A 144179-nucleotide genomic window follows, 5' to 3' on the forward strand; every position below is an offset into this window, starting at 1 on the left:
AAGATGTTTAATGCAGTTCATCAATTGGGTTCGTTTGTTTTTATTTATAAAGAGCCCTAACTATTCCATCTACGGTCATTTATTGATATACGAGCTGACGTTTAGTCAAGTTGCTTTCTGTGCTTTGTGAATGGTAAGTTTTTCGCTTCTTGTTAATACATTTTTTATTGGTGTGGATATTTGGACATCTACGATTCCTAATGCAGTCATTAATTTCCTGGGTGTGCGAGTCATTATATGATATTGGAAATTGGACGGTATGTCACAACGTCAACAGGAAGTCTACGAGTCGTCCACTACCAGATGTTGAATATAGCTATTCTACGGTATCTTCATCAAGGGTGAGTGTTGAAATAAAATGAGCATTAAAGATGCGGCAACTGTTTCGTAAGCGAGGAAAATACAAATACCCTCTGTAGATATTTCTTTCATTAAAATTTGCTTCGTTTTATATTCAACTGATAAACTTGTACTGCAAATAGGGTTAAATTCAATTGTGCATTGCTTTAGTACGTCTAACTCGCTGTTGTAACTACTTAATTTATATTATTCTGAATAAATTAAACTCGGTTGTTTCGTCTCAATTATTTTAATTAAAATTAAAATTTTATACCGGGAGGGATAGAACCAGGATTACGTTTTCAGGTAATAACTCTGAATTGCGGAGATATATCTTTAAGGGTCATCTCGAGAAATTAATACCACTAGGGACAATTCTTCCGAGGAGAGGTAAATTGTGGCTTGCCAACTTGTTTTCTTTATGGTTTAGTTTCCGAGATTTGAAAATGCAAAAACGCATTAAAATCGAAAAGTTTCGAAAATACTCCGAAGAAACGCATTAGGTCGTTATTAACCAATAAGATTATAAGAGTCTTCATTTCGTATAATTTCGTCTGCTCTAATTTCTTCAGCGATATTCGTTGTTATATTTAGATTGAGGACTAAAAGAAACCCCTAGCAACTAGTTGTCAGACACCTAAATACGGTAGTTTTGCTATTTTTCATAAGAATTACAAAAATCGATTTATCTCGAAATACCATTTTGGGAGATAATGCATTTCTGAAACGTACGGCAGTACTCCGACGTTGTTGTTCTAACGTCTAGAGCGCTGTGCTTAACCTCTAATACATCAATAATTAAATATACCTTTCTTTGCTATGTAGGTTTTTTGAAAAATCCTAAAACTTTTATGCGTAGGTAGCCATTTCTTACGTATTGTACGAAGTCATTGATTTCGTAAAAACTAAAATAATTTAGTTCTTGAAAATTCTCCATTTCGCTAAGATTAAAATGTAGTTTTTTTTGGCATCAACCAATTTTTTTTAAATCTATTAATTAGCTTTTTTGTTGTTTGAATTAGTATCTGTTTATAACAACAAATTAGATTAAACTTTTTTTGAAATTCATTAATATTTCGTCGTTAGGCTAAGATCAAAGTGTAGTATATTTTCATATCAACAGAATAGATGACATCGTATTAAACCTTTACTTTAAATTTAATAATAATCTTTTTTCATGGTTTGGCAAAGATCGAAGTGTGTTATCTGTTTATATCAACAAATTGGATCACTTCGTATAAAGCCTTTTTTTTCTCGAAATTCAATAATAAGCTTTTTCGCCGGTTTGCTTAGATCAAAGTGTAGTATATTTTCTTGTCAGCGCTTAAAGATATCTCGTCACGTCCATCATCAGAATTGAATCTTTTTCCACGATGCATTTTCTATAGATGTATCGCAGTTTCAACTAAATCCTAGTTATATTGGAACAAGAAATCACCAACGTGTTTTTCCAATTGGGTTTAAAAAATAGAACATCATCAAAGTTTCCAGCGTGAATTATTGAAGAGTATATCACCCATCAGTATCCGGGTATTTCTAAATGTACAAGAACGGAGAAAGATGTTACCACTATTTTCTATGAGGATAAATATTCCCAAGCACGTATTGAGATATACGGAGAATAGTTGGGCAGCAGCCTGTTTTGTTTCGTGATTCCAGGCATAAAAACCACGCCTCTACGGCTTTACCGTGTTAGCTCTCACGCAGTAAAGGGGGGGGGGGACACTGGTTCTCCTTGTAGGCGGAGCATAATAACTGGGGATCATGAAAACAGAGGTGATAGTTGCGCCTACATATTCTTGATATTCCTTGCCGAAAATGAAAAGATCCAAGAGAATCCGGATACCCAGAGAGCGAGAGATGCATGAAGGGTTTTCACGTTTTCTTTTATTATATTCTCGCACGTCAACAGTACGTGAATGATGAGTTAATCGATAAGGCAAGAGGAGCCCTCGAAACCACCGTCACGTAAAGCAGCCTCTAATCAAATTTCGCATCTTCTTGAGATGGGGATTTCCTACAATTCCCCCTTTTCTCCCCTCGCTTTCCTACGGACGTGGTTCCGAACACTACGTTCATCCAATAGCCACAGTTTGCGTACGGTTATAGCGGCCACGTCAGTATCTCTCTGTTGTTCGAGCTGAATAGCCTTAGTTCTCGGAAATATGCAATCATAACTTTGAAACACGACGCGCGACTAATTGGAAATACGAGCGTCTTGCGGGTTTTTTCGTCAGCGACGTTTCCTGGTTCCCTGTCCACATAATGAGGTTGCGGTATAAGCTTACGAGTAATTATCTGAGGTATACTCTTATGGGCAGATGTCGGTTTCGGGTATTGGTTGGAAATGGATGTAATTAGCCTCCGAAAGGATTTTTTTTAATATTGATTAATATACCTATATTTACTACTGACAAATAAGTAGAAATTTGCCAACAGTATCCCTTATTTGTGCTGTTTACTTTCTTAGACCAATTATCCTTACCCGTTTAGTATTACCATAAGTGAATAATAAATTCTTAGAAAATAATTTATTTCCCTATACGACGAATATTATTTGCTTGCGACCTGTACCTTTCGAATTCTCATGGGGTTTTTTTTCAAATACGTCGTATAATGACTTTTTAAAACAATATTGAAAATGTTTTTTTTAGAGAAAATATCGCTAGTATGTGTTACTTTTTCATTTTATTTCGCTTGGCGGAGTAATACAAGCGGTAAATCATCAATTTTGATGCAATGTACACATCCGCTGTGTTTAGAGGCAATGTAGTCCACGTCAAGGTTTCATTTTTATGACATCGATTGATCCTTCTCTCTTCTCATCTCGTTCACCCCGCGCGGTGTGATTGAGAAATATTTAGAACTAGCTGAGAAGCCCTCAGCTAGTGGTGTGTTTCGAAGCACCCTTTTCCCCATATTCGAACCACCGCAGTAAGGCCACCTCCCCCTTTTTCCCATGCGAGAATTACCGTGGCACCCTTTACCCCATATTCGAACCACCGCAGTAAGGCCGCCTCCCCCTTTTTCCCATGCGAGAATTACCGTGGCACCCTTTACCCCATATTTGAACCACCGCAGTAAGGCCGCCTCCCCCTTTTTCCCATGCGAGAATTACCGTGGCACCCTTTACCCCATAGTCGAACCACCGCAGTAAGGCCCCCGACCCTTTTTCCCATGCGAGAATTACCATGGCACCCTTTACCCCATAGTCGAACCACCGCAGTAAGGCCCCCGACCCTTTTTCCCATGCGAGAATTACCATGGCACCCTTTACCCCAAGGTCGAACCACCGCAGTAAGGCCCCCGACCCTTTTTTTTCACGTGATAATTTCCGTGGTACCCTTTACCCCATAGTAGAACCTCCCCCCCAGTAAAGCCTCCTCCCCCTTTTTCCCAGGGGATAATTTCCATGGTACTCCTTTCCCCATAGTAGAACCACTCCAGTAAGGCCCTTCCTCCCCTTTTCCCCATGTGATAATTACCGTGGTTCTCACCTCTTCTTTCTTCCCATGGGATAATTACCATGGTACTCCTTTCCCCATAGTAGAACCACCCCAGTAAGGCCCTTCCTTACCTTTTTCCCCATGTGATAATTACCGTGGTACCCCCTCCCCCCTTTTCAAATGTGATAATTTCCATAGTACCCCCTCCCCCCTTTTCCCATGTGACACCTACCGTGGTACCCGCTCCCGTCTTTTCCCATGTGATAGTTACCTTGGTACTCCCTCCCCCCTTTTCCCATGTGATAATAACCGCGGAACCCCCTCCCGCTTTGTCCCATGCGATAATTACCGTGGTACCCCTCCCCCCTTTTCCCATGTGATAGTTACCGTGGTACTCCCCTCCCCTTTTCCCATGCGATAATTTCCTTTTTCCCGCAAAAATAACTCAAACTCTCGCAGGCGTCCCAAACCCCTCTGTACTCCTTTAAACCCCCTGTGTCCAATGGCTGATTTACTCTCATGACGAACAAATAAAAATACGCTCGTCCTTGAGTCCCGATTTACAGTGCGAAATTCGAGCCAGTGCGAAATCCGATCCGAAATTCCAAAAACAAACTTAACGACTAAAATATACTTGACCTAGTATTAAGGCGAAGCGCAACGACCACGGGTTATACACAGAGAAATTACCTTCGGCGATGTCACGTTAGACCCGATTTCTGAAATATACTCAATAACCTAGTATTAAGGCGAAGCGCTAGGGAGACCTTTGGTGTGCACATCCGTGTACCTTCGGCAACGCCACGTTAGAGGCGCGAATTAAAGTCAGAAAAAATAATGTAGATGACCTAGTATTAAGGCGAAGCGCTAGGCATACCTTCGGTGTGTACCTCCGTGTACCGGCGGCGATGCCACGTTAGAGTCGCGAATGAAAGTCAGAAAAAAATGCGACGAAAAGGGCTTAGAGTTTTATTATATAGACTAGCTGTAACGCCCCCGACCCTTTTATTCCACGCGATAATTTCCGTGGTACCCTCTACCCCATAGTCGAACCTCCCGCCCCAGTAAGTCCTCCCCCCCTTTTTCCCAGGGGATAATTTCCATGGTACTCTTTTCCCCATAGTAGAACCACCCCAGTAAGGCCCTTCCTCCCCTTTTTCCTCATGTGATAATTACCAAGGTACCCCCTCCCCCCTTTTATAATGTGATAATTACCATAGTACCCCCTTCCCCCTTTTCCCATGTGATAATTACCTAGGTACTCCCTCCCCTTTCCCATGTGATAATTACCTTTGTACCACCTCCCCCTTTTCCCATGTGATAACTACCGTGGTACCCCTCTCCCTTTTCCCATGTGTTAACTACCGTGGTACCCCTCCTCCTTTTCCCCATGTTATAATTACGGTGGCACCCCCCACCCTTTCCCCATGTGATAATAACCGCGGAACCCCCTCCCCCTGGGTCCCATTCGATAATTTCCGTGGTACCCCCTCCCCCCTCTTTTCTCATGGGATAGTTACCGTGGTACTCCCCTCCCCTTTTCCCATGGGATAATTTCCGTGGTACCCCCTCCCCCCTTTTATCACGTGATAGTTACCGTGGTACTCCCCTCCCCTTCTTGGTCCCATGCGATAATTTCCGTGGTACCCCCTCATCCTTTTCTCATGTGATAGTTACCGTGGTACTCCCCTCCCCTTTTCCCATGCGAGAATTTCCGTGGTACCCTTTTCCAAGCAAAAATAACTCAAAAACTTGCAGGCGTCGAAAAACCCCTCTGTACTCCTTTAAACCCCCTGTATCCAATGGCTGACTTACTCTCATGACGAACAAATTAAAATACGCTCGTCCTTGAGTCCCGATTTACAGTACGAAATTTGAGCCAGTGCGAAATCTGATCCGAAATTCCAAAAACAAACTTAATGACCAAATGTATACTTGACTGAGTATTAAGGCGAAGCGCAGCGACCGCGGGTTTTACACAGAGAAATTACCTTCGGCGATGTCACGTTAGACCTGATTTCTGAAATATGCTCAATGACCTAGTACTAAGGCGAAGCGCTAGGCATACCTTCGGTGTGTACCTCCGTGTACCTGCGGCGATGCCACGTTAGAGTCGCGATTGAGAGTCAGAAAAAATTGCGACGAAAGGGGCTTAGAGTTTTATAATGTAGATACAGTCACTTTCTCAGACATACTTATTTAAAATTATTTTACTTATGGTTGCGTTACACGTGAAATTAAATTACCTGGAAAATTATCAAAGAAAAGGTTTAATTTAGGGTCTGAATTTCTGAAAAGAAAACGTAAATAACTCTAATCCACACCAGCGGTGGCGGTCGGAAAACATTTCTGTGGGGCACGACCAATTATTAATTTTTTACCCAAAAATCCATATACTTATAACTTAAGCAAGGAAATATACAGCTCTAAATTTATATATTTTTTTAAAAGTATTCTTTCTTATATCTCATCCGTCAATGAATACGTTGATAATAAAAGTTAAGTCGATATCTTTCGAAAATATCCGTGTACATGGCTAGATAATAGTTCTTTCCATAAATTAACAAGGCCTTCTTACGTCAGTATATTTACTTTTTCCTACACTCGAAGCACGAGGAGCTTTATATTTTCTAATGCTCACCCTAATCGCCCGTCCAAAGATAATTCTGCCAAAGCTAAGTCTTGTGACGTAAGAGCAACATGTTATACTTCTACTTTTAACAAGTTGGATAAGCGTACAAAATTTATAGAAAGAACTATTAAGCCTTTCTTGGCCACATACTTTAGGAAGGTATTTTTAGGTAAAATAGGGTACACGACGGGGCGATCTTCTGTTTGGACGAATCTATCGAAATCAATTTTAAGGTTATATCATCTTAATGCTACTCGCATCTGCAATCTCAAAATAACTTATGTAAAAAGACGGAATTCGGACCCAAATAAAGGTCGTGAGATTATAAATTTCTCCCTGATTGCTATTTTTCCTCAATTTTATTTCTGTGGGAGCTCTGCCCCCGTTTGGTTTTTCCTGTGGAGGCTCGAGCCCCAGAGCCCCCACAGGATCACCGTCACTGATTCCACACAAAATAAGTAGGGCTGCAAGAGTACTCGAACATCATTGATTACTCGGCATTTTTTACGGTCGAGTACTCGAACTTGACCTCGAATAAGTAATTGGAAAATACTCGTCGATTATCGAGTACAAATAAATTGCATAGTCGGGTACTCGATTACTCTAATAAGCTGGTCAAACAACAAATGCTTTGTATGACCTTGGGGATGGAGATCTCACGGCTTTTAATACGTATTACTCGACTCGAATACTCGATGAAAAAAATTTCGTACTCGATACCCGACTCGATTGCTTAAACACTAAAAATAAGGCTTTAAAGCAATGGTCGGCTCTATCATTGCCACCTGTATTATGAAAAGGCCCCTGATATTAGAGATGGCCATGAATCTATCCGATTCTTCGAAAGAAGTGGAGAGCTTGGTGCCATCTATTAATGGCAGTGGAAGTAAAAATTCCAAATAGCGAAATAACAATAACGTCGTCAGAGAATCATTTATAATTATTATAATTAGACAACTAATACTCTACTTAGTGGACTTTTACCTAAATTATAAATATTGTTCAAAATTACTGTAATTTATGCTAGTGAATAATTTGCAAATGATTCAATCAACGCGAGGGGTACCTATATGTACCCGCCTTTTGGGTCAAAATATAGCTTAACTATGTTGTTTTGATTACGATGATAGCAACATCTGTTGAAAAAAGAGCTACTTGCCGTCGAGCCAGCACTTGCTTTTCGCCCGTATTCGTAAAACACGTTTTCGAACAGAAGTTGGTGAGATTTCACGCGTTAACTGGTGAAGGAAATAAACCATTCTATAAAATACTACTTATGTTGTTATTTACTTTTGTGTATAGGGAAGCAAAAGGTTCGGCCCGATTTTTCATGAACCAGGGAGGCTCAAAAAAGGATTATCTGGCAAACCTGCCAACCTAGTTGTCTGGATAAATCCTTCTCATTTAACGGTTCTAGTTTTATACAAACAATTATAAATAATTAATTAACTATATCTCATTGATTTTGTAAATAGTTCAGTTATGGACTTACTATATTTTGAAATATGCTATCTTCACGTAGGCTACCTTAGAGCTCTATATTTTGGAAATCGACTTTATGGGTGACGCTTCAGAAAATACCAATCAAATAGAAATGATCATAAGCAGAATTTTTAAAAACAAAGGATAAATTAGTTTGCAAGTCCTACTAAAGTAGCGCTATGTTGTCTTTGTGGAAGTGTTTGGCCTGTTTAGCTAGGAATTTATAGAAAGGTCTATTTTTTTTTCTACTACAAAATATGTTCATTTATAATAATAATAAAGGTGTTTTATATGCATATTACCATGTAATTTTGCGTAATCAAAAGGATGTGTACGAAAGACATTCCAATTAATAATTGATGCTATGACTCGGTCACAGAAACCGGCCGTTCTTCAGCAAAAGCGTTTGTATGGCCAACACGTTATGCAACTTATTTGAGACCCGTTTTGGATAACAGTGTTTTGAAAAGATGTTCGCTCGTGTCAATAGGGTTGAACGAAATTGTAACGCTTGGGACTTATAAATTATAAGTTTTAAGTAATTAATTAATAATTATGACGTAATCCCACATTGGATATGTACTTTGTCCTATACACGTACTTTGTACTATATGTACTTTGTCCTATACACGTACTTTGTACTATATGTACTTTGTCCTATACACGTACTTTGTACTATATGTACTTTGTCCTATACACGTACTTTGTACTATATGTACTTTGTCCTATACACGTACTTTGTACTATATGTACTTTGTCCTATACACGTACTTTGTACTATATGTACTTTGTCCTATACACGTACTTTGTCCTATACACGTACTTTGTCCTATACACGTACTTTGTCCTATACACGTACTTTGTACTATATGTACTTTGTCCTATACACGTACTTTGTACTATATGTACTTTGTCCTATACACGTACTTTGTACTATATGTACTTTGTACTATATGTACTTTGTCCTATACACGTACTTTGTACTATATGTACTTTGTCCTATACACGTACTTTGTACTATATGTACCTTGTCCTATACACGTACTTTGTACTATATGTACTTTGTCCTATACACGTACTTTGTACTATATGTACTTTGACCTATACACGTACTTTGTACTATATGTACTTTGTCCTATACACGTACTTTGTACTATATGTACTTTGTCCTATACACGTACTTTGTCCTATACACGTACTTTGTACTATATGTACTTTGTCCTATACACGTACTTTGTACTATATGTACTTTGTCCTATACACGTACTTTGTACTATATGTACTTTGTCCTATACACGTACTTTGTACTATATGTACTTTGTCCTATACACGTACTTTGTACTATATGTACTTTGTCCTATACACGTACTTTGTACTATATGTACTTTGTCCTATACACGTACTTTGTACTATATGTACTTTGTCCTATACACGTACTTTGTACTATACACGTACTTTGTACTATACACGTACTTTGCACTGTATGTACTTTGTACTATATACGTACTTTATACTATATAGTACTTTGTACTATATATGTACTTTGTACTATATATGTACTTTGTACTATATATGTACTTTGCACTGTATGTACTTTGTACTATATATGTACTTTGCACTGTATATACTTTGTACTATATATGTACTTTGCACTGTATGTACTTTGTACTATATATGTACTTTGCACTGTATATACTTTGTACTATATATGTACTTTGCACTGTATATACTTTGTACTATATATGTACTTTGCACTATATATGTACTTTGCACTGTATATACTTTGTACTATATATGTACTTTGCACTGTATGTACTTTGTACTATATATGTACTTTGCACTGTCTATACTTTGTACTATATACGTACTTTATACTATATAGTACTTTGTACTATATATGTACTTTGTACTATATATGTACTTTGTACTATATATGCACTTTGCACTGTATATACTTTGTACTATATATGTACTTTGCACTTAATATACTTTGTACTATATATGTACTTTGCACTGTATGTACTTTGTACTATATATGTACTTTGCACTGTATGTACTTTGTACTAGATATGTACTTTGCACTGTATATACTTTGTACTATATATGTACTTTGCACTGTATATACTTTGTACTATATATGTACTTTGTACTATATATGCACTTTGCACTGTATATACTTTGTACTATATATGCACTTTGCACTGTATATACTTTGTACTATATATGTACTTTGCACTTAATATACTTTGTACTATATATGTACTTTGCACTGTATGTACTTTGTACTATATATGTACTTTGCACTGTATATACTTTGTACTATATATGTACTTTGCACTGTATATACTTTGTACTATATATGTACTTTGCACTGTATGTACTTTGTACTATATATGTACTTTGCACTGTATATACTTTGTACTATATATGTACTTTGCACTGTATATACTTTGTACTATATATGTACTTTGCACTGTATATACTTAATTTTGTACTATATATCTACTTTGCACTGTATGTACTTTGCATTGTATGTACTTTGCACGGTATGTACTTTGTACTATATGTACTTTATATTATATATACTCTAGTGGCCAGGTGCTGGTGTATTATGTGTACTCTGCGTACTGCACGTATTTTCAGTGTACTCCGAGTGAGCTGCTTGGCGTACTCTGCGTACAAAGGAGCTTTTAAGACCTACAATGAAGCTTTTATGACCTACAAAGGAGCTTTTAAGGCCTACCAAGGATCTTTTGAGGCCTACAATGGAGCTTTCATGGCCTACCAAGGAGCTTTTAAGGCCTACAAATGAGCTTTTACGGCCTACAAAGGAGCTTTTAAGGCCTACAATGGAGCTTTTATGGCCTACCAAGGATCTTTTGAGGCCTACAATGGAGCGTTTATGGCCTACTAAGGAGCTTTCGAGGCCTACAAAGGAGCTTTTATGGCCCACAAAGGAGCTTTTATGGCCTACAAAGGAGCTTTTAAGACCTACAATGAAGCTTTTATGGCCTACAAAGGAGCTTTTATGGCCTACAAAGGAGCTTTTAAGACCTACAATGAAGCTTTTATGGCCTACAAAGGAGCTTTTAAGGCCTACCAAGGATCTTTTGAGGCCTACAATGGAGCTTTCATGGTCTACCAAGGAGCTTTTAAGGCCTACAAATGAGCTTTTACGGCCTACAAAGGAGCTTTTAAGGCCTACAATGGAGCTTTTATGGCCTACCAAGGATCTTTTGAGGCCTACAATGGAGCTTTTATGGCCTACTAAGGAGCTTTCGAGGCCTACAAAGGAGCTTTTATGGCCCACAAAGGAGCTTTTAAGGCCTACAATGGAGCTTTTAAGGCCTACAATGGAGCTTTTATGGCCTACCAAGGATCTTTTGAGGCCTACAATGGAGCTTTTATGGCCTACTAAGGAGCTTTCGAGGCCTACAAAGGAGCTTTTATGGCCCACAAAGGAGCTTTTAAGGCCTACAATGGAGCTTTTATGGCCTACAAAGGAGCTTTTATGGCCTACAAAGGAGCTTTTAAGGCCTACCAAGGATCTTTTAAGGCCTACAAATGAGCTTTTATGGCCTTCAAAGGACCTTTTAAGATGAATCAAGAAGATATTAAAATAAAAGAATATTTCGTCACATTTATTTACGAATACTTAATGAAAAGGTACACAGAATCCTCAAAGGTTTTAGGGCCTATGTAATTGCCTAGAGCCTACAAAGGAGCTTTTAGGGTCTGAAAGGAGTTTTTTAATTATATAGTAACAAAAGTCCTTTCAATAAATTCTTTAATCGAACGCAAAAAAATACAACAATGCATGCAAAGAACAATATTATCTTCGATTGGTCTCCAAAGATTGCGCATCGACATGAAAATGTTTTCCCTAATTAACTCACCCAAATATTATATCCTAGCGACGCCATTGCGTATAAATAGGTATCTTCCGGAATCCTTACCTCTACTTTTAATGTTTATCCTGCCGTATCGCGTATGGTAAGATCACTCTGACGGCTTTGGCCCCGCCTAACAGAAAAAAAATCGCCTTTGCGGCGCTCCCCTCTCACGTTGTTGTTTGTTAAGTTCACATAGTGACGTCAAAAAAACCGCCAGCCACATCGAGACGAAAATCTGCCGCGATTAGCATTCCAAGTAGAAGTATGGATTCCTGGTATCTTACTTAGCCACGTTCACACTTACCCCTAAAATCGCTTCGTTTAGATAACTGGTTTTCAAAACCAACGTGAGAAATCGCTTCGTGTTGGTTCGGGAAGCAATTCGTCCAAGTCGGTTCGCTTAGAATCGCTTTCAAAACGACAAGGCGGAGAAGTAAAATTGCTCGTGTTTTCAAAAATAATGGGATTAAAATTCTAAATAATGTCAAATAATATTACTGTATGTATAGTAAATATGATTAACTAATTCGTCCAAGTCGGTTCGCTTAGAATCGCTTTCAAAACGACAAGGCGGAGAAGTAAAATTGCTCGTGTTTTCAAAAATAATGGGATTAAAATTCTAAATAATGTCAAATAATATTACTGTATGTATAGTAAATATGATTAACTAATTCGTCCAAGTCAGTTCGCTTAGAATCGCTTTCAAAACGACAAGGCGGAGAAGTAAAATTGCTCGTGTTTTCAAAAATAATGGGATTAAAATTCTAAATAATGTCAAATAATATTACTGTATGTATAGTAAATATGATTAACTAATTCGTCCAAGTCGGTTCGCTTAGAATCGCTTTCAAAACGACAAGGCGGAGAAGTAAAATTGCTCGTGTTTTCAAAAATAATGGGATTAAAATTCTAAATAATGTCAAATAATATTACTGTATGTATAGTAAATATGATTAACTAATTGTTTTTTAATAAATTTTGGTATTTTAAAAATTATGGTCATAATTTTAAATGACGTTAAGCCATGGCTATAAGCGAACCGGGGGGAAGCGATTTCGAAAGTGTGAACCAGGAATTATCGTCGGCGGTCAAAACTGGCATTCAAACCGACCTAAACTGGGTTTGAAGCTCAAGTGTGACCGTGGCTTTAGAGTGGTTAGCCCCTCGCCCCGCCTTGTCGATTTGAAAGCGATTCTAAGCGAACCGACTTGGACGAGTTGCTTCCCGAACCAACACGAAGCGATTTCTCACCCTGGTTTTGAAAACTAGTTACGAAGCGATTTTAGGAGTAAGTGTGAACGTGGCTTCAGTTGGTTCGAAAGTAAAATTGTTAAATAGGTTAAGCCACCCCACGAAAACGTGTCGGAGAACCTTGTAGCTGAGTATAGACGTAGCTTTATTCTCTACAATCTACAGGTATTAACATTTAACGTATTAACACTTTTAGCGTAATCTCGTGCACGTAATTTAGCTATGATTCACGTAATATCGGTTAATTCCTCGTAGAATAGGGGTCATTTGCCTAATCTCTAAGTGCTCGGTGTATGTAATATTCGAGTAATCTCCGTGTACGTAATCTTAGTGTACGTAATCTTCGCGTAATATCAGTGTACGTGATCTTCGCGTAATATCAGTGTACGTAATCTTCGCGTAATATCAGTGTACGTAATCTTCGCGTAATATCAGTGTACGTAATCTTCGCGTAATATCAGTGTACGTGATCTTCGCGTAATATCAGTGTACGTGATCTTCGCGTAATCTCCGTATACGTAATCTTAGTGTACGTAATCTTCGCGTAATATCAGTGTACGTAATCTTCGCGTAATATCAGTGTACGTGATCTTCGCGTAATCTCCGTATACGTAATCTTAGTGTACGTAATCTTCGCGTAATATCAGTGTACGTGATCTTCGCGTAATCTCCGTATACGTAATCTTAGTGTACGTAATCTTTGCGTAATATCAGTGTACGTAATCTTCGCGTAATATCAGTGTACGTGATCTTCGCGTAATCTCCGTATACGTAATCTTAGTGTACGTAATCTTCGCGTAATATCAGTGTACGTAATCTTCGCGTAATATCAGTGTACGTGATCTTCGCGTAATCTCCGTATACGTAATCTTAGTGTACGTAATCTTTGCGTAATATTAGTGTACGTAATCTTCGCGTAATATCAGTGTACGTGATCTTCGCGCAATCTCCGTATACGTAATCTTAGTGTACGTAATCTTTGCGTAATATTAGTGTACGTAATCTTCGCGTAATATCAGTGTACGTGATCTTCGCGCAATCTCCGTATACGTAATCTTAGTGTACGTAATCTTTGCGTAATATCAGTGTACGTAATCTTCGCGTAATATCAGTGTACGTGATCTTCGAGTAATCTCCGTATACGTAATCTTAGTGTACGTAATCTTTGCGTAATATCAGTGTACGTAATCTTCGCGTAATATCAGTGTACGTGATCTTCGCGTAATCTCCGTATACGTAATCTTAGTGTACGTAATCTTTGCGTAATATCAGTGTACGTAATCTTCGCGTAATATCAGTGTACGTGATCTTCGCGTAATCTCCGTATACGTAATCTTAGTGTACGTAATCTTCGCGAAATATCAGTGTACGTAATCTTCGCGTAATATCAGTGTACGTGATCTTCGCGTAATCTCCGTATACGTAATCTTAGTGTACGTAATCTTTGCGTAATATTAGTGTACGTAATCTTCGCGTAATATCAGTGTACGTGATCTTCGCGTAATCTCCGTATACGTAATCTTAGTGTACGTAATCTTTGCGTAATATCAGTGTACGTAATCTTCGCGTAATATCAGTGTACGTGATCTTCGAGTAATCTCCGTATACGTAATCTTAGTGTACGTAATCTTTGCGTAATATCAGTGTACGTAATCTTCCCGTAATATCAGTGTACGTGATCTTCGCGTAATCTCCGTATACGTAATCTTAGTGTACGTAATCTTTGCGTAATATCAGTGTACGTAATCTTCGCGTAATATCAGTGTACGTGATCTTCGCGTAATATTAGTGTACGTAATCTTCGCGTAATATCAGTGTACGTAATCTTCGCGTAATATTAGTGTACGTAATCTTCGCGTAATATCAGTGTACGTGATCTTCGCGTAATCTCCGTATACGTAATCTTAGTGTACGTAATCTTTGCGTAATATCAGTGTACGTAATCTTCGCGTAATATCAGTGTACGTGATCTTCGCGTAATCTCCGTATACGTAATCTTAGTGTACGTAATCTTCGCGTAATATCAGTGTACGTAATCTTCGCGTAATATCAGTGTACGTGATCTTCGCGTAATCTCCGTATACGTAATCTTAGTGTACGTAATCTTTGCGTAATATTAGTGTACGTAATCTTCGCGTAATATCAGTGTACGTGATCTTCGCGTAATCTCCGTATACGTAATCTTTGCGTAATATCAGTGTACGTAATCTTCGCGTAATATCAGTGTACGTGATCTTCGAGTAATCTCCGTATACGTAATCTTAGTGTACGTAATCTTTGCGTAATATCAGTGTACGTAATCTTCGCGTAATATCAGTGTACGTGATCTTCGCGTAATCTCCGTATACGTAATCTTAGTGTACGTAATCTTTGCGTAATATCAGTGTACGTATTCTTCGCGTAATATCAGTGTACGTGATCTTCGCGTAATCTCCGTATACATAATCTTAGTGTACGTAATCTTTGCGTAATATCAGTGTACGTAATCTTCGCGTAATATCAGTGTACGTGATCTTCGCGTAATCTCCGTATACGTAATCTTAGTGTACGTAATCTTTGCGTAATATCAGTGTACGTAATCTTTGCGTAATATCAGTGTACGTGATCTTCGCGTAATCTCCGTATACGTAATCTTAGTGTACGTAATCTTTGCGTAATATCAGTGTACGTAATCTTTGCGTAATATCAGTGTACGTGATCTTCGCGTAATCTCCGTAAACGTAATCTTAGTGTACGTAATCTTTGCGTAATCTCAGTGTACGTAATCTTCGCGTAATATCAGTGTACGTGATCTTCGCGTAATCTCCGTATACGTAATCTTAGTGTACGTAATCTTTGCGTAATCTTAGTGTACGTAATCTTCGAGTACTCTCAGTGTACGAAATCGTCGAGTAATTTCAGTATAAGTAATCGTCGAGTAAATGAGTGTAAGTAATCGTCGAGTAAATTCAGTGTAAGTAATCGTTAATTAAATTCAACGTACCTAATCTTCACGTACACAGCGTAATCTCAAACAAGGGTTTGGTACATTGCTACGAGTCTAAGGATATCGCGGTAAAGACAAAAGAGACACAGTCAGAGAATTGGCGTACGAAATATAATTTACTTTTGGGTATATTCCCAACGATTCAAACATCATAGTTTTGGGCAAACATCGCGGGATGTTTTGACGCAGTGATGTTAGATCATTAAGCCACATTACGGTTTTATCCGTAATAAGCTTTTTGGGGGAGCAAATATAAGCCCGGAAATTAGCGAATTTCAGGAGCGTTAAAATGAGTCTGCTTAATACGCCCGGAGTGTCGTATCGGGCGTCCGCTATCAATCGTCTCCTAATTCGCCCTGGAATTAGAGCCGATTTAAGACTAAACTAAACGGGCATTATAACGGGGTTTCAGGCTTGACGGTCTCTCAGTCTATCTCTTATCCGCGTACCACCCGAGTCTAATAATATTAAGAATGCCATCCGAGAATTATTCAAAGCCTTAAATGGGATTTATGCCCGTAGACGTTACATTATAAACACATCACGGCAGGCTTAAGCAGGCTGGACACACCAGGGGGAGAGAGGGGGGGATGACGAAGTAATTAAGGCGCTCCCTTCGACGGCCACCACGCGAACTATCCGCCCCCTTCCCCTTCGTCCGAATTTTCCGGGACAGTGGCTAGAAAATTTAAGATGAAATAATATTCTGCCTCCATTTTAGGATTTTAATAGATATACAGTGACCAAATTATCCTCGCTTTTCAAATATTACATGTACACCAAATTTTAGTGAACACGATGAGGATTTCGTATACTGGCGTATTTAATTATACGTTTTCTTGTTTATCTACGGTAGATAAACGATTAAATTAAATTATTTAATTCTACGAAGTTTAAACGATTTTCATTTGGTGTAACTTTTCAATATCTGTTCCTTGAACCTAGGAGCAACAAACACAAGGAAATGGTAGCTAGCCTTTAAACACGCTAACACAGTGTTGTGTACAAATTTCATTGGACGAACCTTTACGCTGAACGTTTTACGGGCGGGGGGGGGGGGAGACAATTTCCGAATTTTCGCCTTCCGACGGCAGCAGGCGATAATGCGTCTTACCAATGAAAATTGTACCCAAGAAAATGCACGACTTTTGACGGGTTGCGTTTTCCTTGCGTGGGGTGCTGGGTTTTTTGCTCCTAGCTTTAACCAACCAGAATTAAAATTAATTTTCGTGATGCCAACCAAGAATTAAGTTAGAGTTTTCCCCCTAAGTTTCTTCGCTGAGTTGCTTACCATCCTACGCATTGTAACCCGGCCACTTGTATTAAAGGCTTTAAGAGTCGCTCGATGACTTAGGCCTAGGGTGGTGCCTTGGGTATTAGTCTAGCTGATTATTATTATTATTATTATTATTATAATCCTCATCGAACCAATCATCTTACTCTAAGATACGAGGAATACCACTAAAAGTCTCACAAGATCGAATTTTGTATATAGGAATAGAAGCTTTTACATACTTTTAACCCTAAACGTCTATGTGGTAAAAGACACGAAATCGTCCAACGTCGAATGTTTTTTTTTTTATACTAATGACTATTTTGAGACGATCATGGCGTAGTATCTCCCCGAAAGGGAAGAAAAAAATCATCGGCGCGTACTACAATAGACGGTAAAATAAATTCCAACGGCTTCCCAGCCTCTGAAGGGTTTTTGAATTTGGGGGTAGGAAAAAAGGGGAAACGTTTCGTGACAGCATGGCTGCCAGCCTCCCCACTTCACGACTTTAATTGTCACTGAAGTCATTTCAATCGTTTTACTCGTCGATTACGATTGATCTCAATTAATTATTTGTATTTTAATTTAAAGAAATCAAGTTATAGGTAAATTTACAGTTAAACAACCATTTGGTCTAGCTTTTATTCCCGAAATATAATGGTCAGTTTACTTAGATGGCGCCACGTGCTCTACGAAGAATCATGATTTAGATATTTGTCACTCGGCGACAGTTAAAAATTGGTCTCTGCGCATGCTCCAATACCAACCAATCCGGTGTTCCCTCCCTGGTTAGTGTCCAGTTTTTAAGTGGCAATGACGGTTTAAAATTCCACCCCCATTTATTTTACCGTCTATTACGTCTAAAGACATCAGTTTTAGGGATCCATTGAGAGAAGGGGAATTGGGAGCAGTAAACCCCTCAACATTGACCTTATCCCTAAGTTGAAATAAATACTATCAGGAAACTATAGAGGTATACACTTGGAATGTCTAAGTTTCCATTGGGACGGTGATACGCGCGTCGAGAAAAAGACGGGGCTTAACTACGTCAAGTGGACGTAACACGACATTTCAAATTCATTGGCTCGAGGTTTGACGCGAAAAGAATGCGTCGTCATGGTAACAAATAGGCGATCTTCCCGCGCAAAAAAGGGTTATAGAGTGCCAGCAGCTTGAAACCCTGCGAAGTCACCAATGTTAAACCTAGGAGGATTCAAGTAAACCTGGAGTGATCGTCTCCCGTTTTAGGCGGGGCAGTAAAAAATTCACGGACATAACAAGTATCGCCATCTATCGTAGAACCTTTACACTTTTAATCGGCTTTTCGTCTGCTAGTTTTTCTATTCGCGTATTTCTAGTCCCGTGTTTTTAGTAGGAATAGACAATGAATTTTAATATTCGAAAACTAGCAGACGAATTTTTAAAAAACATGTAGAAAAGGTGGTGCTAAACTCGTATGTCCGCGATTCTGGCTCGCGTGTTGTTGCCGTAGATAGAGAGAGGGGAGCTCGTAGTTGGGGTATACACTTTTCTATTCCAGGGTACCGAGTTTTCATATTCCTAGGTTAAACGACTATTGAAAAAAAAGCGAGTTTTCATGACAACCACTACGGAAGCTACGGCTTTGACGTCACTAACTTTTAAAAACGCTTCAACTGCTAGCACTCTGTAAAACAATGGATTTAAAAACGTCAATTTGTTATCGTACTTAATATTTTGAAGTAATTATAATGTTTTTCGCGAAAGAAGTTTAGTGATACCTAATTTCAGGTATATAAAAGAGGTAATCAGGTAAGCTAATAATAAAATAAGCATGACTAGGCTTAATGACGAGTTTTCGTCGAATTAGGGGAGCGAGGCGCGAAAGTTTTTCTCGTAAGTTTTCCCGCTTTAAGACACGCCCATTTCTACGAGCTTCATCACGGCCGTAAAAATCTTCCTTAGACATTCCAAGTGTATACCTATATAGTTTCCTGATACTATATTGATTAGTACATTCAATAACTCTCATTCATCGAAAAAACCCGATGGTTTTATATTTTCAACCGATGAGCTTTTTCGTCAAAATGACGTCGTAAGTTGCTAAACGCTTTTATTTTAGTCATTGATGTTTTTTAAAATGATGTTGAATTTTTTTCTGGGACTTAAAATCGGAGAAAGCGAAAACTAATTTATTTAATTGTAAATGAACTTGTAAATGAGGAAGTAGTAGAAGAAAATACTGTAGATTTTAGTGGCAGCCAATCGTTGAAAAAACGACAATCAGGGTGCTATGCTATAATATAAAAACCTTTCGCTCCAATAAACAATGTGCAGATGTACTTCTCCCGCCAAAAATATAGTAGTTTATCGTCAGTAATGACGTCAGTTATCGGAAAAACCGATTCTTCCAGGCGGTGACTTCGGTGAGCAACCGATGACCATCTTGACGTCGAAACCGGAAACACGAAAAAGCGTACATTAGGAAACCGGTGTCGGCGATTACTAACCGGTGTCATCGGTGAGAGTTATTGAACGTACTTTTAGCATTTTAATTATTTATTTTTATAATAACATATTGTAATTAAGTACACAAGTACTTGGTCATACATTAAAGGTAGTTAAAACCTCAATAACATCAATATCTACAGAAATAACACTCAGGTTGTCTGTGTTGTTTAAACATATTCCGTGTATATGTGCGTCACACTAGGCTCTTAGAAGCAGACAATTTTATTTGGTTTTACTACGAACTCACAGTTTTACTAATCACTCAAGCTCCAAGGAACAATTACATTGTTATTTTACATTCGCCCAAGTTTAAATATATGATTCTTCTATCAACTATATTTATTTCTCTTTCTGAGCTTTTACCCAATGTTTGTGTTGCCTAAACTGCCTTATATAACTGGGAGACAGAGAGTCCTCCATCGATCGTAGAAATTATTTGGTCTCTTTTAATTTCACAATTTACTAATTAAAAAGAATATGTCGAATATTTGAAATTTCTGGAATCCAATAGTGGTTTCATAATTTATTTACGATTAGTAATCCCTTCGCTAGATCAGTCGGAGACGTTATAGTGAAAAGGTTTTATCCAATCTGAATGTGGACTGGCAGATTGCTAAGAACTTTCGCCTTGTACCATGAGGAGCTGGGTTGGATCCCAGCTTGTGGCACTGGGTAAGAACTCGGATGAACTCCTTTCGCGTTGAGTTTGCAAGATCTCTTCAAACTGATTAAGGGGTTTTTCCCAGAGTTCAAAAGTGGTGAATTTTCTTGCGTACATGTTGGTTAGACGCTTTAGCGTCTGCTGCCGTCGGAAGGGGAAAATTCGGAAATTGTCTTCACCCTCGACCGTAAAACGATCAGCGTAAAGGCTCGTCCAATGAAATTTGGTCGCAACACTGCGTTAGGGTGTTTAAAGGCTAGCTGAGTTCTCCTTGCGTTTGTTGCTCCTAGGTGGCAAGCACTTCTAGGAAGCGTATATTATCTGTCGTCTGCTATTGTCAAATTAGATAAAAAATTCCTAAATCTGTGTTATCTTGGAGGAAACACGAAACAACGTAAATATATAATAAAATTGCAATATTCAATTTTTATTGTTTTTATTTTATTCAGATCATAACCCTCAAATACGCGAAACGTGACTTATGGTAAAAGCGAATGAAAGGGTCCTGTGGCGGGCCAGTGGAGGGACAATTCCCATTGGCACTTTGGCAGGGCCTAAATGGGTGTTGATGCGGACAAAATAGCGCAAACGGTTTCGCCAATTTCTTAATAGAAGAAAAACTTTCTAAATTGGAGTTTTTGAAAGACTTCATTTAGAAAAAGGGTAATTTGGGCCGGCATTATGGAGCTTCGAAATGTAGGCCTAACAAATGCGAAGTAAAAACGAATCGAAGAGAGTTCGATTCTTCCTTCGCGTCGTCTCGGAGAATCTTTGAACCGGAAGTTCCAATCTTTTTCTCCTTTTGACGCTTCTTTTACCCTAAGTGTATTATTTTATCGAGAAAGAAGAAAACGATCAGTCATTTCTTTGTTGGTGGTGGTACGGGCGGCGGTATCGGCGCTCGGGCCCGGGCCCTGGCCCCGCTACGATATGAGGTTTCCCGCGTCTCGGCGTTATCTGTTTTTTTGATTACTTCGGGGAAGAAGAAGAAGGCTTCGGTCTCGGCGACACGAGCTCCTCTCAACTCCGCGAACATCGTTTTTTATTTGTGATTGATTGTGGAGATGATGACCGTGTCACGGTATGCCATTTCGGAGCGACGCCGGGGCGTTTCATTTTTGCAGAACACTTCTCCGGATAATGTTCGCTCACAGAGAAAAAGTGAGCCCACGCCTTTTACTTATAGCGCGTCCAAATGTCTTAAATCACGACTAAGACATCGAAAGGACGTTATTTCGATCATTTCGAGTTTCTCAGGCTCTGTTTTCCTCCAAACATTAAGAGAGTCGGCTAATGGACAAATCGCTTCATTAGAGAACTATATTATCAGGAAACTATAGAGGTATACACTTGGAATGTCTAGGGTTCCATTGGGACGGTGATACGAAAAAGGCGGGGCTAAACTACGTCAAGTATAAGACGTAACACGACATTTCTAATTCATTGGCTCGAGGTTTAACGCGAAAAGAATGCGTCGTCATGGTAACAAATAGGCGATCTTCCAGTGCAAAAAAGGCTTATAAAACAATGGATTTAAAAACCTCAATTGGTTATCGTACTTAATATTTTGAAGTAATTATAATGTTCTTCGCGAAAGAAGTGTAGTGATACCTAATTTCAGGTATTTGTATGGTTATAAAAGAGATAATCGGGTAAGCTAATAATATAATAACCATGACTAGGCTTAATGACCAGTTTTCGTCGAATTAGGGTAGCGAGGCGCGAAAGTTTTTCTCGTGAGTTTTCCCGCTTTAAGACACGCCCATTTCTACGAGCTTCATCACGAACTTAAAATAATAATAATAATAATAATCAGCTAGGCTAATACCCAAGTCATCAAGCGACTTTTAATGCCATTAATTCAGGTGGCCGGGTTCCAATGCGTAGGAGGGTGGTGACAAGCCCTGCATCATTGCATGCCACGCGTTCGAGCCAACAGCTCCCTACACTCACTATTACCGTTTACTTCGTACTGGGTTTTTCGTTCGTGTGATAGGTAAAAAAGGACTTTGTAAACAAATCGAGGTAACCAGCGTAAAAAAGTAAACAGTATTTAAAGTGCCTGCTGCTTGGTTTTGCGCTTGTTGCAGTCTACTTCCAGGGGCTAGTAGGCCACACTTTGAAGCTCTCTGGCGCTCTTTAAACTCATCGGAGACACATTTAAAGTAGAGCTGGGTACATGGAAAAAATATTTGCCTTTAGACAATGCTCACAGCCATACATAGGGCGCGTTTTAGTATTGGCTAAACACGTTTTTATTTCCGTCATGTACCCGAGTTTAGCAAATATTTCTAAAATGTGTTAATATTATATTTATTCGGTAAATTTTTTCTTTAGTAGTCAATGCAAAATCACGCTTAATAATAATTAGTAATTTCACGAACGTCTAGATACTCCCGACGTTGTCGTTGAAACTTAACGTCCATCGAATTTTACTCGTTTTCCGCCATGTATTTAGTTTTATCCACAACGGTACAAATTTATTTTTTTCGTTTTTCCTGCTATAGACTGTAAAATAAATGTGGGTGGTATTTTTAACCGTCATTTCCAGCAGACTTGGAATAAGCGGGAGTCTTGGGTAGTGTTCGTACGGGGTCAAAATAAAGTCGGGGTCGGGGTCGGGGTGGGTCTAACCCCGCGAAAAACAAGTCGGGGTCGGGGTCGGGGATGGAAAATTCTTTGTATTTATTAAGAATAGAAAAATTATCAAAATATCCCAATTTTACTGGTTAAGATTAGATAGTGTATCTTGTGTAAGCCAGCCTCTGAGGCTAGGGACTATTAGTAATCGTCTTAGTCGATAGCTACGCCGCAAAATTTTCGTTTTGAAAACGAAAACATAGGAGAGAGTTGGCCTTTTTCGATCTATCGAAATCTGGCAGCCTTGCCTGCCTTCCGGCCTGTATCTCCATACCGAAAATCGTCGACGATTACGCCGCCGAAAATATTTTACAAAACTGATCGGCGGCATTTTTGACCGTTATTTTGAATTATCGACTAGGACTATAGTAAAAATAGATAAGATAGGTAGATTTTAAAATAGAAGTCTATAGTTTAGGCATTGTAATTGTTTAAATAAGTTGTTTTATAAATACACAAGTTATTTCCAAACGTTGTAACTCCACACTCCTTAGCTGAGACTGAGAGAGTTCGAAAAAACGGCAATTATGAAACTAAAACTTATAATCAAGCGTCAAGCGAGAGCTACGTCAGCGGCATCAGCCGAATTTCATTCGGATCATTCTATTGTCGCCCACGAAAAAAGGGGAGAGAAGGAACCTATCTATTTTATATTTTTAGGATTTTAGCGGGGTGCGTCGGCGCGAAAATTTAAAATTACACTACGAAAACATAACCCCGAACAATGGAAAACCCCGACTTGATTTGCGACAGTCGGGGTCGGGGTCGGGGTCGGGGACAAAAGTCGGGGATCCCCGACTTTCGGGGTCGGGGTCGGGGTCCCCGTACGAACACTAGTCTTGGGGCCAATGGCTCTTAATAAAAATCAGCGGGCTCTTAAAATAAATCATTCGAACGGGGGTTGCGGGCCAACGGGGCTCTCAATTTAATTAAAAAATATTTATTAAACATTTTACGGAAATTTCTGGAACATGATTTCATGGAAGAAGAAAGCTAAGGAATAGAATTGAGGCGCGCGATTCACACCCCATGCGAGAACTCCGCCACCCCCAGGGGGGCGATTCTGTAAGCAATCGAATGGGAATTCGATCTCGATACCCTATACCATGTCGAGATCGACTTCGACAATTTGCATTGATTTATGCTTATTCGAAATCTTTACCGAATACCATTCGTCGAGATCTCGAAGTTCGAAATCTAGTTTTCGATCGAAAATTGGATTTCGAATATTTACAGAATAGGCCCCCTGGTGGAAGAATAAGAGGGGTGAAAAAAGAGGTTATCGTGGTAAAATATTTGTGACGTAGCATAGAAATAGAACTGTTTGGCATAGTCCATGTTGGCGCCCTCTTTCCATAGGAAAAAATATATTTTCAAAATTACAGTGATATTAAACACAATACCTTCCCATGTTATAAACTTTATAGCTAAATTAGATTTAAAATCATCAGCAAAAACAGTTAAAAACTTAAAATCTTGTCATTGTGGAGATGTTGTGGCTAAGAAAATAACGCGCGCAACCGCAACGGCCAAAAATATATTAGTTATCTAGATGGCCGCATCATGGTGCGATGAAGCTAGTTTGCAGTCACGTGTCAATTTTACCTCGATGCGATCCCCATATTTTCAACCCACCCCATTCACCCGTTTGTGGGAGTGGGCATCAAACCGTGGGTAGAACTTCGATACTCAATTCTATTCCTTAGCTTTCTTCTTCCATGATGATTTGTACGCCGTTTTTGAAACTATGTTTTCCTACCCTATACGAGAGCGGGATCTAGCGTTACAAATGATTATGTGTGATATTATAATATACTTGCTTGTTTTAAAGTTAATAAATGTTCTTTCCTATTTTCCCTACCTAATTTAAATTTTTTCCCCCAATTCCCTCCCCCCCCCCGCTTGGGCCAGTGGCTCTTAATAAAAATAAACTTAAGGGGGGTCGGGAGCCCGCAGGGCCCCCTTAAAAAATATCACTATTTCCAAGTCTGATTTCCAGTTTTAACCTTAACTGGGTTGGTTTCTATTTGAGCATGCGCAGCGACCGATTTTTTACTCGTTGAGTAACAAATAACTAAATCATGATTCCTCGTGGAGCACGTGGCGCCATCTAAGTAAACTGACGTTATATTTCGAAAATAAAAGATTGACAAAATAGATGCTTAACTGTTTTACCTATAACTTTGAATTCATTAAATTAAAATACAAATTATTAATTGAAATAAAACGTAATTGACGTGAAAAACGGAAGAAATGACTTTCCCTTTTTCCTAGCCCCAATTCAAAAAAGCTTCCGTCGAATTTACTCTTATGTCCAGGGGGCTTTTCGTAGTAAAACGTCATCGATACGTCACGTGGGACCAAAGACTATATATACGCTTCGCTTACTAGACAGGCGTCTCCATACAAAAACCCTGTTAACACTTTCGAAACACGGGAGAAGCCTTTGACCAGCCGTTAGAGGCGCCACTAGTAGCACTCTGAAGCGCAGGGAAAATTTTGACCAGTGTAGCGTCTGCTATCGTATTCAAGTTGAGCCATTGAACACGCCAGTCTATTTAGCGAAGCGTATATATAATCTTTGCGTGGGACGCAACAGCAACATCAAAACAATAAGGCCGATGTGGCTTTATAGAAAGGCCTATTCCTGTAGTTACGCCACTGCACGTCGATGACGTTTTGCGTTCCCCATGGTGCACATGGTATATAATTAATATTTCAATTTGTAAAAAATACATTTATAGTTCATTTTTAGCCAATAGAAGTCGCCACGAAATGTTCAGTTAAGCGGAGCCTGAGAAATAAGTAACACGTCACCACACCACAACGCTACGTTTGTTTGTGCTCAGTCGCTTCGATCCGTTCTTGGTATTATTAAGCGTCCTTGTGTAAATGCGAACAAACTTCGCGAGTGGGAGATGTCGCGAGATGAATGTGTCGGGAGGGAACGGCACTCGGGGGAAGGTAATCCCGAAATCAATAAGAAACGACACCGCGGGGCATTTTTGAACTTTGAGATGGCTTTGCTTTTATTAGGCTATAAATATTTAATGTTCCCCACGTTGCCCTTTCTTTCTCGACCAAAGATATGAAAAGGCGCCTAAGCCCATTATTACAAAAGTTAAAGGGACAGAGGTTTACTTAGTTTCCCGCTCGAGCTCCGGAAATAGCGCTGGAAAAATCCCGGAATATGATTGGCCGGATTGGCCATCACGAGGTACGGAAGAGGAGGAGGTACTGGGTTTTAACACTTACCTTTTTGAAACGCGTCTAAGGCCCTTTAAGCGTACGACGTTTAAACAAGGATCTCCAGTCTTTGTCGAGAAAACTTATTAGTATTGCCAAAATTGTCAAAACATCAGGAACTTTCCGGTTAAACTTCAAAATGACCTTAAGATTTAGTACTTATAACGCTTGTTATAAACTAAGTATTCGATAACAAAGGGAATTTTATCGCGATTTATTTGAATCTACAAGTATTATTCCGATTATGTATCCGATAGGTCGATCAGTTGCCTACATTATTATAAAGACCCGTGCATGGAAAATTTATTTAATTCATTTCGGTCAGTTCAGTTCATTTTCCACCTCCAAGAGGGTTCCTTTTAAATCAGGGAGTTTCACCGTTTGCTTGCGCAAACGGTGAACGGTGGGGCACGGGATAAGTTCACCACGTGGGTCGTTTGTTCGGTTTTGTGAGAGAGCACCAGCTGTCTAAGAGATGTTTGGTGGCTTTTGTCGTTGCTGTAGTTGGTTTGACGACGGCCAACTTTGATCACGCGCTGTTCGCGCTACTACGGCCAACACATTCGTCGAAATTCCGCGAGCAAGTATTTTCCCCCTATAAACTCTACTATAATGTGTAGGAGTTCAGCGCCACGCTCGGTGGTTATATTGTCCCCAATGTAAAAACTATACTAAAAATAATAATCCGCTAGGGACGCTGACGTCATACACATCTTTTGCTCATAGGTTAACACAGAAACGTCAACGAATGAGATGGCCGCTGTAGCGCGAGAGATGCGCGAGAAATCAAAGTTGGCCGTGGTTTGACCGAGGTCAGTCCAAGCATGGATTAAATAACCTTACAGTGATAGTTCTCTGTAATACATTTTACTATACTACGAGTTGAAGATGTTTGTTTCAAACGAGGCTGCCAGATATTTTTGCCGTCCCCTCAATTTTACCGGAACAAGATTTCTTGACACGTCGCCATCTCGCGGCGGCTTTTGGCGAATTTAATATTTTCCCAACGGTTTGTTTTAATACATTTAAAATTGAAGTATTCAATCGTGGTCAGTACCTCAGTGGCTCTGGAGGTTATTTAATCCATGGTCCAAGTCATCGGAGAGCTTCCGTCTGACGAATGGATTCGCGTTCCAAGGTTAGGGCTGGACACACTTCAGGAATTTCAAAACCCTACCGCTTTAAAAATAACTTTTAGGATGGTATTTGTCACAACGAAGGAAACTCTAGGCTGACGTCATAGGTCATCGAGTTCACACTGAGGAATGACGTTAAAGTACCATCCTCGTCTGCTTTTTCGTCTAACTGCGCATGTGTCAGATATTATTGAAACCATAGATATATGAAATAGAATAGATCCATGATGAAATCTGGGGATGGCATGATTGCGACAGCTAGCAGACAACCGCTATTTACTAGGGAAGATCGCGCCGCGCCATCTGCCAGAGAGCAAAAAAATTATGAAAACTATCTATGGTTAAGATAGAAAATTTATATAATTTCAAATAACTTTTTTTATATAATAAGAGAAAAAAGTCTATTAAGTCAAAAGAAACCAAGAACGAAACGTGATAATTATTATGATGAATATAAATATTTATATATATATATATCTAGCCAAGGGCCAGGAAAACAGGCTAGCCTATATTATAGTGTCAGATAGAACATTTCATTTTATTTGATAAATTATTGTTCTTGGAACAAAATTAATTTTGAGAGTTTGTGTCTGATAGCTTGGCATTTCAATTGCAGGTTTCTATCTTTGGCTAATTTGTGGAGTCTGACTTCGCTTTATCTTAATCAGCTTATGCGATGATGTTTGATGCCCACTTCGGCATCAAACATCCGTTCATAAAGATCTGGAAAAATTTCGATGCCAACTATATTTCGCAGAACTGCAAGCTCAATGGCCAAAGAGATCTTATTGCATTGCATTGTTACATTTGACGAATGCATGATTCTGTGAGGCTATATATTTCATAAACACTTTTGAAGGTTTATGCAAACCACCATTGTCCTTGAGTTGGGTAAAAATCTTGAATGCCTGCTGCAAAAGTAATTGTGCCCTTTTGGTTGATCTTCTAGTGCTTGCAAAACAATTTTCACACTTTGAGATCTTGCATAGTTTTGAAACCACGAAGCTAGCAATGTAGAAAATCACATGAATATAAAATTTATTTATCTCATTATCTTCGTGAGCTTAAAGATCTTGCATCGTCAAATTTGAGATATCTGAGCCGCCACACTCTGCGTAACGACGTACACTGCAAAGTCTGGGAATTTCATTTTCATCGAAGGTTGTAACATTCCTAGTAAGAGTTGGAGTAAGTCGGGTTGCAAGAGATCTTTAGTCAGCATCTTAGCTGTTTCGTGGTTGGGTTATTATTCCAGCCGCCTTTTCCGCGGGCTGTTTTGAAAAATAGTTCCAAGTGATCTGGGGGAAACGTGTAAGTAAGTAAATAACTATAGAAAAAATGAATTGTGAAATAGGAGCTAAAACACAATTTCCTTATTGCAGAAATAAATTACTTTAATTGAAGGTTTGATGGAAAAAGATATTTCTTTGAAATCTCCAGTATATTTGTAATCTATTTCTCATAATAAGAAGATTTCCTTCTACGACTTTCAAGTTTAAAAGAAGTTCTGTAGTTTTCTCCAAAGTCTTTTGAGTAAGTTGAAACTTGTCCTATCTAAGCGGGGCTTTGTAGCCTTTAGCATAAGGTGACCGTGAATTTAGGATATCAAAGCACCTATGGTTAATAAATAAATAGTTATAATGCAGTTCCATTAGATATTTTAGGTAATGGAGTACCTATCAATTGATTCAATGAATTTTACAGTTGAGTGGTAATTTTGGAAAGCTGGTGTCCCAGTTTCCTCCAAAAACATCAGTAATTTTGCCACAGAACTACTTAAATCTTGTACGACGTACTTGACCTTCATCTTTTGTGTTTTCCAGTTAACGTTCTAAATTATAGCTCTAACTGATGTTTTTAAAAGAAATACTCCATATAGCCGAAAATCAGCTATATGTAGCGACGTTTAATGACTTATATCATGTGGCCGGGCTACAATGTTGCTAAAAACCACGGCTATAGACTGCATTGCAAAGAGTGATAAAATAAGCGAATAGGTAGAATATTCCATAAAGAAAAGGGATAAAAAAGCTAAACCCTAAAAAAAATTTAAGAATATAAATACTTACAAATAACTCGTAGCAATAGGTCTTCGAGTAAACATAAAGACGCGAATCTCGGACCAATAGATCTTCGAGTAAACATAAAGACGCGAATCTCGGACCAAATAGATCTTCGAGTAAAAAGCTAAATAAACAAACCAGGAATTCCAACGATAGACTGGGTTTGTCCTATATACACTGTCTTTTATATTGATCGATCCAAGCGATTTTCTCAAAAACAACGTGACGGAAATTGTGAAAAACAAAAGCGGTTGATATGCTTTGGTCTAAAAAGATATACTACTTTCTACAATCATCTAGACTTTTTCTTATTTTATTTTATTTAATAAATTTTAAACGTTCTTTATCGAAAATCCGAAGCTTTAATTCCAAAAACGTACATTTTTGTTATTTGCTTATTTTGGTTTCAAAAGAAGCTATTGCCTCTTATGGCCAACTTGTCTTATTTCAAGCCTTCAATACTCGGGGGAAAATAACCGTATTTTGACCAAACCAATTGTATTCTTATTTTTTCTATATGCTCTCCAACTTTGTCATTGATTTTTTTTTGTATGTGACATACTGGTGAAATTTAGTTTTTAAAACGCAAAAAAGTTTCTTCGATTTTTCTGAAATTTACAAATTTAATTTATTACTATGCGTTGTACATGTATATACCCTGAAGATTTCACAATTTTCCCTTATGTCGTGTTTGAGAAAAACGCTGGGATCGATCAATTTAAAAGACCCTGTAAATTAGAAATTAATATATGCTGGCAAACGGGTTTTGAAAAACCAATGGGAGACTGCATTAGCACTATAGGTAGAGGAATAATACTCTCGTAAGAGGTATATTATTAACTTCTGGTATTACTTAAATCTCAACGTTTTAGGAAAAAATTCTCTAAGGTTATCGCGGCACGATTTAAAAGAAACAGAAAGATTTTGTTCTACTAGTAGTCCTCGCTTACTTCGCTCACTCGTCCTAATACAACTTTTACAAATCTAACCTAACGTAAACTAATCCAACCAATCTTATCTAACCAAAACTAACGTAATCCATGAAAATCTAACCTACATGTAACCCAACGTACATGTAACCTAATCCAAGCCGAACTAAGTTTATCTAACCCTTCTCAAACTAATTTTATCTAACCCTACTCAAACTAACTTTATCTAACCCTACTCAAACTTACTTTATCTAACCCTACTCAAACTAACTTTATCTAACCCTACTCAAACTAACTTTATCTAACCCTACTCAAACTAACTTTATCTAACCCTACTCAAACTAACTTTATCTAACCCTACTCAAACTAACTTTATCTAACCCTACTCAACTAACTTTATCTAACCCTACTCAAACTAACTTTATCTAACCCTACTCAAACTAACTTTATCTAACCCTACTCAAACTAACTTTATCTAACCCTACTCAAACTAACTTTATCTAACCCTACTCAAACTAACTTTATCTAACCCTACTCAAACTAACTTTATCTAACCCTACTCAAACTAACTTTATCTAACCCTACTCAAACTAACTTTATCTAACCCTACTCAACTAACTTTATCTAACCCTACTCAAACTAACTTTATCTAACCCTACTCAAACTAACCTAACCAAGCAAATCTAAACTAAGGTAACCTAAGCCAACGTAACGTAATTCAACTCTAACTAACCCAACCAAACTAATCCAACCCAACCTAACCCAAACCAACCTTACCTAACTCATCCTAACCTAACCTAACCCAACCTAACCAAAGCCAACTCTCACTTACCTAACCCAACCTAACCAAATCCAACTCTCACTAACTTAACCCAACCCAACCTAACTTAACCTAACTAACTGAAATCCCTTTAATATTGGCGAAGATTACGATAAATCCCGACGCAATGTTTAGTTATTTCTATTAATAGTCTCAGCATGTAAAACGGGGATCCAGCGATATCGTTGGTTTATGTTCTTTTATTGCCTTTCGAATAAATGGGGTTTGCATGAATGAGGATTCTGTCAAATGCTCTTTATTTTTGGGCGATCCGATGGTAATCCATCAAGTACGAACACACCGGGATGAGTACTTCTCTATCAAGAGATAAATCATACATATTTCTGACGTTACCTACACTTAGTTGCAACCATTTATTTATATTTAGGGACACGATGTTGAGACGATTTTTAGCGTGGTTCCTAATACCCCTCACGCTCGAAAGAGTAGTTCCTTCCCCCGAAACAAAATCTAATCAGTGCCGTATCTCATTGGTTCCCTGGAATTGATATCTTCCACTGCTCTTTTTGAGCGGTTAGGTTTCCTCTACTCTTTCGTTTTTTTGAGCGGTAAAGTTTCCTCTACTCTTTTTCGTTCTTTTTGAGCGGTAAATTTTCCTCTACTCCGTTTCGTTCTATTTGAGTGGTAAAGTTTCCTCTACTCTTTTTCGTTCTTTTTGAGCGGTAAATTTTCCTCTACTCTGTTTCGTTCTTTTTGAGCGGTATAGGTTACGCTAACCTTTTTCGCTCTTTTTTAGTGGTAAAGTTTCCTCTACTCTTTTTCATCCTTTTTGAGTGGTAAAGTTTCCATTACTCTTTTTCTGTCTTTGTGAGCGGTTAAGTTTCCGCTCCTATCTTTTAAGGCCATTTTACCCACAATCCCTAACAGATATTTGTGTACTAGTTTCACGTACAGTGTAGCCGCCTTTCAATTAAGATATCCCTGGCCGTTCTAAGCCTAATTCCTAGAATACGGCGGCATCGACGACATATACGAGGGCCCAATACACATAAATCCCTGACGGATTGTGTGTAAAAAGTGCACCGAAAGTGCTTACCTCTTTTGGTGATTCATATACGATTACCCTCGCCCCAGTAAAATGGCCCCAGGTCGTTAATGTAGTATCGGCCAAAAGCTACTCGAAAACATTATCTTCAATGAACCTGGTTTTGTAAATAAAGGTGGATTTTTCTCGCCTGTTCTCGGACTAAAAGTGCACTCTTTTTACCCTTAAACGTTTTATTCACCTGTTCCGGGGATGACAATCACTATGCCCTAGCGAGAGTTCGTGAGAGTTCGTGAGAGTTCACGAGAGTTCGCGAGAGTTCGTGAGAGTTCGTGAGAGTTCGTGAGAGTTCGTGAGAGTTCGCGAGAGTTCGCGAGAGTTCGCGAGAGTTCGCGAGAGTTCGTGAGAGTTCAAGGTTGAGTTCCAGAGAGTTCAAGGGTGAGTTCCAGAGAGTTCATTGGTGAGTTCTTGAGAGTTCATTGGTGAGTTCTTGAGAGTTCGGAAGAGTTCCCGAGAGTTCGGAAGAGTTCCCGAGAGTTCGGAAGAGTTCTCGAGAGTTCGGAAGAGTTCTCGAGAGTTCGGGAGAGTTCGGGAGAGTTCGGGAGAGTTCTCGAGAGTTCGGGAGAGTTCTCGAGAGTTCGGGAGAGTTCTTGAGAGTTCGGGAGAGTTCTCGAGAGTTCGGGAGAGTTCTTGAGAGTTCGGGAGAGTTCTTGAGAGTTCGCGGGAGTTCTCGAGAGTTCGGGAGAGTTCTCGAGAGTTCGGGAGAGTTCGTGAGAGTTCAAGGTTGAGTTCCAGAGAGTTCAAGGGTGAGTTCCAGAGAGTTCATTGGTGAGTTCCAGAGAGTTCAAGGGTGAGTTCCAGAGAGTTCATTGGTGAGTTCTTGAGAGTTCATTGGTGAGTTCTTGAGAGTTCGGAAGAGTTCCCGAGAGTTCGGAAGAGTTCTCGAGAGTTCGGAAGAGTTCTCGAGAGTTCGGGAGAGTTCTTGAGAGTTCGGGAGAGTTCTTGAGAGTTCGGGAGAGTTCTTGAGAGTTCGGGAGAGTTCTTGAGAGTTCGCGCGGGAGTTCTTGAGAGTTCGCGCGGGAGTTCTTGAGAGTTCGCGCGGGAGTTCTTGAGAGTTCGCGCGGGAGTTCTTGAGAGTTCGCGCGGGAGTTCTTGAGAGTTCGCGCGGGAGTTCTTGAGAGTTCGCGCGGGAGTTCTTGAGAGTTCGCGCGGGAGTTCTTGAGAGTTCGCGCGGGAGTTCTTGAGAGTTCGCGCGGGAGTTCTTGAGAGTTCGCGCGGGAGTTCTTGAGAGTTCGCGCGGGAGTTCTCGAGAGTTCGGGAGAGTTCGGGAGAGTTCGTGAGAGTTCGTGAGAGTTCGGGAGAGTTCGGGAGAGTTCGGGAGAGTTCTCGAGAGTTCGGGAGAGTTTTCGAGAGTTCGGGAGAGTTCGGGAGAGTTCTCGAGAGTTCGGGAGAGTTCTCGAGAGTTCGGGAGAGTTCTTGAGAGTTCGGGAGAGTTCTTGAGAGTTCGCGGGAGTTCTCGAAAGTTCGCGAGAGCTCGCGAGAGTTCGTGAGAGTTCAAGGTTGAGTTCCAGAGAGTTCAAGGGTGAGTTCCAGAGAATTCATTGGTGAGTTCTTGAGAGTTCATTGGTGAGTTCTTGAGAGTTCGGAAGAGTTCCCGAGAGTTCGGAAGAGTTCTCGAGAGTTCGGAAGAGTTCTCGAGAGTTCGGAAGAGTTCTCGAGAGTTCGGAAGAGTTCTCGAGAGTTCGGAAGAGTTCTCGAGAGTTCGGAAGAGTTCTCGAGAGTTCGGAAGAGTTCGGAAGAGTTCTCGAGAGTTCGGAAGAGTTCGGAAGAGTTCTCGAGAGTTCGGAAGAGTTCTCGAGAGTTCGGAAGAGTTCTCGAGAGTTCGGAAGAGTTCTCGAGAGTTCGGAAGAGTTCTCGAGAGTTCGGAAGAGTTCTCGAGAGTTCGGGAGAGTTCGGGAGAGTTCGGGAGAGTTCGGGAGAGTTCGGGAGAGTTCTTGAGAGTTCGCGGGAGTTCTCGAGAGTTCGGGAGAGTTCTCGAGAGTTCGGGAGAGTTCTCGAGAGTTCTTGAAAGTTCAAGGGTGAGTTCCAGAGAGTTCATTGATGAGTTCCAGAGAGTTCATTGATGAGTTCCAGAGAGTTCACTGATGAGTTCCAGAGAGTTCATTGATGAGTTCCAGAGAGTTCATTGATGAGTCCCAGAGAGTTCATTGATGAGTCCCAGAGAGTTCATTGATGAGTTCCAGAGAGTTCATTGATGAGTTCCAGAGAGTTCATTGATGAGTTCCAGAGAGTTCATTGATGAGTTCCAGAGAGTTCATTGATGAGTTCCAGAGAGTTCATTGATGAGTTCCAGAGAGTTCATTGATGAGTTCCAGAGAGTTCATACATGAGTTCCAGAGAGTTCATACATGAGTTCGGGAGAGTTCTCGAGAGTTTGAGGGATTTCGCGGGAGTTCGAGGAGAGTTCTTGAGAGTTCGCGGGAGTTCATAAGAGTTCCATAAGCAAATGTACACCTGAGTTCTTGAGTGTCTTACCCCTCGTCTATTCGCTTGTTCCGGAGTATTATTGCAATTATATACAGGGTGTCGACCTTTGATCGGCCCAGGCATTTTTCTCAAAAACTAAACTTTCTAGAAATGTGAAATTTTCCGTATGTACTCCCTCGATAGAGTTTTTGAACGCTACTGGTAGACGAAAAGTTTAAATTTTGTTTGTTTTTCATGACCAATTATTTCAGTGACGAAATGTCCGATTTCCAGCATACCAATTCCATTAAAGCTTTTCGAGTATGCTCTACAACGTACTCCTTGAAACTTTTCGTCTACCACGTAGCGTTCAAAAACTACAAATTCTAAAGCCGTGAAAAATTTCACGAATTTTCAGAAATTTACAAATAACAACGATCTCTCCCGAGAGAGTACATACTAAAAATTTAACAATTCTAGAAAGTAAAGTTTTTGAGAAAAATGCCTGGGTCGATCAAAATAAGACACGCTGTATATTATAACTGGGTTTCCACTGAGCTAAATTTGCCGGCGATTTTTTTTACGGAAAAACGAAAGCGAAAATTCGCATTTTCAAAATTGAATTTCGCGGTTGGGTATACACTGAACGCGGAATTCGAAAAAGACGGAGAGGTCACGTGGTCACACGGAGCTTCGCTGCTGCTGCCCTAGGTTTCAGCAGGGCCGGCGTTAGGGGGGGGGGGTAAGCGGGGCAAAAGTACCCTGGGCCTCCGAAAAGGGGCGTTCGTCCCGGGTGCCTAACTAAAATTTTCTGACTATTTCCAAAAAAACCATATTTGTAGTAAAAATACTTGTGGGGGGGGGGGCATGGGCCTGAGAACGCTTACCTAGGGCCTGAAAATCCTAGCGCCGGCCCTGCGTTTCAGAAACACATTATCTCCAAAAATGGCATTTCGAGATAAACCGACTTTTGTAATTCTTATGAAAAATAACAATACTACAATATTTAGGTAACTGAAAACTAGTTGTTCGGGGTTTCTTTTGGTCCGCAATCTAAATATAACAACGACTATCGCCAAAATTAAGTCAATCTCAGAAACATTTTACATAATACGTTTTGTACGATTATGTTTGGCTAAAACTCTTGGCAGAAACGCAATATGTGGTATAATAATAATACGGAGTAAAAGCCATAGCGATTGTTACCGTGGGAATGCAGCTGCAGAAATAAGAGCAGACGAAATTATATGAAATGAAGACAGTTATTGGTTAATAACGACATAATGCGTTTCTGCAAATTTTCGATGGCCGTTAATGCGTTTATGTGGAGTATTTTGGAAACTTTTCGCATCTCGGAAACTAGACCAGATAGAAAAAAAACAGACATCAAATTTAGAATCAGCGCCTTAAAATTAGTATGAGGAGCATTTCAAACTCGAAAAGTCAAAAAGGGTCGATAATACGTTTCCGAAACGTAGGGCGTCTGCTACTGCTTCTGCTCTCATTTGGTTCAAGATGGATGAGAGTTTAGGTACGATGCTTGATGTTATCCCATTAGTTGTTTTAGGGAGAAGATGGAAGAAAAAGAAATGAATTAGACGATTCTGGGTAAGAGACAAGACCACAAGGAGTTAAGGTGTTTGAAAATAATCCATCTAAAATATCATAGAAATGGCACTAGAGATATTTCCTAATTTCTTCAACCAATAGTTCTGAGTTGATGACCATTTTTGTTAAACCATATTAAAATAACTTTAATTCAGAAAATTACAACTTCCAAAACTTCAAACTATTAACTAAGAGCTCCTATAGTCAGTTGCAGGCTAAGAAAGACAAAATATATAGTACAGTCGGCGCAAGGATACCTCAGACCATTTCCGGCCAGTCGACCGCGCGTAATTTAAATTTGACCACTTTACGGTCAATTTCAAATTTCGGGAGTTTCATCGTTTTTTCGCGCCATCTAGGAACCGAAAATGGAATCTATTTTTTAATTTCATGTTGTCATGAGTTTAATTACTGAATGCAGCTAAAGAAGGATCGATAATTGAAGCTCCAAATATTTTAAATAGCCCAAGAGGTTACTATAAAAAGCACGATAAAGGTTTGTTGTTAACAAGTAAAGATAAGAACATAATTTTAAACGTCTATAGCTCATTAAGTCAACGTTACCCCCAAGAAAGCGTGGTAACTATTTTAAAAGAAACTGCCGATTTAACTGGTAAGACGTAGAAATAAATTGACAAAATTAAATAATTATGCATACTATTTTAAATTTAAGAATGATAGGAATGCCTTATCTTTTAAATTATGAAATTTACAAATAAAGATTCCAATTTCGGTTTCTAGATGTCGCTAAAAGACGACAAAAAGAGCAAAATTCGAATTTGACCGTAAAATGGCCAAATTCAAATTTCGCGCGGTGGAATGACCGGAAACGATCTGAGGCATCCTTGCGCCGATTGTACTATATATTTTGTCTTTCTTAGCCTGCAACTCACTATACCTCATTATATCTATCAATATTTATTGGCAAACCTGATTGTGATTGGTCAGTTGGATTGTGCGAAATTCGCGGAAACAAAGCGAAAACGAAATTAGCTTTCCGCAAAATTTTAGGAAATTCGCGTGGAAACCGAGCTAAACACAGTGTTGTGTACAAATTTCATTGGTCAAACCTTTACGCTGAACGTTTTACCGTTTTTTACGGGTGATGGGGGGAGACAATTTCAGAATTTTCCCCTTCTGACGGCAGCAGGCGCTAAATCGTCTAACCAATGAAAAATGTACACAAGAAAATGCACGATGGGTTGCGTTCTTCTTGTGTGGGGTGCTGTGTTTGTTGCTCCTAGATGGTATTAACTAAAATTATAATTTTTCCACCAAGTCGTTTTTAATTTAAAAATATGATGTACATTTAAATTTCGAAAATCTAATTTTCGAAAATCGATAAAATGGGTAAATGCCCCCTTTCCGAGGCTCGGATCTGACTACTGTTAACAATGCCGGCGAGATCATGATATTTCCAATCGATTGACGTACGCAGTACGTGAAACTAGTGTTCACAAATCCCTTAGCATCGTGTTTAATAATACCGTAAGTGGCATAATTACCCTAAGTGTGCCAATAGGAGCCTATCCCATAGAAAATCAACAATGAGAGCTTGTTCTACACATGCCAAAGAAACGTAGGACTCGTGAATTCCGTTCTATATATCATCTTTGTAATGCAACCGCCGCACATTACGTAAATTGCGTCACTAGAAAAAGTTAAACAAGGTATCACACAAATACCTGGATTGCAACACAATACCATAAGTAACATAATAACAATAAGTATGACACTTCCTATTGCTTTAATGCTAATTTTCTAACCGTACCTTTTTTCGGCACTGATGCTCTCTTCAAGCTGTGACTTGGACTCGCGACTTACCGTTTTGGATGACTACGTTTTGATAAAAATTTAAGCCTAATATCGGAGAGCACGTTCTGGAGTCACGAGGGGCTTTGGCTTTGTTTGGAAGAACGCGTGCGAATCACGCGTGATAAATAAAAAACATGAGCTCGTGGCGCCAAGAAAACGTTTTTAATTTTTATCATTTTAGCCGAATATTCCGCCTATATATCGGAAACCAGATATTTCGGCTTAGCGGAAGTCTCGCGTATTTTAGACGCTAGAGGGCTCTGTGCTGAGAAAACATCTTTATTACGCAATAACTATAAAAATCAGTTTGGTTGTAAATCTCGTTAATTGTCATATTTATTGTTGTTATGTTACTTACGACAATACTAAGGGATTGAGATTTTTTAAATAAAAAGTTGTCTAAAATATTTAAAAAATAGTGTAATTCCTGCAAAAATTACTTTAAAAACAACGAAATTTACCAATTTTTTAGAAACCTTAAAATGCTTTAAATAAATTGAAGGTTTCTAAAAAAGGTTGTTTAAAGAACGGTTTAAGCATTTTATCTAAAACCCGCTTAACCGTGGACAAAAGTCGCGTTAAAAATATTGGTGTAGTGAAATTTAACGGCTCTTTGCGTTTAATTAAATTGGCAAAAATCGATAATGAAAAGGCTCAACGTCAGATCAGGCACGGCCTGATTGGGAAGGCCCGCAGCTCAGAACGCAGATCGGCGAGTTTACTCAATTCCTCTCAGCCTTTAAATCAGTCTCAACACCCGATAAATCACGTGTCGAATGCTTGCAATGCGTATTACGTGCCATCCACGATGATATCCCGCCGCGCAATTGCCGACCTTATAGACAGATATTACCCGCATTTGTTTGAAACCGTTGACGTTTCGCCGCTATAAGCTGTTAGAATTTCACCGGCAAGTGCCATTACTTAAAATAGGCCTTGGACTTAATATGTATAGTGGGCAAACAAATAACTAGGGGGACTGAAACTACTCCCCTTCGGGGGAATCGGGCACTTGCAAATTTTGGGTACGCGATTTGGAATCCCTAACTGATACTGATTTTGAGCACTATTATCATGATCGAGGGGTTGGACATTTGGCCAAATCCCGACAAAATTTGGAAAAAAATCCACAAATCCAAAATTTTACTCCCATAGACTTTGTATGACAAATCCACAATAAAAAATCCTGGATTTTTAAAAAATTCCAAAATCCCGTACAACAAACAGGCAAATGTCCGACCCCTCGATCATGATGGTTTTTGGATTTCATAGGTTAAAAGGAACCACCTATGGACTGCATGGCAAAGGGTGATAAAAAAAACGCGAGTAAGTAGATTAGTCCAATATGAAAAGGGATAATAAAGCTAAACCCTAAACAAATTTGAAGAAATTTAAAAACTTACAAATAGCTCGTACCAATAGGTCTTGGAGCAAACAAAAAGACGCGAAACTCGGACCAAATAAATATTCGAGTGAAAAACCAAATAAAATGAAATAAAATAGCCAGAATTTCCAACGGTAGACCGGTTTCGCCCTATTTGGGACTCGTCAGTACCGTGCGGGAAATCTGGCTTGCGACTATAACACCGAATAGAGAAACTAAGCCTAAACATTAGAAATTTCAAAACGAGTTGGATTTCTTAAACTGATTTAGAGATTTAGGAACTGATTTTGATATTTCAGAGCCCCATTGCATGATGATTTCGGATTTCTTAGGCTGATTTAGAGATTTAAGACTGATTTTTCCAGATTTTGAGATTTACGAACTGACTTTCGCCCAGATTTCTGGATTTTTGAATTTCCAAGATATTTCAGATATCATAAACAGATTTTGAGATTTCAGAGCACAAATACCGTGTTCATTTCAAGTTTTTTAAGCGGATTGTAATATTTTGATTCTGCTTTCGGAATTGTTAAGTTGATTTAACTATTTCTAAATTGATGTTTCTTTAGAGTGAACGGGATATTTATGTACGGACCCCTCGCTTAAATGGTCTTAGAAGCAGACCCCTGTCACGGTGACTAGAAATATTAGCCCTTTGGTCCCATTCGACCAAATGTGTTTTTTTTGTGTCCCATTCGACCGAAAGTAGGCCAAATGTGCGATTTTTAAATAAATATATTTTTGAACCCATTCGACCAAAATTAAATTCCATTTTACTACCGTCTACGGAGGTCCTAAAACTAACCTGATCTAACCTAACCTAACCTAGCCTGAACCAACCTGACCTAAACTAACCTGACCTAACCTTGACTATCCTAACCTGACATAACTTAACTTAACCTAACCTAGCCTAGCCTAACCTAACCTAAATTGAATGGGACTTTTGAAATTTCTAACCCTTTGGACTCGAAAATATTCGTTCGAATGTGAAGGCTATATTTAGATTAAATGGGACCTTCAATTTTCCAGCTCAAAAAATGAAATTATTTAGATTCGAGATAGTTAGAGTATTAGCAGACAATATTGGCAGTTAGAAGTGTAAGCACTCTTATGGTACGTAATTACGCGTAATAAGTACCTTTCAGACTATGCAATTAGTTTTTCATATCCAATATATCAATTAATTGGTCAACCTATGCTGTTCACACCTTTCCACCGAAGAATGGGTTTATATGCAATTTTCTGGGTTGCGATCATAAAGTAACCCACTCACATAGAGTGCAAGCCTATCAGCGAAACTTGTGAACACTTTGCGTACGCAACGTCTTGTTTTTGAGGCGTGAAATAAACAAGGTGGCCTAAACTTAATGTACACTCTGTTTGAAAAGTCTTCGACAGCTGAAATTTTTGCCCTCTTTTTAATTCTGCTAGAAAACTATAATAGATAGTTCGATGAAACCAATTGCAACTTTTATTTATTTTCCAATATCTTTCGTTATTTATTGGTTTCGTCCGCCAAAAATTAATAGTTTGGCGGGAACCGTCAAAACTCATTTTTGACAACTTTTTAAATATTGGTTCTACGGCACTGACTCGCGCGTTTTTGAATTCACAATGGTCGGTTCATAATTAGAAAGTGGAAAAATTATCCCTCTACAACCAACGGTTGAGAAGTTATCGCGTTTCCAAATTGTCGTCGAAGTTGCGTTATTTATAATCGCTTGATGCATTTTAGGTGTTTCCTAGTTTCGAGGAAAGTTTGGAAACGCTATAACTTCTCAACCGTTGGTTGTAGAGGGATAATTTTCCACTTTCTAAATATGAATCGACCATTGGCGAGAGGACCAAACAGTAACCCACTCACGTAGAGTGGAAGGCCCAATGGAAGCGCATGAAACATGAATCCTACCAGGCCAACTTGTTTCCGAGGCGTGAATAAATATAGTCCGAAGAGCGATGGCGTTCTTTTTACATTTATTAGAGTATAAAAAGAAGTTATCCAAAATATCGGATATTTTCACGAATATATCAATGATATTTTCGATATTTTCACCCAGACCCCCGCAAACTGCTTTTTAGTTAATTTTTAGTGATTTAAAGCAAGTGTCGGCTCGACGTGAAGTAGTTCTTTTAGCAACAGATGTCGCTAGCGTCGAAATAAAAACAAGATAGTGAAGGAAAATTTTGACCCTAAGGGCGGGTACTTATAGGTACCCCTCGCGTTGATTGGCTCGTTTGTAAATTTATCGATAACATAAATTGCAATATTTTTAAACAATATATTTTATATGGGATATATGATTTAGGTTAAAGTCTACTAAATGGAGTATAAGTTGTCTAATTATAAAACTCGACAATGGCTCTCTGACGACGGTATCATTTGGCTAGTTTAAACTTTACCTTCCTTTGCCATAAATAGATGGCACCACACTCTACAGTAAAGCCATTTTTTTAAAAGAATCTGATGGATTCATGGCCATCTCTAATTACAGGGGCCTTTTCATTATACATGTGGCAATGATAGAGCCGGCAGTTGCTTTAAGACTAAAACTTGAAAATATCCAATATATCAAAATATCACCAAGTGTCATCTCTGGATGTTTCAGACAAATTGTTTACCCAAAAAAGGTCTCGTCTTGATGGTGCTGTTTCCCCAAAAAAATTCTTTCTTAGTTAAGAAAGCATTTTAACAAAGACATTTCATTAAAGGCAATAGAGAGGTTGAGCAGGATGCTCTAGAAGTTTGAACGAAAATGTCGGGAGTATCTAGACCATGATCTAGACGTTCGAGTATTTCAATTCTTTAAATTCAATAAAGCCGGCTTTTACTTTGAATTCTAAAAACATTTACCGAAACAATTTTAACACATTTTAGAAGTATTTGCTAAACCCGGGTACATGACGAAAATAAAAACGTGTTTAGCCAATACTTAAATACGCCTTATGTATGGCTGTGAGCATTGTCTAAAGGAAAATATTTGTTTTCGTGTACCCCGCTTTACTTTAAATGTCTCCGATTTCGTATAAAATATACAAGGTTTAGGAGTATTTCAATTTAAACCAGTATTTACGATTGCTAAAACGCACGTTATTAGAAAAGGAACAACTTAAAATAATTGAAATATTCAGTATTTTTATTAAAACGTTATAGATATTAGATGGACAGAAATATGGGGTCATCTTCAATTTATAAAAAGTCTGTTCTACCTCTATTATGAAAGTAAGGAAAAAAACTACAAACTAACTGACACCCAAATTTAATAGTTTAATTCAGATTCAGCTAAATTTCTTTACCATAATAGCAGAAGTAACATAGCAACAAAAAGTATAACACTTTCTTTGGTTTAAATGCAAAATTTCTGAGTTAACCTTTTTTCGAAACCAACAATCTCGGCCAGCTTGGACTTGCAACCGAACTGAGTGGAATATTATCGTCCTTGGTAGAAGTATATTTAGACACGAGGGGTCTCCGTGCGAAAATAAACTTTGATTTATCAATAGCTTTGAAAATCTAGTTCGGTCCTAATTTTTGCTAATAGTTCTTTTAATAAACTATCGGGGCCTTCTTGTTGAAATGTTGCTTCTACGTCACAGTCTCTTACTTCCACAAGCCTACTAGCGCGCGCTACAGTCGCGAGGAATATAGCTTTTTCTAGAGCGCGTGCAAATCGCTCGTGCGAAGAATACACAAATAAAGCGGGGTCTTGTGACGTAAGAGCAACATTTTAACAAGTTTGCAAAACCACTTTTTATTTTATAAAATAAACTATTGTCATATTTATTGTTATTATGTAACTTATGATATTAATCGCTTGGGGAATAGAGCCTCGAATAAAATCCACTTCAAAGTCCAATATATAGTTTGCTCTACTGTGACATCAAGTGTATTGTCTTTACGTTATCTTTACGCTGCAAAAGTGGAGACATTTTCTCTTCAACGTTCTGGCAGCACGTTCCCGAAATCAGTCAGGGATGACTTTATTGAAGCGCCTATTGTTGGCCCCCATTTGATGTTTCTTTCCCCTTTCAGTTCTTCCCCCTTTAACTCACCATCAAATTTTCCTCCTTTACTTAAGTCCATTTTGTAATGGTTTCTTTTATCTTTGCACTCACACTTATCGCGATTTCAACGTCGCAAACTTGTATTTCAGAGTTTTTCTTCGTTAGGCCTAGGACTTATATTCATCTAGAAGGCTTATCTCAAATAAAGCGTACATTTTCCCACAAATCGATAGTTTTTATTCACATTTTATATATTTTATTAGGAATGTCATCAGTGGATAATAAACATATGTATGGTGCATAACGAATTGGGTTAATGATAGTCTGTCGTGGAGTGATTGTGAAATAAGAAACTCGTCCTTTCCTACCCTTTCCGTTGGCAAAATAGTTGGTTAGTTTGATGGCGCGAAATACGAGCGTACACGTGCTTAGGTTTGAAATTTGAAAATAACTAACTTCTGAAATGGAACCAGTGTTTATATAAGTTGTTTATATCATGGAACCAATTAACTTAGGGACCTTTCACTCTGCCGAAAAAAGAAAAATAACCGTTCCCCACGACACCTCCCGGAAAAATTGGCTAAACGGAAATTGTAGAATTTGTTGGGACAAAAAAATCCACGTGCGAATTGGCGGGGTCGTGCGGTGTTTTTAAGAGAAATGTGATAAGGCTTAGGAAACTAGACCATTTATATTAAGGATATTGTATCAATATCTTACCAATTTGATAAAGTTATTAGTCAAAAAATTTACCAAACTAAATAATGATTAGAAGTAATCTCATGAAAATCAGTTAATTCTATTAAAAACCTTTAAATTATGAGCTTGAATCGATGAGTGATATTCAAATAAAACGACTGTTTAAACATAGCCTACTATAATAGATAGGTCGCATCATATTGTCAAAACCCGTAGCGCAATAGAAATACGACAGGTTGCGCTGTAATCTATTTCCGTTTGTACCAAAAATGGGGGAGAAACTGGGGGAAGACAACCTGAAAATTCTAAACACAGGATGATGCCGCGTTTTTACTGAAGCGAAGCGTCCCTAAGTTAATTTGTTCCATGTTTATATCTTCCAATTCAGTAATTCATCATTATTTTCCAAAAGCGTTAATTGCACCTTTGAAAGCATTTCCGTCGAAAAGACTGCCGATGGACCGTCGCCGATCTTACGGGCATCCTCCAAATACTAGGAGCAGTTCGTGGAGAGTTGTCAGTCCGTCGGTAAGTAAAGGTTTACTACCATAAAAAAATTGCATTGGGTAAATAGGAAGTGTCATACTTATGTTTGTTATCCACTTAGCGTATGTAGGTAGAAGTTCAGCTGGTTTTCAAAATAGCAACGGTTAGGATAAAGGCAATATAACCATATCGCTAATTTGATAATCGCTGTTTCGGCACCACGCTCATATGATAATCGCTGTTTCGGCACAACGCTTATATGATTATCGCTGTTTCGGCACAACGCTTATTTGATTATCGCTGTTTCGGCACAACACTTATTTGATAATCGTGGTTTCAGCACAACGCTTATTTGATAATGGCTGTTTCGGCACAACGATTATTTGATAATCACTGTTTCGGCACAACGCTTATTTGATAATAGCTGTTTCGGCACAACGATTATTTGATAATCACTGTTTCGGCACAACGCATATTTGATAATCACTGTTTCGGCACAACGCTTATTTGATTATCGCTGTTACGGCACAACGCTTATTTGATAATGGCTGTTTCGGCACAACGATTATTTGATAATCACTGTTTCGGCCCAACGCTTATTTCATTATCGCTGTTTCGGCACAACGCTATTTTGATAATGGCTGTTTCGGCACAACTTTTATTTGATTATCGCTGTTTCGGCACAACGTTTATTTGATAACCGCTGTTTCGGCACAACGCTTATTTGATAATCGCTGTTTCGGCACAACGCTTATTTGATAATCGCTGTTTCGGCACAACGCTTATTTGATAATCGCTGTTTCGGCACAACGCTTATTTGATTATCGCTGTTTTGGCACAACGCTTATTTGATTATCGCTGTTTCGGCACAACGCTTATTTGATTATCGCTGTTTCGGCATAACGTTTATTTGATTATCGCTGTTTCGGCACAACGCTCATTTGATAATCGCTGTTTCGGCACAACGCTTATTTAATAATCTCTGTTTCGGCACAACGCTTATTTGATAAACGATGTTTCGGTAAACGTTTATTTGATAATCGCCGTTTCGGCGCCATTGAAAGATGTAATGGGTGCTTAAAGCAACGCTTTCGTTGTTTGTTGAAAGCTAGGGCTCTCCATTACCACCCAGAATTTTCAGAGGAAAGTATCATGGCATGTTTCGTTTTGCACAACATGTGCATGTTAAATGGCTTTGGTGAAGATGAAGAAGAAGACGATGATGTACCATTCGCCGCTGATGAGCGCCCACATCCGCACATTCCACCACCACGTAAAGGAAATTGGAATCCATTTGGACCCAGGTTGAGGGAAAGAGTGGTTCGTCGCTTTCGTTAAGCTGAGAGTAAGTAGAACAAGTCGGCCCAGGCCATAATATTAGTTCCACATCGGTGTATTCGGGTGGGCAAACCCATACACCCTTAGTAGACACAGGTAGGCAAACTAATACAAAAGCTGTTGAGGCTACGTGATTTCTTATCGTATGATATACAAATTACCACCCTAAGTTAAAGAGTGGATGCCGCTCACCATCAGGAGACCGGGGTGGGCAAACTAATATAAAAGCTGTTGAGTCCATGGGATTTCCTATTGTTTGATATATAATTTACCATTACATGTTAAAGAGTAGGCACCGCCCACCCTCATGATACCCGGGTGGGCAAACCAATACCAAAGCTGTTGAGGCCATGTGATTTCCTATCGTTTGATAGACGGAAAGTATCAAAGGTGAAATAGGTAAGCAAAACACGATGAACATAATTCGTTTAAATTATTGAAATTAGTGGAAATATGAATTAAAGAAATTCTTAAACTGGGATTCAAAATTTCAAATGTGTTTATTTTAGGAAATTTATATCAAACATTTGGGTAGTTTAGGCACCAAAAGTCATGTAAATTCGCAAATTCATAAAAAAATACCCATGAATGTAATTTTGTGGAAAATAGGAAATCAGTTGAATACGCGTCAGTGCGATGATTTTAGGGCGTATTCCAATTTTCGTGGCGTACGATATCGTACCATTCGGTGACACTCCCTTTAAGGGGGTTGGTCGAAGGGGGCGGAAATTAAGGGCACCGCGTGCGCGTCAAAGAGTTCTATCGAATGAGAACAACTGTTTTTTTTCGGTAACTCTCCCTTTAAGGGGGTTGGTTGGAGGGGGCGGAAATTAACGGCAAGCGTGAGGGGCCGGAAAATCTGTGGACCAACTATACAAACTATAAAAGTGTTCAAGGCTAAAAGTTCAAGGATGAAATTCGAAGAGGACGGCGTGGGTCGCTTGATAAAGGCGTCGGTTTTGGATACTACGCGGCCAGAAATCTCGGTTCGAATCCCAGTGTCGCCAATAATATAAATTATTTTTCGCAGCTCCATCTACCGTGTCGTCGCTTTTCCAAGACAAACAAACAAACAAACAAACAACAAACACTTAACGACATTCCGTCCATAGCAATAGTCCCACTTCGATATATATATATATATATATATATATATATATATATATATATATATCGATGTGGAACTAAAAACGGCCCATTTATGGGCCATAAGACAGTTAGATATAATAAAAATAAAGAGTTTGCCTTTTTTAGTAATTGAGTCGTCACGCTTAAAAACTTAATAGTCTGACACCCTGTGACGATGGGCCCTAAATGGGTTAGAGTGTGCAATAACTGGTGGCTTTACCCGTCCGGCTCTTGTAACGCATAAGGGCGGTGGCGCACTGGGAGATGTTAGCTTTGATCAAATGGTCCTATCTCCACCTCCGACTTCGGTCAGGTTTGGGCTGGATACTGAGCTTCGGCTCAGGCTAACGGAGAGGGTCCAGGCAAACTGGCCTCCTCGGCGGATTGGGTAGCCTGCTTTGGGACGGCGAGCCTCCGTATGAGGGCACGGCGGTCCTGTTTCCCGGCCTCTTGGAGTCACACCGGGATCTCCGGTGCCAGTTGTGCCGGGTTACTTGGACTGCTGTGTGCTCGTCATTCCCCTTTAGGAGCTCTCTCCAAAGGGTTTGACTCTCTACCTAAGTAGGTAGGGTGTCGGCTGGAGTTGCTACAGCATCCACTCTTAATCCCACTGCTGTGTGCGAAGTGGGAAATGGTCCACCCATTGCTGAACCTTCTGCTTGGTTGAGTGGCTCGCGTCAAAGGTGCGACCATCAGTTGTAGGGTCCTTCTACCCATGCTGGATTTGTCACCTGTCCGGGCTAGGTGGACGCTGGCGTAAGGCACTATGATGATAGGCCTCCGGTGGTATGGCCTCTGTTACTAGGTACACTGGGTTATGAATTCTGACACACCCTGTGACGACGAACCTATTTTACATTTGGAGGTATTTACTGTCTAATAACACTTGAATTTCCAATTTATTTTCTAAAATAGACTAATATCGTTGATTATGTGCGGAGTATTTTGCCTTCTAGTGGTAAATGTTGAAAATTTGCCTTTTCAAGGCCCAAATACACGTTTTTAAACTCTTTCAAGAGAAATTTTAAACATTTTTTTCTACCTAATTTAGTAATATTTTTAATAAATAATAGATATATGGATGATATATTGATAGTAAAAGAAATTTTTTTATCGGATATGTTGATCTTAGAAGAAATTAATATGTTAGATGAAGATATAAAATTCACATTTGAAAAATAGCATATGTATTCGCTACCATTTCTAGATTTAAATTATATAAAGCAGATAATAAAGTTGTGACTCAATTTTATCAAAAACCTACGCATGCAAAACGTTTTGTACATTATAACTCAGCACATCCCGATGAGATAAAAATTGGTTTATTGAAAGGTTTAAAATATAAATTGGAATAACTAACGATATACCAGATATAGATAAAAATACTAGCCAAACAATTAATAGAATGTAACTATCCGAAAAAACTTGTATATGATATATTTAACGTAAACATTGTGAGGAATGATCCAAGTAGAAAAAATGATAAATTAAAAGATATAAAAGATAAACCAAAAATTGTCAATTAAAAAAAACATAATATTACACTACTAAATAACAAATTTAAGAACCTTGGATCATTGCTGTTAAAAAATAAACCTAAAAGTGAAATTGAAAACGAAACATGAATAATATATGAGATCCCCTGTGATTGTAAAAAAAGTTATATAGAACCGACAAAACGTAAATTTAAAAAACGAATTAAAAAACACAAAGACGCGATTTTTGAACAAAATTTAGAGAATGGTATAGCTAATCACTTAAATAAAAACTGTGAACATAACATTCAGTGGGACGATAAAAAATATTAGATAATGAAACAAATTGGATAAAAAGGAACTTGAAGGAAACTGATAAAACAGAGGAAGAATAAATCAAGACAATGGACCAATCTTTATGATTATGGGAAATAAAAATAAATTAAAAGAAAAAATAATATTATATAAAAACATTGGAAGAAGCCGAAAAGGAATGAGATTGTAAACGAATAAACTTACAATTGTTAGTATTACAATAGACAGGCTTGAAAAGGGACCGCGATCCGAAAGCTCCCCGAAGTTAAATTTTATTTAATTTTAGTAAATAAACAACTTTTAGTCATGAAGTATCGTGTCACTTTTATTTAAAAACTTTTAAAATAGTATAAAGCCAAGACTCGTATGATTTTTAAAATTGAAGATTAATAATGTGTGTATTGTAGGAAAACATATATGTTTCGGCCTGTACTATACTAATAAAAATCCAATATTTTTAAAGTTTGATTTATCTCTCGGGTGTCCAAAAAAGTACAAATGGTTACTGACTAAAAAATTACTAAATTAGGGCGAAAAAATATTTAACATTTATCTCTGAGAGTTTAAAAACGTGTTTTGTCCTTGCAAAAGCAAGTTTCCAACACTTGCCACGGGAAGGCAACATACTCCGCACATGTTCAACGATATTAGTGTATTTAAGTGAATAAATTGGAATTTCAAACAATGGCGTAGACAAGGGGAGGGTTTCCGTGTCACCTTGGGGGTAAAATTGTACTATTGGGGATCCGCCGCAATTTTTTTTTAAACATTCCTTGGAGAATACAATTTTATTAAAAATTAACCCCCGCTTTTTGAGAATCATTGAGAATTTAAGTTATATTTCCAAATTCATACATTCCGTTATATTTCCTAATATACAGCGCAATTTTGGTCCTAATTATAAATTTTTGATATATCGTAGGGTACATGACGGTAGTATTACTACTTTTGAACTTTGCTACGATTTGATATCTTTGTTGTAATATAAAATGATATAATAATAATGATAATATATTGAACCTTACCTAACCTAACCTAACCTAACCAATTTAATCGTATCATAGGTTAGGTTAGGTTAGGTTAGGTTAGACCAGCGGTTCCCAAAAGGTGTTCCGCGGAACCCTGGGGTTCCGTAAAAGGGTCACAGGGGTTCCGAGAATTCGCAGCGCGGCCATCTTTGTTTGTGTCAAGAGTTTAAGATGAGCAAAAAAATGAGTTGGGGTTCCGCCAGAATTAGGTGGATAATTTAGGGTTCCATAGCAAAATAAAATTGGGAACCGCTCTGTTAGACTATTTTTACCAAGTTTTCGTATTGTCTGTACACCACTAGTGTGTTTTGATATCTTTGTTGTAATATAAAATGATATAATAATAATGATAATATATTGAACCTTACCTAACCTAACCAATTTAATCGTAACATGGGTTAGGTTAGGTTAGACTATTTTTACCAAGTTTTCGTATTGTCTGTACACCACTAGTGTGTTTCGCGTGTTCTACTAGACCTATCTCAAAGTAAAAGTTAGCAGAAAAGTAAAGCGGAATTTATGAAATTGGAATATAACTGAAATTGGAAATATAACGTAAATACTCAATGTTTCTCGAAAAGCGGGGGTTTATTTTTAATAAAATTGTATTATCCATTGAATGTTGAAGTAAAAAAATAGACTTAAAATTTTCTTACGTTTTCCCGCTCGAGTAGAAAAATTAGATGTACCCTAGCCCGGGATGCGAGGGTTTGGTTTTGGTCGAACGTCAGTTTAGTGCTGTTACCTTTTAGCGGAATTTTTAACTATAAATATTTTTCTAGTTCCACTAACCTTGACTTTGACCGAGAAAGAAATAAAACGTGCTTTTAGAGATGAGATTTCGCATATTTCATTTATTAAAAAATGTACGTATAATTAAAATTTTAAAATGGAAAAAATTAATTTAAAGGCTATTTATCAAGAACACAATTACTCCCGCGTTTCCAAGAGAAAATTCCCAGGTAATTAGTAATTTCCGTAAATTATTTAATCATGAACCGTTTAAAAAGTTGAAAACCGTTACACACCTGGAGAAACTAGCAGATGTCGACAACTTCAATTTCATAATTTTTTCCATCCAAACAAAGGTTGTAGTGTATGGAAAATTTTGGTGGCATGTCCTTTTTTGCACAAACGAAACACAGAAAATATTAAAACTTACACTCACAAGATATATCAGCTAAAAAATTGGGAATTAATATTACAACATATAGAGATAATTAATTTTATAAAAAAATCTTAAATTTATGTACAAATAATCTGTTTTAACATACTATAAATTGTTTTGCCAAAAGAATTATTTGAAAATTATATCACGACCCGTTAACTTTCGGAAGTGAGCATCTTGTTATTTTTCTACTTTTTATCGTTTTTTCCCCTCAGTATAGCCATCTAGGGACCACTCATATATTGTTTTTGTTTCATTTCGTTTCTCTGGCCTAATCTGGCAGTCCCGTAACGTTTTTAGTTATTAACACACCCCGATAAGATAAGGGGTCATCTATTTATCTAGTATATAAAGCCAAGTTAGCTTTGGACAATACTCAGTTTTTCTTTAGTTTTGTTTCAATCGTGTCTTCAAGGTTTTAGTGATCAGGATGTGGTATACAGCATCCGGTGACGCGGTTCGACGTGAAGGTTAAAGTGCACGGTAATTGTGCGGGTATTTCGCGTCGGGTTCGTGGTTGTTCGTGATAATTCTGGGTGAAGAGAATTATGTGCGGTTCGTTCCTTGGTTTATGGACGGTTACTTGAAGAACGATAAGTACTTTTAAACTATTTTAGTTTCAATCTTTTGTTATTTATTCTAAAGTGTATTTTGTATAAATTTAACTTAAAGATTCGGCCAACCATAGCCAATCTAATTAATTAATTACCCAACCAAAGTTGCCCCTGCTATAGTCATTGTACACCCCAAAGAGCCCACCATAGCCTTTAAGCATTAATCCTCTCCAAATAATTACCAATGTTTATATAATTACCATAATTGAATCAGTTGTTACTAAGTCCAATAATAAACCAATAGTTCTATTTATGCATAACCACCATTGCTTTCATTTACCTACACTGTAAGAATACCGACTCTAAGGATCCCGAACAAATAAATTCGATACATACGGCACGGGGAAATAAGTATTTAAATTTCCCTCGAGTTTAGTGCGTGGGTCAGATTCTCAAGGTTACATTGCAACTGTTTGAATCTTCCCTCCTTACTGATCTCCACGACTCCCCTAAACCCCCCTGAAAGTTATAGTGTCGTAATAATTACTTTTAGCTGATACCACGATTGTCTCTGAATGGTTCTCATGAAGGTATCCATTTCCGGTGGACCCCATCGGCTCTTCAACTACCATGTTCTGTTGCACCTCAATCTCAAAACATTCTTCCATTGGGATATGAGATGCCGCTGGCTCATCCTGCGGTGGGATACTAATAGTTGAGGAGGTTGGTGCGGTTGAGGATGTTGTGTCGGTGCGGTAATCACGCAACCCGTTTCAGTCACTGAACCAAGCCCAGTGACCGTCCTTTTCCCAATAACGGAAAGAAGCCTTTCCTCCAAATCCTTTAAAGGCTCGGATTGTGGTCCACCGCCAGTTTCCCTTTTAAGGCCTTCGATGCCTAAGCTCGAATGTTTGAGCGCCACGCTGAAAATGACTAGCGAAGGAAAGAGTTCATTATATTGAAATTGAAACTTAACTTCTTCCATTTTTGAACTGTTTTGGATGGCCCGAATCCGCAGCTATTTAGCTGTCCATTCAATTCAATCCACATTGAATTATAATTTACCCTGGAAAAATTCATGTTGAATTGCACGTGTGCTTCTAAAAACTCAATATTAATAATATGTTGCTTTGAATGTACTTTGACACTCATTGAACTATTCAGTTAAAATTAAGTAAAATAAAAATTATAAACCAACACTTTTCTCAGACCTTTAAAAAATTAAAACAAAAATGCTTTTACCAAAGCAGTTTACAGGCAGATATAAGTGGGGTGGACTTACAATTGTTAGTTGGGACCTATCTAGGATCAGATATTTTAGTGTAGAAGTTTTTTTTTGGGAATAATTTTAGTTTATTGCACAAATATTTGAAAATAATTGTAGTCAATTTGAGCCTTGAAACCGTAATAGTAAATAGATAAAATATAGGGGTGTGCATACTATTTGGTGAGACCAAATAATTCGATCGAATACCAAATCGAATATTCGATTCGTCGAATCGAATAGCGCTTGGGAAAGTTCGCTAATAATCGAATTTTTGTACAAATAGTCGAATATTCGAAAAGATAGGGGAAAAGTATTTGGTATTTTCAAATAGTTTGCAAACTGGTCGAATAACCGCGGGTCTTTTTCTAATTGGTTGAAGTTCAAGGCCATCCCAGGAGAGCGCAGTGAAATTTCCGAGCTAGTCCTTATTTTTAACACCCCTCTTTAGGGCGCAGCGTCAACGACCATATAAAGAGTAGCTTGCACGTCGATTATCCATACCGTTTGTATTAAAACTTCTTAGCGAAAGGCAGAAGCTGTGTATTCTAGCGCCTATTGGCTAGATTACTCGCGTGTTCTCTTTTGTTATGGAATTTTCTAGAATACACTCTTTTACGCGGTCTTTTCGAGCCCTATTTTTGGCCGCCCGCTAGTCGGCCATTGCCTGGAACCACCGGTGGGGGGTCTAGGCTCGGGTCTTTGGTCCCAGGATATGGAGAATGGGGGTTAAGGGGGGTAAACTCAAGATGAACGCGCCCAGCAAAATTCCCAAAAAAAAGTGTATAGCAACGTAAACCAAGTCCAAATCAAAACTAAAAACCGGGAGGAAAGTAGAAGTAAGTAACTTTATGAATTTTTTTGTTTAGAATTTTTTGAGTTAACTAAATTAAAAATTATTGATTTAAAATTAATATAAATGCAATTTTTTAATTTGTAACAAAAGATCTGCTCCTTCGCGTTTTACATATATTTAAAAACTAGGAAATTTTAATTAGGTTTTTGCAAACTATGAAGTATATAGCATGTGTGATTTTAATTTAAGTTAGTAGTTACTAAAGGTTAAAAGTCGCTGGAAGACTTGGTCCTGGAGTGGTACCTAGGGTATTAGCCTAGTTAATTATTATTATTATTTTGCCATGGTACCCAATTAAAATATGTATGATAAGTTGATAAGCACTGTATTTTCGTAGGTTACGATCAGGAAACTCTTTTTGATAAAAACATTATATACAGTGTCGATTAGAACCAAGTTCACCCAGGGAACTTTGTTCTAGGTTATACTGTATTTGGTTTAATATTTTACCATTTTCAAGTGATTTCAATTACTTTTTTTTGACAAATATGAAAATTATTTGGCTATTTGAAAACCAAATACGTCGAATAATTTGATATTCGAAATACTATTTGGTATTTGATCAGTTAACTGACTTAAATTTTTGCCCTAAAAATATTCGACCAAATTATTTGACGTTATAAATATTTGATTTGGTATTTGCCGTGCTTTGAAACAAATATTCGATTCGATCCACAAAAAATGGTATTTGCACACCTCTAATAAAATATAAAATTGTAAAGGAGTACGTGTGTATAGTAAACAAAATCTGGGAAAAATTGCTTTTTAGTTGATGTTTGCTTGTCGTCATAGTGACGTAGGAAGTTACTGAACGGTGTTATTTCTAGTCAGCGCTGTTTTTAAAGATGGCGGCGATAAATGTTACGGGGCCCGAAAATCAGAGAAAGCGAAAAATATTATTTTCAATAATTAAAGAGTTGGTAAATGTAGAAATTGTTGGCGACAATATTCTTGATTGTTGCAACGTTCAGTTAAATAAACGAAAACGGCCATTGCAGTAGCTGAGGCATTCCAATTAAATGATAGACCTTTGACCAAACCAGCAGAATTGTTGATTAAAACTTTAATTGTATAATTTTAACTTCTCCGCCAGCTTAACTGTAAGCACCGACGCGTTTGATGGTTTTTTTTGATGACCATCGGATGTCCATTGTGACGTCAAATCGGAAACACAAACTCGTACAGTAACAAATTGTTAGCATCGATGTTTTTGATGAGCGTTACTGAACGTACCCTTCGGATAAACTTTTCAAACTCAGTTTGTAGCTCGCGTGCTCGTCGAAAACTAGATAGGTAGCGTATAAGTAGACTCTAGATTTCTGTTCTGGAAAGCTTATATTTGGCAGTGTTGTTGTTGTTGTTGTTAACATTCGGAGATTCGTCTGCTACAATGTTGAAACCCATTCGAAGACTTTCCCTTTGAGTTGGGAATATAGTACTTCTATACTCACATTGTCAGTTGCAGGTGAAGAAAGGCAAAATATATCTAGTACATTTGGCGGAAAGATACTAGCACCACTTTGCGGTAAATCGGTAGCGGGAATTTAAAATAGGGGTTATTTTCTGTTGAATTCAGTAAGGTTCCTACGCGTGTTAAATTCATAGAGGTTGCCAATGTCTGGGATAAATCCCACATCGCGATTTTATGGGCTGTGTGGGATAAAGGGATTTTTAAGCGAAAATCATTGTTTTGTGGGATATTTTACCTCTAGCCTAGTACACACAGTGATGCAACTCGTAAACATAGCTAGACACATAGAATTACACAAATTAGCAATGTATTCTAAATTGTCAAATATTAACTATTAGCTTTTTGTGAATCAAATTAAAAAAACCATTAGAAAATAAAAAAATATTCAATTTTATTTTTTTTACTGCGCTAACTAGTCTACGAAACTAAAAAATATTTTTATGTTTTCCGTTGAGTTTTTGGCTAAAAACGTTTTTGGGGTTTGGCTGAAAATTTTGTAACTGGGCTGTGGAATTTTCGGTCCTCAAACATTGGCAACACCAGTAACCCACTCGTATAGAGTGGAAGGCCTTATGGAAGCGCATGAAACAATAATCCTACTAGGCGAACTTGTTTACGAGGCGTGAATAAATGTAGTCCGAAGAGCGATGGTGTGATTTTGACTTTTTTGGGAGTAAAAACTTATGTTTTTATCCAGATATTGTACATTACCTTTAGGCCAACTTGTTTATTTCACGCCTTGAAAACAAGACGTTGCGTACGAAAAGTGTTCACTGATAGCCTTCCACTCTACGTGAATGGGTTACTTTATGGAAAAAACCTGGTTTGCATCGAATTTAGATTTAAGTAATCAAAAGATTAAAATAAATACTAGTAGACTTGAAATCTTTTGTGCGTGTGTTAGTAAATAGTTTCTTCCCGGCACGATAATGAAAGCTACATAAACCCAAATTGTAGAAAATTTTGCATAGCCTGCATTGAAATACCTTGCTTTGCTATAAAGTTTTTGGTGAATTTGCGAATGAATGTTTTTAAGATAACTAGGATTGTAGGTTTTGCTACTTCTCCATCACTTGGTTAACATCAAAAGTATCTTTTCACTCTTTTGGGCCAAACCCTATAACGTAGACTTAACTAATTCCTAGTAAATAAATAAGGACCATTATCACTTAAAGCGTTAATATCTTTACAAGGATACGCTTGAATGCCCAAAAACTTTATTGACATGAAAATTTACTTTAATTACCGGAATGAAATATTGTAAATATAAAATTTTCAAAATGATTTATACAGAATTACCTAAAACATAATTTTATATATTATGGAAAATAAAACCATTTTATTTAATTAATTTTAAATTGGAGCAAAATTTTCATCTGCGATGTATTACCACTCGGGGGTCTCGGCGACGTTTTGTTTTTTTATTTGGCGCGAGATTCGTTTGGAAAAAAGGATTAAATGAGGAGGGTTTATTGCAACGAATAAGATTCTCAATGGATATTTCACACAAAACCACTCTTTATTTCCATAAACAAAATTAATACATTATCAATAACACTTACAAGGAGACATCCCGAAGTGTAACCCACCGATTTTGTTCAAACTCGGGGGATTGGTAGACGTTCATGTATATCATGAAAAATCCTAAAGGGAATTTATTCAATGGGCAACCGTTTTGCCATGGCACCGAAAAATGTTTTTGACAACACAAAATATTAAATTTTCCCATTGAAAATAACATGGGATTTTGACCTTAAATTGATCAAAAGTTGATCAATTTTGATGTTTTTATTGTCAATTTTTTCTTCTTTTGGCATTTTCGAAATTTTGAAGTTTGTAAAAATTTTTCACAGGTATCGGTCAGAATCCCATATTATTTTCAATGGGAAAATTTCCATGTTTTGTTTTCAAAAACATTTCTCGTTGCTATGGCAAAACGGTTGCCCATTGTATAAATTCCCTTTAGGATTTTTCATGATACATGAAGGTCTACCAATCCCCCGAGTTTGAACAAAATCGGTGGGTTACACTTCGGGATGTCTCCTTGTTAGGCAAATCAGGATTGGCTACCATTTGGGGGAGGTTAAACAAACATTTTCTTTCTTTGGGATTCGGATATTTACGCGACAGTTCAACTTCAAAAATAGAGTGAGTTGGGGGTTTCTTTCTGTTAACATGGTTTCTTGGGATCGAGACTCAATCTATAATAAGCTATCGGAGGATTGCGTCGCTAGGGTTGGTTATTTCGACCCAGGATAAGGAGGTTAAGGAAATGTTTCTACGTTACTATTGACTTTAAGGGATTGTTTTTATTGGGATTCTGTCAGCGGCGTAGCAACCAGGGGGACAAGGGGAGAATGTCCCTCCTAAACTTCCTACTAGGGGACAACACCTGTGTTTGTCCCCCCTCCCCTGAAATATTGTGAATTTGTTTTTACAACCATTCTGAAAAAGATAAATTTGTCGTTTAAAACTTTTAACTACAAAGTAAGATCGAATTCAATTTCAACTTGGTTCGTTTGTCATTTACAAGGACTCATTCTGAGCGTGGGTAGAAATTTCACCCCTAGCGGCCAAGTTTCAAAATAACTATTTGTTAGCAGACCAAGCATTATAATGAAGACTCTTCATTATAATTCTTGGTCTGCATTCGACTTTTGTTCAAATTGAAGTTAAATTTTCAAATATTATAATATCATATATTGCGGAGCGACTCGCTCGCAATGTACCCCACAAACTCAAAAACGTTCCTACGTCCCTGGATTCTGTCACTTCCGTGTCTTAAAGATCTGAGTGTCTCAAACGACTTCGGTTAGGACGGTACCAGATGAAGCGTTGTCTTGAGGGGATGATCTCGCTGACCTTATCTATGGTTTCACTTGATCGAAAAACGTTACGATGTGCCAAATTGTATCTCTTGGGGATTTTTATTCATGCATCTTTGGTTCAACTGGGGGGTAAATCGCCAAACGGTGTCCGATTTTAATATTTCCGGGGACGGTCCTGTTCTCTTGTCTAGGAATGACTCAATTCGAATTGTCTAATTTTTGATCGGTCTCTTGGTTTTGTTCTCACTCTACTTGGGGTAGGTTGAAACGTAGACTGTGCTTGGGTGAACTATAGTTACATTTGGTTGTGGCAGCGATGCCAGTTCCAGAAAAAAATTATCGATTTGAGAAATAAATTATCGTACGCCCAAAAAAAAAACAAAAAACTGGCGATCAATTAGACTTTTTGTGAAATACTGACGGTAAACTTGTTAAATCAAAATTTTTAATAACACCTTTAAGTTTGATCGATTTAAAACTTAGGAAAAGTCGCAGTTTTAACTAGTTTTCAACCATTTATAAAATTATTGTACGCGTAAGCCGAATTATCGAAAAATGCGTACTATGTAGTTCGCAATTGAAAATATCGTACTACCAAAAATTAGTTCGAAATTATCGACGTGTACGATAATTATTGTACGTCTGGCAAGGCTGGGTTGTAGTCTTGGATGGCGTGAAAATGCAATCAAGTTTTTGATTTGCTGGAGGGGATCTCAATCCGTTCAAGTGGCAAAGACTCTCTATTGGACTTTCGCAGTCTCTCTTTTATCTTGGGTGCGTCGCTGACCATCGGATGACTTAGGCCTAAGGTGGTGCCTTGGGTATTAGCCTTGCTGATTTGATTTGATTTATAATTTATCCCTCGTGCTGTAAGAGTGAAGGCTGCAGAAATGGAAGAGTTTCCATCAAGGGGGTGATGTTTGGGGCCTTCTTCCTTTCGTGACCAGTTTCTTGGTGCGCTGAGATGAGTTGACCGTGGTGTAATCGACCTTCAAAGTGGTTATCTCGACCATCTCTTTCTTTCGCTGGCGCCAATTTGACTGGGTTACTATAACTTTATAAAATTCCGTAATGGCTGCCCTAAAATAGGAGTCGCTAAAAGACGAGCAGCTAAATCGCCGAACGTTATCCAAGATGGCTGACCAATAATATTGACGTTTAAAGGCAACTGACGGCTGGCAAATTAAAATAGTAAGACAAAATTATCGTCATCTGCAGCTGTTTTTATCTGTCTAATTTTTAGCTGATACCAGAAATTTGACAGAGTAAGTTATTAAAATTATATTGTAGTGATTTCTTAAATCTGGGAGTTCTCTATACAAATATTATTGCTTTGGAAGGTAAAACGTATAAGATTTTATTCCACAAGTAAAACCATTGAATTGGGAAGATTATATTAAAAACTCACTGAGTAAATCTATTTCCCTGATTTTCCATCTGTCAACTCACAAAGTGTATATGAATATGGAAAACACCTTACGCTAATTGATTAAAATAATAAACAAAAAAACACGTTCATATTGCGTAAGTTTTACTTACGCAATATGAACGTGTTTTTTTGTTTATTATTTTAAAGTGTATATGCTCTTCAGGGTGATTAAGTCTGATAATTGATTCATCAAATATGAGAAATTTCAAAATTAAAAATGCCCTTCGAAGTTTATTAAAATGAAATTTGTAACCAAACAGTTTGGTTGTAACTTAAGGCTAAACATTGATCATATTTAAAAGTAAACAAAAAAAATGAAGGATTAAAATCCTAAATTATACTTCTAATGCAAATTTAAATATAAAAATTAGCTAAAATTGTCAAAGTGAAACTTTCTTGCCAAATTGGAAAATGTTTAGCCTTAAGTTACAACCAAACTGTTTGGTTACAAATTTCATTTTAATAAACTAAGAAGGGCATTTTTAATTATGAAATTTCTCATATTTGATGAATCAATTATCAGAAATTATTACCCTGAAGAGCATATACACTTTGTGAGTTGACAAATGGAAAACCAGCCCTGGAAATGGATTTACTCAGTGAGTTGGGAATATAATCGGTTTTATTTGGAAGGTAAAACGTTTACGATTTTATTTCAGAATTAATAATATTTTTATATAGAACTACCAAATTTAAGAAATCACTACAATATAATTTTAATAACTTACTCTGTCAAATTGCTGGTATCAGCTAAAAATTCAAACAGATAAAAAAAACAGCTTCAGACGAAACAGCAGACGACGATAATTTTGTCTCTTGATTTGCCAGCCGTCACGTGCCTTAAAGCGCCAATTTTATTGGTCAGCCATCTTAGATAACGTTCGGCGATTTAGCTGCTCGTCCAGGCGTTACGCCTAGTTCGTAGGCTTTTAGCACATCTAGCGGATTTTCGTGCAGCACTTCTAGCCAGCGAATAGAGCTTTTTCAACGATTTTCCGGAAATCTCTTACAGTGGTATCAACTTCATTCGGTTTACCTATACTAGTAACTTCTCTGGGAAACTTGAAACGACAACGCGTTATAAACTAATCACCAGTTTTTTTCTTCCTCAAACAAGTTCGATTGCATTTGTGCCATTGATACTTGGATACATAATCGTACAACGTCGGGCTTTTAGTCTTGTTTGGCAACGCACAAGTGGCATGTTTTTGGATAAAGTCTATAACGACCTTATTAGGCGCTTCGCCAATTTTTCGGTGAGTTTGTTCAACTTCCCGCAAAACTGGGTTTTCCTTAATCATAATGAGTTTTTGCCAAACAGCTTGAAACCTGTTATGAAAATTCACCAACTGGAATTTTAGAACCTTTTTCACTTGATGGGTAAAAAGATCGCAAATGATCATCTAGCTCAATCCAATCGTATTCTGCCGGATTTAGAGTTATAAACCACGAAGGTGGACCATAATAAAAGCACATTTTCACTTCACCGCATCGCATCGCTTATACAATATTCTTGAGTGCCTCACACATTTTGCATGTAAGCTGTCAAACTAGCTTCCAACTCTTTATCATTGCTTTCCATTTGATTAACTAACGAACTAACTGAAACCTTTTTTTTGCACTCATACGTGACAAATGCACGATACTATTCGACAAACCTTTCATTTCACTGTCACAAAGAAGATGAAAGAGGTATTGTTCATTTTTAGAGAACCTTCTATCGTTGTTTTAAATTCTTTGAAGACGAAAATCTGATTTAGACAGCTTAGCAAATGGTCTTTCAGAGTATTTTCCACAATAACCATTTACAAATTAGTCATTCCTAATTAAATTTATATCCGCCACTGATTGCCAAACATTTTTTCTTGGTAGGTAGCCCATTCACTATAATAAATAATTGATGATCAGTTGGTAAATGTTTAGGAATCATTTCCAAATTTTCAGTTAAAGGAAGAAGCAAATGAACTGCGCAACTTCTAACGGCTCTCGTTAATCCAGAATGGTTAAAAATATTGTTCCCCAATAGTGTATGTAGACGAATAAAAGTTTGAAGCACTTTTAATTTATGTATAGCATTTGCTCAATAAAATTTTATTCATTGGGCACGGGATCTATATGAAGGTCATTAAGAAAACATTGCGGCCGTATTTTACCCGATTTAAGATATTGCGTACATAACATGCATATACGCTTTTTTTCAAACATAAAACGAACTCCAATGTTACTTTCCGATTCTGCCATATCATCATCTGTAAAATTAACCTTTAAAACAACTAAAACTGTGATTTGAGGCTCTTTGAATTGCCAGGCAGCAATTAAAAGCATTAAACCTTCGTTACTATCTAAATTATGTGTGTCAAAACAATTTTCCACAGATTTGAGCTTGCTATTCTTAAAAACCTTTTCACAAGTTTCGCAGGGCATATCATGAAACTCGTACATCTCTTTATAGCCACTTACTAGCTGCCTGCCATACTTAGATAGTAGATCGGACTCATCTAATAGGGAAAGTATCATATGTACAGGGTTATCATTCGGGTGGGGCAAGGGGGGCATTGGTACCTTTGATTTTTACCAGTTAAAAATGTTAATTGATACGCATTTAACTGCATTAGAAACGTCTTGTTTCTAGCGCGAAAGGAAGATTAAATTAAACATTAACTTACATAGTAAGTGTTGGGTAATATTTTAAATACTTTTTCAGTATTTTGAATTTTTTTTCAAATACATTTTCAGTGTTTTCTATATTATTTCAAATACTTTAAAGAAATGTATTTAGTATTTTGAACAAAATCCTAATATTTATTAGCAAAAATACTTTATCCATCAAATAGTCTCCATACAACACCATCAAGCGGAAGAAATACGCCTAATTCATACTCACGAACAAAATCGTGAAAAATTCCACTTATCGCACGTGCACGTTGGTTGAGTTGGAGTAGCGACGACTCGAGACTAACGAGACAATCTGTCATTTAGTTCGCGCTTAAAAGTGGAATATTTCCAATCTTTCGAAGTCTTTCATTTTTTCTGCTTTTCAAGAAATCACAGTATTTTGAGTATTTTAGTATTTTAAAATACTAAAGTAAAGTATTTTATTTATTTTAAATACTTTATTTTGTGGGTATTTAGTATTCTATTTTAAATACTTTACCGTAGGAATGTTTAGTGTTTTACTTTAAATACTTTATCATTTGAGTGTTTAGTAAATTTTTTATCATTTGAGTATTCAGTATTTTGTTAAATTCCGAAATTAAAGTATTTTACCCAACACTGTATAGCCAGAAATTCGACAAAGGGGGGTCTAAGTATGTGAATGTTAAAAGGGGTCGAGTAGGGGGTGACAATGTAGCGCAGTCAAAGTCAGGCCCAAGTAGGGGGAGTCTGGACTTCGAAAACCCACTTGTCTACCGAATAGTAGTAATAATAATAATAATATGATTCCGTCTTGCATAGATTAAGTAAACAGGATATAAATTAATATGTATCAAATTAAAATCTTAAATATGAAAATTTTTATACTCTTGTTGAGATTCGAACTCGTTTTCCCCCCATCCGCGCAGATATCTCACCTTTAACCATAAAAATAAGAATACTGTCGTCTGCTCCCATCGGCGTCCCAAATCATGCCCAAATAACGAGAAAACGTTATCTTTCCACCCGTGGCGCCGTCTATCTCTCAATGGTTCCTTCAAATAAGACGCGTTTTCAAGCAAAAAGATTTTGTTTCTTCAAAATAATGGATGGCGCCACGGGTCATATGATAACGTTTGATCGTCATTTTAGAGCAGACGGCACATTCGTATTTTTCAAAAACTTGTTTCGCGGGGAGCAGATTTGATTGGATCTCTAGATTAATATTCCCAACTCAATGGTTAAAACACGAGCTAGTGCATCGCGGAGATACGCCATTTTATTTTAGATGATAGAGTAGAGACATAATTAATAGAGGCCAGACAACCAAGGTTAACATATTAGGAGCTGTAGTTGTATCGACATCTGGTGGTATCAATTTTTACAAAAATCTGTTTAATTTAATTTTCAAAGACATATTTGGTAATTAATTTAATAATATACAAAAGCACACAACCTACTCTTAAACGAAGATTCCTTTAAAAAAATTATAACAATCGTTTAAATCGTTCTTAAGTTAAAAATGCGTAAAAAATAGTGTAGGGCATATTGATTTTGTCATAGCATTTGGTGGAAAAACGGGTTAATTTTTCCATAGCATTACGGTGGGGGAAGGAAGATGTTTTAATGTTAAACTCGAGACTACCTATATATACACACAGACGACCGTCTGTGTGTCTAATTTGATCTAAAAATATTTTATTAGGTACAATAAAAGAATTTGAACCAAAATTATCCATAGAAAGAGGTTTATTCCTTCCGTGAAGTGCGAAAAACGAGGTGCACTCGTTAAAGTGGAATCGAACAAAATTTTATTTTTGCGTTTTGCGGCGAAGTTGGGAACGAACTGTGCAGGCGCGAGTTCCATGTCAAAAATGATACACTATGACCATATACAGGGTGTTTTGAATTTGATCGCCCCAGGCATTTTGCTCAAAAAGTATATTACCTAGAAATGTGAAAATTTCCGGATGCACACTATCGGGGAAGCTCGTTGTTATTTGTAATTTTCCGCAAACTCGTGATATTTGGAACGGTTTTGGAATTTTAATTTTTTTAACGCTAGGTGGTAGACGAAAACTGTCAACGAACAAGTTGTAGAGCATACTCGAAAACCTAAAATGAGATTGGATTGGTCGGAATAGGTCAATTTGCCACTGAGATAGATTAACAGTTGGTAGAAGGTGGCCCAAACCTTTTCACAACTAATTGAAAAAGAAACCTATTTAAATTGAAATGTTTGTATGACTGCTAAAAAGAAATGTTTTTTAAAATTAATATTTTTATTTGTAATTAATTTTGAGGTAATAAAAAACAATTGATGCAACTCTTAGAAACACAAGCCTTGTAACGGAAATTCATTTAAATATCGGTTGATTTACCACCAACAAATACACCATAATTTTACAATTAAGTTTGGCGGCTTCTATTTGCGTTAATCCTGAAGTTGAAAATTGAGTAGCAGCTAGGAGCAACAAACACAGCACCCCACACAAGGAGAACGCCACTCGTCAAAAGTGTACAGTTTTCATTGGTTAAACGCTTTGTATGGTCAGATAAAATAAATAAGTGTGGCACTTTCTTATCGAAACCGTGTGTGGTCAGAAGTAAAAAATAAGTGTGGCACTTACTAATCGAAGCCGGGTGTGGTCAGAAGTAATAAATAAGTGTGGCACTTTCTTCTCGAAGTCGTGTATGGCCAGAAGTAATATTTCACTCAAATTTAAGGTTTATTACCAATTCATGATTTTCTGCTACCTGCTTAAATTGAATACAGGCACGAAATGATAATATCGCCTTCTTGGCGAACTTGTTTGATAATGAAGTTACTCGGATGTTTATTATGCCGACCGCTTGAGTTGACACAGGTAACAATGATTTCGAGTATAGGTGAACAGATAATATAGCCTCTGTTTTAACCCAAATACATTGTTGATATTATATACCAAATATTAAATAAAAATTTATGACGCAAAATGGTGCGTCGTATTTTTCCGAATACGAAAACAGCGTTGAAATGACAGCGGATATACGGTTTAAGAAAAAAACTAAACATTTTTTATAGCTAATTTTAATATTGAATACTAAAGCTCGCTTCTTTCGGGAGAGCAAGTAGGCTTTGGAGAGATAACGGAGAACGAGGTTTGAGAAAAACAAGGCTTGGCGCGTAATTTCGGCGGAGCAGAAGTGATGCTAGACGAGCGTGAATTTCAAAAAGGCAAAAAAGTGGAATTTCCTGAGCTCCATTCTAAACTAGACATAAATTACTGAACGCCGAGATCGTCTTACGAAAACACTATCTACCTAGCTATAAAACAACGAGTATCGACCATTCCATCTACGAGCAACAAACACAGAACCCCACACCAGGAGAGCGCAGCCCGTTCAAAGTCGTGCATTTTCTTGCGTACAGTTTCCATTGGTTAGACGCTTTTGCGCCTGCTGCCGTCAGAAGGAGAAAATTCGGAAATTGTCTTCCCCCTTTCCGTAAAACGCTCAGAGTAAAGGCTTGGCCAATGAAATTTGTACACAAACACTGCGTTACCGTGTTTAAAGGCTAGCTGCGTTCTCCTTGTGCTTGTTGCTCATAGGTAGCATAATTAAGGAATTCCTTGTCATCATTTAGCTTACGGAAACATGACTGTTTGCTTACGCTAAATATCTTAGAGGTGCTATCGCATCTGGTAAATTCGTGAAGAAATAAGATACATTCCAAAATGTCATAGACTCTGGTGGTACGATTGTATGTATTTTGCGATATTACAACCCTCGCCGAAGAGGGAATGAACGTTGATGAATTTCGATAGCATCGTGCAACGCTCATAGAAAACATGACTGGCAAGGAGATATTTTCTTTTACTCAGAAACGAAGCGACAAAATCAGAACCCTCGCCTCTGCTTCAAGTGTTAAACTAAAAGATGACAAGGAAACAATTGATACGGCCATTTTCTATCGGAGAATATACGCCCTATAGCAACATAATCCGTAATAGACTTGAAAGATATGATAAAGTACGAATTGTGTACGTACCCACATTCGTTACTCGAGAAAACGGAAATTAGACGAAAAGTGGATAAACCACAACTGGCTAATTCTATATGCGAACATGCCACGTTGAGTGGAAAAGAAGACATCCAACTACCACTAAAAATGTTCGTTTTAGACGGCGGTTCCTTTATCCACGGGTTTTTTGGTGGAAAAGGTAGTTTCTACGACGAAATTTCCAGCTCGTGCGCGCCTTTTGTATGGTCAAGCAACAGTCGATTTTGATGGCTACGAGTCGGGCCCGACCATAAAAGACTCGACGCATAGTCGGAAGTCGTCGATTACTAGCCAGTCGGTTAATTTTACACCAAACGTACCTTTCACTGGAAAGAAGGATGTATTTTTATCTAATTCCTTCAAACAAACAAAAAATAATACATCTCATTGCTCAACACTTAGAAGAAAACGGATGCTCCGTATTTCACTCCAAAGGCGACGAACTACAAAAATCGAACTACGAAATACATTTTCGTAGTGATATAAATCGTACTACCAGAGGCCACCAAAACAGTCTATGACAGCGGTTCCCAATTTGTTTTTGCTATGGAACCCTAAATTACCCACCTAATTCTGGCGGATCTCCAACTCATTTTTTTTTACATATCTTAAAAGACTCTTGACACAAATAATGATGGCCGCGCTGCGAATTCTCGGAACCCCTGTAACCTTTTAGGAACCGCTGGTCTATGACGTAACCGAAATCCAAAACTCAATAGGTGAAGAAATTCAAATCCAATCAAATCAAATTTATTTCATTTTGCCTTATTGTCTTAAAAGACTTTTAGGCCTTGAACCCGACAGAGATTGGCTTTTGTGTTACATTTATTTTTATATATATACAATAGTTTAGAGAACGTCGATGTTAGTTATTTTATCACAAGTTAAGAATACATTCATTCACAAAAGATTCGTTAATAAGTAAAACATATCGTTTAGATTCAAAATTCCGTGATTAATGTCTGTGTATTTTTGACGCGATTACGTTTATTAATTTTTATATACATTAATGTTTACCCTAACAAGTTAGAGTTATATTACCAAGTTAAATTGTTATATATTAGTTTTATACTTCCCTTTATTCTTTATTTGTTTTTTTAATACTATTATGTTTATTGAGTTTTGAACTTATCTGGGTAAAGTGTTATATGACTTAATGCCGGCGTAAAATAAAGAATTAATTTTTCTTGATGTGTTTAATGAATTAAAGATAAAAATTAGACAGGTATACTTATATAGTTCTCTAATATTATACAATCCAAGAGATAAGAATATATTTCTAGTTGGCTTGTGAAATGTTTTTTTAATGATTCTGACAATTCTTTGTTGTAGTTTATAGATTAGGTCTAAGTTTGCGTCTGATGTATTGCTCCATGATGAAGAAATACCAAAGCTTATATGAGGATGCATTAAGGGGGAAGAATACAGAAAAGGCCTCTTTTTCGTTCAAGCTGAACGTTTCCATTTTAACAATTACATTATTGAATTATATTTTCCTTATTGGGCTGAACCTTCCTCTAGTGCTTAAAATAATTTTAATATTTCTAATATTAATAGTTAACGAGATATAAGGTCCTAACTAAAGGGTAGTTTGGGCGCTTGCGCAACTTGTTTAGCTCCGGGGATCCGAATTAAAACGAAATAACTTAATTACTTTTAAATTTAAAATTGTAAAAAATATTTTAGGCACTAAACAAGAGGCTGTTCTACTCTTAAATATTAATTTTATAAGTAAAAATACAAAATTAAAAGAGTTCAGCTTGAAATAGCGCGAAAATAGACAATGGCCACAGTAGTCTTCCCCCTTAAGGAGTAGTAAAGTTTTGTGCATAATTTTTCACTAAAAATATAACGGTTTTTCCTGATAGTGTATATGCTGGAAACTATTTTTTGGGCAATCTTATCAATATGTACATTCCATGCTCATTTTTCATCGAACCAAATTCCGAGATATTTATATTTATCTACTCTAATTCGGGCTTTATTATTAATTGTGATATTAATGTTTTGAGGTATGATTTTGTTTTTGTTACAGAAAACCGTATAGATGGTTTAAGTTACATTTAGTTCTAGATCGTTAAAGATTTTATCTAATTTAGTGTTTATTATTAATTACATTCTTTAAGTCAGTATCATTTTCTAGAAGAAGGGAGTCGTCAGCGTATAACGTGAAAGTGTCATTTTCGTCGATGTTAAAAATGTCGTTAACAAATAAACTTAAAAGGAGCGTTGATAAAATGGACCCCTGAGGGACCCCGTTTTCTTATGTATTTTGAGTTAAAACTTATAATAAAATAATAATAATCAGCTAGGCTAACACCCAAGGCACCACCTTAGGCCTAAGTCACCAAGCGACTTTTAAAGCCAATATTTCAGGTGGCCGGTTTACAATGCGTAGGAGGGTGGTGGAATTTTAGATAGAGTATTGTTTACTTAAGTCCTATTACTACGTAAATGGAGGTATGATTTTAGCCAGTTATTTGCTGGTCCACGAACACTCAGAATGTAAAATTTTTTTAGTAGAATGTCGTGAGTTAATCGATCGAAGGCTTTTCTGAGGTCCAAAAATTTGGGAATGTATCTATTTCTCACGCATTTACCGGATGCAATAGCACCTCCAAGATATATTCCTTAATTATGCAACGCAATTTTAAACTTCCCAAATAGAAGCCGCCGAACTGGGTTGTAAAATGATGGTGTACTTTTTTGTTGGTAAATCAACCGATATACTTTAACGAACTGCCGTTACAACGCTTTTGTTGCATCAACAAGTACTTTTGTGTATGCCGAGAGACTACCCCCGAGTTTGCCAGCTAGGAGCAACAAACACAACACCCCACACAAGGAGAACGCAACCCGTCAAAAGTCGTGGATTTTCTTGTGTACATTTTTCATTGGCTAGACGCTATAGCACCTGCTGCCGTCGGAAGGGGAAAATTCGGAAATTGTCTACCCCCCGCCCGTAAAACGTTCATCGTAAAGGCTCGTGACGCTCGTCCAATGAAATTCGTACACAACCCCTCGTTAGCGTGTTTAAAGGCTAGCTGCGTTCTCCTTGTGTTTGTTGCTCCTAGCTGCCAGGAAGTACCACAGGCTCCACAGCCTAAGTGTTTACTATCAGCTAGGTGTATGGAAATTACTCGTCAAAAACCTAGAACCATCTGATTGGGGTGGTAGCCTCTATCTTCCAAAAACGATAGATTAACCTTGGAGGAATAACGTCTACCCTGGAGTAGAAAATTCTTTATCTGGCAATACGAGCGCTCTCTCCCACGTTAGGCATTAGAATTTACCCAGAAGCCCTCGGTATCGTGGTGTACGTCTGCTTTATCTGCCATCTGGATTTTTTTTATTTATTGTGAAAGTCGCATCACTCGCGTCAGCTATAAGACAGTCCTAACTTTGAATTATAGTATAAAGTATAATACTTTTTTGGAATGTAGGTGGCTGCACTAACAAGGAGAGTACCCGAGGTGTTTATTGCCGATTTTGTTCAAAGTCGGGCGTAAGGTAGACTTATATGAGATATGAAATTTCCCAAAAGGAGACGTTGCCACTACCCATTCGTTTTGCAATAGCAACCGAAAATGTTTTTGATCACTTAAAACAATAAAATCTCCATTTTAAAAAGCATGGGATTTTCTCGGTTTCGCAGGGTCCTTGCTACGAAACTTTTTTTAAATTTTGAAAATCACGAAATGTGTAATTTGGACCACATTTAGGTTAGTTTCATCAAGTTTGGGTAAATTGAAACATTTTTATTGTAAATTTGTAACAAATTTTGGGTAAAATAAGGAAAAAGTCTTATTTTGGTTGTAAGTGGTCAAAAACATTTTCGGTTGCCATGGCAAATCGAATGGGTAGTGCAACGTCTCCTTTTGGGAAATTTCATATCTCATATAGGTCTACATTACGGCCGACTTTGAACTAAATCGGCAATAAACACCTCGGGTACTCTCCTTGTAAGTGAAGTCAACCGCCCGAAAAGCATGCTGGGAATTTTTCCCTGCCACAGATGTTTTCCCCCTTTTCTACTCCAGGGTAGACGTTATTACTCCAAGGATTAACCACCCGTTGTAAATTTACCAAGGGGTGCGCAAATATGAGTTGTGAGTGCAATTGTTCTTCGGCCTGCGGACCTTGTCAATTTAATACTTGGGAAAACTCATTTAACTCTCCAATTTCGAAAATATTTAAGATTTTAAATTTTAAATTTTTAACTATACTATTTAAGTTAAATTCATTTGTTATTATTTAAATAAACAATGTTTATATTGACTGCAATGCTTAGAGAATGTAATTTCCTTTAGAATGAGTCGAAATTCGGCATAAAAACTATTCTCCGTATTCTAAAGTAGAACGGCTGCCATATTGGATTTTAAGAAATGGCGAGAAAATTTAATTATATTATGGATATTATTTATTACCAATAGCATTTTTCTACGCTATAAGGCTTGTACTTTCGCGATTATAACAGAACTTTTGTCCGCCATCTTGAATTCAAGTTTTATTTGGCTCTTTATAACATTTCCATAGATAAGTTAATCTTCATTTCGGACAGAACATCAAATATGTGGACTGAAATGTTATATTCATTGTACTTTTGCAAACTTATATCCGTCTATTTAAGCAATCAAAAAGCAAATAAAATAGGTTCATGGTTAACGGAATCTCGCGATCTTGGCCTGTCAAAGAAGATAAATTTGTTCTTCCCTAACTTCCGTTTTCCATCTAAAACGTTGATGACGCGAAGGTCATAACGACTTGGAAGTTAAGCAATTTGCGTCACATCCCTCAAACAAGGTTTCATTAAGGAAAAAACTTTACGGTATACTTACGAATTATTTTGTTAAATATGGTAACATTAATATGGGTTAAATGGACCATTATGGTTACGTTCATTAAAGCTTAACGGTCTTATACCGTTTTACGTTTGCGTTGATTCTGTTGAGACTTTTTATCCTGGCCTGTTGAACGCTTTTTTGCGATTGTTGTAATTTTTATAAAATATCCCGCGTGCTGTGACGTCACGATTTCGTTTAACAACGAAGAAACCGGCTGGAAGAGCAGGTTCAAATGTTTCAGCAACGGTTCAGCAACGCTACGTCACACCGGAAATGAAAAAAAAAGCGTATAGTAGAAAACCGGTTCCGAAATCCTGCAACGTTTAATTTGTTGCAAGCTACTGAACGTAGCCTATGAATAGGGTGGCAAAGTGGTTAGAACTCTCACCTCGCAGTAAGAGGAACCAAGTTCGATCCCAGCTTGTGGCACTGGGTGGAAAACTCGGTACCTCTCCTTCCACATTGATTTTCTAAGATATCTCCTTGCTGCTTAGAGGGGTTTTCCTGTCCATAAAAACTTGTAGAGGTTAACGGTGATAATAAGTGTAGGAATATGTTGGCTCGCGTGGCTTAAATAGCTTGCCACCTCCCTCCTAAGCAATTTAACCCGGCCACCGGGAATTGGCTTCACAAGTCACTAGTTGACTTAGGCCTGTGTGGCTCCTTGGGTATTAGCGTAGCTGATTATTTGTTTATAATCCGGTACAGGCCCGGACTGGCCCGGCCGGCTAACCGGCGATCGCCGGTCAGATCAGGGCCAAAGAGGAAACATTTTGCATTAATGGGAAATGGGGCCACACGAATGCATAGCCGGTGGGGCCAACTCTCGGGCCAACTACTAGCCAGTCCGGCCCTGATCCGGTAAATGTTGTACCGGTAATCATTAGTTAGCGTACCGCGTGACACCACCCATTGAGAAGCCATTGCGTATTAATACCTCTGGGTAGAAATAATGTGTTGTTTCAAAATATTGCAACCTGTTTCGAACCGGAGCTAGTTCTAAGATTATGTGTCATTATAAGTTCCTAGATAATAAATTGTACAAGGATTAAATGTTGGTTTTACGCCATAAGACAAAGTTTTTTTACAGATCGCCTCTTTGACGATTGAGATCACTATTTTCCAGGTATTTAGTACACTTCCCTAGTAGCACAAAATCGATGGGCCGATGGACGTTGTTTTGCTGTTGGCCGACAGTGTTGGAAAAGCAGCCAATTTTGAGTCTAAATGTTCTAGTGGGCCAACATCGGTTTTTACTGACGGGTTAGCGTTGGCAGCCAACAGCAAATTTGAAACTTTGCCAACAGTATTTTTGCTATCATCGCATCACCTTACAAGCCACTTTTCCAGCAGTATTTTAACCAGATTCCCATAACTTACCCAGCATCAGAACACCATTTTACCAGCACCTTAAATGTACTTATCCAGCTTTAGAAAATCACTATACCAGCGATTAACCACTTCATCCCCCGCTAAAGATTAGTGACATTACCAAATACTTCCCAGCAACGTTATGCACACTTTCCCTACAGAAATTCGTCTACTTTCCATCAACTTAATATCTAATTAAAATTAAGCTTAATGTTGATATTTTAAAACAATATTGGTAAAAAAATTTATTGAATTTTCAAATCATGGTCATTTTGAGTGGTTCAGGAATAAAATTTTACAAATTGAAATAGTTTTAATCATAACTTTCATTTTCATTTTGCCCCTCTGTAACTGTTTGAACATTTATTTTGCCCCGTTCTGGTCTATTTCCTCTTCAGCTGTAGAGCGGAATTTCTTTTGGACAGCAACTGCAAACAATTATAAATACCTTTACTTATAGTCTTATATCTACGTAACTCAAATTTAATTACCATTTATGGTCTTTTAATACGAAGTACATTAAATGAATATGTCACTTGCGTAAATCCATTAAATTCCACGATAACCTGGTGAGCCAACACCTTTTTCAATACTCTTTGACATCAGACTTAAGTTTTTTCCTCCAAATAAAGAAAATTTCTTAACCTAGTAAAGAAAAAAATATTAAATCCATCAGATTTCAATAAAAATGAACGTAAGAATTACGATGATTTTCTTGCTTCCCAGTAGTTTTTCAACAACTTTTAAATCATCTAAGGAACTGATTGGTAAATCAGGACAACCGTCTACATCATCGTCTTCGTTTTTTCCCCAAATGGGTACCTATAGAAATTTCAATCACCAAGTCTATATTCATATTTAAATCAGTCATCATTATCATAACTTTTTGAAAGAATTCTGGAATTTGATCTACAAAAAATAAAAGTTGACTTAGTGATATATTTCTTAAGACATTAGTAATATTTTCATAGGATTTAAGTCTAAAAACCCTGACCTTTCAAGGATTCTAAAGGATTAAGATATAACTATGATATAACCAAAAAATACTAAAATTATAATAAGTTAAAACAAATGTAAATTTATTTCAGAAATGAAGATTCACGTTGATTTGGTCTTTCAATTGAAAAGGAGGCCAAATCCCAATTTTCAAATTTAAAATCATAGAAAAAACCTAGTTTATATTAAAAGATAGTATCAATGGTCAGATATTATATAGTTCAACTACAAAAATAATTTTACATTTATGGCTAAAGGCCCTGGAGGAAAATGTAGACTTTAAAGTTGATTCGCTCTTTCAATTGAAAAGGAGGCCAAATCCCAATTTTCAAATTAAAAATTATAGCAAATACCTAGTTTATATTAAAAGATATCATATTGAAAGATAATTGTGGTTACCAAGAATGTATTTATTTATACTCAGGGAGAATGAATATGTCGAGATTACTTTTAGCGTTTTTCCAATTCCACCCGTTGGGGCCCCCGGTATGCTCCTCCGCTTTTATAAAATCAAATATTACTGCAATCTTATTGGTTCTTAAAAATTACGTTTTTCGACGCGATTAACGCTGCTGCGAGGACGCAAAAAATAAGACCGCCTCCTTTTTTCCTCCCCCCCCCCTAGCGTGACGGGTTAGGGTCTCAACGTGTCCGTCGATAGTCTCGACATATTCATTCTCCCTGAGTATAAATAAATACATTCTTGTGGTTACCAGTGGCGACGTCAGAAACATTTGGTGGGTAAGCGGAAGTTTAGAAATGGGCCCCTTACAAGGAGGATTCAGGAGTCTACCCCCATTAATAAGAATTTAAAAGCAATTAATTTTAAAAGAAATTCTTAACATATTTGACGTTATTAAAATGTATGCCCTTTATTTGTTTTTAGACAAATTTAATACATAAATATAGGATCCTTGGTTTTTGCAAATTCTTCTACGACGGTAATTGGATTTTCTTTTAAAATATTACAGAATTCTCCATTTATTAACAGTACTGCTAGGTTTGATAATCTATTTTCCGTCATTGTCGTTCGGGAGTAACATTTAATTTGATTTAGTGCACTAAAAGTTCGTTCGCAAGAAGCGCTCTTTTGTTTCAAGCAAATATTTGTAGCAATCCTCAAGAGAAGAAAATACATGTTTCTTAACAAGAGTTTTAGCCAAAATAAGTTGCGATTTTAAAGAAGTCATATCAAATTCAATTCTTTGGAAAACCTTGCAAAATGAAGTTACATCTTCAATGTTTAAATAATTTTCATTTTGAGGGTCAGATGCCGATTGTAACTTATTCATAGTTTGCACCGAAGGGAGGGGCCTATGGTCTCCAAGGAAACTGGGAGGGCGATCAAAAATTCAAACCATTTCGCGCGTAGCTACTAAATAGGTAGCCATTTTGTTGGTAATCTCGTCAAAGCTACAAAACGTATTAGATTTATGCTTTAAAATTTTAAATGGGCCCTAAACAAAGCCAGATAAGATTCTAAGGCCGGGTTATTTAAATAAAATATCAAATTACGACAGAAATATCTACGACAAGAAGTTAACAAAGCTTATCAAAGTTAGGCCTTTGCGGTCATCCTTTTTACACTTACCTTCACTATCGAATAAAATAAACAATTTTCGCTCTCCCTTGGTAATTGAACTACTCGAACAATTTTTAACCAGGCAGATAACCATTTTTAACGTGAAACTAATTTCTTAATCATTTGAAAATAATTAAAATCCGCAAACAGACGATTGAAACTGTTAACCCTCCCGTTTTACTAAGAAATCTACACCTTCAAAATGGCGGCAAAGAACCGTTCATTCTTGCTCAAATTAAATATTTATTCTTGGTTCTTATATCTATACTTGGAACTGCGTCATTGATGACGTAGGGATGCAAACTATGTATATAAACTTGCGTTATTTGTCAACATTTTTCTTAGCTCAGAGTGAAATTTATCCAAAACTTCGTAAAAAATTATTTTACATTTTTCCGTTATTGTTAAAGCATCTTCTGACCTTCTACCTAAAGTGCTGTACACTACTATCTTGTAGTGTCTTACTACTAGCTCCCTTTCTCTTTAGAGGACGGGTTGGCATACTCTGCGTATCTGGTACTATAAGCGATATTTTTCCAGCCAAAGTTGAAGCTTCTTTCCAAATTTCTACAAATTGTTCATCATTTCTCATGTCAATTATCCCAGTGACAGTGGCTTCGCACATGTCTACAGCTCGCGAATAAACTAAGTTAGGATTTTGAAGGAACTGAGATAAAACGTTAGTTCTCTCAAGAACTTCGTCTAAAATTATTAGCAATAACATGCAACGGGTCGGTCGACATCCACCAGATTAATTATCTGTAATTAGAATTAGATACCGGTTACAAACAAATTGTCGACATTTTTTAGCTGACTAATATAGCCTCTACACTCAACGGATTCTTCAGGTTTTCTGTTTTCTACAATATTTTCTAAACCTAAAAACACCACGTCAATTCTGTTTCTAAAATAGTGTAACCCTTTTTTCTTGCTGGACTATAGAGTCTAGCAACTTTGCGGAATTTTAAGTATATCTTTGTCGAGGGGCTGATCATTCCGCGTAATCGGTGTACAGAGCGGTAGCTTTGACTGTACTAATGGGATTACGCGTAATCTTTGAAGTCCCTGCCTTTGGCAGTGGTAATCTAAGCGTATTCCGGTGTACAGACTTTCTAAGAGTGGTTAGCCCCTCGATCTTTGTACCCAAGTTCTTTTTGGGATTCCTGGAAATACTCGCTTCGTAGTACGGAATTGCTTGAAGTAAACCGAGCAATTCTCTCACCTGCTGTATATTTGAGCAGCAATCTATGGTAACTAAATTAAGGCGATAGGCATAGCAATGCACCTATGGAAAAAAACCACCAACAGCTTTCTCCATACGAATATTCACCCCATTAGCATTTCCCGACATCGCACTGGCACCGTCGTAGCTCTGTGCTATACAATTAGTAATACCAAGAATGTATTGATTTATACTCAGGGTAATACTTAACCCACTTTCTGATAAAATTTTAAGCGTGTAAATCCAAAAATCCTAAAAAGCGTTCTTTTACCTTTCCTTCGAAAGGATATCGCACACAAACACTTAATTGTTCTGTTCCACCGTTATCTTTTGACTTGTCCGCTATAACACTATAATATCCACCAGAGCTACTTATCTCATTTACTATCATTTTCTGAATTAGTTTTCCACTGACACCAATTAGTTCGTTCTGTATAGAGCTGTGTGTGTATTTAGCGTTGTTTGGCATCTTCTCCGTATTTGATTTAAATTCCGGGCACTTTCTCTTTAGCGAATCAAGAATTTCAATAAAGTTCACTCTGTTGTTGGGCGCAAAGAAGAACCACTTCGACGTGAATTTTCAAAACTTCTCTGCTCCTAGTTACATCGTCTCGGTGTTGATTGTCGATATTGCAGACAACTGAACGCTTGTTTTTGGCGTGAACGCAGTCTAGATATTTTCCACGCGCTTCTCGGTGTGCTCTTTAATAACTTTGCTTAAATTCCCCCAATCACAAAATCCAGAAACTAGCGCTGTATCTGGAGAATTCGAAAATTGACAGCAGTAACAATGCCCTTTGAATTCGCGAAGTGGGGAGAAAATGACGGTCGCTAACGGCATGAGGGAAGAAAAAAAGAGATATTCAGATCCGCTAGCGAAATTATGATGTCGGTAAAGGGCTAAAACTTAATAATTTTTATGAAATATTCATTTTTTAAATTAGGCCCTTCTCGACAAAATTGGGCCCCCTTGAAATTTCAAGTAAGCGACCGCTTACCTCGATTATGCCTGGCGGCGCCACTGGTGGTTACTAGACTTATAAATAAAATAAACCAACCAGCCACGTATTGCGAGAGCGAAAGTAAATTTAAAAGTCCGGGTGGAGTGCAAGGGTCACGTGTTTACCTTTCGTCTGCTTCGTTTTGGACCATTTTGTAAACTAGTTACGTTTTTAGTTACGTCATATGTGGTATTACTCTAAGTACCCAAGACGCGCTGTTCTCTGGGACGTGTTCTCCCCCTTTTCGTGACGTCAGCACGAGGTGGTTCAGGGGGCCGTTGCGAGCGCGAAAAATCCTCGAGAGAATCGAATAGAGAAATATTTGAATTTTATTTCTGCTAGTGGCGCCCACTAGTGTGCCAAACGGGAATTAACGGGGCGGAGGGTTAGGCCGTTTCTCTTGTATAGGAGGTTTTGGGGGAAAGAATATTCAAAACTAACACCCTTTCCGCGAATCGAGAGGAAATTCGAGAGACATTCGTTTTTTCTTCCCCTTCGGTTACTAGTAACCAAGCACTAAAGCGTAAGCCTACCGCGGCAATGGTTAGCATTCATTTTAGTAGCAGGTATAGATAGTTCTATTTTAGAGAGAGAGAGTTTGGCACACGGACAAGCATGACCCCCATAGAACCCGTTCGAAGTTGGTGGTTACGTTAAAAGGAACCACCTATGGACTGCAATGCAAAGGATGAAAAAATTAGCGAATAAGTAGATTAGTCCATTATGAAAGGGATAATAAAGCTAAACCCTAAACAAATTTGAAGAAAGTTAAAAACTTACAATTAGCTCGTACCAATAGGTCTTGGAGCAAACAAAAAGTCGTGAAACTCGGACCAAATAGATCTTCGAGGGAAAAACAAAAGTTTTTAGTTATTATTTTAAAATGAGTGTAAAGCTTGGAGCCTAAAGTTGTGTAAGCAAGGGTTTAAATTATTCCAAAACTCATATAAGATTTTATAAGTTCCCAAGTGATGCAAGTCTTAAATGGGTAGCTAGAGTTCAGCTTAGTTGTGTTGAGGTTGAAACTAGCTCAAGAAAATGGTTTAATTTGTGGACTTCATTTGCAAGCAAATGAAAAAAAGAAGGTATTTGAAAAAGGCTCCAATTTTCATATCAGGTTTATATATCAAGCACTGTTGTACTCGATTAAGACAAATCTGGTATGCTATCACCTATTGGATCAGAAATTGGGATTTCTTTAGAAGTTGAAGAAAACTGTCCAATAAATTGTAACCCAGACCTTCTTTTAAAAAAATACAATCCCGAGTTGATTCTGGTAAGATAATTTTTATGATTGAGTTTATTGACATGAAATATTAAAACTGATTTTTTTACATAGATCATACATAATTAGAGGCTTTGCAAAACAAAACTGAAATTATTCAAAGTAATAGAAAATAGTTAAAGAAATGAGGAGCCACACTACATTCTTGGAAGAAGTGAAACGGTTACAAGAACTACTTCAGCTAAAAAATAATGACAGTGTGAAGAAACTATTTAGACTTGAAAATATTGCAACCTGTGGAGACTGAAGTTGAAAATTGAGTAACATCTAGGAGCAAAAAACACTGCACCCCACACAAGAAGAACGCAACCCGTCAAAAGTTATGCATTTTCTTGTGTACAATTTTCATTGGTTAGACACTTTAGCGCCTGCTGCCGTCGGAAAGAGAAAATTTTGAAATTGTCTTCCCTTTCAGCGTAAAGGCTCGTCCAATGAAATTTGTACACAACACTGAGTTAGCGTGTTTAAAGGCTAGTTGCGTTCTTTTTGTGTTTGTTGCTCCTAGTTCATAACAAAGGCCAAGGTTATAAGAGAGTCCGAGAAACAGAGGAAAATTCTCCAGGTTGACCAATGGCACTACCATTTAAGGAACAAATATTTTTAACTTTGTGTAAGTTACGTGATGGATTGTTGAACCAAGACCTGACATATGTTTCCAAATATCAATTACAACTGTCAGCAATTGCTTCACAATTTGCTTGGATTTACTTCCCCAGGAAATTAACTAATAATCCAATTTGCTCTTCAAGGATTGTAATTAATACGCATTTGCCAGAAGAACCTAAGGATAAATTTCCAAAATCGAGGATGGTGATAACTTAGATGAAAAAATACCAGTTGGTACTACCTAACCAAGGTTGGTAAAATTTGGACTAGAAAAGGGGGCTTTGATTTACCCGTCGTCTGATTCTAGGTCTGTTACTCAGCCTTCTACTGTAGTACATGACGTCACTGGTTCGGAAAATGCTAGGCTTCTCAAAGTTACAAGTGACGTCACCTGGTTCAGCCAATAGCATTTATTTTCGTACATGAGACCCCCTTGCTACCTAACATAGCTTTTGCGGAGCCATTTCTAAATTAACAAAAGACCTTTCTATAAAATAAGCTACGCTTGCTGAAATTGTTTCTTATGTAGCTCATTCGTCACGATATAAGTAGAAGTTCAGTTCAGTTTATGCTTAAAAACAGGGTACCTCGTCGAATTTACCCTTTTGTCCAGGGCTTTTCGTAGTAAAACGTCATCGAGACGTCACCCGTGACGCAGCAGCAACACCAAAAACAGAAGGCGAATGCCACTTTATAGAAAGACCTATTGTAAGTTATAAGCATAAATGCTAGTTCCCACTTAGCGAAAAAGGCAGTTTTCGCGAAGCGAATTGACGCATGCGAGTGAAATTTAGTGAAGCTCAAAGCTATGACGAAAATTAAATTCGTCGCGAAAGTCTCGAAAATTCGTCTAGTGGGAACTCGGCTTAACACTATTCAGTTTACCAAAGAATAAGATTTTTATTCAATCAAACAATTAGACATTAATTACCTACTAGATACAACAAAAACCTGTTTTGGCGAATTTTAATACTTCGTTAAAAGATATTATTTTAATTTAGTTTTGAAAGCGAGTTATTTGCTACTAGAGTTAGCCAATTGTTTAAAAGAAGCTATCCCAATCACCGCACGGTCCTCCGAGTTTTTCGTAACTTCATCACCGCCAAGAGCAATTTAGGCTAAATATCTGCGCATGGTTGGGATAAAATTCTGTCAAAATCCCAAATCGTTTAGACAATTCCAAATCTAAATGATTTGGATCGGTTTCATTTTGATCGGGCGCAAAAACCATATTCTCTAACCCAAATACAAATCGTCATTTGGATCGCTTGAATTCCCTTTCCATAAAATGTTCTTTTCTGTAAGAGGGGGAAGGAAAACTGTTTTTGCAAGGATGATTTAGATCAACGTTATATATATTACTCCTTAATGAAAAGAGACTTCAAACGGTTTTAAAATTCACAATTTATTTATTTAAAAATCCAACGTTTCGGAGGAACTCTTCCTCCTTCTTCAGGGATTTTTACAAGACTTGCCAAGTGCAAAACGAAGAAAATGCGAACATTATGGTTCGGGTTCGTGTGATAGGTAAAACAGGACTTAGTAAATAAATGGAGGTAACCAGCGTAAAAAAGTCAACTTAAACAGTATTTAAAGTCCCTGCTGCTTGGTTTTTCGTCTGTTGCAGCCCACTTCCAGGGGCTAGTAGGCCACACTTTGAAGCTCTCTGTAGTCTGGCACCTAGGAGAAACAAACACAAAGAGAACGCAGCTAGCTTTAAAACACGCTAACGCAGTGTTGTGTACAAATTTAATTGAACGAACCTTTACACTGAACGTTTTACGGGCGCGGGGGAAGACAATTTCCGAGTTTCCCCTTCCGACGGCAGCAGGCGCTAAAGCATCTAACCAATGAAAACTGTACACAGGAATTAGCACGACTTTTGACGGGTTGCGTTCTCCTTGTGTGGGGTGCTGTGTTTGTTGCTCCTAGCTGGCGCTCTTTTAACTCATCGTAGGAAAATGAAAAAAAAAAACGGCATACTTCTCAACACACCCCTACAACTCATTGAAATTTTTGCATAACCTTTTGAAACACCCTGTAGAACCCTACATCTAAACTCTAGATGTAAGTCCTCCAACATAAAAATGGTGGGCGGTTCAGTCTGGCATCTAACCCCACCCTTGGTACCTTTTTTCCCAGAGTGAAGAGGGCATTGACCAGCCTCTGTAATGCCGGCCTGAAACGCTTAAGTTCTAATTTATTTACGCCAGAGAAATACACTAACCATATCATGGCTTTGATCTCGACCATTAGCCATTAGCGTTGAAATTAGCCATTACTGGCTAATTAACGAGAAAAATGTGGCTAGCCAAGCCTTTCGAGGCGGGAAAAAGAGGAAGATAAAAAAGCCAGAAGGCGATTAAAATATTTATCGGTAGAAGTGAGCGAATGGAAGTGCAGTTATATTTTACACGCACTACCTCAGAGCCAGAATCACGCAAGTCGATATACGTGACTTTTGAAAAAAAAATCGAAATAAGAATGATGCTGACTCATTATTTAATTTTTACATCTTATATTCGTGTACTTCAATGTTTCGGTTACTACGGTCATTATTGTATATTTAAAAAAAAATGTTTTTCTCAAATAGAGGTTTCTGACTTGCTTGAGTTTTGTACTCAATCATTTCAGTCTAAATGGAGCTGATATTAAGTTCTTAAAATAACATTCTAAAAGGTTTCTTTATCGCTTAGATAAATTATAGCTATTTATAGTCATACAGTATATATTCTTTTCAACTATTTATAATTCAAATATGCGTTTTCCAATGGCCAAACAGAATCTCTATTTTTCATTTATAGCTAAAGTTACCTACGTTAATTTTATATTTTTGAAATTAAAAATTTTTAATGTTTAGGCTTAGTTTCTCTTTTCGATTTAACAGTCGCAAGCCAGCCTTCCGGCACGGTACTGACGAGTCCCAAATTGGACGGAACCAGTCTAAGGTTGGAATTTCTGGCTAATTTAGTTAGCATGGTCATTGACTGAAATTGACTCATTTCCTTAATTTTAACGGTTTAAAATATTAATGAAATCGAATATTTGGAGGCCCCTTCCAGCCTGAGGCTATAAGCTGCAGCTTACTTAGCGATAAACATTCCAAGTAGAGGTATGGATTCCTGGTGAGGCGAATTGATGGCAACGCTAAAAATCGTCTAAGATAGGCATTCTCACTAAATATAAATTAATATATCCTTGATGTATAGCCAGTAAACCAATGTCTAGGGAAATAACCACTCAGGTTGTCTGTGTTGTTAAAGCTTTCTTGTTTGTGAGTCACACAGAGTTCTTAGAAGTAGACAATTTTATTTATCACGATCTCACAAGATTTTCTTGCTTATCACTAAAGCTCTAGGTCAAAACAAGACTCGAAGATCTATTGTATTAGAAAATACATCTCCACTAGTTCCTTTTTGTTAGATTAATTTGGTTTATTGTAGTATGCACAGTGCGTTACGTTCTGGTAAGGTTAATCATTTTAGGTATATTTAACTTTTCGATATATTTAAGTAAGAGTCGATGAATTTCAGCGTCGCGTACTTTCGCTTTTCCAAATCTCAAGACGTAAGATAATTATCGTACACGTCGATAATTTCGAGCTAATTTTGGGCACGTACGATATTTTCAATGGCGTACTTTATAGTACGCATGTTTCGATAATTCGACTTACGCGTACGATAATGTACGATAATTTTAATAAAACTGCGACTTTTAAACATTTAAAATTTAGATTTCACCAGTTTAACGTCAGTATTTCCCAAAAATTATGGCTGCGTTCAGTAACTCTCAACGAAGTATCTGAAAAAAATATTTTTGTTGAGACTGTTGCTAACGTGACGTAGAATCTTGTTGAACGCTTTTTACGCTTGTTGTAAATTTGGTAAAATATCGTCTGCTGCGGCGTCTGCAGCTAGCTTTACTCCGTGCTGCGACGTCACATGACCGTTGAGCAACTGAAAAACCTGCTCTTACAGCCGATGACTTCTTTGCTCAACGGACGAGCAACGTGACGTTAAACCGGAAGCCAAAAAACCCGTTCAGTAAAAAACCGCTGACCTTTCAGATCAGCGCTGAGCTTTTTCAGAGTTACTGAACGCAGCCTCTAATTGTAGTTCGTTTTCAGGCATACGATAATTTATTTATTTTGGCTCTGGTACGGTAATTTGAGTTTCAGGAACTGGCAACGCTGCTCGAAGTAGCTAGTAAATAAATATAGTGTTGTCGTCTGATACGATTTTGAAAACTTATAACGTCACAGCTGTAGTGTTAATAGTGGCCGCCAGATAGTTACCGTTTTTTATCAAAAGGCAAATTACAATGGTGACGTCGCAGGGTTTCAGACGACAACACTCTATAGTTCGCGGCATAGTATCGACAAGGAATATTACGCGAAACATAATTATAATTTTATAGTTATAAGTTACCATGAATATTTGACGGTCGTAGGAAAGGGGGGAGCTGTAGAAGAGCCGCATTGAGTTTGCGGAATCGGCAGCTCTTAGCTCCCGACCGGGTTAATTCCGGGCTTTTCCGGCGACGGCGTGAATAAGAAATGACCGGATTTTGGAAATTGGACGGCAAGGTGTTATATGGAGCAGCGGCGGACCGGCCGGGCAACGGCGGCTGACGCGTCCCATCGGCGGAACGTATAACGTTAAAAGGGAATAAGGAATCTTATCCTTAAGAACACGTTTCGTCCTCAGCACTCCGAATCGATAAGCGACAAGACGAAAGAGTTTTTTGAACTTTAGGGACGCTGTCGCCTATAAATATTTAGTGTTTCAGGCTGCACGCCTCGCTCCCTGAATAAGATAAATATAGGCCTTGGCGCGGCTGACAAAAATCGATTACGGGGAAGAGACGCCGGAGGCTCGCTAACAATGCAATAACCAGCCCAGAAAAGCCTCTCTTCGCCAACATCATATTCCACGGCCAGCACCGACTCGCCTCGCCCGATATACGTATTTTTACGGGAGACTCTTTTTAAGGGGTATTTTCTTTTCGCCTCGGCTCTTTTTTTGAGAACGGAAAGTATGGTTTATTATAGTTTTAGTTTCTCTCCAGAAAGTCGAACACTGCTCTCGGGGCTATCATTTTCAATGCCTATTTTTTCCCTTTCACATTGTACGCAATTGTATAAAGCGCTAAAATTATTATACACCGAGGACTTGGCATTTGCGCTAACCAATCCTAGTCTAGACGCAAAAAATGTGTTAATTTATACTTGCAATCCACCTCACGCTCTAACAGTATGATTATCCTCTTAAGCCGCCTGAGCGGGCCCGGGCCCCATTAAAATATATTTTACAGGCAGGGTCGAACTTAGAGATCCTGGGCCCATAGGCAGATAAGGAGTCTGGGCCCCCTTTTCACGCGCTGGAATTACTCTTATCCCTGAATTACTCTTGTGCCTGAATTTCCCTGATTCAGCGTAGAAGTCTGAGCTCTACGGTTAATAATATTATCGCCTTCTTGGCGAACTTGTTTGATAATGAAGTTACTCGGATGTTTATTATGCCGACCGCTTGAGTTGGCTCAGGTAACAATGAATTCGAGTATAGGTAAACAGATAATATAGCCTCTGTTTTAACCCAAATACATTGTTGATATAATATACCAAATATTAAATAAAAATTTATTACGCAAAATGGTGCGTCGAATTTTTCCGAATACGAAAACAGCGTTGAACTGACAGCGGATATACGGTTTAAGAAAAAAACTAGACATTTTTTATGGCTAATTTTAATATTGAATACTAAAGCTCGCTTCTTTCAGGAGAGCAAGTAGGCTTTGGAGAGATAACCAAGAACGGGGTTTGAGAAAAACAAGGCTTGGCGCATAATTTCGGCAGAGCAGAAGTGATGCGAGACGAGCTTGAATTTCAAAAAGGCAAAGAAGTGGAATTTCCTGAGCTCCGTTCTAAAGTAGACATAAATTACTGAACGCCGAGATCGTTTTACGAAAACACCATCTACCTAGCTATAAAACAACGAGAATCGACCATTCCACCTAGGAGCAGCAAACACAGCACCCCACACAAGGAGAACGCAGCCCGTCCAAAGTCGTTCATTTTCTTGCGTACAGTTTCCATTGGTTAGGCGCTTTTGCGCCTGCTGCCGTCGGAAGGAGAAAATTCGGAAATTGTCTTCCCCCTTTCCGTAAAACACTCAGAGTAAAGGCACGTCCAATGAAATTTGTACACAAAAACTGCGTTAGCGTGTTTAAAGGCTAGCTGCGTTCTCCTTGGGTTTGTTACTCCTATATTCCAGTATACCTTAAGGTTTATTTTCCGAAACCATTTTAGGACGAACATGTTTTTGATTTAATAGTTTGTTTGACCGTCTATAAACTCGGAAAGTTTTTATTGAAAGTTAATTTATTTATATTTAGGTAAAATCAGCGGCGAACCGATAGGGGGGCATAGGGGGCATGTTGAACTGGGCACCACGAGCACCAAAAGGCCCAAAATTATTCCAACTATATACGTTGCTTATATTTGAATGTTCCTAAAGGTCCTTAAGATGCGTTTGACGTTTCGAATTAATTATATGCGCGTAGAATTTAGTTTTTAACATTCTTAATGACAGAATAATATAATCAGCTAGGCTAATACCCAAGGCACCACCGCAGGCCTAAGTCATCAAGCGACGTTTAAAGCCATTAATTCGGGTGGCCGGGTTACAATGCGTAGGAGGGTGGTGGCAAGCCCTTCATGCCACGCGAGCCAACAGCTCCCTACACTAACTATTACCGTTAAATTCAACTAGTTTTTATGGAAGGAGAAACCAGTGGGGAAAGAATTTGGAAGCCCATGTGGAAGGAGTAGTTCGGAGTTTTCAACCAGTGCCAAAAACTTTGATAACACCCGGCTCCTCTTGCTGCGAGGCGAAAGTGCTAACCACTCCGACAACACCGTCGGAAGCTGAACTCATCTGGATTTCGTTGGGAATTTAATCAGTACATAATTCACAGTAGAACAGAACCAACCACGTAAAATTTAAGGGATAAATTAATATTTAGACCAATTTATTTTATTAATGAAACGCATCAGCCGCGAACGAAGGGGAAATAACTCGCTGAAAACTTGTACACCAGATTACATATTTCAAGAGATTAATTAATAAAACAAGTTGGCAAGCCAAAATATACCTCTCATCGGAAGAATTGTCCCTAGTGGTAATAATTTCTCGGGACGACCCTTAAAGATATCTCCGCAATTCAGAGTTATTTACTAAAAACGTAATCCCGGTTCAATCCCGCCCGGTATAAAATTTTAATTTTAATTAAAATAATTGAGACAAAGCAACCGAGTTTAATTTATTCATAATAATATAAATTAAGTAGTTACAACAGCGAGTTAGACGTACTAAAACAATGCACAATTGAATTTAACCCTATTTACAGAACAAAATTATCAGTTAAATATAATACGAAGCAAATTTTAATGAAACAAATATCTACAGAGGGTATTTGTATTTTTCTCGCTTACGAAATACTTGCCGCATCTTTAACGCTCATTTTATTTCAACACTCGCCCTTGATGAAGATACCGTAGAATAGCTATATTCGACATCTGGTAATGGACGACTCGTAGACTTCCTGTTGACGTTGTGACACATACCGCATGAAAAAGACCAATACCGTCCAATTTCCAATATCATATAATGACTCGCACACCCAGGAAATCAATGACTGCATTAGGAATCGTAGATGTCCAAATATCCACACCAATAAAAAATGTATTAACAAGAAGCAAAAAACTTACCATTCACAAAGCACAGAGAGCCACTTGACTAAACGACAGCTCGTATATCAATAAATGACCGTAGACGGAATAGTTAGGGCTCTTTATAAATAAAAACAAACGAACCCAATTGATGAACTGCATTAAACATCTTAATCAGTCGAGAAATCGTTTAAAATAAATTACGAAGTAATGACGACCCAGTTAAAAACCAGACCAACAAAAGTGTAAGAGTACGATGTGTACAACTCGATATTTCTTCATAACTGAACTATTACGCTTGAAAACTAATACGCTAAACTCACAATAGATAAAGATATACGACTGAAAAAACGAAATAAATTACAAAAAACTAACGGGTTCTACCCTTTAACTATCTTATCTGCTGACTGCGCTAAAACAAGATTTGACCTTTAACTTTTCATACGTAAAAAATTTAGACTTTAAAAACTATTAATATACTCTTCCGCTTAAGCTGAGCTTATAATTTTCTTTGAACCGTAACATGTATCGGTGGTTCAGTAGTAGAACACTCGCCTGTCATGCAGGAGGGCTCGGGTTCGAATCCCGCATGATGCGATCGCAAATTGATACAAAGACGAATACCGTGAGCAATTGGTGGAAACCCGGCCATTTGGACGTTGAGGCGTTTATCGTAACCCTCAGCACTCGGCCCGTCAATAAGAAGAAGTTGGAGAAAAACACCCATACATACAAAAGGCATACACAACAAACTCATCACCCACAACCGCCATAACAAAAACTCAACATTCCCACACTACACGTAAAGATTACAAAAAACAAACTTTCCAATAAAACTGAGTTGGAACCGTCGTGACGGTGAGCATTCAAGAAAGAAACAACCGCACCCAACCCAACCGCAAAATCATCCGTTAACGCTCAACGTCACACGGTCGTTTTGCCTCCCTTTAAACTGCAAACATGGTTTTTGACTTTTCCCCGGTAACGCGTTCGCAGCACACAGACAAACAGACAGACAGACACGGTGATTGTTAAACCCCTCCTAGAGGACATAATCCCCTCGGAGAGGTTATTTCAGATTAAGCTAACGAAAAATTACGGATATTACTTGAGATTATTTTGGAATTACGGATATTACTTGAGATTATTTTGGAATTACGGATACTACTTGAGATTATTTTGGAATTACGGATACTACTTGAGATTATTCTAGAATTACGGATAAAACTTGAGATTATTTTGGAATTACAGATATTACTTGAGATTATTTTGGAATGACGGATATTACTTGAGATTATTTTGGAATTACGGATATTACTTGAGATTATTTTGGAATTACGGATATTACTTGAGATTATTTTGGAATGACGGATATTACTTGAGATTATTTTGGAATTACGGATATTACTTGAGATTATTTTGGAATTATGGATATTACTTGAGATTATTTTGGAATTACGGATATTACTTGAGATTATTTTGGAATTACGGATATTACTTGAGATTATTTTGGAATTATGGATATTACTTGAGATAAATTACCTAGGATTACCATTTTATCCTGGGAATGCCCGAGGGATTACCTAACGAGTGGGGGTGGCGCAGTGGTTAGCACTTTCGTCTCGCAGTAGTAGGAGCCGGGTTTTATCCCAGATTGTGGTACTGGGTGAAAACTCGGAACAACTCCTTCTGCGTTAAGTTTGCAAGTTCTTTCCCACTGGTTTAAGGGTATTTTCCCCTAATCATTCGGTTTCCCCTTCCATAAAAACTTGCTGAGGATAACGGTAATAGTGGGTGTAGGGAGCTGTTGGCTCGCGAGGCATGAAGGGCTTGCCGCCACCCTCCTACGCATTGTAACCCGGCTACCTGAACGTCGTCGCTTGATGACTTAGGCCTAAGGTGGTGCCAAGGGTATTAGCCTAGCTGATTATTATTATTATTATTATAAAAATTTGTAACCGGACGCCATAACCCCTCGGTACACGCCATTGGGTAGAATGTCGTTGTTGGGACGATTTTTAGCTTGGCTTCAATTCTAAACTCGAAATCAACGTTACCTGAGACAACTGAAGCGGTTGGCATTTAAAATTATTAAACATCCGAGTAGCTTCATCATCTGATCAATAGATGGTCTTGGTTCTCTTCCATTGAGCGCTCTCAGATAAAATATGATCTCGCAATTTATGGTCTTTACACTCAAGCTCACTCAGATAAATCAAGTTAATTTACATTGTTAGTCCTTGGTTGTAAAATCTTTTAAAGCACGGTTGCCATGATATTTTTAAAGTAGAAGCGGATAGAGTTGTTAATTTTCCGGAAAAATAAAATACGGAAAAATTTCTAGAAAATTTTCCGCAAATCGGAAAAAGAAAAAAAGAAACTTAAATTATTTTTTACGGGTTTTTAAGGTTTTTATCTTTTTATCGATATAAAATGTCTATAAACAGTAATAATAATACAAAACATTTACGATCAGCCGTATTCTGCATGACCCCCTAGGCAAGAGAGGAACCGCCCTCTTGCTTAAGAAGCTCCGGTTGGCTGAAATACACAGGAAACAGTTCTCCCTCCCCCCATTCAAGCCTTCTTGCTTTGGCCCTTCTATGGGCTTATCACACGTCATTACTATGACGCAAAGATGATATAGATAGTTCAGTTCAGCTTACGGCAGTTCACTCATAGACTATTTAATATGGCCTGGACTAAGCAATAACTTAATAGTCTGGTTATTTTCAGCTCCCAGCTTAGTGGCCTGCCATCTATTTGTGACCCTCATAATTTATCTACATTCAGTTCGCCATCTATTTGTAACCCTTAAAAATAAATATCATTTTATTCGCCATCTATTTGTAACCCTTAAAAATAAATATCATTTTATTCGCCATCTATTTGTGACCCTCACAAACTATCTACATTTAGTTCGCCATCTATTTGTAATCCTTAAAAATAAATATCATTTTATTCGCCATCTATTTGTTATTGTTAAAAATAATTAAAAAGTTAAATAATTATAAATAACTATTTTTTGTTAGAATTAATTATAACATAAAATAAAAATTTAAGTCTTTTTTATTACATACAAATTATTTAAACAAATATTGTTCGTAAAACATAACCTCTTAAGGTTTAAGAATTACTTAACCTCTTTTAATAATGTAGAATTAACATGCAATAATGGTGCTACTATTTTCAATTTGCTATTTATTTAATCCAATTAAATCGTGGTAATACAATAATTAACAAACAAAAAAACATTACAATACACATAATCAATTTGTAGTATGTTGTAACAATTAATGGCATAATTTTGTCTATATGTTAAAATAAAAACATCCTCTTTTGTTGGTTTTGATTATTTGTATAACAAGCTAAAAAATTAAGGTAATGGGACCTAAGAAGGTTAAGGCAGAGCCTTTTCTTGTGAAAAGATGAAGGAACGAAACTTTTCAGAATTTCAACAACATATAGGATTATAGGCGTATTACATATCTTAATTAAGAAACCTCTGGTTAATAAAAGCATGCTGGGAGGAATTTAGAAACTTCTCTCGTTACCCCTGTAAAAATTATGTTATATATTTTATCAAGGTGCTCTGAACACCCAGCACAAATTATGGATCGAAATAACCGATGCATTGGCTCTCAAGATAGGAATCCCTCTGACATCCGCCAGAAGTTTAATACTTTAAAATCTAGTGTCCGGGCTAGAGCCGCATCAATCAATGCGAAAATCAAACAAACTGGCGGAGGATCGGCATTTGATTTGCCAGAACTCACCCCATTGGAAGAGAGGTAAAACTCTAATTGCAGAGGTGTCATTTGCCGGAATACCAGCAGCTTCTGGAAGTACAGAGTAAACATTCATATTTGTAACGTACTTTCTAAAAAGAACCGCATATTACATTCCAAATATTAAAGCCACTATATATCAATTTAAATACTATGGTAAAAGCTGAATAAAATGGTTAACTGAATAATTGAAAATGAGGAAAAGATAAAAAACCATTGCACGACATACAAATTAAATACAGCCCAAACATTAACATGCAAAAATAAGCAAAGTCAAAATATTTAAATACAGGCACAACATGCGAATATGTGTAAAGCACTAATAATTACAAATTTAAATGTTTTTTAAGGAACGCTCCAAAGACCTTCTAGTTTGTGGATGAAATAGCCCTATAATTGATAAATAATTACCAATAAATTGAATTATTCGTATAAACCTTAGCTATTATACATTTTTAGAGATGGCCAATCAACTAAAGAAAATGGCGGCGATAGCAATCCTTTTCAGATGCTATTTAATGCTGTGGCACGACATCACAAGTAGAATTTCCAATTGTTATCAATTTGGACTTGTTGTTCATAGTAATAAGAATGTTGTTATGGGTTTCGATGATGGTCAAAGCGTTCAAAGCTCTACACATAGCTTCCAAGAGCACGACGAAGCCAGTACCACCCTAATTGTAGCTGTTCAGAGTGCTCGGCCAGAAGTGGTATCAAAAAACATCTAAGGGGAAAATTTATAACATGAGTATGAATAATATTGGCAAAAAAAAGGGCAATACCTGGTGGGGAGATGGTTTTATAATATCCACTACGAGACTGATTTGAGAATGCGTTCCTCAAATCAGTTTCTGGCTACTTGGCCATCATCAGTCGTAGGCAGGGAAACTTCTACTTGAAGCTCAACCCTATTCTTCTTATAGTTCCGTCTTCAAGGAAACGTTCTCTCCCGTTTAAGGAGAGAATTGGTGATGCCCTGGACGGTTTCGCATCTGAGGAAAAAAACTTGCGGTTGAAATTGCAGAGTTGAAGGAAACTCAGCAAGAAATAAGGGACACTTTGATTTGAGTAGCTGATACCTCGGAAAGGAATGCTTCAGCTCTTGAAGTAGTGGCCGACGGTTGCAAAAGCTTCCCGCTGATGCCCAAGGCTGGTGGCTTGTGAAGAGCGAAAGACGGAAGCAATAAGCCAGCTATTGCTAGCAGTCACTGCTGGTAAATTGCAGCCACCTGTTATGGTAGATTAGTCGTTAAATTAATTTCTACGGTTATGATGCCCGAGGATTTAGGCCCGAACTCAATTTCAGTAAAAAAACGCGCCATTATTTCTACCTCCAGGGCTGTGTGGAAATGAAATAACTCACATGCGTTTTTATTCATAAAAATGTTAAATAAAATTGGACGATACCTTTAGTGTGCGATACAGAGGTATACAAGCTGTTGTCTCTTCTATAAATTTCATTTTATTCTAAGCCTAACGCTGTAACGAAGCTAGAGCGGTGACAGCAGCAACACCTCCGAGAAGCGCCATAGTGAAAAATGATAACAAAATGGCGGAACAAGCGCCGGAAGTCAAAATATTACGTAACGCTCATGACGTAACCACAGCCAATAGAAAAGCAAAGGCAAGAGAATTCCCGCCAAACATTTCAGCCAACCGGAGCTTCTTAAGCAAGAGGGCGGTTCCTCTCTTGCCTAGGGGGTCATGCAGAATACGGCTGATTGTTAATAAGTTTAAACTAGTCTAGAGGTTTAGTTTTACTTTTAGATTCGAAAAAATGAGGCGAAAATGCCGCTTTATTTCAATTTGCAAACAATATATTAGACTAATCATAAAATGAAACCTTTTTTTCGGAAAAATACGGTAAGTTTTCCGACTTACAACACTAGATACGGATGTTATTACTAATGACGGTGGTTGAGGTACTTACTCTAAATTCAATTTTTAAGTGGGAAAATATTAATTTTTTACAAGCCTTTCAAGCTGTTACTTCAAATAAGTGGCAGACAATAAATTTCACCTAACTCTAATCTAATAATATTTAACATAGATCCTTTATTTAGCGGACTTTATTTCCGGTTGAAGCTGAAAAATCCACGCCTTTGGTAGTGGTCGAAGGTAACATATTTAAACATTCATAAAAGGCCAAAATGAATTTTTGTTATATATATATATACATTTTGAAACAGTAATATTTAAATATCTTGGTATTTACAGGATAAAATATAATTTTTTCACTGAAATTGTAATCATCAGGCGCGCAGAGATCCGTAATTCCAAAATAATCGCAAGTAATATCCGTAATTCCAAAATAATCTCAAGTTATATCCGTAATTCCAAAATAATCTCAAGTTATATTCGTAATTCCAAAATAATCTCTAGTTATATCCGTAATTCCAAAATAATCTCAAGTTATATCCGTAATTCCAAAATAATCTCAAGTTATATCCGTAATTCCAAAATAATCTCAAGTAATATCCGTAATTCCAAAATAATCTCAAGTAATATCCGTAATTCCAAAATAATCTCAAGTAATATCCGTAATTCCAAAATAATCTCAAGTAATATCCGTAATTCCAAAATAATCTCAAGTTATATCCGTAATTCCAAAATAATCTCAAGTAATATCCGTAATTCCAAAATAATCTCAAGTAATATCCGTAATTCCAAAATAATCTCAAGTAATATCCGTAATGCCAAAATAATCTCAAGTAATATCCGTAATTCCAAAATAATCTCAAGTTATATCCGTAATTCCAAAATAATCTCAAGTTATATCCGTAATTCCAAAATAATATCAAGTAATATCCGTAATTCCAAAATAATCTCAAGTAATATCCGTAATTCCAAAATAATCTCAAGTAATATCCGTAATTCCAAAATAATCTCAAGTTATATCCGTAATTCCAAAATAATCTCAAGTAATATCCGTAATTCCAAAATAATCTCAAGTAATATCCGTAATTCCAAAATAATCTCAAGTAATATCCGTAATTCCAAAATAATCTCAAGTTATATCCGTAATTCCAAAATAATCTCAAGTAATATCCGTAATTCCAAAGTAATATCCGTAATTCCAAAATAATCTCAAGTAATATCCGTAATTCCATAATAATCTCAAGTTATATCCGTAATTCCAAAATAATCTCAAGTAATATCCGTAATTCCAAAATAATCTCAAGTAATATCCGTAATTCCAAAATAATCTCAAGTAATATCCGTAATTCCAAAATAATCTCAAGTAATATCCGTAATTCCAAAATAATCTCAAGTAATATCCGTAATTCCAAAGTAATATCCGTAATTCCAAAATAATCTCAAGTAATATCCGTAATTCCATAATAATCTCAAGTTATATCCGTTATTCCAAAATAATCTCAAGTAATATCCGTAATTCCAAAATAATCTCAAGTTATATCCGTAATTCCAAAATAATCTCAAGTTATATCCGTAATTCCAAAATAATCTCAAGTTATATCCGTAATTCCAAAATAACCTCAAGTAATATCCGTAATTCCAAAATAATCTCAAGTAATATCCGTAATTCCAAAATAATCTCAAGTAATATCCGTAATTCCAAAATAATCTCAAGTAATATCCGTAATTCCAAAATAATCTCAAGTATTATCCGTAATTCCAAAATAATCTCAAGTAATATCCGTAATTCCAAAATAATATCAAGTAATATCCGTAATTCCAAAATAATCTCAAGTTATATCCGTAATTCCAAAATAATCTCAAGTTATATTCGTAATTCCAAAATAATCTCTAGTTATATCCGTAATTCCAAAATAATCTCAAGTTATATCCGTAATTCCAAAATAATCTCAAGTTATATCCGTAATTCCAAAATAATCTCAAGTAATATCCGTAATTCCAAAATAATCTCAAGTAATATCCGTAATTCCAAAATAATCTCAAGTAATATCCGTAATTCCAAAATAATCTCAAGTAATATCCGTAATTCCAAAATAATCTCAAGTAATATCCGTAATTCCAAAATAATCTCAAGTTATATCCGTAATTCCAAAATAATCTCAAGTTATATCCGTAATTCCAAAATAATCTCAAGTAATATCCGTAATTCCAAAATAATCTCAAGTAATATCCGTAATTCCAAAATAATCTCAAGTTATATCCGTAATTCCAAAATAATCTCAAGTAATATCCGTAATTCCAAAATAATCTCAAGTAATATCCGTAATTCCAAAATAATCTCAAGTAATATCCGTAATGCCAAAATAATCTCAAGTAATATCCGTAATTCCAAAATAATCTCAAGTTATATCCGTAATTCCAAAATAATCTCAAGTTATATCCGTAATTCCAAAATAATATCAAGTAATATCCGTAATTCCAAAATAATCTCAAGTAATATCCGTAATTCCAAAATAATCTCAAGTAATATCCGTAATTCCAAAATAATCTCAAGTTATATCCGTAATTCCAAAATAATCTCAAGTAATATCCGTAATTCCAAAATAATCTCAAGTAATATCCGTAATTCCAAAATAATCTCAAGTAATATCCGTAATTCCAAAATAATCTCAAGTTATATCCGTAATTCCAAAATAATCTCAAGTAATATCCGTAATTCCAAAATAATCTCAAGTAATATCCGTAATTCCAAAATAATCTCAAGTAATATCCGTAATTCCAAAATAATCTCAAGTAATATCCGTAATTCCAAAATAATCTCAAGTAATATCCGTAATTCCAAAATAATCTCAAGTAATATCCGTAATTCCAAAGTAATATCCGTAATTCCAAAATAATCTCAAGTAATATCCGTAATTCCATAATAATCTCAAGTTATATCCGTAATTCCAAAATAATCTCAAGTAATATCCGTAATTCCAAAATAATCTCAAGTAATATCCGTAATTCCAAAATAATCTCAAGTAATATCCGTAATTCCAAAATAATCTCAAGTAATATCCGTAATTCCAAAATAATCTCAAGTAATATCCGTAATTCCAAAGTAATATCCGTAATTCCAAAATAATCTCAAGTAATATCCGTAATTCCATAATAATCTCAAGTTATATCCGTTATTCCAAAATAATCTCAAGTAATATCCGTAATTCCAAAATAATCTCAAGTTATATCCGTAATTCCAAAATAATCTCAAGTTATATCCGTAATTCCAAAATAATCTCAAGTTATATCCGTAATTCCAAAATAACCTCAAGTAATATCCGTAATTCCAAAATAATCTCAAGTAATATCCGTAATTCCAAAATAATCTCAAGTAATATCCGTAATTCCAAAATAATCTCAAGTAATATCCGTAATTCCAAAATAATCTCAAGTATTATCCGTAATTCCAAAATAATCTCAAGTAATATCCGTAATTCCAAAATAATATCAAGTAATATCCGTAATTCCAAAATAATCTCAAGTTATATCCGTAATTCCAAAATAATCTCAAGTTATATTCGTAATTCCAAAATAATCTCTAGTTATATCCGTAATTCCAAAATAATCTCAAGTTATATCCGTAATTCCAAAATAATCTCAAGTTATATCCGTAATTCCAAAATAATCTCAAGTAATATCCGTAATTCCAAAATAATCTCAAGTAATATCCGTAATTCCAAAATAATCTCAAGTAATATCCGTAATTCCAAAATAATCTCAAGTAATATCCGTAATTCCAAAATAATCTCAAGTTATATCCGTAATTCCAAAATAATCTCAAGTTATATCCGTAATTCCAAAATAATCTCAAGTTATATCCGTAATTCCAAAATAATCTCAAGTTATATCCGTAATTCCAAAATAATCTCAAGTAATATCCGTAATTCCAAAATAATCTCAAGTAATATCCGTAATGCCAAAATAATCTCAAGTAATATCCGTAATTCCAAAATAATCTCAAGTTATATCCGTAATTCCAAAATAATCTCAAGTTATATCCGTAATTCCAAAATAATCTCAAGTAATATCCGTAATTCCAAAATAATCTCAAGTTATATCCGTAATTCCAAAATAATCTCAAGTAATATCCGTAATTCCAAAATAATCTCAAGTTATATCCGTAATTCCAAAATAATCTCAAGTTATATCCGTAATTCCAAAATAATCTCAAGTAATATCCGTAATTCCAAAATAATCTCAAGTAATATCCGTAATTCCAAAATAATCTCAAGTTATATCCGTAATTCCAAAATAATCTCAAGTAATATCCGTAATTCCAAAATAATCTCAAGTAATATCCGTAATTCCAAAATAATCTCAAGTAATATCCGTAATTCCAAAATAATCTCAAGTAATATCCGTAATTCCAAAATAATCTCAAGTTATATCCGTAATTCCAAAATAATCTCAAGTTATATCCGTAATTCCAAAATAATCTCAAGTAATATCCGTAATTCCAAAATAATCTCAAGTAATATCCGTAATTCCAAAATAATCTCAAGTAATATCCGTAATTCCAAAATAATCTCAAGTTATATCCGTAATTCCAAAATAATCTCATGTAATATCCGTAATTCCAAAATAATCTCAAGTAATCTCCGTAATTCCAAAAAAATCTCAAGTAATCTCCGTAATTCCAAAATAATCTCAAGTAATCTCCGTAATTCCAAAATAATCTCAAGTAATATCCGTAATTCCAAAATAATCTCAAGTAATATCCGTAATTCCAAAATAATCTCAAGTAATATCCGTAATTCCAAAATAATCTCAAGTAATATCCGTAATTCCAAAATAATCTCAAGTAATATCCGTAATTCCAAAATAATCTCAAGTAATATCCGTAATTCCAAAATAATCTCAAGTTATATCCGTAATTCCAAAATAATCTCAAGTAATATCCGTAATTCCAAAATAATCTCAAGTTATATCCGTAATTCCAATATAATCTCAAGTTATATTCGTAATTCCAAAATAATCTCAAGTTATATTCGTAATTCCAAAATAATCTCAAGTTATATCCGTAATTCCAAAATAATCTCAAGTTATATCCGTAATTCCAAAATAATCTCAAGTTATATCCGTAATTCCAAAATAATCTCAAGTTATATCCGTAATTCCAAAATAATCTCAAGTAAGTAGTAGAGTAGGACTAAATATGAACATGTAAATCCAAGATGGCCGACAAAACAACCCCCCACCCCCCCAAAATATTTTCCAAAAACAAAATTTTTGTCCTTGGAAAAATCGAGAAACATATTTTTAATTTAAATCTCAAATTTCAACTTGAAGATGATCTTTGACCTCGACGCTCGAACACTGTCCACAACCACTAAGCCTCGGTCTATACTCCCAACAAGTTTGGTCACGATCGGACAAGGTCGAACCGAGATATCGGCGGTAATATGTGACCCCACCAAATACTTATGTTAATTTACTTTTGGTGTTATTTTTTTTATTTTTTTCGTTTTTTAGCGGTTTAAAATGCCAATTAGTTATTTGCGAGATGGGGAAACCTTCGCTTTATATCCTTGGCAACTTTTGGCCACACCCAATCACGTGATATCCAACTTACCCCTGTTGAAAATTAAACTTTATTTACTTTCTGGAAATAAATAAATAAACAAATTACAATGGGGCTGGTCAATATCCGCCCGAGATATAGCCCCTTATTTATAACCCCGGTCGAAATAAAATACAATTTAACTTACCCTGTCGAAATAAAATACATATTTTAAAACACAACAAATTGCAATAGGCCTGATTGGTCAATATCCGACCAATAACTTATGTTTTACCCCAGTTGAAATGAAACTTTATTTACTTTTGGAGATAAATAAATAATACAATAACGACATAATAAACAATCAATACGTATTTTAAAAACACAACAAATTACAATGAATAAAAGCGGTATTTATTTAAGTAATTGTTTGTTTTATTTAAATAATAGGCTTATTCACTTTCAATTATTTAAACATTTTGCAATTTCTATTAAACTATTAGTTATTTAAATAAATATTGAAATATAGCCGAGCTTATTTTATTCATGGATTAATCGACTGCCGAACACTAACTTTTGCAACCCAAAAGACTATAATTTTACACAAATGGATGTCTGGTTAATTTTTAATAGTAAAATAATATATTATAAAGTTTATAAAACATTTTAAATTACATAATCAATAAGAATTCCAAAACCATTTATTTAAAATAAATAAAAAATAATTAACTTTTTTAAATTAAAAATAACAACATTGTAAATAGAATTTTCTCTGACTATACACAGTGAACGAATGGCCGATTATTGGTGACTATATTAAAACAAAATTAAGTTTATTAATTTGAATTATTTTCAAAATTAAACATTACTTACATTGATTTATAATTTTTTAACTTTCTGTTGATCAGCATTACCAGAAACACGGTCTATGAAACTCTGCCGCTTTGTGAACTATAAAAAATATCTATATATCTTTAAATTCATAAATTAAAAAATTACCTCTAGGATAGAACAGGTTCAATTGCATTAGCCTTGTAATTTGATACCCACCCTTAATTATCGTCACGTGTAAACGTTATCAACTACAGTTACAGCCTTGTAAAACTAGTTTGGATTTTTCAACAATTGACTAATTATATCAATTAAACGCAAAAATGTTTATTAACATCTGGTATTATTGATCCTACTCTATTTTTCCCAACTTTCGCATCTCCGCGCCAGATTGAATTAATCAATAAAATTATAAACGCAGATCACGTTTCGCCAGGAGACATTCAACAGAGCCCCGTTATAAAGAGAAAAAAAAACTGGTTGCTCTAACAAACGTTGTATATATTTAATGTGAATTAAAAAACGGTTTTTTTTCAAAAAATTCAATTTTATTTTGTATTGCTCTGTTGTTTATGTAACTTTTCTCTATATAATACAAGAAATATTTATAAAAAAAAGATTTATTTCATTTTATACACAGTGTTTTTCTTAGATTGAGGATAAATACATACCGAACTATATTCGGATTCTATACAATCTGTATCTCTCGAACGTCTTCTATTTCCTCTTACACCACATATTATACAAATTAAATGTTGAGGAAAGATTAATAATGCATCCGATGGAATTCTCATTGATAAACAATTGCCTTGTCTATAAACAACAGGTTGGTAGTAAAATCGACATTGTTTATTCCAACAATAATACAGGAGTCCACCATATGTTTCTAACGACTCAGTATATCCAAAACAATAAGGACAACAAATAAAACCATCTTTTTGTACTTTAACAGAACCTCTTTCTAACAAATTTTTGCAAGAACTCTCGTCCACTGTATAAAATGAAGAAATAATTAAAAAATATAATTAAAGAATATTAAAATTACTAAATAACATACTTTTATCTCCAAAATTGAAGAAAAACTGTATTTCTTAATATTCAACTCTCTCGTTTACACGGCGAATATATTTCTAATGATTAAAGGTATAATTCAAGTTTTTATACAAATTATGTATGTGTAGATATTAATATTATCATAAATTAAAAACCCCGAAGATTTCAGGTTATATAAAAATAAGTCAAGGTAAAATCTTTTTTCATAATATAGTATATTTAAAATCACCTTTAGAAATAATTAATCAAATAATTATGTTTCAAAAATAATTTATATTTTGTAATTATTTTCAACCTTATTAAACGATAATTATAATACAAATTTATCGTAAATACATGTACTTTTTATATATTAAAAAGGGTGTTCGTATCGTTGGAATGTGCTTTCCCCCATCAATACACAAACCTGCTAACCTTGAGGAATTTAATATTTTTCAAAATATAAGTTATTTGTTGAGTTGTATAATATCACTGTAAAACCTAATTGCGAGTAAATTTTTTTTATTATATCACAGTTGAAATGGGAAAACGCAAGATGTCTCAAAAATCGCCCTCTTTAAAAGTTAAAAAAATGAAGTTATTTATGGGGAAACCAGAATTTAAATTCGATTCACTAGTTGATAATGAATGTTATTTTGACCAGCCATGTCGAAAACACGCGTTTGATTTTATAGATTAAATTTAGTGTTAAATGCTGGGTTTGTCAAGCTTTATTTCTGGAACGAAGACTTTTTAAGATGCATCTGATGAACCATTTGACATCTAGTTATTCTAATAAAACACTTCTTAATATTGATGTTTGCGATTGTCTTCATTCAAATCAACCGAAATACACAAGCGAAGAAGAAATATTAGACGACCAAATTATTGATTATTTGAACGAGTTTAACGTAAAAAATCAAGAATGGTACGATGATTTAGTAATCGACGGTAAGATTCAACCTTCGAACTCAAATGTTGAACCAACTAGTAAAGAAGAAAGTATAGATTCGAATATTCTTACATGGCTGAAGAAACGTTGAATTCTTTAATGGAGTCTAACCCTGTGCTTACAAACGATTTGAAAATGCCGAGCGATAATCATCTGGAAGCACTTATTTATTTTGAAGAATATTGTAAAAATAATCAAATTTTAATCCCCAACAATGCGGAAACTTCTATTGAAGTATTGCAAAATCTTGAAAAAACTTGTAAAATGATTTAAAACATGTAAATAAATCATTTTCCTATAAAATACACTGTTATTATTTTCCATAAGAGATGATAAAATAGCGTAATTGATTTGTGAGAGAATATTTTATCCATTAGTAGTAGAGTGTGAAGTATGTTTAACCAAGACTTTACCTAAAGTTTTGACCTAATATACTATTTCTTGTTATTAAACAGAAATTTTAAGAAACGGAAAGAGGATGTCATGGGTTCGGTTCAACCAACTAACACAACTTAATGTTTATAATTTAATTTATGTAAAATAATTAAATAAATATTTAACCAACAGTTAAAAAATGTTGGTATATATGATTATATATAGAATTTGTTAAAATAGAGTTAATATAATTTTATTACAAGAAAACAACAATGTATAAATACAATTCCGATTAAAAAATTAACTGGGTATATATGACCAATTCTTTCTAAATCAGATCATCCCTTCTATGATTGTTTGATGAATATAATTATTGATAAAATAAGTCTCTCCAAGTTTAGTAATAAAAAAACTCAATAACGCATAATTTTTTTATTAACAATTGATAGCATCGACCCCACACAAAATTATTTAAAAGCTTTAAAAATTATAAATGTGAAGCATGAAATATTTCACTGAGTTTGTAAAAACTGTGATCAGTTTGAATTTTCTGAAATAAGTTGACAACAAAGATAAATCTAAGCGTAAATTAAACTTAAAATTAGGTAAATGAATATTGTAAGGTACCAGAATTTACGTACGTCTTATTATCTGGAATTTTTAGGCATCTTAACTACTATAAGCGTATTAAAACTTAATTTCATGTATTTGTCCGCGTGAAAAAATTTGCATTCGTGAACGTTTCTCTTCGTGTATTGAATAAACGTAACAAATTAAGAATAAATCGTTCTTATTGTATCTTGGTCTGTTTATTGTATTTGTACGTTTTCTGGTTCAATAGGCTACAATAAGTTTTGAAGATGACATATGGAGTTATTTATCTCCCGTCTTTTAATGTAAACAACCTATATTATGTGTAAACTATGAAATACATTTATAATTACATTTATTATTACCACTATTATAATTTCTAGAGGGCTGTATTTTTAATTTGAATGGTTTCTTTATTAAGCGTACAGTCAATGGTTTTTATTGTTGCTTGCTTATGCTTCATTTTAATTATATTTATAATTAATTTAATTGGGTACAAATATTAAATAATGGAAAATTTCGTTACAAAAATGTATGTAGGTATATTGTATTTTTTAATACATACAGCCATCTATTATTATTTTACATTTTAGCGTATACGTCACAAGATTGGATTAAAGACTTAGTTATTGGCAACAGCAAATATAATATATATAACTTAGATTAGTCAATTTATCATTTTCACAAGCACGTTGGTATTTTATAACGACAAAACGATCGTTAGGTTTCACGGAAAACGAAATAATGGGCGGGAATAATAGAACTGGCACGTGCTTTCCATAATGATGTTAGTGTGATGATTAAAAAAAAGAATTTTATTTAAAACCGGCACTCTATGAACAAATACCAAAAATTTTGATTTTTATGGATTTTTGCCTATTTCATTACTTTTGACACATAACAGAATAAAATCTGTTGACGACAGTCGAACAAAATGAGTGCTGAACAAAATAAAGAATTGTGTAAGGAGAATGAATTGTTGTCACTACAGCATACAATTATAGAATTGAAAAAACAGAAACGAAAACTTCAAGCGGAATATATAGCAGAGAGAATACTCCTTGAAAGTTTGTTACCTTTCATACGAAAGGAACCTATCTAACGAATATTTGCAAAGGATTTCGGAAGAAAAAAGATTATTGAGTTAAGATGAATTATCCACCTGGGGCTTTTTTCGCCCTTTCTACGGTTTAATTGTTGAAAGACGGAAAGATTGTGATGTACCGTTAATAGTTCGCGGTAATCAGATTCATTTGTGTCCATTTATTCTTGCCAAAAAATTTTTATTTATAATTTTTATTTCAAGGTGTAACGATAAAATATTTTTGTGTAACCTGTTTAAAATCGGGTTGTTAATGTAGTTTATATTACGTGGTCTGTTAGAAAAAACAAACCACATCGCTTTCTATACAAACTAGTTTCGCTTTGAGTTTTGTTGGCGAATAATGACTTATAAAGAAAATAAGGAACCGTTTAAGGACTATGAACTGATTAAACATTTAAATAAAGAATTGAAAAAACTTAATCGCAAAATCTTGAAATGGATTTAATTGCACAAAGAATGATATATTTTCAAAAAGAGCATAATTCTCACGAAATGCTTTTGGAAGGAGCCCCAAAAACTGGGTTCTTAAAGGCGATAGACAATTTAGTGGTTTTTATAGATAGCGTGTTAAATGTTATTAACGATAGTTCCTTTGTGTCAACAAAAAATGTTGTAAAATATTAATAAAAGTTTTAAATTTTAAATCAGAGTTTTTATTTTAGAGTGTGACAGCTAGAAGGATGTAAGATAATTTAAAAACAAATTATAACCATTTTTTACAAACATATTTAATTTCAGGTTCAGAGTTGAAAATTATTTTATAACATTGTATTATTCATTTTTGAGTTTTATGTTAAAAATAAAGTTTTGCAAAAAAAGTTCTATTATCAATTTTATTAAAATAAGCAAGACATTGGCGGTATAAGTTAGTCTTTTTAGATGTAAACTAGATTAATTGTTAAAGAACTAAAACCCAAAAATTAACATATCAACCTCACAGACTGTAAAACGTAGCAGACAGTAAAAGCGAGTCTTAAAATGTATTATAAATCAAACAAATTAACGATGTTTCGTGTAATTGATTTCTTACTATTTTGTACGATCACTTAAATGTATCGGCTGCATTTTTTAAATTTTAATTAATTTACTTTTGTATTGTCTTTAAAAGTTATATTTTAATAGTTATATTTATAATATGTTGTATGGATGAATACAGGAGTATTTTAAATCGCTATTCGACTTGGCCATCTACCGCACATTTAAAACCGTTTTTACTTGGTAGCGTTATAAATTTACATAATACTATTACATACTAAACAATCAGATAAAACAACCCTCATCAAGGCGGAGTTTCCCCAACTGTCTTAGCCGGTGGGCTATCTTAGCGTGAGGGAAAACGTTACGCGCACCAACTCCAGGGTATACCGGGAGAAAAAGCCTTACGATAAGGAAGAACGGTGAGAAACGCTCTCTATTAAAACATTCCTGCACGTTTTATTCGATCTAGCTAGAACTAAATTTACTGTGTTTTATAGCCGTTACGTTGAATTTCTAATTAACTCGGCAAAAATTGTGTATTTTTAAAATAACTTATATTGTTTTAAAATTGTTTTTTTTTTTGTTGTTGTAGTATCTTTATAATTTAGGTCGGACAGTCGACTAGTTGTAACAGTATCAATTTTTCGGAAAGAGCCGATACATTTAAGCGATCATACAAAATAGTAAGAAATCAATTTCATTACACGAAACATCGTTAATTTGTTTGATTTATAACAGCGAGAAGCACTCTGTGATTTCGTAGAAATCTACGCTGCCTTTCGTATTTCACAGGATTATCAAGTGGAAGAAGATTTTTTGGATCAATTTATAGGTTATTGCCCATTTGACGTAAGGGAATTAATGGATCATTGTTTAAATGACGTACAATATTTAAAAAGTGTTTTCAGCTTGTAAATAAATAATGTATTCTCTGTTATCACATTTAAATAAATATTTATTAAAAGAAAATTTCATAAATTTACTACTTAACAAATTTTATATTTTCGCAATAGTTTCAAGCTTTATAAAACAGTCGTACACGAATTGAGCACACTGTCACGAAAAACATTTCAAACTACCAATTTTGCATAGATTTTAGTCATTTACACCGTTCTCGAGGAAAACAAGTTAGACGAATGATAATGTCGCACAAAATTAACAATCTCGATTTTTTAAATGTATTTTTGTCTGTAAAAAAGTACAAACTTCCTTGCCTCAGCCAAAATGTTTAGTAAATATGAAATAAGCCAGCTTGATAAGGTTTAAAAAAAAATTTATTCAAAGTAATTTCAAATGTTTACAAACTTCTAAATAATTTCAATTTTTCATTATGTTGATAGCGTTGTGTAAAAAATTCGTTCAATTTTTCCTTGGATGTTAATCCTGTAGAAATTGGATTCGGGTGCTTTCAGTAATATCATCCGATGGAGTAACTTTTCAATAAATCTTTGCACATAAGGATTGAAATTATTTGTATAATTGTATATTTGATTGTCAGTTTTGCCGTTTATATAATTTACCAATTTCTTTGATGTTTGACGTTTTGTGACCTATCAAAACACTTGCTTGTAACTTGTATGGTGGTTCGTAAGGTTTATATATTCCACACACATTTTTTTAAAGTTTGAAACAATGGTTTTTTAACTTGGAAACATTTTTACTGTTTTAATTTTAGGAGTTAACTTTTCTTTTAGACACAATTATAAGTATTGAAAACATGTTCAAAAATAAAAGTCTTTCAAACTCATACTACCTTTTTTTATTATTCAACGTTATATTTTTAGTCTAAATTACAAACAATTTAATATTTATTTTATCTTTTGATTTAATTTAAATGTTAACTAAATAATATTTTTATAGTACTCGATCGACCGATATTTTGCTAAAAAATTAATTATAAAATGCTACAAAATGGTTTAGATTTCTTTCGATCTAGACTATTAATTAAATTATTAATTAAACAATAGACCAAAACCTTCTCGCTTAAGCTAGAATAGGGTTTTTGATTTGAACGATACTCGCACGGTATATTACCACAGTTCTGCTTTAAAACAAATTTACATCTCGGGTAATATTTTGCATGTTCTTCGAAAGGAATATCGTTCTTTTTCCAGCATAGCAGCTTTCCATTGCAGGAGAAACATTTCACACAGTCTTTGAAATCTGTGTAGTAAAAACCGGCTTGTGCCAAATCTCTTACGTCTATGTGATCGATCGGGAAATTTTTAAACGATTGTATTCGTACCAATTCAGATCGCATTGGGCTTAAATTCCAAGGATTGTTCGTTATGCGTAGCACGGGAACATTTTCTGTAGATTCATCCTGAAGAAATTTGCAATTCGGATACCGCTGTATATGAATTAGTAAAGGATGATCACCCTTTCTACAACTGCCAACTCGTTTACATTTAAAAAGGGTTGCCTTAAAATTTGAGTTGAAACTCTTTATCCTTTTACTTTCAAAATGCATTTCTTGCGTATTTTACTGACTGTCAGTCATCGGAAAAGATTCGTTGATAAATGCTGGATGATTATAAAAATCAAGAAAAAGTTGCTGTAGTCACTCGTATCACATGATGGTTAAATGTGACTGGCGTCTTCTAGCGGTATTTCCCAAAACTAAAGTTTTACAAAGATTTGTAATATTATAGGGCTGTTTAAATCAGCTACCTGTTTTTGAGCTAGTTCTTAATTATGCCATTTGTTTTCAAAACACCTGCCACCAAATACCTCATGTTCCGATAAAATCCGTAGTTATTCTTCAATAATTCGGTCTATTTGTTCGTTGCAAGCACTTATCTATTTACAAAAACATTACATAAATTTACCCAATATTTATTTTAATTAGATAATAAATGTATCGATATTATTCCCATTAATAATAATAATCACCTAAGTTAATACCTGAGGCACCACCCAATGGTAAATGAACTTACACTTAGTAAATTGAACTTAGTCAAAATTAAAAAACTAAACAAAATGATATTAATTACGCAATATCATTGGAATTTACCAAAAATTATTCAAATAAAAAATAACATTTGAATTTCTTAAAATTTATATAAATGTAGACAATGTTGTTTCTACTAAATTTATTTATTTCAATTAACCCAAGATACAAGCATTTACCAAAATGTATTCGAAAGTTTTCAATTTATTATCAAGTCAATCATAATAATTTCAGTTAATCCAATAATATAAGAACTTACCCAATTTAATTTGATTTAGCCGAAATGTATTCAAATTTACCCATTTTATATGAAATTGCCCATGGGTTTTTTCTTCAAATCACTAATAATATAGAATTTATCGCAACAAAAGATACATTAATTTGCGCTATTTTGCAAAAACGGTGCACAATTTCTTTCAAAAGAAATAGGATTGATTTACTCTGATGATAAAAATGTTGTCATTGTTCCATGTTATTTAATAGAACCAGTAAATCTTGAAAGATAAAGACTTTATTCTAAAATAATTTAATATTATCTCACCTGGAATGACTCTAAAATTTAATAATCACATAATTTGCAAAATGTTCTTAAATATCAAACTGATGGACTGTTACTTTTAAATTGACAATTGCATACTACATTAAAACTAAAATTATGGAAATGTTTCCTAATGCGATATTCTACTATAATCTTCATAAATACCGCAAAAATAATGTAATTCATAGTATGTCAAATCTGTTATAATATATTTTACATTTTAAAATTCAAAGCCCATTTGATATATTATTATATTCAAAATGGTCTTTAAGCTTGGTCTATTTATCTAATAATGTTCTTTTGGCATGTAAATATTTTACCTAGGACACCATTATTAATATGTTAAATTTGCTATGATCAACTTTAAAGGATTATTTGTATAGTATGTGGTAAATCCAACTATCGGAATAAATTTAACTGATTGTAATAATTGTAACATACAATACACATTAATCAAGGCGATGGTCAATAAATCCTATTGAATCACAGAGAAGTGAATTGTGAACGTTCAATAACAGACCGTAAAAATAATACCTATACCAAGGTGAACAAGCTCGGCAACATGATAACATCACAGTATTACCAGAGGTTCGATTGACTCCATTTTCATCACTTTTACCCACAGGTAAAACGACTAGAAGTTAATTACCTATCCATTAATAGTGTGGCCTACGGCTAGAATGTGTTTTGCGATTCATATACTCTTCTCTCGGTTAAGTGGAACTTATTCTTGCCTGGTTTGAAATATTTTACTAATTCAAGCATTCAAAGTTTTAAATAACACTAAACATCGCGATAATTCTTATAAGATTTAATCATACGATTATTACATAATACATCCAAACATGCTTTTGTAGAAAATATAATAAACATTTCGTATAAGTGTAAATTTTCTTGTCTTATGTGTACATTTAACAGTTTTGTAGGACTATGACGGAAATATTTGTCCAAAAAAAATAGATTTTTAAATAAAATTATAATTTTTCCAAATGTGGATCTTGGTACTGGAAAGGATATCTACAATTTCCACGTTAATTGTAGATTTTATATATTATAGAACTAGAACGTCGTAAAGATCTTGTATTCGGAACGAAAATGGTTGTAATATAGTATATGTTAAAACCTTGAACCGTCAATTTGCTAATGTTGTTTAAATCTTCAATGTTTGTAATAGAAATTAAAATAGTTGGTGGAAAGTTACCGTGCACATATAAAGAAAAATGATATTGGGTTTATAAGCGATTGTTCAATGATTTTTATACATCAAAAACAACAAAATCATAATCAATTCAAATTGAAATATTCAACAAAGGCTATTTTATTTAGAACATCAACCTAACATTTGTTTCAAAATATCAAACTTATTTTTTTTAAATTTCAATCTCAACTATTTGACAACAGATACAAATATTATTTACGGATAGAGGAATTTATAACATTGTTATTTAAATTGTTATAAACTAATTAATTTTTCTTTAATTAGAGCTCAAACTTATTTTTAATGAATCTTTTGATTATTTTTTCTATTAAATTATTATTCTTATTTTTGTTTTTGGTTTAATTTTATTTTATTTTTTAATTAACTCAATATTAATTTAGTATATTTGTTTGTGCTGTCTTGTTTACCAACATATATAAACATCCTTTTTTTATCTGCAAAGTTCGTTTTGGTTAATATAAATTATAATTATTATTGAATATCTTCAATGAAAGTAGATGGTTGTTTTGAATTTTTTTTAACAAATATTGATTATTTTTTCTATTAAATTATTATTCTTATTTTTGTTTTTGGTTTAATTTTATTTTATTTTTTAATTAACTCAATATTAATTTAGTATATTTGTTTGTGCTGTCTTGTTTACCAACATATATAAATATCTTTTTTTTATCTGCAAAGTTCGTTTTGGTTAATATAAATTATAATTATTATTGAATATCTTCAATGAAAGTAAATGGTTGTTTTGAATTTTTTTTAACAAATATTAAAAATAAAATTTTAAATTAATTTTTAAAATATTTTTATAAATAGAATTCCTAACATATTTAACATTAGTTGAAAATGTAAAATTCGCTCTGCAAACATAAAAAACCGAATATTTAAATTTTAATAACTAACAGATGAAATCCGAAGCGCATTGTGAATGTAACAGAATTAATAATGAAACGTTAATAACGGTTTAAAATTAAAAAAATAATCGATTTAAATATCCTCTTTTTTTTAAGGAACATGCTTCTGCAATTAATATTTCTATTTTGAATTCTATGTACTTAACAGTTGAATTGTCTTTGTGTTTAAACTGAAATCCATAAATAAAACTGTTATATGACACAGGTTGTAGAACATGTCGTCTAATTAGTAAATAATAATTTAAGCTAAATTGTTCGAAATCTGATACCTTGGATTGAAAACAGAATATAATTAGTGTTAATTAATGTTTAGTTTTATCTTTTTATTAGAATAACGAAATCTAAGACCGTTGCGCCCGTACGTTCGAAAAAGCACACAAGTTCAACAAATTACGTTGCCTGTTTAAACACGTAAATAATTCCCTCTATATAAAAACATATACGATAAAATTAAATTGTTTTATAATTAACATTCGATAGTGTACCAGGTTACACTTATTTTTTATTAATATAAGATAAAAGTATTTTTGAGAAAATTCACTTTATTCTAGTGAAATCTTATTAATGATTCTTATATTTTTTATCTTAATTTATAATAAAAGCTTTTACAGATAATTGATTTATAGAAACTACGCTGACAATATAAAAATACAAAAATGATACTGTTTTTTATTTATTTTTACGTTTTTTAATAATTAAATTTAAAAACATTTTTATATTCAAAACCAAATCCATTCCATTATTAGCAATGATGGTGTTGTTCAAATGTGTAGGGGAATTCAGCATAAAAACCGCTCTTTTAACAACGTAAACACATTACAACAGCATAAAATCAAATAATTTGTTAGTTAATATTTATCATTATATTTATTTAATATACTAATTAACAATTACAAGTTTTAGCCCGAATTTCAAACCTGATACCTAATTTCGTAGTAAAGAAATATCTTCTACGAATTAAGGTAAATATAACTATATTTAATTGTATCCTTATAATTTGTTTTTTATATTTCTATATTTACAACCTTTAATTTTTTGTTCATATTACTAATTATCTCTTAATTAAATAGGCTATTTTGTACATATTTTGAGATTGTTTTGTTAATCTTTATTGTGTATATAATTTAATTTGCAATTGTTTAAAAAATAAATTTATTAGTGTAAATTTTTTATCTTATTTATTGCAATATCCTGGTAACCAATACATTTAGTCTTTTGCGAAAGAAGTATTATTATTATTATTTCTATTATTATTAATAGTTGTTAAGTAATATAAAGAATTATCTTCAAAAAGTAAATTGTCAATAAGCTTTGTTTTTAAAAACATTCATTTTTATTTACAATTTTTTTCAAATTAGAGGATTTATTAATTGATATTTTATTAATATCTAGCATTTGTTTGTAAAAACCAGTTTTTTCTTCTCACTGGCTCTGTTGAATGTTTCCTTGTGAAACGTGATCTGCGTTTATAATTTTATCGTTTGATAGAAAATTGTTGAAAAATCCAAACTAGTTTTACAAGGTTGTAACTGTAGTTGATAACGTTTACACGTGACGATAATTAAGGGTGGGTATCAAATTACAAGGCTAATGCAATTGAACCTGTTCTATCCTAGAGGTAATTATAATTTATGAATTTAAAGATATCGCTCGCAATCCGGCAGAATTTCATAGACCGTGTTTCTGGTAACGTGTTTCAGCGGAAAGTTAAAATTATCAATCAATGTAAGTAATGTTTAATTTTGAAAATAATTCAAATTAATAAACTTAATTTTGTTTTAATATAGTCACCAATAATCGGCCGTTCGTTTACTGTGTATAGTCAGAGAAAATTCTATTTACAATGTTGCTATTTTTAATTTAAAAAAGTTAATTATTTTTTATTTATTTTAAATAAATGGTTTTGGAATTCTTATTGATTATGTAATTTAAAATGTTTTTCCAACTTAAGAATATATTATTTTACTATTAAAAATTAACCAGACATCCATTTGGGTAAAATTATAGTCTTTTGAGTTGCAAAAGTTAGTGTTCGGCAGTCGATTAATCCATGAATAAAATAAGCTCGGCTATATTTCAATATTTATTTAAATAACTAATAGTTTAATAGAAATTGCAAAATGTTTAAATAATTGAAAGTGAATAAGCCTATTATTTAAATAAAACAAACAATTACTTAAATAAATACCGCTTTTATTCATTGTAATTTGTTGTGTTTTTAAAATATGTATTGATTGTTTATTATGTCGTTATTGTATTATTTATTTATCTCCAAAAGTAAATAAAGTTTCATTTCAACAGGGGTAAAACATAAGTTATTGGTCGGATATTGACCAATCAGGCCTATTGCAATTTGTTGTGTTTTAAAATATGTATTTTATTTCGACAGGGGTAAGTTAAATTGTATTTTATTTCGACCGGGGTTATACATAAGGGGCTATATCTCGGGCGGATATTGACCAGCCCCATTGTAATTTGTTTTAAAATGTGTATACATAGTTTGCACCGAAGGGAGGGGCCTATGGTCTCCAAGGAAACTGGGAGGGCGATCAAAAATTCAAACCATTTCGCGCGTAGCTACTAAATAGGTAGTCATTTTGTTGGTAATCTCGTCAAAGCGACAAAACTAATTAGATTTATGCTTTAAAATTTTAAATGGGCCCTAAACAAAGTCAGATAAGATTCTAAGACCGGGTTATTTAAATAAAATATCAAATTACGACAGAAATATCTACGAAAAGAAGTTGACAAAGCTTATCAAAGTTAGGCCTTTGCGGTCATCCTTTTTACAATTACCTTCGCTATCGAATAAACAATTTTCCCTCTCCCTTGGTAATTGAACTACTCGAACAATTTTTAACCAGGCAGATAACCATTTTTAACGTGAAACTAATTTCTTAATCATTTGAAAATAATTAAAATCCGCAAACAGACTATTGAAACTGTTAACCCTCCCGTTTTACTAAGAAATCTACACCGGCAAAATGGCGGCATAGAATCGTTCATTCTAGCTCAAATTAAATATTTATTCTTGGTTCTTATATCTATACTTGGAACTGCGTCATTGATGACGTAGGGATGCAAACTATGTATTGATTGTTTATTTATTTATTTCCAGAAAGTAAATAAAGTTTAATTTTCAACAGGGGTAAGTTGGATATCACGTGATTGGGTGTGGCCAAAAGTTGCCAAGGATATAAAGCGAAGGTTTCCCCATCTCGCAAATAACTAATTAGCATTTTAAACCGCTAAAAAACGAAAAAAATAAAAAAAATAACACCAAAAGTAAATTAACATAAGTATTTGGTGGGGTCACATATTACCGCCGATATCTCGGTTCGACCTTGTCCGATCGTGACCAAACTTGTTGGGAGTATACACCAGGGGCGTAGGAACGTTCTAGAAGTTGGAGGGGGCAAAGAGAAACAAATGGGGTCTGGAGAATGGTTTTGAATTTTTAATCGAGTGTAACTTCTCCGAATGCATGTGTACTTTTTACTACTATGCAAATTGGCGGGAAAAGACTGAAATTTAAACACAGTTGTGGTTCTATAAGCTTTTTATGCTTTTAAAATGATAATTTGAGAATTTCAACTGACCAAAAAGTTGGAGGGGGCAATAACGTTAGTTGCCCCTCCCAGCCAATTTCTAGGGAGGGGCATTGCCTCCCTTGCCCCCCCCCCCTGGTTCCTACGCCCCTGGTATAGACCGAGGTTTAGTGGTTGTGGACAGTGTTCGAGCGTCGAGGTCAAAGATCATCTTCAAGGTGAAATTTGAGATTGAAAATATGTTTTTCGATTTTTCCAAGGACAAAAATTTTTGTTTTTGAAAATATTTTGGGGGGATGGGGGGGTTGTTTTGGTGGCCATCTTGGCGGCCATCTTGGATTTACATGTTCATATTTAGTCCTACTCTACTCAAGTAATATCCGTAATTCCAAAATAATCTCAAGTAATATTCGTAATTCCAAAATAATATCAAGTAATATCCGTAATTCCAAAATAATCTCAAGTAATATCCGTAATTCCAAAATAATCTCAAGTAATATCCGTAATTCCAAAATAACCTCAAGTAATATCCGTAATTCCAAAATAATCTCAAGTAATATCCGTAATTCCAAAATAATCTCAAGTAATATCCGTAATTCCAAAATAATCTCAAGTAATATCCGTAATTCCAAAATAATCTCAAGTAATATCCGTAATTCCAAAATAATCTCAAGTAATATCCGTAATTCCAAAATAATCTCAAGTAATATCCGTAATTCCAAAATAATCTCAAGTAATATCCGTAATTCCAAAATAATCTCAAGTAATATCCATAATTCCAAAATAATCTCAAGTAATATCCGTCATTCCAAAATAATCTCAAGTAATATCCGTAATTCCAAAATAATCTCAAGTAATATCCGTAATTCCAAAATAACCTCAAGTAATATCCGTAATTCCAAAATAATCTCAAGTAATATCCGTAATTCCAAAATAATCTCAAGTAATATCCGTAATTCCAAAATAATCTCAAGTAATATCCGTAATTCCAAAATTACCTCAAGTAATATCCGTAATTCCAAAATAATCTCAAGTTATATCCGTAATTCCAAAATAATCTCAAGTAATATCCGTAATTCCAAAATAATCTCAAGTAATATCCGTAATTCCAAAATAATCTCAAGTAATATCCGTAATTCCAAAATAATCTCAAGTAATATCCGTAATTCCAAAGTAATATCCGTAATTCCAAAATAATCTCAAGTAATATCCGTAATTCCATAATAATCTCAAGTTATATCCGTAATTCCAAAATAATCTCAAGTAATATCCGTAATTCCAAAATAACCCCAAGTAATATCCGTAATTCCAAAATAATCTCAAGTTATATCCGTAATTCCATAATAATCTCAAGTAATATCCGTAATTCCAAAATAATCTCAAGTAATATCCGTAATTCCAAAATAATCTCAAGTAATATCCGTAATTCCAAAATAATCTCAAGTAATATCCGTAATTCCAAAATAATCTCAAGTAATATCCGTAATTCCAAAATAATCTCAAGTAATATCCGTAATTCCAAAATAACCTCAAGTAATATCCGTAATTCCAAAATAATCTCAAGTAATATCCGTAATTCCAAAATAATCTCAAGTAATATCCGTAATTCCAAAATAATCTCAAGTAATATCCGTAATTCCAAAATAATCTCAAGTAATATCCGTAATTCCAAAATAATCTCAAGTAATATCCGTAATTCCAAAATAATCTCAAGTAATATCCGTAATTCCAAAATAATCTCAAGTAATATCCGTAATTCCAAAATAATCTCAAGTAATATCCGTAATTCCAAAATAATCTCAAGTAATATCCGTCATTCCAAAATAATCTCAAGTAATATCCGTAATTCCAAAATAATCTCAAGTAATATCCGTAATTCCAAAATAACCTCAAGTAATATCCGTAATTCCAAAATAATCTCAAGTAATATCCGTAATTCCAAAATAATCTCAAGTAATATCCGTAATTCCAAAGTAATATCCGTAATTCCAAAATAATCTCAAGTAATATCCGTAATTCCATAATAATCTCAAGTTATATCCGTAATTCCAAAATAATCTCAAGTAATATCCGTAATTCCAAAATAACCTCAAGTAATATCCGTAATTCCAAAATAATCTCAAGTAATATCCGTAATTCCAAAATAATCTCAAGTAATATCCGTAATTCCAAAGTAATATCCGTAATTCCAAAATAATCTCAAGTAATATCCGTAATTCCATAATAATCTCAAGTTATATCCGTAATTCCAAAATAATCTCAAGTAATATCCGTAATTCCAAAATAACCCCAAGTAATATCCGTAATTCCAAAATAATCTCAAGTTATATCCGTAATTCCATAATAATCTCAAGTAATATCCGTAATTCCAAAATAATCTCAAGTAATATCCGTAATTCCAAAATAATCTCAAGTAATATCCGTAATTCCAAAATAATCTCAAGTAATATCCGTAATTCCAAAATAATCTCAAGTAATATCCGTAATTCCAAAATAATCTCAAGTAATATCCGTAATTCCAAAATAACCTCAAGTAATATCCGTAATTCCAAAATAATCTCAAGTAATATCCGTAATTCCAAAATAATCTCAAGTAATATCCGTAATTCCAAAATAACCCCAAGTAATATCCGTAATTCCAAAATAATCTCAAGTTATATCCGTAATTCCATAATAATCTCAAGTTATATCCGTAATTCCAAAATAATCTCAAGTAATATCCGTAATTCCAAAATAACCCCAAGTAATATCCGTAATTCCAAAATAATCTCAAGTTATATCCGTAATTCCATAATAATCTCAAGTAATATCCGTAATTCCAAAATAATCTCAAGTAATATCCGTAATTCCAAAATAATCTCAAGTAATATCCGTAATTCCAAAATAATCTCAAGTAATATCCGTAATTCCAAAATAATCTCAAGTAATATCCGTAATTCCAAAATAATCTCAAGTAATATCCGTAATTCCAAAATAACCTCAAGTAATATCCGTAATTCCAAAATAATCTCAAGTAATATCCGTAATTCCAAAATAATCTCAAGTAATATCCGTAATTCCAAAATAATCTCAAGTAATATCCGTAATTCCAAAATAATCTCAAGTAATATCCCTAATTCCAAAATAATCTCAAGTAATATCCGTAATTCCAAAATAATCTCAAGTAATATCCGTAATTGCAAAATAATCTTAAGTAATATCCGTAATTCCAAAGTAATATCCGTAATTCCAAAATAATCTCAAGTAATATCCGTAATTCCAAAATAATCTCAAGTAATATCCGTAATTCCAAAATTACCTCAAGTAATATCCGTAATTCCAAAATTACCTCAAGTAATATCCGTAATTCCAAAATAATCTCAAGTAATATCCGTAATTCCAAAATAATCTCAAGTAATATCCGTAATTCCAAAATAATCTCAAGTTATATCCATAATTCCAAAATAATCTCAAGTAATATCCGTAATTCCAAAATAATCTCAAGTAATATCCGTCATTCCAAAATAATCTCAAGTAATATCCGTAATTCCAAAATAATCTCAAGTAATATCCGTAATTCCAAAATAATCTCAAGTAATATCCGTAATTCCAAAATAACCTCAAGTAATATCCGTAATTCCAAAATAATCTCAAGTAATATCCGTAATTCCAAAATAATCTCAAGTAATATCCGTAATTCCAAAATAATCTCAAGTAATATCCGTAATTCCAAAATAATCTCAAGTAATATCCGTAATTCCAAAATAATCTCAAGTAATCTCGCGTAATCCCATAATAATCCCTACACTCTAGAAAAAAGGGGTTCTTAAATCTTAACCCATTTCCCGTATTTTAAACCCGTAATTGTTCTGTGTAGAACCTTTTTTGCAAGGGTCACTATAGAACTCGCCATTGTTTAATTTAGACCCATCAGAGGTTCACTTTCAAACGTTTAACGGTGCTATATCGGGTAATATCCCATTCAACCGAAAGAATTTAAATAGCCCATTTTTCGGTATGCGGTTTATTGGGATTTTAAAGGAAAATTTATTGTTTTTATATTTATAGTGAGCGTCATTCTGTTCATTGGGACTTTTTCCTATAGTTAATATACAAATTTATTTAAAAACAAAATGCGTAAGATTTGAGGAAAAGCATCGGACTATCAATCAGAAGACCCTGGATTAAATCCCCGTTGGGCAAAGGTTTGTTTATGAAATATAGTTTGTTAATTTATAAAGATTTGGGGTGGCGGAGTGGTTAGCACTTTCGCCTCGCAGCAAGAGGAGCCGGGTTCGATCCCAGCTTGTGGCACTGGGTGAAAACTCGGAACAACTCCTTCTGCGTTGAGTTTGCAAGTTCTCTCCCCACTGGTTTAAGGGGTTTTCCCCCGAGCTCTTCGGTTTCCCCTTCCATAAAAACTTGTCTAGGTTAACGGTAATAGTTAGTGTAGGGAGCTGTTGGCTCGATCTCGTGGCATGCAGGGCTTGCCACCACCCTCCTACGCATTGTAACCCGGCCACCTGATTTAAGGGCTTCAAAAGTCGCATGATGACTTAGGCCTAAGGTGGTGCCTTGGGTATTAGCCTAGCTGATTATTATTATTATTATTATTATTAATTCAGTGTAGATGGAGGTAATTACAGCAATTTAAGCGAGACCTGGGTTACAAATAGGGGTTTGGATTTGGAAAGTTATTACTGTAATGGAAATTTCGTGATTTCAGGGTTGAAATACAGTATTTTACTAGGAATAGTACGTTTTTTTTAGGGCCAGTAGTAATTTTAGTGCAAAATGCGCTTTGTATTTCACCAACTAAACGGGGCCAGGGGTCAACAAGATGGGGCAAGCCCATAATATACTTTCACCCCTTCTAATGCCTAAGTTTCTCGTTTTAGTTCGTAGTGAAACTGGTTTTGAGAAATCGCCGTAAATTTGTTAAAGAAACTGGAAGGAACAGCACTCATCCAACTGTCATCTTCATTTGTAAATTCTGGACCGCTGCTAGAAATAAAATTAATTTCGAAGTGTATTTTGCTTCCAATTTAAAACCCTAATGAACTTTAAAAATACCTATCATCTTCGATGGTCAAATCAATTACTTCCGATGTAGGGGGAGCCTTATAAGTTGAAGTTGTTTTCATCTTCTTCGGAGCACTAGTTCAGAGAGACAGAAAATATTCAAGTTCAGATAGACAGAAAATATTCAAATTCAGATGGACAGAAAATATTCAAGTAAATAGTGGTTTTAGTGTGATACAGCGTTGCCAGACGTATGATAATTATCGCACAGTGCGATAATTTAATCAAAATTTTTAGGGCGTACTATAATTTTCATGGCGTACAATATCGTACCATTATTTCGATAAGTCTGCCTCAACGTACTATAATGTACGATAATCTTTAGATTTTTTTAAAAACCTACGAACGATTTATATTTTATTATAAATTTATATAACTTTTCTTCTTAAAATGAATGATATACATTTTCTGTACGCGTAGTCCAGAGTGTGAGTTTATTACTCCTAGCTATTACCGCATTTTTTAAAACATTTTTAAACATGTTAAGTTCAGTTAATAATGATAATAGACATTTTGTTTATTTCCCTGAATTAAAATTCCTGTAGTGCTTTAAAAAATCATCTAAATTCAACGCATTTATGTATGAATTACAATTTATCGCCAAAAAGAAATGTACGATAATTTTCCAGGAAAATCGATAATTTTTTTGCCTAGATACGATAATTTCACATTTTCGATCTGGCAACGCTGGTGTGATATCATAATTTAAAATAATTACTTCGGGCATTCAGGAATGAAATCCAAAGGCTCCTTTTTTATTGGAGTATTTAGGTAATGACCAAAAGATAGATCTTCGTTGATAGCAAAATTTCCCTTTGTAGGCATAGAAATTCTAGTAGTTATATATATTTTTTAAATTATAAAAGATCAACGTCAATTTTCAGAGAAAATTCTTAACCCACCTTTGACCATCGAGGTTAACGTACTCCCCTTTTCGTACAGAGTAAGAAATTACTGCCCTTCTCAAGTCAGGACTCGCTTTCCATTAATTGTAGGCTGCCACAAAGGCACTTTGAGCGTTAACATACGTTTTAAAAACTCCGTTGTGGCGTAAAGCATCAGAAAGCGTAGTGACATTAACTTGATTGATATATCCAAACGCTGCGATTCGAATAATTTTGTCATTTTCTTGAAAAGTTTTCTTATAAAAAAGCTCTAATTTCGCTGGGCCAGTCGTTTTCACCAACGTATCTACGTAGGACTTGCCAAGGGTTCACTTCACCACCACGCATTATTTCAACTCGACAGTTGATTTCGCTTGAAACTAAAGAAATTCGAAACTAAATCCAAACGTTCAATAGAAAAACGGCGGAAGTGGTGGGAAATGGCCCGCACGTGGTTTTAAAACCAAAACTAAAATTAACCGGCCAATAGGAAAACGGCAGAAGGGGTGGGAAATGGCCCGCACGTGGTTTTAAAACCAAAACTAAAATTAACCGGCCAATAGGAAAACGGCAGAAGTGGTGGGAAATGACCCGCACGTGGTTTTAAAACCAAAACTAAAATTAACCGGCCAATAGGAAAACGGCAGAAGGGGTGGGAAATGGCCCGCACGTGGTTTTAAAACCAAAACTAAAATTAACCGGCCAATAGGAAAACGGCAGAAGGGGTGGGAAATGGCCCGCACGTGGTTTTAAAACCAAAACTAAAATTAACCGGCCAATAGGAAAACGGCAGAAGGGGTGGGAAATGGCCCGCACGTGGTTTTAAAACCAAAACTAAAATTAACCGGCCAATAGGAAAACGGCAGAAGGGGTGGGAAATGGCCCGCACGTGGTTTTAAAACCAAAACTAAAATTAACCGGCCAATAGGAAAACGGCAGAAGGGGTGGGAAATGACCCGCACGTGGTTTTAAAACCAAAACTAAAATTAACCGGCCAATAGGAAAACGGCAGAAGGGGTGGGAAATGGCCCGCACGTGGTTTTAAAACCAAAACTAAAATTAACCGGCCAATAGGAAAACGGCAGAAGGGGTGGGAAATGGCCCGCACGTGGTTTTAAAACCCAAACTAAAATTAACCGGCCAATAGGAAAACGGCAGAAGGGGTGGGAAATGGCCCGCACGTGGTTTTAAAACCAAAACTAAAATTAACCGGCCAATAGGAAAACGGCAGAAGGGGTGGGAAATGGCCCGCACGTGGTTTTAAAACCAAAACTAAAATTAACCGGCCAATAGGAAAACGGCAGAAGGGGTGGGAAATGGCCCGCACGTGGTTTTAAAACCAAAACTAAAATTAACCGGCCAATAGGAAAACGGCAGAAGGGGTGGGAAATGGCCCGCACGTGGTTTTAAAACCAAAACTAAAATTAACCGGCCAATAGGAAAACGGCAGAAGGGGTGGGAAATGGCCCGCACGTGGTTTTAAAACCAAAACTAAAATTAACCGGCCAATAGGAAAACGGCAGAAGGGGTGGGAAATGACCCGCACGTGGTTTTAAAACCAAAACTAAAATTAACCGGCCAATAGGAAAACGGCAGAAGGGGTGGGAAATGGCCCGCACGTGGTTTTAAAACCAAAACTAAAATTAACCGGCCAATAGGAAAACGGCAGAAGGGGTGGGAAATGGCCTTCGCGAAAGGGGTTGCCCGCTTCGAGAAAATTCCATGGATCGGGCAGGCTTTTGTTGGCAAACCTGTTAACGTTTGAATATATTTATCTCTTCGTTTCTCGACAGCGTTGGCAAAGGTACCGATGGAATTAACGCTACGGCAGTCGGGGACAGCGCGCTTTTCTTCTCGGCGATTCCTACCTCCTCTTCCCGCGAAGATAAGCTTGAAATCGAGGGGAACTACTACTACTACTACTACTACTTCTCCTACACCTACACCGCACCCAGAGCAATACTTTATCCCCCCCTTTAGGGGGTGAAAGTAAAAAAGGGGCTTTGGGTGGGGGAAAAGGCTGTTATAGGGTTAGGTTAGGTGAGGGTAGGTTAGGGTAGGGTAGGGTAAGTAAGGTAAGGTAAGGTAAGGTTAGGGTAAGGTAAAGGTAGGGTAGGTTAGGGTAGGGTAGGGTAGGGTAGGTAAGGTAAGGTTAGGTTAGGGTAGGGTAGGGTAAGTAAGGTAAGGTTAGGGTAGGGTAGGGTAGGGTAGGGTAGGTAAGGTAAGGTAAGGTAAGGTTAGGTTAGGGTAGGGTAGGGTAGGGTAAGTAAGGTAAGGTAAGGTTAGGTTAGGTTAGGTTAGGTTAGGTTAGGTTAGGGTAGGTTAGGTTAGCCAACTGGTTGTTAGTCCTCAGCGAGTAGTTTGAAAAGTGAAAAATTTATATAAAAAAACCACTTCACTGAAAAAATACGTTGATTAACGTTTAATTCCGAAGTCGCAATTTTGGGCGGCGTTCGTTCGAATGGGACACATCGAAAACCGCCGTCGGTTGAATGGGACTAAAGCGCTATATCGCACCATCAGGTGTTCCAAAAAAAACGCTACAAGGTTCTGAAAGGCATCGTTAACGTTCCTTTCGGTTCTAAATAACACTGTCAAGAGTTCTTCGTAGTTTTATATTGATAGTTAGGTTTCAAGTGTGACGTAACCCGGCCACCTAAATTAAAGGTTTTAAAAGTCGCTTGTTGATTTGGCCTAAGGTGATGCCAAGGGTATAAGACTAGCTGATTATTATTATTCCAAGAAATTTTGATCAATAAGACATAAAACAACTTAATATACATCCAGGGTGCCCTATATGTGAGCAGTCCATTGAAATTTATAATGAAATTCTTTAGCAATTATTGCATGGCGGTCGTTATATAGCAGACATCTTTCACGTTCTGGCTTCCGTTCAAATACAACGTTTTATAGAAAGTCAAACTCCAACAGCAGACCGGTTTCGCTCTTTCGGGGCTTAAAAGTACTGTGTAGGAACTCTGGCTGAATATCTTCCGATATCAGTAAAACCATAAGTAACATAATAACAATAAGTATGACACTTCCTATTGCTTTAATGCTAATTTTATAACCGCACCTTTTTTCGGCACTGATACTCTCTTCAAGCTGTGACTTGGACTCGCGACTTACCGTTTTGGATGACTACTTTTTGATAAAAATTTAAGCCTTATATCGGAGAGCACGTTCTGGAGTTGCGAGGGGCTTTGGCTTTGTTTTGAAGCCCGCGTGCGAATCATGCCTGGAAAAAAAAACATGAGCTCGTGGCGCCGAGAAAAACTTTTTTAATTTTTATCATTTTAGCCTAATATTCCGCCTATCTATCGGAAACCAGATATTTCGGCTTAGCGAAAGTCTCGCGTATCTTAGACACTAGAGGGCTCTGTGCCGAGAAAACATCTTGATTACGCAATAACTATGAAAATCAGTTTGGTTGTAAATCTCGTTAACTGTCATACTTATTGTTATTATGTTACTTATGGTAATACTAACATACACCGGAATTGCGTATTGTTATATTTACAGTTAAAGTTATCTAAAATTATAAATTCAAGTATATTTTTGTTACTGAGTATGGATACTTAATTTTCTAAATGCGTTACCCCATTTAAAATTTTATTTAATCTATAGTAATTAAATAGATTAACTTATTTATGTTCCTTTAAGAACCCAATTTTTTTATGACAAACTCTGAAGTTCAAATAATTAATCGTAATATTCTACTAAAAACCCCGAGGCTGATGAAAAAAACCACGGTTCAATAGCAAACCCAGGGATTTAAAAATAAATCTTTTACGTTCTGAGATAACCCTTGATCTTATGCAACAGAAAATAGTGGTAAGCCCGGAGATTAAAAAAAATGTTCTAATAAAAACCTACAAGTTCTGTGTAACACCCAACGTTCAATGAAAAACGCTTAGGTTTTATTAATATCCCAGAGGCTCAACGTAGAACCATTAAAACACTCAAGAACCGTATCAGTTCCCCAATGAACGGTGGAGTTCTAAAAGAACCTTTTTTTCTAAGAGTAGCTGAAAACTATTCGTGAGTTCTGAACCGTTCAACCAGTCCCCATGCACACTATTCGGCAAAAAAATTCTAGAACTACCCAAATGCAAACTATTCGCAGACAAGAACCTCTTGTTGAACCGTTCGGAACCGTTCTAAATGGTACCTGCTCAAGAGCAAGTACTGGTCGGAACTCAAGGTTGAAATCTCTAAAATTCGTCTGCACATCGGGCTGCGTACGTCAAATCGTACGAATCACAACTATTTGTACAAAAGTTCTGAACTATCCAGAACTTTTGCGTGACGTTACAGCTCAGTCCTAGGCCGTTCTCTTAACGGTTCAGAACTCACGAATAGTTTTCAGCTAGTGTATTTGGATTACTCGAAATATGTAATCCCGCGTAATTTTTGGTAAGCTTAATCTATAATTTTTTCAAATAATCTCTTGAAATATGTAATCTGGTGTACACATTTTCAGAGAGTTATTTCCCCCTCGGATTTAGTTTAGTTATATTAAGGTAATATAACGCCTCGATCTATCAACGGAAATATTTCAAACGCGCTAAACTCTGTGAATGGATTGAATTCCTTTGACCAAAATTGAAGGTCTGTTGGTTAAGTTATTTTTATGGAAACTTCCTTATCACCGACTCAAATAGCGAGATTTAAGCTGACACCGTCGTAGGCGTAGTAAAGGATAAACGATTTGAATGTAGTTTGGAATGTACCGAGGTGATGTGACCACAATTTTTGGTCCCCAACTGTAGTCTGAATTATTCGATATTCAAATCTATAACACGCGACTGTTTGAGAATCTAAGACAGCGTGTAAAACCAATTAGGTACGTCAGTGAAATTTTGGCGGATATTATTAAAATCATAAGACTATCAAAGTGGCAAGTTTGAAACGAATGGGATTTTAATTTTCCGGAAAAATAAAATGCGGAAAATTTTCCAGAAATGTTTCCGAAAGATTTTCCGAATGGCGAAAAATAAAAAATTGAAACATAAATTACTTTTTAAGGGTTTTTAATGCTTTTAACTTTTTATCGATATAAAATGTCTAATATCAATAAACATACTACAAAACATTAATAGTGTTACATTGTTAACCAGTTTAAATTAGTCTAGAGGTTTAATTTCACTTTTAGATTCGAAAAAATGAGGCGAAAATGCCGCTTTTTTTGCAAACACTACATTGGACTAATCATGGAATGAAAAAACTTTTTTATTTTTTGCGGTAAAATACGGAAACTTTTCCGACTTACAACGCTAGATTTTAACGTTATAGACAAATGATTGGCCAAACTGTCTACATGAACGTAGGAACGTTTTTGAGTTTAGGTTATACATTGCGAGCCTCACGTGCCGGTCAAGCGAGGCGCTCCACAATATATGGCTACGTTCAGCAGCGCTCATCGGACTATCGGATTCCTACTGTACGCTTTTTCGCGTTTCCAGGTTTTGACGTCACGATAGTCATCGGCTACTCACCGAAGTCATCGGCTACTCACCGAAGTCATCGGCTGGAAGAGCCGGTTTTTCCGATGACTGACGTCATTACTGACGTAAATCTACTATAAAAGCTACGCAATTTGAAAAAAACACCGATAACTGACAAAAGCGTTCAGCAACTTACGCCTTAATTATGACGAAAAAGCTCATCGGTGGAAAATATCAAATCCATCGGGTTTTTTCCCGTTGACTGCTACTGAACGTACCCACTAATTTTATAAAAGTGGACAAATATTTGGAAATTTTTCTTCAATTTGACCAGAAATCGAAAGCAGACCAAGAATTTCAATAAAGAGTCTTCATTACAATGCTTGGTCTGCTTTCATATAGTTATTTTGAAACTCGTTCGCCAGGGTCGACACTTCTAGCTACGCTCTGAATGAGTCCTTGTACATGACAAACGAACCAAGTTGAATTTGATTTCGATCTTACGTTGTTGTTAAAAGTTTAAAACGACAAATTTGCCTTTTTCATAATGGTTGTAAAAACAAATTCAAAATATTTAAAGGGGGGCAAACACAGGTGTTATCCCCTAGTAGGAAATTTAGGACATGAATCCATCTGGTGGATTTAAACTTACGCACCATTCCCCCAATGCATACTAATAATAAATGTTGGTAAATTTGACAATTACTTAAATTATAGTAATTATGGGATATATAATTTAGGTTAAAGTTCACTAAGTAAAGTAAAAGTGGTCTAAATATAATACTCTATAATGGTTCTCTGATATTTTGAATTTTAGCTTCCGCTGCCATTAATAGATGGCTCTACGCTCTCCACTAAATCGCGTTTTTCGAAGAATCGGATAGATAAATGGCCATCTCTAATAACAGTGGCCTTTTCATAACACAGGTGGCAATGATAGAGCCGACAGTTTCTTTAAAAATTAACCTGATACACGTTCGTTAATCTCGTAGCTCGTATAGTCAACAAAAAACATTCTGTCAGATTCAAAGGCTTAAAGTAAACCTCGAAAAGTTTTCGATTTTTTTATCGTAACGCGTTTTCCAATAAAAGGTTTTCGGTATGCATTTATAGTCCATTAAAAATATTTAGCTATTTTCTTTCGAAGTTATTAAAGTTCTCATTAATAATTCAAAATTCTAACGAGAGAGAGGGCCCCTATCAGCGTAGCCACGAGGGGGACGCGCTACGAGACGAGCTTTTTAATTTCGTTGCCGTTTGCCGAAGTCGAAGTGAGTTTCCTCGTTAGCATAAATCCGAACAACTTAACGGTGCATGATACGGCCGCCTCCTAGCGGAGTTATCTCGCTTCGGCGCGGCGCCCCCTACCGCCCGTCCCCTTCTCTAAACGCTCTCTTCCTTCGTTTATTACACGCGGGGATGGACACCGGCGGCCGGGGGAGGGAGGGAATGATACTAACAGCGCCATCTATGCCCTGGTCGGGTTCATATCTACATATACAGTTTCTCTTTGGCGCAAACACAAACTCGGTGCCTTCTCTCACTCGCTCTCCGGGGCGGGAGGGGGGGGGGGAGCTATCCCCGATAATCATTGGAAACGGTCGGAATATCCGAAGGCCTAATTATTCGAAATTCGAAGGGCGATTCTTAGGCTAATTAAATTTCCAAGCAACCATGTAATTTATATATTCGGGTCGAATAAGCCTCTTTCGCTATAATTAATGCGAGTACAGAGCGCGCGCGGGCTGTTATGGCGGAAACATGTCGCCCGATAGCGCCGCCGCGTAACGCGTATTCCCGAAAATGAAATTCAATATTAGCAAACGGAGGGAAAAGGTTAAAAATATAAAACCGCGCGCTATCCTCTCGAGGTTCTAGTGCGCCATTTTCATTTTTGACGAGGGGTTGGGGGGTTATATTTAATTACGAAAAAGGAACACGGCTGTTAAACTCGGCCACTGCAAACCGAATGAGGTGAAACTCCCCTTTTAAATTATTAGAGGGGTTAAGCGTTGCCTACGTTATTATAAAGGTTCGCGTGAACTCTAAATTTCTTCAATTTATTTCTGGCGTTTTAGTTAAGCAACTCTGGTCGCTAGGTTCTCTCGTATCTGCATCCCGTTGCCTAGACAACGGCCAGGTGTCAAGAATTAAGATCCAGCAAAAATATGGCGTCGCAAACTGTTGCGGTAAAACAAAGGGTTGTAAATTAAGTTTTTTAAAGCTTCTTTAAAGAAGTTAAATTTCTTCTTATTAGGGTTTAGCGTGTTCAGTTTGATGGCAAACGGAATCCCAAATACGTTTCCAAATGATTTTTAATACATTTTGCTAAACCACGGTACACGACGAAAAGAAAAAAGTGTTCGAACAAAACTAAAACCGAACTTTTTAGTATTGTCTAAGCGCAAAAATTTGTTTTCGTGTACCCCAGTTTACCGCAATTATTTCTCCTTGCGTACAAATTTCGTCTTGAGTTCTACAAATTTTAATCGCAATGGACGCTTCAATAAAAGATATACCGTTTGTACTCCCCTCTCCAAATTCATCTGGGAAGGAACTATTTCCGGTCGGTCGGTTAAACGGTTTGAATGGCTAGCCAAGAAGTCATATTTAAGCCAATTGGAGACGCGTTTTTGCCCTCATGAGAATTTTGCGTCAGATAAGAAATGCGTCGACTAATGTTAATTTTCGATAATATATTTTAAGCTAAAATATATAATGTTACTAAAACTAAATATAAGAAGATACTATTATTATTATTATCATCCTCTTATGGTATAAATAATTAAAATTATACGGAATATCTTTATATTACCGGGCAATTTTAAGGCTTCTCATGGAGGCTGAGTTAATTCATTTCGTATAAAATTATCTTTCGGAAAAAGATGAAAACTAATTCCTTTAGAACTAAACGTATTACTTTTGCAGTACGGTATGCAACAAGTGTTTCCTTTTAACCAGTTAACTTTTTTTGGCATGTTAAGGCTTAGCGAAAAACCGATGTTATGTTCGAGAAAAGTTTCCCGCTTAATATTTCAACAAGCACTATATAAACAGTAACATAGTAACTCATGAGTCCTGGCTGTCGGAAATATTACTTTTTGGCAATTTCTGTCAAGATGTTTTATTTAAGCGCCAATTCAATAGTACCAGTCCGGCGATTTAGTTCTCATTCGTAACTATGCGAGAAAAAAAGGGTTGACAACAAAATTCCTCCCTCAGTATTACAATGGACCTTATCAGGTTCAGAAGGAAATGAGCGACGTAAATTATAAGGTAGAGGATATTCCATGGCGGCAAACATCACGACGTTAAACCAGTACTTACAACATCACGACGTTAAACCAGTACTTACAACATCACGACGTTAAACCAGTACTTACAACATCACGACGTTAAACCAGTACTTACAACATCACGACGTTAAACCAGTACTTACAACATCACGACGTTAAACCAGTACTTACAATTTGTATGTGTGCTCCTAGTCCTAGAAAAATAATAACTTAACGTAACCGTCTCTCGTTTTGTGGAGCTGCATAACTGCAGTGTTGCGAGATTGTGGGAAATTACCCATATTGTGGGAATTTTTGGGGTCTATTTTGGCCATAGAAATCGGATAACAAACTAGAACGATTTTTGAAATTTTGTCGCGGGTTCCGATTAGAACTTTTAAAAACCCTGCCTTTGGCCCATGCTTTTCGTTTGGCTGGCAACGAAAGTTACGCCATCGGTGCCAAACTGGTGAACTAACACTCTATTTCGCCTAAAATTAAATGGCCGACTTTCGCTCGACGCTAACGCGGTTTTTTTTACATCTTTAAAGTAACTTATGTTTAATTAAAGTAATCAAATCGTCTAAGAGTACATACTCAAAAGAAAACATATCTTTTCACAGGTTAGTGTTAGAAATAGTTTTCTTTTTACCATAATTTCCAATCGCTAAGAACGCACTAGAAAGCGCGTTTCTTTCAAATCATCGAAAGATAGTTTTTTAAATAAAAAATGAAGAATGGTTAAAAATTGCGTAATTAAATATTTAAGGAGTAATTACTCAAACAAAAACATATCTTTTCACAGGTTACTGTTAGAAATAGTTGTTTTACGAGCAATGGTTATGGGGAAAACCGGTGCACAGTAATGGTTTATCGCGAATATCTACGTTAGTATTGTATGTACGGCTATAAACCCAAGTATGAACATTAGGATCCGGCTATTTCCTACAAAAAATAATCTATGAACATTTTACATACGAGCAATCGTTGAGTCGTATTCGCGGTTTTAACGTTGTACCTGAAACGCGTCTTACAATTTTGCGCCTTCGTTGACTTAAAACGCATTTGCCGCTCTTCATGTAACCGCGTTTAAAATTTACCACCAAGCTAACTCTTGTTATTTTTGCAATAAATCGCTTGAAAATGAAGCTATTGTGAAGGTTGTGTGAGACAAAATGATGGGAAAGTCGGAATAATGGGTCACTTCAATTTAAGTTCATATTGACTGCCGTAAGGAATAAATATAAAAGACCAGTATCAATGCTTTGAAAAGAAAACACGACACCGATGACTCGATGAGACTGTTCGACATGTAGAACGCGAGCGAATCAACCTACCAAATGATATAAGAAATATTCAACATACAAATTTTCCCGTTTATATGAACATAAATGTAATATAAAATCGTCTTGGAAAACCGTTTATTGCTTTATAACATTCAAAAATAATATTAAAATTATTAACATTAATAATATAATAAGTTTGCGTTGTCAACGCGCGTATTTTGAAACGGAAAAACCCGATTACTATTGTTAAATCTTGGATTAATAATATGATATTTTTAATACGAAACAAATAACGAAATACGTTGAATTTTTGGCGTTAAAAAAGCTTTGAACGTATTTCGTTATTTGTTTCTTATTACAAGGAGCATTCACCATCATTTAACCAAGATTTAGCGATAGTAATCGGGTTTTTCCGTTTCAAAATACGCAGTAGATTAAACCGAGGCTTAAGACTGGGCAAGATTCCACGCCTTAAAGTTTTCGTCTACTTTAAAGATACATTCTGAACGAACCAATGGATGAAAAGTTATGAAACTAGCTTTTAAATAAACCTTGAAACTTATTTCAAGTCATATTTATAATTCACCGATGACAAAATTCGTGAAAAGTATTAATATCGTTCCGAATTACAACCTACTTTCTAAAATCTAATTTTTCTTTCTAATACGCGCGTTGACAACACAAACTTTACCTAGACGAGCAGATGCTCGGTTATCTACATGGTGCGGGAAAAATATTATTTTTGAATGTTATAAAGCGATAAACGATTTTTCAAGGCGATTTTATATTACATTTAAGTTCATATAAACGGGAAAAATTGTCAGTGGAATATTTCTTATATCATTTGGTAGGTTAATTAACGTTTAATTATCGCCAACTTTACATTAATTTCAATGGGGTGGGGGAAACTTTTAACCAAGTTACGCGCGAGCGCGCCTCTTTAGGCAGCGCAGATGGCGTTACTGTCGTTTTAGCCAAGAATCTAATTGGTACCTTGTCAGCCATTCGATTAAGCTTTCTAGTTTGTTATCCGATTTCTATGATTTGGGCTCTGTGGGGAAAATTTAATTTTTTTTTATCAAAAACGTTGATTTTGTGGGAATTTTCAGGTCTGCGGTTATTTATACTATTTAATTTTAGTTTGACTATCAATAGAAAGCCCAAAATTATCTAGAGCAGCGTATTTTCTTGAATCTTGGAATTTTATAAATAATTTAAAGGAGGTGCCTCCTAACTCTACAATCAATCAATGCATAGGCCTAGCAACCAAAATGTTTAAATAAATTTTAATTTCAATAAAATTTAATTTAAAAAAGTTAATTTTCAAAATTTTTGAAAATTGTGTCATGTTTTCCGTTGAATTTTCGTTGGGGGCGGGGCTTAATAGGGATCTGGAAAATCGTGGGAAATTTACTATCCAGCAATGGGAATTTAGACTTTCGAACATTGGCAGCACTGCATAACTGTAATTTTAAGCCTCGTCACACAAGCTCGACAGAAATCAAATAAGGGCTGGCATCGTCTTCAAGTTTTAATTAAATTAAAATATTCGACTCTGCGAAAAGAAAACCACGAAGAATGATCATTTTACACCCGACGTTGTCATTCACACGTCTATAGCGCTTTGTTTCTGGAATTTTCTAATTAGAATGAAAATTGATTTAGGTAACTTTTAATTATACGTCCGCTCCCATTTTATTTTTAGAAATGAGGTAAAGTAGAACAGGAAATTGTTTGGATAACACTTGAGAAGAATTTTTTGTGTGACATTTCAGCGAAAAAGACTATTTTAAGGTAATAGGTGATTATGAAAAATATCGGTGGTCACGTGATTTGGTTAAGTACTACCAAGTTGAAAGTATCAAAATTGGCCCTTTTTGTAAATTCGTCTGACTAGTTGGGCAAGGGTTAGCGAGATTTCTATTATTTCATTGTTCAATCGAAAGGATTTTTCGTTTTTCGTTTTGAGAGAAGTTTGCAAAGTCGTTAAATTAAGGTAATTGATTTATTAAATGAAATATTTTAAAATTCTATCCAAATTGATTTTAATTCATTTTCAGGAATAATGGAAACATGTATGTAAATATAACCTTGTGTCTTCTATTAAAATTGGGCTTGTTTCTTTATCAATACTTGGTCTAGAACTATAAGAAATAAAAAAATATATAATAAATTTGTTAATTTTATGTATTTTTAATAATTTTAGAAAAATACTAACTTTTCAAACAATCAATCCATGGTTGGTGCTTTTTACTAAACGCGGACGACCGCGGGCCTCGGTAGGGGCAGACGAATTTAAGCAGCCGACGCTTTGTCAAAAAATAACCAACTCCCGTGAGCCTCTGCGCGCAATTCTTTTTCATAATCACCTATTATTCTAAAATTATTTTCCTGAACTGGGATCGAATCTACTCATTTAGTTTTGTCTAAAAGACTATGTTGTATAATTTTGGTAATATATACGAAGTACAAGTTCGTGTGTCTTACTGCATTCCTCAATGCGAAGAAATGGTTTTATACTTAGCGAGTATGGCTATGTTGAGACGATTTTCGGGCGTTTTTAAAATAATTATTATGAATTTAGTTATCTTTTGCGGTAGAAAAATTTTCCGACATTAAATTACCCTGTTCTTTAATTAACGGAATACAAAAAATATATAAATATACATTCACAAGTGTTCCAAATTTAATTATTTTCCTTTCGTAGATGTTATGAAATGTGTACCTTTTCCCGCGAAGCAGTTCTGCATTGGACCTACCAATCCAATTAATCATAACAATCGGGGAACTATTGTTTACTATTTAGTTCAGACTTAATAATATTACGTACACAATATGTATAAAGTACTACCATCCAATTTTCGTCTTTGTTTATCGTTGAGCAAACTGTGTGTATTATGGCTAAATCATTAAAATATAAACACGGAAAATTAAATATTTTACAAGCTCAAGAAGCACTCGAGGGGTTGTTGTTAGATTGGATCGACTCTCTCAATTATCCAAATTATATATAGCGATAAAAACTAAAATTAAGAATTACTGTCTTTCGTTGAGTAAAAATACTAAGGCTATGGAAACCATATTGATTAGAATGATAAATAATTTACGTAGACCGAATTAAAGAGAGTCGGGTCGACTATTTTCTAGGTCCGACCCTACCCGGATAAAAACGAAATACATTTTACACTGCTCCGATATTAAAATGTTATCTGGTTATTACTTCTATCCCCATAATATTGTGTGTAGTACGATACACGACGCCGAAACGTGTGTCTGGATAATACTACATTCAATTTTAGGTGGATTTTCCTTATAATCTCCGGAATTCTAATCACTGTGGAAATTGTGATATGGTACTTACAATTGTTAGTGAAATGGCATATACCGCGACAAGAATTCATACCTCTACTTGGAATGCTTATCGCGGCAGATTTTCGTCTCGATGTGGCTGTCAGTTTTTGTGACGGCACTACGTTAACTTAACGAACAACAACGTGAGCCCGCGCAAAGGGGATTTTTTTATCTTGTAGGACTGGTGAGGCCAAAGCCGTCAGAGTGATCTTACCATACGCGATACGGCAGGATAAGCATTCCAAGTAGTGGTATGGATTGCTGACTCCAATTTGAAGTGTAATTTCACTTACATTTCAATGTAATATGGTCCAGACAAAATTTGAGAAGTTGTGTCGCCTACTATTCCCAATGATATCTTGGGGGCAGAAGTAAAGAGCATTCCGAATGTCTTACATAATAATTTTCCCATCAAGTCACTTAAAACTTAAGCTTAAATCAATGGAACTGTAACCGGTATTATTGGTACTCAACCTTCATAAAAAGTTGAAATACGAAAATTGGTAAAGGGGTTTCTACATAGGTGGAATGAAGGGTTTGCCACCACCATCCTACGCATTGTAACCCGACCAACTGAAATGATAAAGGCATTAAAAGTCGCTCGACGACTTGGGCCTATGGTGGCGCCTTGGATATTAGACTAGCTGGTGATTATTATTAATTGTGTAAAAAATGACAATTATATTTTCGATTATTTGGTTGAACAATCACGTGTTAATTCGCGACCGAAACCAGTGTCGGTGCCACGATCTCCCAATTTAGTGCCCATATTCTAATGCTCGTCAGTGGCGTAGCCAGAAATTCGTCATGGGGGTCGAAGTACGTGAATGCTAGGATGGGCGTCGAGAAGGGAGTGGAAGTTTAGTACAGTCAAAGGTAGGCCCAAGGGAGAGTCTGGACCCGGAAACCACCCCTTGTCTACGCCACTGGTGCTCGTTATTGTCAAATTAGATAAAAATGCCTCAATTTGGGTGTTGTAATTGCTCTGTATTACATAGAGCAAAAACAAAACGGTTTAAAATTCAATTATTATCATGTTATAGCTATTTCATCCATCACAACTGTCTATTACTCTTACGTAACTGGTGGCCATTAACGCAAACTGTTCCGCTTTTACCCTACCTATCTAGTTTTCGACGGCAACCAAAATAGGGTGTAACGATAGTATGGGCTTTGAGCTTAGAAAATATAGCGCCATCTACTTTAATACTTGTCAACTTAATCTGTGAAGAAATAGCAGACGAATTTGGAATATGAATGTTCTTTAACTGAAATGTTCAGCTTTTGTTTCGAGATAATTTTAAACGAGCAGACAGCTTTCACACATTCGATTTAAAATTCAGTCGGTAGGCGGCGACACTTCTGACCAAAGTTTAAACTACGCACGAAGATTATTCGGTTGCGAATTATCTGTAAACAGTAAGTTGAGCCGTATGAAGTTGCATTCTATCCGACTTGAGGAGCAAATCTTCCCTAAAGCCCCATTTTCATGCTCGCTGGTAGCGGATAAAAATCGTCAAAATTCGCTTTCGCCACTCGCAAGCGTGAAAATAAAGCTAAAATATCTGTTTGAAACAGATCGACGCGGAAAGTGAAAAAGTGTATAGCTGAAGCGGATTTTGACGATTTTTACCCGCTACCAGCGAGCATGAAAATGGGGATTTACACCTAGGAGCAACAAACACAACACCCCACACAAGGAGAACGCAACCCGTCAAAAGTCGTGGATTTTCTTGCGTACGTTTTTCATTGGTTAGACGCTTTAGCGCCTGCTGCCGTCGGAAGGGGAAAATTCGGAAATTGTCTTCCCCCCCCCGCCCGTTAAACGTTCAGCGTAAAGGCTCGTGACGCTCGTCCAATGAAATTCGTACACAACCCTTCCTTAGCGTGTTTAAAGGCTAGCTGCGTTCTCCTTGTGTTTGTTGCTCCTAGCTTACACGTTGTAGTTTGGTAACTTTAGTCCAAAATTTAGCCAAACTTGCAACAGCTCAATTAAGAACCTTCCTGATTAATCTCAGGAGCGTTTCAGGTATAACATTGAAACTGAAGGCCTACTCACCTGAATGGAGAGAATTTATCCAGTTTGTATCCCGTCGTGTGAACAGTTGCGCGCAAGGTTCCTTCTTAGAAAAATCTCTACGGCTGAACCGCTTCGCCGACCAGTCTGGCAGCGATTCGTGACGTCATAGAGTCGGTTTTTTGAGAAAATCGACAATCGTGGATTTTTTGCGCCAAATAAAATTTTTATTAATATTTTACAAGAAAATAATCTTCCAGCTTTTTGCATATCAACTCCTAATTACATTTCTATAGCTTAGCAGCTATGTATTCTTTCTAAATAAATAAATACTACGCGCGCAAAATTTTCTTCAAAACTCACTGGAAAGCCTAGTTACCACTTAGCGAAAAAAACAATTTCCGCGCTGAAAATTGACCCTCGCGAATAAAATTTGCGATTTTTTTCAAATTCGCCGCTAAAGTCGCGTCTCCGCGGTATCTAGCGAATGTTCTATTTTTTGACGTCCACACCTTGGCGATAAAAAGCTTCAGCCAATCAGAAAACGCGTTCCCTTGATCTCTTCCGCTCCCGTCCGCCACTTATTAAGCCTATGTCTTTAGAAAAGCAGCATAGCCAACTTGACCAAGATACTGAAGTAAAGGTAATTATCTCACGAATAGAATCGTTTATTTATTGAAGTTATCAACAGGAACATCCATTTGGTTCATTTTGAACTGATGTTATATGTTAGGCCTAAAACATTACTAAAAACCCGCGCGAGTTGTTTTCAGCGTTTTTAAATTTTCGCGCTTAAGTGAGAACCGCTTCCCCAGCGACCGAAAAAACGCGTCTTTTTTCATTGCGCGAAAATTTTATTCGTCTCGAAAATTCGCCAAGTGGGAACTAGCCTGAAATCTAACGTGTGAACAAACAGATTTCCAAACGCTACGAACCGCAGCGAGATCGAAATGAGGCAAAACGTTTCCGAGGGTACGTGTGAACGTGGATAAATGCTTTTGATGGACAAGTTCTAAAGAACGGCTGGTTTTTGTAACCGATGCTTTAATATTTAATTATAATAATTTTCTTACACATCGTTTGATTACACAAACTAAATAAAAAATATTAAATAACTTTTATTTATTTAAGAATTACGCGCGAACTCTCAAAAATGTTTGGTCAAGGGTCAATACCATACTGAGAAGTCGTCCAGCACAGGGGTACACTCCATTTAGTATAACATATTATTGTTGATATTTGGGGACAGATGGCGTTGCTATCTAGATATCTTTACTGATTGGCTAAAAATTAGGTAGTGATGTTTTTAAAACCTAACAACAAATCTTTTCTTGAGTTTCTGTAAATGGTGATTAATCCAGCTCAAAACAAAAACCTAGTGTTTATTAACGTCATATTTAATGAAGAAATACATTTGGATTGTAAGATATTACTTAGCCGTATAAAATTGAATTTTTGATAACTTTAAAATTTTCAAATCTTGGAAAAACGTGCGATACTGTGGGGTATTTATGCTCAAGCAAAAAGGCCCAACAGATAAAAGTGGCAAAAAAAGTAAGTTAATTTGAAAATAGGTACCATCATTCTGCTCAGCCTGACAGTTGATCCGGACTAGAGATTATCTATACAATTTATGTTTGTTCAGAAGACCCATCCATATTTCCATGGCCATCGTTTGATGAAACATCAATAACCGTAGATGAAACATCCCAAAAGGAAATTGCAGTTATAGAGGGAGAGACTGAAGTTATGGAAACAGAAAGTCTAAAATGTCAATCGGGAGATGAAGCATTGATTACGAATAACGACAGCGATGATATAATACCGAGGGGTCGGACATTGAACAAAAATGTGTTCTGATATCCGGGATTTCACTCTGGATTTCAAGATTTCTTGTTGGATTTCGGATTTCTAAACTTTTGTCCCGGATTTCGGATTTCTCGTTGGATTTCGGGATTTCTCGACGGGTTTCGGGATTTCAAGATTTTAGGATTTATCGTCGGATTTCGGGATTTCTCGACGGGTTTCGGGATTTCAAGATTTTAGGATTTATCGTCGGATTTCGGGATATCTTGTCGGATTTCGCGATTTTGCAATTTCTTGATTTCTTGTTGGATTTCGGGATTTTGCAATTTCTTGATTTCTTGTCGGATTTCGCGATTCTGTAATTTCTTGATTTCTTGTTGGATTTCGGGATTTCAAGATTTCTTGTCGGATTTCACGATTTTGCAATTTCGCAATTTCTCGTCGGATTTCGGAATTTCTCGTCAAGATTTCAGGATTTCTCGTCGGATTTCAGGATTCCTTGTCAGATTTCCTTGTCAGATTTCGGGATTTCAGCATTTCTCGTCGGATTTCAGGATTCCTTGTCAGATTTCGGGATTTCAGCATTTCTCGTCGGATTTCAGGATTCCTTGTCAGATTTCGGGATTTCAGCATTTCTCGTCGGATTTCAGGATTCCTTGTCAGATTTCGGGATTTCAGCATTTCTCGTCGGATTTCAGGATTCCTTGTCAGATTTCGGGATTTCAGCATTTCTCGTCGGATTTCAGGATTTCTTGTCAGATTTCGGGATTTCGGAATTTCTTGTCAGATTTCGGGATTTTAGGATTTCTCGTCGGATTTCGAGATTTTGAAGAAATCCAGGCTGGATTTCGGATTTCTTTGAATGCCCGACCCCTCGTATAATACCTACGAGGGAACAACCTTTAGACGAAAAGAAGTATTTCTCACGCAGATAGATAGGCTACGAAAAAAGAAAGAAACCTTCAGCTTTGAATCAATTCAAGATTGCGATGAAGATATTTGTTTTTATACCGGCTTACCAAGTTTTGAAAAAGTCATGGACTTGTTTGACTATCTAAATCCTGATCCTAACGGGGATAATATAATTTTATGGAGATGAAAAATCACTTCCCCGGCTGGATGGCCTAGAAAGTTATCCGTAATGGACCAGTTTTTAATCGTAATGATGAGGTTGAAGCTTGTTATTTTGTTTAAAGATTTATCTCATCGATTCGGGTGATTCGGAAAGTGTGATTAATTCGACCTGCATATCTTGAATTAAATTTATGGATCAAATACGGATAGGAAAGATTTTGACAAGCATATGCCAGAGGTTTTTAAAGAAAAATACGCTTCTACCCGTGTTGTGATTAATGCCACAGAAATTAAACGCGAATTTTCCAAATCTTTGGTGTTACCAACGACTACCTACTCGAACTATGAATCAACAAACACATACGTAGAACCGATAGCCATAAATCCTAACGGCTATATCACTTTTGTTTCAGCGATATGCACTGGAAATATTTCGGACAAAGAACTCACTAGAAAAAGTGACTTCTTCGGTTTGGAGTTTGAAGAAAATGACTCGGTGATGGCGGATAAAGGATTTTTTGAAAGAATGAAAAGTAAAAGTCCATTTTAATATTCCCGCTCTTAGTAAGCTGAAAAGGCTAATCAAAGGTTATTGAACAATATGAGGTTTTGATTTTTTATATATTGAGTAACATTCGTAGTATGACTTATTACCCTGTCTTTTTTTAACAAATATATCACAATTTCTTAAATGACTTAAATTTCATTAAAAATGGAACTAAGGTCAAGGAACCACAATATAGTTTTAACAACCAAATGCCCATTATGAAAACATTTCTAAAAATGTAACTTGTTTTCTTGATATTCCGCAAGAGCTGCAGTAAGAGCATGCAATTGAAGTACAACTTCTCAAGCTTAAAAACCATATCCTCTCACTTGTGTTTATCGAATCTGATCCGCTCAATTATGAAACCCTTTCCCAAGTATAGAACAATGTCGCACCAAGAAACCCCTGTTTGTCCTGTTACTTGGAAAAAATAAGTGTAGGACCGCATAAGTTGCGGATAGCCATCAACCATTTTAAGATAAGAATTGGACGAGGGGTAATCACTTAACAAATTTGGTGTACAAATAGTGAGAAATTGAAATAATAATTTACGGAAATCTAGAAATACAGGTGAAATATTAGAAATCTAGGGAAATCCAAAGAAATATTATAAATCTCGAGTAATTCAAAGAAATATTGGAAATCTAGATAAATAAACGGAAATATTTTCGATATTTCTGGAAATCTGGAAATCCAAAGAAATATAAGGAAATCTCGAGAAATCGAACGAAATATTGGAAATCTAGATAAATAAACGGAATATTATTTGATATTTCTAGAAATCTGGAAATATTTAAGAAACATCGGAAATATATCACAAATTCTTAAATGACTTAAAGGACATCGCACTTCTTCTATGGGATTTGGCTTTCGACAGATTTTTTTCAAATTGAAACATGTTGTTAAGCTTGATCAAAGGAGCAAAATTGTCCATTGCCATTTTTCCCTGGCTCCTATAGTTTGTCCTGTATCAGCGGTCAAAAGTGGACAAAACTTAGCATAGTCTATTTGTTAAAAGAAGTCACGGCCCACGGCCCACTGCGCATGCGCTCGCTTTCTCTCGCCCCATAGCGGCCCGCTCAATCAGCCCAAAATAGAGAATGCCATTTGTGGCCGCTACGTAGGCTGGAGCGCTATAATCTGACCCCTCTTTAACATTGAATCCTACGGAGATATGTTGTTTTTTGATTTATTATGAAAAAGATTAAGAATTAATAGGCATTTTCAAGGAAATGAAAGGTAAATCAACTCTTTTTATACGTTTTAATCACTTTTTCAAAATTTTTACGTTTGTTTTTCCCGCCGAAAATAATATTTTAAAATCACCAGATGTCAGATGCTCTCGCTACTGAGTCAGCTGTTACAGTTGACAACACGTCGATGAAAAAGACTGCTTGGATAATCACAATTAACGCTTGTAGCTAAGCCAATAGCAAATATTTAAATAACTGGGAAATGGAAAGTAAGTTATTATTTAAATATTTACAATCCATAATATGGAGAAGTTTAAACAAAGTTATTATTTATCTGTTTCCAGGAATGACTGCCGTAAATGTTGTATTGGACGTTTCACATTTGGAGAAACTTTATCGTTTGAGGCTTAAAACTAAGTTCTTTAAGTTTCTCGTAACAAGCTGAAATTAAACCGTGTTATATTATCAACTAAAGGTGGAATTATTTTGTCACAGATAAATTTTGCAGAAGTTGAAGCATGAGTGTCATTGCAATCCCACTGTAAAAGAGGACATTTAGAAAGCTTCGGCAAATTGTTACAAATTCCAGGAGTTTCTCGTAAATATGGAATCGCTCCCTCTATGAAGGTCAAAACAATTGAGATAATCAAACAAACTTCTGCTTTGGATATTTTAAACCACCTCTGTCTGATAGTTAAATTAAATCAAGGAGCGGAGAGTAGTAAATCCCAATTCGAAATTTGATTCGTTTAATCAATAAATCTATTTGTTTGAATTTGGTTACTTGATTTTAAGAGGCAAGAAAATGACTAAACATTATTTACATTTTTGAGGGACTACTAATTTTTAATTTCAGGTCAGTATATCCCACCCCCAAGGGTCTAGAGACGCCAGTGCATTTATAACCAAATTGTTTACAGGTTCTTTGAAAATGTCAAGCCCCACAATTGTCATTTAAAGATGAATTCTGTACCTTTACTAAAGTGTAAACTGCATACTACACTTGATGCTGATGTGTCATTTATTTTGTAATTATCACGTGATGTGATATGATTTTCAGCCATCTTTCTCACAGAATTTCATCACTTTCTTAGATTTGCAATAAGGAACGCAAAAGCATTTTAATCTAGTTAAGTAAGGGTAACTAAATTGTTGAATACAAATTATTTAATTTCTAATTACCTGTAAACTGTATTATTATGTTTCAATAGTTTGTATAATCTAGTGAATCCATTGACTTATTGATAAATGAAATTCGAAACCATATAAATATATGTTGGAACTTATTCTTAAAAGGGTTTCAAACAATGTAAATCTTAGAACATGTTTATAATAAAAATGAACAAATTCCACCTAAATAAACATTTTATTTTCTTTAGAAGATAATGAAAATTATATAGTTATATCAGAAATTCATGTATTTCTGGTTATATGTATGGAAAAATGGCTACAAGACAAGGTAAAAGTTGTAAATAAAACTAACTAGGGTTAACTTTCTTGCTAAACAATTTGAAAAAAACTGAATTATAACCTAATTTTTTAAGTTATAAATGGAAATATAACTTTCAATTACAAAATAAAAATGAAAAAAATTAGCTTTAAGAATATTTAGGTACTTTTTAGCAGCACGTACTCATCAGTTGTTGAGTTTCCCACCATAGAGTATGATGTTAAATCGGTTGCAAAAAGACGCGTTTTTAGGGTTGGGACGAAGCGCTCCCGGCGGACGACGATGACACTAATCGCTAAACTTTTGATTCGCGCCAATACATGGATTTGAAATTCTTTGAGCGGGCCGCTATGGGGCGAGAGAACGCGAGCGCATGCGCAGTGGGTCGTGCACGGCCCATAGGTTAGCCCTCTACGTTCTCCCGTCGCTAGTCCGGGCTCACTATCAAAAGAGATTTCTTGCCAAGATTTTTACACCTCTACTTCATTATTATTTCTTTTCTCGCAACTTATTATTCGATGAATTTTCGTACGTGGAATTATTTGATATTCAATATTTTATGAGCAATAATAAAATAAAATAAAACATAACATAAAAGAAATACTTAGGAAATCAGAATATATATGATTAACCGTTTCGTTGAATCCGACATTCAACACTCGCTGATACGATAGAAACAGTCACTCCACAACAGATCAAACACTTATTTATCGATACAGTCACATAGTCACGGTCACACGACAGTTAAAACTCAATATTTAACTATTTATTTACTGTGTTCGTTCATCTTGCGATCAGAACGAAACCAAATCCGACGCTCTCTTTTGGTAGCACCCCGAATCTTGGTAAGAAAACTTTTGATAGTGAGCCCGGACTAGCGACGGGCGAACGTAGAGGGCTAACCTATGGGCCGTGACTTCTTTTAACAAATAGACTATGCTAAGTTTTGTCCACTTTTGACCGCTGATACAGGACAAACTATAGGAGCTAGGGAAAAATGGCAAAGGACAATTTTGCTCCTTTGATCAAGCTTAACAACATGTTTCAATTTGAAAAAAAATCTGTCGAAAGTCAAATCCCATAGAAGAAGTGCGATGTCCTTTCATTAAAAATGGAACTAAGGTCAAGGAACCACAATATAGTTTTAACAACCAAATGCCCATTATGAAAACATTTCTAAAAATGTAACTTGTTTTCTTGATATTCCACAAGAGCTGCAGTAAGAGCATGCAATTGAAGTACAACTTCTCAAGCTTAAAAACCATATCCTCTCACTTGTGTTTATCGAATCTGATCCGCTCAATTATGAAATCCTTTCCCAAGTATAGAACAATGTCGCACCAAGAAAACCCTGTCTGTCCTGTTACTTGGTAAAAATAAGTGTAGGACCGCATAAGTTGCGGATAACCATCAACCATTTTAAGATAAGAATTGGACGAGGGGTAATCACTTAACAAATTGAGAAATTAAAATAATAATTTACGGAAATCTAGAAATACAGGTGAAATATTAGAAATCTAGGGAAATCCAAAGAAATATTATAAATCTCGAGTAATTCAAAGAAATATTGGAAATCTAGAGAAATAAACGGAAATATTTTCGATATTTCTGGAAATCTGGAAATCCAAAGAAATATAAGGAAATCTCGAGAAATCGAACGAAATATTGGAAATCTAGATAAATAAACGGAATATTATTTGATATTTAAGAAATATCGGAAATATTTAAGAAATATCGGAAATATTTAAGAAATATCGGAAATATTTAAGAAATATCGGAAATATTTAAGAAATATCGGAAATATTTAAGAAATATCGGAAATATTTAAGAAATATAGGAAATATTTAAGAAATATCGGAAATATTTAAGAAATATCGGAAATATTTAAGAAATATCGGAAATATTTAAGAAATATCGGAAATATTTAAGAAATATCGGATATATTTAAGAAATATCGGAAATATTTAAGAAATATCGGAAATATTTAAGAAATATAGGAAATATTTAAGAAATATCGGAAATATTTAAGAAATATCGGAAATATTTAAGAAATATCGGAAATATTTAAGAAATATCGGAAATATTTAAGAAATATCGGAAATATTTAAGAAATATCGGATATATTTAAGAAATATCGGAAATATTTAAGAAATATCGGCTCTAACTACAACTTTTTTTGTCGTTAGAATTAACGACAATTTTAGGTTTCTTCTGACGACAATTTTCTTAACGAGAGCCTTAGAATTGCATTTTTTCTCGCTAGCGACAATTTTCAAAGTTAACGAGGATTTTCTCACGTTAACTTCCTTACCGATAATCTCAGAATCGAGCCCCAGGTTCTTTCGGATCATAAAACATTCCATCTGGAGAGGTCCCTAACCAAAACATTTAAGGAGATACGACTACGATTAACCCATTTAGATAACTTCCACTTTACGCCCCAATTCGTGAGTATGTTTCACATATTCTTCTCTAGCCACAGATTCTATTTTCTTTCCATACTGAACTGCTCTGAGATGGCCAATATCGGAAGGAAAGATAACTTTTTCAATCATTTTTTTCGTTTAGGCCGGCAGGTGGCAGCGAATAAGGATAAGAGTCTTTCTTTTCTTACAGCTTTCCATTCGTGAGATTGATCTGTGCTTTTTCTATCAATGTTTGTGCATTCCTTATTGATTAGTCTAATTCTCTGTAAATTTATGGTATTTAATTTTTAATCTACATATTATATAGGAGTTAAAACTTTATAGGAAAGACCTTTTTCACGGTGGTAGAGAGCTGCAACGGAAACGGACGGAAAAGGGTGGGGGGGGGGGAAATAAAGCGGAACGGAAACGGACGGAAAAGGGTGGGGGGATAAAACGGAACGGAAACGGACGGATAAGGGTGGGGGGAATAAAACGGAACGGAAACGGACGGAAAAGGGTGGGGGGATAAAACGGAACGGAAACAGATGGAAAAGGGTTGGGGGAATAAAACGGACGGAAAAGGGTGGGGGGGGGGGTAAAACGGAACGGAAACGGACGGATAAGGGTGGGGGGGAATAAAACGGAACGGAAACAGATGGGAAAAGGGTGGGGGGGAATAAAACGGAACGGAAAAGGGTGGGGGGATAGAACGGAACGGAAACGGACGGATAAGGGTGGGGGGGGGGAATAAAACGGAACGGAAACGGACGGAAAAGGGTGGGGGGGATAAAGCGGAACGGAAACGGACGGAAAAGGGTGGGGGGATAAAGCGGAACGGAAAAGGACGGAAAAGGGTGGGGGGATAGAACGGAACGGAAACGGACGAATAAGGGTGGGGGGGGGAATAAAACGGAACGGAAACGGACGGATAAGGGTGGAGGGGGAATAAAACGGAACGGAAACAGATGGGAAAAGGGTGGGGGGGAATAAAACGGAACGGAAACGGATGGAAAATGGTGGGGGGATAAAACGGAACGGAAAAGGGTGGGGGGGGAATAAAACGGAACGGAAACGGACGGATAAGGGTGGGGGGAATAAAACGGAACGGAAACGGACGGAAAAGGGTGGTGGAAATAAAACGGAACGGAAACAGATGGAAAAGGGTGGGGGGGGATAAAACAGAACGGAAACGGACGGAAAAGGGTGGGGGGATAAAACGGAACGAA

The sequence above is a fragment of the Leiobunum rupestre genome, chromosome 1, assembly GCF_980474605.1.
Source record: "Leiobunum rupestre chromosome 1, qqLeiRupe1.1.hap1, whole genome shotgun sequence".
In the NCBI taxonomy this organism is placed as follows: domain Eukaryota; kingdom Metazoa; phylum Arthropoda; class Arachnida; order Opiliones; family Sclerosomatidae; genus Leiobunum; species Leiobunum rupestre.